The sequence below is a fragment of the Sprattus sprattus genome (genome assembly GCF_963457725.1).
Source record: "Sprattus sprattus genome assembly, chromosome: 12".
NCBI lineage: Eukaryota > Metazoa > Chordata > Actinopteri > Clupeiformes > Clupeidae > Sprattus > Sprattus sprattus.
In genome coordinates this window covers 28,311,385-28,455,563 of record NC_137910.1, presented here as the reverse complement: position 1 = coordinate 28,455,563, position 144,179 = coordinate 28,311,385, and the positions used below count along the sequence as shown (strand labels likewise).

General features: G+C 40.5%; 7 protein-coding genes across 9 annotated transcripts in view; 2 read left to right on the top strand and 5 right to left on the bottom strand.

Moving 5' to 3' along the window:
- The window catches only part of LOC308373779 (cone cGMP-specific 3',5'-cyclic phosphodiesterase subunit alpha'-like), a gene marked incomplete at its 5' end in the record, with an annotated part of 13,728 nt that extends 2,979 nt beyond the window's left edge, over positions 1 to 10,749 (bottom strand). Inside the window, 18 exons of the mRNA XM_080849414.1 lie at positions 1,226 to 1,289; positions 1,421 to 1,528; positions 1,645 to 1,745; positions 3,412 to 3,499; positions 3,607 to 3,716; positions 4,002 to 4,109; positions 4,227 to 4,373; positions 6,191 to 6,256; positions 6,387 to 6,530; positions 6,628 to 6,777; positions 6,901 to 6,948; positions 7,033 to 7,099; positions 7,196 to 7,260; positions 7,359 to 7,433; positions 7,547 to 7,687; positions 7,857 to 7,946; positions 8,691 to 8,843; positions 10,282 to 10,749. Coding sequence (XP_080705540.1) covers positions 1,226 to 1,289; positions 1,421 to 1,528; positions 1,645 to 1,745; positions 3,412 to 3,499; positions 3,607 to 3,716; positions 4,002 to 4,109; positions 4,227 to 4,373; positions 6,191 to 6,256; positions 6,387 to 6,530; positions 6,628 to 6,777; positions 6,901 to 6,948; positions 7,033 to 7,099; positions 7,196 to 7,260; positions 7,359 to 7,433; positions 7,547 to 7,687; positions 7,857 to 7,946; positions 8,691 to 8,843; positions 10,282 to 10,749 — 2,193 coding nt within the window. The remainder of the gene's footprint in view (positions 1 to 1,225; positions 1,290 to 1,420; positions 1,529 to 1,644; positions 1,746 to 3,411; positions 3,500 to 3,606; positions 3,717 to 4,001; positions 4,110 to 4,226; positions 4,374 to 6,190; positions 6,257 to 6,386; positions 6,531 to 6,627; positions 6,778 to 6,900; positions 6,949 to 7,032; positions 7,100 to 7,195; positions 7,261 to 7,358; positions 7,434 to 7,546; positions 7,688 to 7,856; positions 7,947 to 8,690; positions 8,844 to 10,281) is intronic.
- A 2,455-nt stretch (positions 10,750 to 13,204) lies between these two features.
- On the bottom strand, positions 13,205 to 14,723 carry LOC308373866 (uncharacterized protein; the record flags this gene model as incomplete). Its single annotated transcript, XM_080849521.1, has 4 exons — positions 13,205 to 13,420; positions 13,500 to 13,625; positions 13,950 to 14,021; positions 14,283 to 14,723. 4 exons carry the CDS (start codon positions 14,721 to 14,723, stop codon positions 13,205 to 13,207), a joined length of 855 nt encoding a protein of 284 aa, XP_080705647.1.
- Positions 14,724 to 44,407: 29,684 nt separating this feature from the next.
- On the top strand, positions 44,408 to 94,107 carry parga (poly (ADP-ribose) glycohydrolase a). Of its 2 annotated transcripts, XM_080849277.1 has the most exons (18): positions 44,414 to 44,542; positions 45,714 to 45,741; positions 46,328 to 46,981; positions 47,219 to 47,348; positions 49,736 to 49,858; positions 52,092 to 52,172; positions 52,510 to 52,584; positions 60,189 to 60,281; positions 62,627 to 62,787; positions 69,995 to 70,074; positions 70,183 to 70,243; positions 71,664 to 71,739; positions 74,054 to 74,201; positions 84,031 to 84,109; positions 89,712 to 89,820; positions 90,923 to 91,028; positions 92,343 to 92,471; positions 93,100 to 94,107. In XM_080849277.1, the coding sequence occupies exons 2-18, from the start codon at positions 45,728 to 45,730 to the stop codon at positions 93,270 to 93,272; spliced, it is 2,292 nt and encodes a 763-aa protein (XP_080705403.1). In that variant the 5' UTR covers positions 44,414 to 44,542; positions 45,714 to 45,727; the 3' UTR covers positions 93,273 to 94,107. The 2 variants fall into 2 exon arrangements, with proteins under 2 accessions (XP_080705404.1, XP_080705403.1); XM_080849278.1 differs by lacking the exon at positions 45,714 to 45,741 and having other exon boundaries at positions 44,408 to 44,542.
- A 2,707-nt stretch (positions 94,108 to 96,814) lies between these two features.
- On the top strand, positions 96,815 to 118,327 carry ogdhl (oxoglutarate dehydrogenase L; the record flags this gene model as incomplete). 2 transcript variants are annotated; one of them, XM_080849300.1, is made up of 22 exons in its annotated part: positions 96,815 to 97,015; positions 97,209 to 97,379; positions 97,910 to 98,012; positions 99,351 to 99,466; positions 102,795 to 102,949; positions 103,083 to 103,229; positions 103,321 to 103,411; positions 103,534 to 103,713; positions 104,195 to 104,323; positions 104,456 to 104,635; positions 104,785 to 104,937; positions 105,628 to 105,730; positions 105,900 to 106,028; positions 107,877 to 108,027; positions 109,917 to 110,044; positions 110,222 to 110,400; positions 110,683 to 110,754; positions 111,480 to 111,605; positions 112,094 to 112,166; positions 115,209 to 115,372; positions 115,595 to 115,749; positions 118,204 to 118,327. In XM_080849300.1, the coding sequence occupies 22 exons, from the start codon at positions 96,815 to 96,817 to the stop codon at positions 118,325 to 118,327; spliced, it is 3,030 nt and encodes a 1,009-aa protein (XP_080705426.1). The 2 variants fall into 2 exon arrangements, with proteins under 2 accessions (XP_080705426.1, XP_080705427.1); XM_080849301.1 differs by having other exon boundaries at positions 96,920 to 97,015; positions 99,351 to 99,470; positions 102,799 to 102,949.
- A 967-nt stretch (positions 118,328 to 119,294) lies between these two features.
- On the bottom strand, positions 119,295 to 119,885 carry cUnh10orf53 (chromosome Un C10orf53 homolog; the record flags this gene model as incomplete). Its single annotated transcript, XM_080849374.1, has 3 exons — positions 119,295 to 119,359; positions 119,522 to 119,641; positions 119,792 to 119,885. The coding sequence occupies 3 exons, from the start codon at positions 119,883 to 119,885 to the stop codon at positions 119,295 to 119,297; spliced, it is 279 nt and encodes a 92-aa protein (XP_080705500.1).
- A 3,551-nt stretch (positions 119,886 to 123,436) lies between these two features.
- chata (choline O-acetyltransferase a) lies at positions 123,437 to 140,330 on the bottom strand (the record flags this gene model as incomplete). The annotated part of the gene is made up of 14 exons (XM_080848668.1): positions 123,437 to 123,679; positions 123,776 to 123,913; positions 124,359 to 124,421; positions 124,538 to 124,679; positions 125,319 to 125,441; positions 125,672 to 125,800; positions 126,094 to 126,194; positions 126,279 to 126,448; positions 126,633 to 126,810; positions 128,368 to 128,548; positions 129,048 to 129,101; positions 129,667 to 129,785; positions 139,271 to 139,462; positions 140,283 to 140,330. The coding sequence occupies 14 exons, from the start codon at positions 140,328 to 140,330 to the stop codon at positions 123,437 to 123,439; spliced, it is 1,881 nt and encodes a 626-aa protein (XP_080704794.1).
- Positions 140,331 to 142,217: 1,887 nt separating this feature from the next.
- slc18a3a (solute carrier family 18 member 3a) lies at positions 142,218 to 143,765 on the bottom strand (the record flags this gene model as incomplete). Its single annotated transcript, XM_080849355.1, has 1 exon — positions 142,218 to 143,765. One exon carries the CDS (start codon positions 143,763 to 143,765, stop codon positions 142,218 to 142,220), a length of 1,548 nt encoding a protein of 515 aa, XP_080705481.1.
- Between the last annotated feature and the right edge of the window lie 414 nt (positions 143,766 to 144,179).

Genomic DNA, 144,179 nt, shown 5'->3' with positions numbered 1-144,179 from the left:
GCCTACCTAAACAGAAACTAACAGCCTGATGACTACAACCACATGCATGAGTGCTGATACAGGAGCACCTACCTGACCATAAACTAACAGCCTGATGACTACAGCCACAATGTTAAAGGTCTATGGGTCTCGAGAGGAGAAGTCAACATGCTTAATTGTATTTCAATAGTTTTATACAAGTAAGTAAACCATTATAACTATTTGATATGTTGGGAAATATAGGACCCAAGCGCACTGCCCCCTTTTTGTGATTGTTGTTTAAAGGAAAGGTTAGGTGCTTTTAATTGTTATATGTTTCTATCTCACTGAGTGTAAACCAAAAAGAATCATTTTGATTTATCTCAGTGCATTTTGCATTCTCAGTGCAAAAAAGTTTTGTTGAAAAGGCATATCATTAAACAGGGCCAAAAATGGATCACAGACAATTCCACCTTGTATAAAAAATGGCAATGTACTAGTATTAATGGTATAAGAATGTACTAGTATTAATAAGAATCTCAAAGTTGCATGTGTGAAGTCTTACTCCATTTACTACTAATCTGTAAATATCATTATGTATGTGTGTGTATCTGTAAATATCATTATGTATAAGTGTGTGTATCTGTAAATATCATTATGTATATGTGTGTGTATCTGTAAATATCATTATGTATGTGTGTGTATCTGTAAATATCATTGTGTTTGTGTGTGTGTATCTGTACATATCATTATGTATGTGTGTGTGTATCTGTAAATATCATTATGTATGTGTGTGTGTGTATCTGTAAATATCATTATGTATGTGTGTGTGTATCTGTACATATCAATATGTATGTGTGTATGTTGTCACAGGCTTTAAATGGCATAGCTAAGGTACAAGCACCTTGCAACCACAAATCCATGCCTCCAGAAGACAAATTACACAAACACATTATATAGTTATGTTTAAACAGAGCCAAATCATGAGACTGTTTTACAAAATACAAGTGTTGTATATTTAGTTTTAAAGATTTGGCTTCAAATTTGGCTTAAAATCAAAGGGTGGCTATGCTTAAGAGCCAAAAAAAACAAAACAGGTTTTCAATCTGTTCTCCAAGTAACACAGAGATGCAGCATTATATGCTGTTCTGAGGGTTAGTTTCCCATCAATGTAGAAGGTAGGAAGTTAGTCCTGCATAACTTAACAGAATTTCAGAAATACTTTATAAAACCCAAATGTATGTCATAATCAAAATGAGGGACATACCTTGCTCTGGACCTCCCATGGCTTAGTTATAGCAGATAGATCACAAGCCGTCATCATCATCGCCCTGACAACGGAGCAATATTCAGTTTAGTAAAACATCTGTCCATTTCACTTACCTTACCACTTCCAAATAGCACAACTGAAGATGGATACAATTCCACAAAATGATAAGAAATCTCAGATATCAAAAATTACATAATAATCTCCTTTCTTGTGGGATTAGTAGAGATGTGATTGATAGCTTCTTTTTCATCAGTCATGGGCTCCACGGTATCAACAATCTTCTGGAACATGGTTCTTTTCCTGGTGAGTAAAGTGAAAGGAAGTACTGCTATCAGTCCAAGACCATTGCTTTGCCTAAAATAAATTTGGCTATACATCTCCATTTGAATGTAGATCATAATGGTGACAATCCTCACTTGAAATAGAGAGCCAGATCTGTGGCGATAATGCACACATCAAAGAGATGGTGTACAGTCTCAAACTGTCGCTTCTGAAGGTTCTGGAAGATGTTTATTGTCTAAAAGGGCAGGAAGAACATTAACACTTCTATTAAATAAATAGTAATGTAGCTCTGGGCCTCGTTTCCCTAACGCGAAAAAGCACTTGAAATCGGTCGTAAGAGGGATCCTACGTTGCAGAGCAGTTTCCCGACGCCGCACTTAGCTTAAATTGTTCTTTCGCTGAGAAGAATTCTACGTGTGGTCAGGAGCAGTAGTAACTTCACACTTAGCGAACTTCACACTTAACTTCACACTTAACTTCACACTTAGCGATGCCATCCACCAGGGGCGTCATTCGGCCGTCGTTCGGAAGAAAGGGGAATTAAAAAAAAAAACATGGCTACTTGAAGTGAGGAATATTTTACATAAATAAAGCTTTCTACACAACTTTTTATATGTTTATAATGACTCGGTTTGATCTGAAATGTGCTACGCGACCGATGCAGAGTATGTAGGTCTTAACTGAAGCTTTCAAACAGTAGTTTTAAGGCACAATTAGCGCTTATGCCACCACTCCATTGGCTTATATGGTAGCTTTCTAGCTAGCTGCTTGTTTCGTGCTCTACACAGTTGTATACATATATATTTGCAACCATGTTCTTCGTTGAAACTTTTTTTAAAATCGCTAGTTTCATAGCTCATACAGTCACGCATGACGTACGCTTCAAATCCTCGACACCTTATCCAGGGGCGTCGTTCAGCCTATTATAGAAGAAATCCAAACGATGTTTCTGTGTATAGCACATCATGAGAATGTCATTGTTTCACCTGCCTATTCCCATCAAAATAGAAATAAAGAATATTGAGTATTTGAAAATAAAGATTAGGCTATACAAAACTAGTGCAGTGCCCGTAGGAATTATGCATTCTGTAGTGTTAGCAGACGTAGAGCTGTTGGGTAGTGTAATGGCAAGACATATTTGCACTCCACATAGGTACAGGTTACACTGAAGTATTATTGTGATGCATGTTTCCTTTTCATTAAGAAATGTGTTAATGGTAGCCTTTTTGGAGAGTTACCAACAAATAAAGTTTGAGATTATGTAGTGGATGCAGTTGAATATAGATGTCAACGTTGCTGTCTAAACTATAAACTAAATGTCATAAAGAAAGAAATTATTTAAAATTAAGTTATGGTTGAAATAGGATCACTTCTTTATTGTAAGGGTAAGTGTAGGGTAAGAATGGTCATGCAGTTGGACTCAAATGTAGGTTAATTTTATTGAATGTATGTAGCCTACTGTACTGTATGACTTTGATGATGCTAGCTTTGACAGCCCATTCTCAGTCAAATCGTAATAAATGTCCTTACAATGGGAACACAGTTTAAATACTCTGCTGGAGATGGCGTTACTATCCCCGCCCCGAATTCAGTGCACAGTGCACGTTCGATGCACGCATAGGCTAGCTAATTTCACAGCAATTAACGTAAACAGGTTAACGTGACGTAAACAGCTCCTAAGAGATACTTAAGAACTCGTGCACGTTGCGCTCGTGCACCTGACTTTAAGATGATGTTCGGGAAACGCTCGTAAGTAGAAAGTGTTATTGAGTCTACTATGTCTTAAAAATCCACGTAGGCCGTTAAAATACATCGTTATCGGGAAACGAGGCCCTGAAGAGTGAAATCAGGTATGATTGTGATTGTTGCAGTTTTGAGTGATATGGGTAGAGGGCACACACCTCATCTCCCATAAGGCTCTTGCTGAACTCCAAGTGATGACGCTCCATGATGGAGGAGCCATGCAGTCTGGCCAGAGGAGATGCACTCCTGAAGACAAGGGAAGAGATTACATATGGTTTTAATCTGTCACAGAGGACAATAGATTCATCAAGATATCATAATAATAATAATAATATTTGTACTATGTGCCTTACTTTGTTTGGTACAGATTGTTAGTTCCCCTGTGATCAATATCATGACAAAATCCTGCGGCAACCATTGCAAAGGCTTCTAGGTCAGAGTAATACTTCTTCAGCTTGCCAGTCTTAATGAGGAAAGAGAGCAGATATGATTCAAAGCTTAAGATACAGGATATGTGTGCTGACATCGACCTATATTTAGTACTGACGTATTGTGTTCACATTCTTAAAACAAAAATGCAGGCTGGGGCTCCAAGATTTATAAAATGATGTAGAACATTTTCAGGACATAAAGGAATGGAGTTTTGCATGAGTTAAACACAGGTGGTAATAGTAATGTAATAGTAGTGTGTTTATGTTTCATAAAGTATGTTGAACAGAAGGGCTGAGCAGGAGTAGAGCAGTCTCACCATCAGCAGGGTGAACATCGTTTGGCCCACATTAAAGCCATGTCTCCAGTTGTGGTAGGTGACGTCACGATAGCCTTTCCTAACCGTGTACATCCACCTTGTTAGCACCTGTGAATAAAAAGAGAAATATTACTTCCGTCTTTGGGATTCATAATGATGCCCGACTATTTCTCATTTCCATGAGACCACATAAAACTAATGAAACAAAAACATGTTACAGAATACCTCTGCAGGTACTTTGAACTTCTCCACAACGCCCAGCTCAAAGAAACAACGGATGCCGCATCTGATGAGGTCAGTTTCTTGCAAGGGTAGGTCACTGAAGCGGAACTCCAGTATATCCATATCTTTGCACTCAGGAATATTTGACCTCTGCAAAGGATGGTGCATAGGATGAATGCTCTATACATACTGTCTGTAACACAATGAGGGCGTCACAGCAGACAGGGCAAAACTCAAACCGAATTCCATGCAAGTGTGTACTGGTGAGAAGGTTGTAGTAGTGTAATTTGAGTAAAACAATTGAATTGTAATGGGCTATAATATGAGTGGCCACTAATAATAATCCCTCTAAACGGTTTCCATGTTGTATTCCCTTGCCTTACAACTGAGTTTAATTTACAGCAGATTCATGTGAAAAGGCAAGAGAACATAATTCATGTGAGTGAATCTAGAGCTAAAGAGAAAAAGAAAAACATTATGGCCTTTAAGGAGCTCTGTAGGTGGGAGAAGAATATGTAACTTATACTGACGTTATTATATCTTAATGACTAATAACTACATATTTCATCCAATAGGCCTACTGTGAGATCCGACTGAACTCAATAACATCAGCTAAGAAGATACGATCAACCTTATTTAATGTGGCTTCAATGTTATTTATTGGTACAACTCCATACACTATGGCCCAATCCCATTTCTCATCTCTACCGCTACCCTTACCCCTACCCCTTCGCCTTCGCTTTTTCAAACGGAGCGGTAGCGGAAGGGGTTGAAACGCTAGCCCTTCGAATTGGGATAGCACTGTAGCTGCCAAATGTGAGGACCCTGCCTGATGTGAGTCCGCCAATAGGATGTCTAGAGTCCGCCGCTGCCTGATGTGAGTCCGCATGCGCAAACACAAACGGTTTACGGCAGAAGGCTCAGGAGCAAACTATCCAAGACGTGCATTCTCATACATGGTTTAATATCAACGTATCTGGCTTCTCTTAACGCATAATGTAGGTTTATTTAACGTAGTGTTTTATAATTTTGTCAACGGTTTACAGCATAAGGCTCAGTGTCAACATATGGGGCTATGTTGTATTACTGTTACTAGTAGGCTAATGAATGCACTGCTTAACTAATAATTCAATAAACATGAAGCTTAACATCATAAACCTTGGTGGATTTCAAACGTAAACAAATGCGCTTGTCATTCCACTTCATGCTGTAGCCTACACCACCAGCATTACCTGGCTCGTTGTACTACAATAGTGTCGCAAAGTTTGCGCATGCGGCCTCACATCAGGCAGGTCCTCACATTTGGCAGCTACAAGCACTTCAACAATTACGTACGTCATCAGTACGAAGCGTTGGCTGTTACGTTACCGGAGAGCGACAGCTGTCACTCACCAGACATAAACAAACATGGCGCCTGCAGCTGTTATTTACACAATGCAACATTTCATCAAACAAGTTTTAAAATCATGAATTACAAAGAAAATACTTTCATTTGTGTGATGCTTTCCCTGCTGTTTCCGACATTTTTAAATGGACTCGCGCGATGTTTGTTCTTTAATGATCACGGGTTCGCAATGCATTGAGGGAAATCAGTCTACCCCTCCGTTTGAAGTGTGCCCTCGGAAAATCTCCGTTTGGAGCGGTAGAAAGCGCTTCCCCTTCCCCTACCCCTCTGTCTTAACGTGAATTGGGACAGCCCTACCGCTCCACATGAACGCGCAAAACGGAGGGGAAGGGGAAAGACGAAGGGGTAGCGGGAGAAATGGGATTCAGCCTATGTACGTCTAACTCATTCTCTATTCTCTAACTATAGTTTTCTTATCTAATCATTTGCTCAGTGTGTGCAGGGATCCACGAATATCTGGAGAAAATGTATTCTGTAATCAATATTCTGTAATGTTACAAACTCAAGTCTACCGGAAGAGAATCAAAGTAAGGGTTGTGACAGCCACAGATGTATGTCCTACCAGAAGCTTGTACATCTCCTTCTGATCACAGTCCTCAGGCAACTTGTCAAACTTCTCCTTTGTGTTCTAAAGACAAGGGGGGGGGGGGGTACCATTCCCAATAAGCAACTTTCCAATAGATTAAACATCAAATATTAAGTAGGACATCTTGACCCAGCGCTACTTATTTTCCTTCATCCTTTTCTGCAGAGCTCACCAGGATGGATTGCACCTGTGCAGGGGTGGCCTTGCTCTGGTACATGAGAGTCTCATGAGCAATTTCTCTTTTCCATTCCGTTTGGTTTAAGCGATCATAGGTGTCACAGTTCAGTGTTGACCATCCCAAAAACTGAGTGAGTGCCTAAAATGTCAGAAGAGAATGTTAATTAGCAGTCCTAGCCTTTGTATTGAGCTGGAAGGCATAGAAGGCTGCCATGATATACTAGGATATGAATTACCTCTGTAATCTGTTCATCATTCTCCTCAAAGGGCTTACCATCCTTTCTATTGAAGAAAGTGGCAACACCCACTATTTCTTCCTTTTTGTTGACAATTGGAAGTGAAAGCACGTTTTTGATCTTCCAGCCAGTTTCATCTACAGCATCTTTCTGGAAAATGACAAAGGAATATGTTAGATTTAATCTGTTTAATAATCAAATCAGGACTATGTTCAATACAGACTCAGATGCTCACCACGATTAAAGACTCCCATTAAATATGCGGCTTCTCACCTGAAAGGTGAAGTATTCATCGGCAGGGGCATTCATCATGTTACAAATCTGTTGTGCAAAGGAAAGATGTCTGTTAATCTACTTAGGCAGAACCAAATTCTCAGAAAGTTCTCAGAAAGGGTGAGGACTTACCATGCCGTTTTCAGCCACATACGTTGGAAGGCCACTGACCAATGCCCAATGATCTACTGGTGGAGCTCTGCATTAAACAGCAACAATTGCATGAAATTACATTAGAAAAAGAAGATCTGCTTCAAACCTCACAAAAAAGGATGAAAATCAAATGGTTACTGACGGAATAACTTTAATTTCCTCTTTGTCCTCCAGGAGATAATCAATGATCTTGTAGAAGTTCACCTCCTGAATAGAAAAAAGCCAAGGGGTATCAACAAACATGTAAGGAAATGCTTTGAATTCCCCTTGAATATACAAATAGGCAACTTCCAACAAAAACTCACTCTTCCGTCTGGTGTCTTTGGACCCTTGTATGCCTCCTGCTCTCCCAGCTTGATGGCCCACTCATCATAGAACTCCTGTATTAACAATCGTTCAAATCAAAACGTAGTACAGTTGAGTCTTCACTTTATTATATTGAGGCTATAGAATGAATAAAAAACAAGATCATTCTGGTTTTCCCCAAACTAACCTTTTCTTTAGTCATGTCCAGCAGACCTACAGAGTATCTCTCACAGTTGAGGTAGACCCTGACGGTGTACAGGGCCTTGTGGAATTGCCTCTCTATATCTGTAAGCTCTTCAAACACTTTGCTGGCTGACTCCAAGAGTACCTTTGAATTGAAAGTGGTGAGTTAACCCAGAATGAAAGGAGTAGACACTAGAAACCACACCTTTAAATATTATTAATATATGAATAATAAATCATATGAATTAAATAGTAATAGTATATCATATAATATTATTTCTGTGCAGTCCATGCTTAAATGCTACTCCAGGTACCTGACTCTTTCTGTATTCCACATTGTGCATGTAGGATGTGTGGCCATGCAGAACAATCACACTGGCAAAGGCCATATACTTATTGAAGAGCTGCAAACAAACAAACAACTCAATAAATTAAAAACAATTGAATACAATGAGTGTACTGAAAGCCACATGCACAGTATTGTATCAAATGTGATACTTAAAGATCTGATGGTGTTACATGGGCCCCCACGAACCATCCAGATTCCCTATTCATTTTTTCATGTGATAGTAACGTGTGGATACATTCTCCAAATAAAGTGTAGTTGAATAATGTCCTTTAGTAAAAGCCATTCAGCCAGGCTTTAATACATAAACCAGACTTATGTTGGAACATGACAGATAAAACTGCATGTTCAAATGACTGCCTTCCTCTAGGTCAGACACAGGAATGACTGGCTTCCTATAGGTCAGACACAGGAAGCTCTCTATGATCTCTGGAGATTCGTTGTAATCCATCATGTGATTTGAGGCACCCATGATGAAGCTCAAATAAAAATTGTATATTTTATTTGCACTGACTCTAGCAGGCTTTCAAAACAGAAAGAGAAAAAATACTTCATTTTATACTTGATAATTATATTGGACAAATAATGATTAACACGGGTCAATATAGGTCATGGTTTACCACATTCAGAGAGAACAGAGAGAAATCCACAGTGTGAAAACAATACATTTCCCAAACTCAAGATTATGCTGTTTGGGTTTGGGGGCATTCCCTAGCCTCAGCCGCTGGGCTTCAATAAACCAAAGATGAACAGAGAAAAACCATGTTGCTTTGAGTGTCATGCAAGGAGGTTGGTATCTTACATCTTCATCGGCTTTGGAGAACTCATTGGCTCCTTGCTTGTTCAGGAACATCACGACACCAATAACCTCCGTCCCACTTACAATAGGAGCAGTGAGGAGATTCTTTGTGGTGTATCCTGTCTGCTTGTCCACAAAGTCACTAAAGTTGGAATTCTGTGAAATACATCAGAGCCAGATTAAGCTCTACAGTGCAAGATTTCATATTCAACCTCTAATAAAAATACATGAATCTAAAGATAAATAGATTCTTGCTAGTTGTGCCAGCATGTGACTACTTTGCCTTTTTACCGGCCTGAACCAGACATCTATGAATCAGCTTCAGACTGTACAGCCTTTTTACCGGCCTGAACTAGACATCTATGAATCAGCTTCAGACTGTACAGCCTTTTTACTGGCCTGAACTAAACATCTATGAATCAGCTTCAGACTGTACAGCCTTTTTACTGGCCTGAACTAAACATCTATGAATCAGCTTCAGACTGTACAGCCTTTTTACTGGCCTGAACTAAACATCTATGAATCAGCTTCAGACTGTACAGGACTCAGCTGGCAGGCCTTGAATCAAAACCAAGAGACATGATCACATCACTCCTGATTTAGCTTCTCTTCACTGGTCCCCAGTATGTTTTAGAATAGATTTTAGGATTTGATTGACTTTTAAGGCTCTTCATGGCCTCTTTCCTAGCTCTATCTCTGAGCTCTTAGTACTGTACGTGTCAATGTGTACTTTGAGATCTTTAGATGTCTTTTGTCTGTTCCAGAGGCCTGGTTGCAGTGACTTCCTTTGAGTCCCTTCTTAAGACGCTCTTTTATAGGAGAGCCTTTCTTAATTTGGTAGAGGGTTTTTTTTTCCTTTGAAAAAATATTATATATTTGTGTACTACTGTAGTTTTAATGATTGTTTTATCGTTTTTCTTTTCAAACCTGATAATTCTTTGACTGTCTGTTTTATTTTGATGATTCGGTGAAGCAATACTATGAAGTATTGTTCGAACATGATATTAAACTTAAAGCATAGCCTATTGTTTCATCTTGTACGGGGATGGCATTTTGCTAAATAAAAGCTCCTTCTTAAATTCATGCATAGGCCTATTGAAGGGCAATTTGAGTGAGAAGAATATTGGCAAACCCATGCCAGAACAAGACTCAGAATTACAGTTCAGAATATGAACAAAAACTTCCAAGAGTTCCAAGGTTCAAACCAAGGCATGATATTTTATTTAAAGTAGGTTCAGTAACATTCTAGAATGGATGAAAGGACCATTTTAAGTATGGTTGTGAAAGAAATATGTGAAATCAAACGACTCATAAAATATCTCCATCCCATCTCATCCAACTCGCTCTCTGCAGTCATATTGACATTTTAATTGTTATATTTCACTACCTGAATAACTTAACTTCATCTGCTCTATGTGCTCACAAATCTCCACAGCCAATTACAGAGAGCGGTTTAACTTGATAGTATTACAAGCTTAGTCATGCTGCTCTTTAAAGAGAATCCTTTCTAAAACAAACACAGCCTGAGCAGCCAGAAAAATAAATCTGCCGAACAGTACACAACTGTGATTTTTCGCATCACTTTCTTGCTCACCTGTTTCACATCAGGAACATTGAAGGACTTCTTTGATGTTGCCGTCTTACCAACAATCCCCATATCCGTTGGAAACACTATCTCTGCGTTGGGGTTCACCAGGTTTTGGGGAAGTGAGGAGGTTGGTGTCACATCAAAGAGCAGAGTGGAAAGTTCCGGAATGCCGTTTCGGGACCTGCTGGTGAAGTAGCTGCACCTGTCTGCCTTAAGCAGCAAGGTGAGTCTCTGCAGGACCTTATGCAAAGCCCTCTCCATGGGGCCAGTGCCCTTCATCTCATTGATAAATTCAAAGATAAATCCAGCCTCCACGATCTTGGTAGCTTCACTGAAAGAGGCTGTGTCTTTAATATCCACCTTCTCTGTGAATGCAGCCACTATCACTTCAGCCTTCAACTTCTTCTCATAGTACGCCTTAGCCACCTGCGGATTGTTATCCAGGAACGTCTCCACTGCTTGCTGGTCTGCCATTTTCTTAAATTTTCTTCTCGCTACTCCCACAGAATTTAGTGATACCTCACTTGAGTAACATTTAAAAAGTAAGGAAAACAAGGAAGCGTGAAATAAGCAGCACTTCACGCCCAGTGGCTGCCTGGCGCTTCACGCAGCATCCTCCTAATCTGTCTCTGTTGGGAGCATAAGGAAGTAGGAATATCTCCTGGACTAGCAGACAGAAAGTACTGGCTCTCTGGGTAAGGGGATCATAAGAAAGGGTGGGACCAATGAACGTGACATCATAGCCATAAATCTTTGAGCTTTCTTAACCTTTAAACCTGCTTGTGATTTTAGTTTCAATAATCCCATCATCAGATAATGACCTGTGTATCTAGTGAGCTATGACTTGTGTGTGGAAAGGTGATGGAGTCTTGCACTTTCCAGTTTCAGTCAATCAATACGTATGCATACGTATATTCCCTTTTAAACCTTTAACTGCATACAGCATAAATATCTATAACAATTATTGGACAAAATGATATTACCAGAACATTACTCTATAAAGACTTGGGAGTATCCTCAACACAAGCTGCTTCAGTAGGCTCTTTGTGACTCTTTGTGACCAGTGCAAAGACATAATATAACGATCACTTAAAACACATCTTGTCTATAACATCCATCCATTTAAAGAATGTACAAAATTCTTCAAAGTCTTAACACAATTTACCAAAGAAATCTACAATCTCTAGACTGCCACAGACAGACAGGAGGGAGCACTGTGCTGGTGCCAGGATGGGTTTGGTTTATCTTTAGAAGGGATTACTGATGCATTAGCTCAATAAGTAATATTGGTGTTCTTAAAGTAGACCTGGCAATCACTGCAGCCTATTTTGGTGCCTAGAAATCCATAGCTGCCACTCTTAGCCTGTGTGTTGCTGATGTTAGGATTAGAGGCGAACAGTCTGCTAGTGTTTTCACAAGACCTTGGCCCTAATTTGCCAGAATCTTTAGATTCCTTCACTGATACTAATTACCACCTCTGTGTTTGAAGTGTACTTCCTTCCTGGCCTACCGTAATCCACATTTCACAGCTGTGCAACAATAAATTGAGTCTTTCCTACGTCACCTGTAGATTTGGAACTCCATTCTGACCTCCAGTTTCTACACCGTTGAAGATATCAGTTGAGACAGAAGAGTAAGTTACAATATGTTGTCCATGACCACTGACTAACCCCATATTTCAAACATCTAAAAACAAAAACTGGCTCAATGCCACAACAGATGTCACAATTTCAGTGGTGTCTCATTGTATTATGCTACGTCTGGGGCAAACCCTGTGGACAAAAAACACTGACATTTCTTGAACAGAATTTCAACTCTATTTTGTGAAAACAACTCAAATCATACTAACTAACAAACTTTATTAAATTATGCATAACTTTTCATACCGCTGGAGTAAACATTCTGTCAACTCAAATTAACGATTTGTTTGCTGTTCACAGTATAGTTCTACAGTAGTCTGCAGTTTGTATTGAGTGCAGTCTCAACCTTATGAAACAAATGTTGTCACCCATTCAAACCCATTACGCCCGTAAAGTTCTCACACTATTTCCAGTCATTAGCATTTTACTCTCCATACACCCAACCCAACCCATCCACTCATGGTTAGGGCTGTGCTAATGCTACACCCAACCCATCCACTCATGGTAAGGGCTGTGCTAATGCTATACCAAACCCATCCACTCATGGTAAGGGCTGTGCTAATGCTACACCCAACCCATCCACTCATGGTAAGGGCTGTGCTAATGCTACACCCAACCCATCCACTCATGGTAAGGGCTGTGCTAATGCTACACCCAACCCATCCACTCATGGTAAGGGCTGTGCTAATGCTACTTATCCCTCTGACACCATGGCTCACGTTCTTCTCCTGAGCCTCATTTCATCAGAAACCTCTCTTGCCCCCAGACCCCACCAGGTCATGCTAATCCTTGGCCTGAAATAGTATAGTACACAGCTTTACTCATGCAATCTTCTTTGAGCCATTGATCTGGTTTGCAAAATGTCAGTTGGCCTGGCGTTAGAAGAAATTGTCCCAAGATAAATACAAAACACAGGTGTCCAAACACTACCTTCATTGAAATGTATTTAGATGCATACAAACCTAATGGTATTTTCAAAAAACCTTTAGTTTCATAAAAACATTCCTTGAAAATGATGTATTTAATCATGTTTAATTATGTTGATTGGCAAGTGACATAAAAGGAATTTCTTGAACTTGAGTAAATTCTGAATTTGTACACTACAACAAACTACAAACCAGACAGGGGTGAACATGAATGTATTTTAAAACTTGTCTTGTTATAATTGAAATATTCTGCATCATGCTGTCATCCAGAACACTCATGACTAGACAGAGTTACTAGCTCCCTATGACACCTTTCATCCACAACACTCATCAATGTGAGTCACTAACTCCCGATGACGACTTTCATCCACAACACTCATCAATATGAATGACTAGCTCCCTATGACGACTGGCTGGGTACTGGATTGTGCAGTTAGGACACTCCAGAAAGCTCTCATCCAGGGGATTGACCACTCTTGGTGATGCATTGAGCCCCTGAAAACTCTGTCTGACTATCTTCTCTGGCCCAGGATCGGTCCTTTCCTCACAGGCACCAGTTATACTTTGAACTTCATCCAACTGAGGAAAAGTTCAGAAAAAAAGGGTAGAAACAGCCTAGACCCTTGTAGACAACAAAATAGGCCGTACGCATACTAACCTTGTCCTCTAACTTGGAGATGTAATCCTGAGCTTTGCTCAGATCCTTTAAAACTTTGTGAAGGTGCTTCTGCAAATGCTGTTTCTCGTGTGTCTGCTGTTCTACATCCTCAGCAAAGCATGAAACCTTGAGACAAAAGGTTCTTTAACACAAATACAGCCACTGAAATGTCCTTCAAGGAAAGGATGTAAATGTGACGAGATAGTCTGTGAGTTAAGACCCGTGGCTCTCAACCAGTGGTATCAACCTGCTTTCTGAGGGTTAATGGCTCAACAGTTCAAATCAATTGAAGCTCTTCCTGGGGTAGGTGCCCAAATGCATTACTTGGCCACGCACCCATGGGGATTAGACCCAACCTATGGTTTCTATTTAACAGTGGGGTTGTATTCAATTAAGTGATTACTGAGATACCCTGGCAGGATTGAGAGATGCAGTGTGCAGCTACTATACCTGCTTCTCTAGGAGAGCAATCCTGGTCTGCTCCTCTGCAAGTTTCTGCAAGACCTCTTGCAGCTGCACCCCCTTTAAACAAAAAGAAGTATTTCAAAGCAACAAAAACGTTAAATGAGCTGATTTGAACACAATTAAGTTCTGTAGAGGGGACTCCGGGCCTGAGGGCAGGTATGGGCTATTAATAATCTTCTTTTTTGGTGGTTCAGTGGTACTAGTTCTTACAAAGACAACAGTAGAGAGAAGCGTAGCAAGTTTTCTCTTAAAACAGGACAATTTAACAGGAAATACTGCTCCTGTCAAATCAGAACTTCACGGTATGTTCTTATTCACCTTCTTGAGTTCTCTCTTCTGGTCTTTCAGCTGCTGCTGCATCTGACTCATCAGGCTCTGCTGGTCTCTGAAGCAGTGTTGCACTTGATCAAGTTCACACTGCTTGACCTGGAGCTGGTTTTGCACCTGTTCTAGCTCGCTCCATTTGCTGTGAAGAAGGTTCTGTACTTCACTCAAATCTCCATTCTTCTCTTTCATCTGGTGTCGCACCTGATCCAGCTTTCCCTGCTTGTCTTTGATACACGTCTGTACCTGGTCCAGATCTTTCTGCTTGCTTTGGATCAGAATCTGCACCTGGCAAACCTCTTCCTTTTTGTCAAGGATCTCCCTCTTCACTCGGCCCAGTTCTGCCTGCGCCTGAGAAATGCTTTGAAGTTCCTGCTTTAGCTGTTCTTCACAGCTCTTCAGGGCCTCCTCATACTGCCTCTGTGCTTCCCTCATTTCTGTGATGTTCAAAAATGTAACGTTTGTGCTACAATTAGTCACAACATTAGATTGGCGGTCACATAATTACAATATGCAAACATTGAACATTTGTAGGTGCGTGCGTGTGTGTGTGTGTGTGTGGGGGGGGGGGGGGGGGGGGGGGTTGTGTTAAAGGAGTGTGTTGGTGAAATTCTGGTCTCGCTGCCACAGTCCCACGCCAACACATACTACAACATGTTGCACTCAAACGTAGTGGCGGTTGAAACAGGAAATTAAACATTACATATTGAACCCGAGAAGGCTACAGTGGTTAAGAGGCACATCTCCCAGAAGACATTTATAAAACATAAGCCCTTAAATGGTGACTTCTGATGAATTTGGGGGAAACAAATTTAAGACTTAAAAATTATGACACTAACTTTCAACAGATTAAAGGGTCACATATTACTGCATTAAAGCATTACATGATTATGCTCCTACTGATAATTGTCATATGGCTTTAGAATCAAATAAAATTAGGCTAAATGCGATGCCAATGTTGCCAATGGGATATGTCTGGGGTTTGGGGCACATCAACAGTATTCCATTCTGCTGTCTCAACAGTGCACATACAAACTAAAGACTTCTTCAAAATCATTACAAGTATTATCATTTGAGGTTATTCAGTTAATGAACTCAATCTAAAGCACAGGGAAGAGGTCCAAGTGACCATACGTAACAGAATTCTAATTTTGAATTAATCTGATTTAACACAAAGCAAAGGTCTAACACCAGAAACCAATCTCATCTTCAAGATCGCTGGAGTTGAGGAATCACGGGACGAGGGAAGAACACTTTTTTTGACTTCCACGCCCAGTAAAGCTGAGCTGGTGTTGGACTGAATGACAACGCAGCTATGAGTCTTTTTCTATTCAATGGAATATTAATGTGCTTTTGCTGAAGGTTCAGCAGTACTTTGCTGATAGTGAGAACATGGTGTGCAGTCCATTTGGTAAGCTAAAAGTGAGATATTATTTTATATATACTGTAAATATATAAGATATATACAGTACTGTGCAAAAGTTTTAGGCAGGTGTGAAAAAATGCTATGAACTAAGAATGCTTTGAAAAATGTAAACAATAAATGTTTATTTTTTATCCATTTACATGGTAAGACTGAGCACAGCAACAAGACACAACGTAGTTATACTGCATCAGCAGGGTCTCTCCCAGACAAAGATTTCAAAGCAGACAGGGGTTTCAAAATGTGCAGTTCCAGCTCTTTTGAAGAAGACGTTGAGGATCGTAGACGCTGTGTTCAGCCAAGGAAACTTAATGCAGCTGATGAAAAACACATCAAGCTTATTTACCTTCGAAATCGGAAGATTTCAAGCAGTGGCATCAGCTCAGAACTGGCAGAAACCAGTGGTACCCAGGTACAGACATTTACTGTCCGGGGAAGTCTGGCCAGAAGTGGTCTTCATGGAAGAGTTGCAGCCAAAAAGCTCTACCCCGACAAGGAAACAAGGCCAAGTGACTGAACTAAGCACGTACACATAGAAACTAGGGTGCAGAAACATGGCAGAAGGTGCTCTGGACTGATGAGTCAAAATTAGAAATATTTGGCTGTAGAAGAAGGCAGTTTGTTCGCTGGAGGCTGGAGAGAGGTACAATAATGAGAGTCTGCAGGCAACAGTGAAGCATGGTAGAGGTTCCTTTCCAGTTTGGGGCTGCATTTCTGCAAGTGGAGTTGGAGATTTGGTCAGGATGAATGGTGTCCTCAATGCTGAGAAATACAGGCAGATACTAATCCATCATGCAATACCATCAGGGAGGCGTATGATTGGCACCAAATGTATTCTGCAGCAGGAACATAACCCCAAACATACAGCCAATGTCATTAACAACTATCTTCAGCTTAAAGAAGAACAGAAAGTCCTGCAAGTGATGGTATGACCCCCACAGAGCACTAATCTCTACATCATCGAGTCTGTCTGGGTTTACATGAAGAGACAGAAGAATTTTAGGAAGCCTACATCCACAGAAGATCTGTGGTTAGTTCTCTAAGATGTTTGGAACAATTTACCAGCCGTGTTCCTTCAAAAACTGCGCAAGTGTATCTGGAAGAATTGATGCTATTTTGAAGGCAAAGGGTGGTCACACCAAATATTGATTTAATTTAGAATTTTCTTCTGTTCCTTCACTGCATTTTGTTAATTTATGAAGAATTGATGAAAATAAACTGGTAACACTTCCATTTTTGAAAGCATTCTTAGTTTACAGCATTTTTTCACACCTGCCTAAAACTTTTGCACAGTACTGTATATCTTATATACAGTACATAAAAAATAATAATATGTATTATATTATAATAATTATTATAAATATAATAATATGTATTATTATCTCATATTTAATTTTATTGAGATATTTTAACCATTACAGAAATATTCAAAAACTGAAATATAAACAAAACTAAATAATACCAGGAATAATAAAAACCCAGGCAGCTTCGCTAATTGAGTTATTTTTTTAAAGCATTAAATATTTCAAATGAATCACTAAAATGAACGAGTTAATTCTGACAGTATACAGTATATTCAATATGAAATCAGTTCTAAATTATTCAAGGCCATTAGCATATAGCTTAGTAGGCTAATGTTTGCACAGGTACATACTAAAAGTCTTAAAGATTCTTGAATTATTTAGTCCTGGCCCATTTCCCTTTGAATTACTTTTTTAATGACAGTCAAAGTCCTAGCCTCAGTGCCATGCTATGCTGATTGGATTTCAACTAAACCCCTCTTAAAGCTATAATGTGTTATGCAAAATAATACTTAGAAAGGAACACATTACATTTTTGACAACCTAAAAGTCATGTTTGGTTTTTTTGACAGGAAGTTAGTTTTATCACAATTTATCCTTTTTAATACTGTTTAATGACAGGCTGTGAAAACATGAATGTACGGTTCTTAAGGAGTAACCAACATTTGGAAGAGCTTTTTCGGATCTCTAAATTGGGCCAAAATCGGATATGACATCGGATATGACACACAATGTCCAAATAGGGGAAGAAAGAGTAAAGAAAATCGGTTGAATGGAGTTTGTTATTTCGCACAGTTATGTGAATTTATCATGTTCTGAAATTTCACATCATTTTCCAATTCATTAGCAGGCATGAAAACGGGTCAGGGGTGAAAAAGGTGAGGAGGATATTACCCCTCTAGGGGCGTGCTCCCCCGCAAGTAAAATTTTAATATTCCATATTTTAAAGCGTCAATCTTATGCAGTTTGAGATGCTTTTTTTCCAACCTGGGGAGAAACTTAGCTTCAGCCATGAGAGTCAAAAATTATTTTGGCCTCCTTACTTAGTATTATGCAAGTCATTTCATGCCAGCCTGTCACTGGGTCTATCATTTACAGTATATGAGGCACAATGTGGTAAGGGCACCACAAATGGCTTAATGCATAGCCCCCACGAGAGATGCTGTAACTTAACTTGTCTACTCTTCCATCATGATTGACAGCCAATACAATGTTATGTAATTCAGATTTCAATACATTTTATTGGCAAGGCCCTTCGCGTTAATATTTCCATGCACTCGCATCATCCAGTTATTCAACATAATGAATCAGCGGCGAAAAAAACAATACAATCATATATTCTTTAGAAGTACTAAATGATGCAAAATGTAAGGATCTCTTTTCATTTATGGAATTCTTGTCAAGAAAATATGATTCTATAGTTTTTTTCGCCGCTGATTTATTATGTTGAATAACTGGATATATATATATGTAAAATAAATATATGTTAAGCTCCTATTAAAGTATCCATCTATCTACTTCCAGTGGCACTTGCTCTTGACTGCTTTGCCTCATAGCTTGGCGACTTGGCCTTTTTGAGCAGAGCATCACTGAAGCCTTCCATGTGACAAGAGTCCCCTTTGCAGCCATGCTCACCTTTCTTGTCACCAAAGTGCTTATCATGTCAGTGCTCAGGGTTGCTCTGTATTGAGTCTTGTTTATGGTAACGAGACTGAAAATGGTCATCTGACATCATGATTTGTTTTATACCTGCAAGGCTTGTAGGTTGACTGGCTGCAATAGTAGGAATTATTTGCTACGTTAACAGTCTGTAGTCAAACACCTTTGCAATGGTCACTTTGCCCTAACAGAGCGATTCAAAGTTAGAACAGGGAATCTCCGTGGCGTTTGAGTTTACGTAGCTAAATGATCTTACTCCATCAGTTATTCACACCGTAGCCGTCTTGTAACCAGGCTAATCACATCATATTTGTTTGCTAACTTTTTTATACAAATGTATCTGAAGGTTATACCCCTTGACATGAATCATCCCGTTAAGTTACCGAACACATGTTTTAACGTTTTATATGCTAACATTACGGTCACCAAAAAAAAATGAGTCCAGCAGGGATTCCAAAATTGTCCGGGATTTTGCCTCGTCGGATATTAGTGTTTCTCTGGGTCTTTCACACATTAGTTATTTCGTCTTTACACGTTTTGGAAAGGGTATCACTTACGTTCCACCTTCTTGCGCGAGCTCTGTCATTGGTCAAACTTTCCCAGTGTTGACAAATATAATTCATTATCTTCCAAATACGATCATTTTGAGCCTTTAATATGATACGCCATTTACAATCTGGCAACACTGAGCACCTTGCCGCCGCCAGCAGTAGTTGCATGCTTACAAATGTACATGTCATCTGAATATGAAAAATATATACAAACCCCCCCCCTCAGGCTTGATGAACAAGTGGTGTTGTGACAAAGAAACTTGTGATCACCTTCTGAATCAGGTTCTTTGTGCTGCTGCTGTTGGATGCCTCGACCTTGCTGTGGCTCGAGTTGGTGGATTCTTGCCAACACTGCTGTGACATAGGCCTCTCTCTGCTGATCGTATTCCAGCCACTGCTGATTCTTCTCCAGGGCCTTTTCAACAAGCAAAATGAAAGCAAGAAAGGGGGAACGAAAGGACACCAGCAGAGAGACACTGAACTGGGAAGCTGTTCAAGAGCTACTCTTCAGAGACTGACCACATCACTTCAAACATGGAGATGAGTAAAAAGCACAGAAAGCATAGTGTTTGCTTTGTGAGATCGTCATGTAGCAAATGTTATCACACTCACATCTCGCAGGAGCTCCTGGACTGTTTCAACATCAGATGTAGGCTTATAGACCTACCAAAATAATAATAATAAACCAGAAAGACCACTGTTTTACCTTGTTTAAGAAACATCACGTATGTACCCTTAAAACTAATTTAGACATTTAAGAAAAAATGCTGCTATACGAATATTGCAGTAACCTCTGAAATGTATAATCATGCCCAGCGTTTTCCAAACAATACTCCTGACTGAAATGATCAGTTCCTCATTTAAACATAAGCACGACATTGCCTCCTCGTGGAGAGTACACAACAAAACAGCTTACTCAGTCTATTCTCCCCTTCCTACTCAAGATCACATCCACTGTGGGATGCTGCCGCAGCCAGCCTACTTATCCGTAATATAAACAAATGCCATACTTGACATAGTTTTCTGCTTCATTGCTCTACTATATTACTACATATCCACCCCCACATCCACCCCCCCATCTCTCTACCCGGCCGGGTATGTTATGTGACATTACCTGTAAGTCTGAACTTTGTATGTTTTCGAGTTCATGGCACCTAGCAGAGACTGTCACCAGCCTATTCTTGATATCTTCTGTCTCAGTTTTGAGTGCCTGAAGCAGTTTGGCTCGCTCTTCAACATCTCTGGTGGGCAGGCTCATCTGAAAGGTCCATTTGAGTGTAGGTGACAAAGACTGTGTTGGTGGATTGAATCAAGTGTGTTGATACATCACAAGCTGGTAACTAACTGGCTGACTGAATACAAAACTATGCCAATGATACCTAGCTAGCTAGCAATAGCTTTACAGCTAGTACAACGCGTAACGTTAACGTGTTGAACAAAACATCATGCAGCCAACTTGCTTTATCTAAATAACCCATTCAAAATTAGTATATCGCCCTAGTCTGAGCTAGCACAAATGCTCCTAGGTAGGATCAATTAGGCAGCTACCACTAACTTGCTAACTTAAGTTACATTAAGATTGACAAACATAAAAAAAAATCGTTTTAAACGTCAATAAGATAACATCATACAGCCAACATAAAAGGCTATTTATGATGTTTATAGGCTTGTGTGTTAGTCCTTTTTGTTGGTTCTACACCAATATTACACCTACTGGCTAGATTTCTGAGGAATGGATACCTCAAGCTAGCTGGTGTGGTAGCTACCAATATTCATAAATAAACAACAAATTAGCTTGCCACCCTGTAAAACAGTTGTGCTTTTCATTCCCTTCGTTGTTAACTGATTGATTATTACCAACATCTAAACTCTATATTTAACTACGTACTGTAAAATGAACGACATTAAGTAAATTGTCTGTAGACCGGTTCTCTCTCCACTCACCGCTGAAAGAAATACCAGCTGTAGCAAATATTTTAGAACACTGTTGTTACGGATCAATCCTCTGGTAGTAGTAACCTAAGGTAAATAGGTGAACGTCTATAGAACCTGATGAATAAAGCCATGGACCAGAGTCTCTACATGGCTCTGCTGATGACTAATGGTGTCAGGATTATTAAACCAGGGAGATTCTTCGCTTTGTCTGTTCCTAGACCAGGGGTTTTCAAAGTGGGTGCCGTGACGCATGCTCAGGGGTGCCGCGGAATGGTCCAATTAAGGCTTTATCATTTAATGACATAAAAAAAGTAATATCAATTTCAAAATTAATGTTATTGTTATTATGTCAATTAAAATTGTATTTGCAGCACAAACAACAATAGGCTACAGTTTACAGTTGATTCAGGGCGTTACGTCAACAGTTCTTTCGTTAACTTCGTTCGTTATTCCGTATTGACAGCGGATGTGAAGGTAGGCGCAATTTTAAAGAGAGTGCATCCACCTCCACAGAAACAGACATCGGATTCGAATTCAGCAAAGAGAAACGATTATAACGACTCGTACCTCCAATATGGATTCACTTGGTGTGGCTTGCACACAAGAACAGACATTGAATATTGCAAAAAACTTAAAACACAGAATACCACACAGAGCGAACATGCTTTCTACCGTGCATGAGAAGGCACAAAAGGCTAGTTTATGTTTAGTTACCGAGAAGCTTGCTAAATCTAAAAATCCACACATTAGCAGAATCGTTCATATTACAAGCCTGCAAAAATATGGTGAAGGTAATGCTAGGGCCAGATGCTTGCAAAAGAATTACAAAAGATAACACGATCAAGCGTCGAATTGATAATATGTCGGAGGACATGGACCCTGCGTTCCAAAGGGCTTAAAATGCCTCCTTCCTTCCTTCCTTCCTTCCTATCAAGGGCGTAGGTTTGGTCTCAGCATTGGTAGGGACACTGCCCGGCAGACCCCCTCACCCCCACCATAAATTAAAAAATGTAGTTGATGTTATATTTAACAGGCAAACTTTATTTGAATATATTAACATTTGTGTACTACTAACTTATTGGACTTGGAACTGATTTAAACATAATCTAGCTATAAATCCAGGAATCTCTGTGGCTATGTCTCATAGATCACACTTGTGCCCCTGGAGCCCCGACTTGAGGGCTTAGGGCGTTCACACTGAGAAAACCAAAATAATTCAGTGCACTGACATTACCCGGAATGCGCCCCTGAAACGTCAAAATATCCAGTGTGGAACCATCTACACTGCTCGCCCTATACGGGCGCCATCTTGGCTACGTAGCGGAAGAGGAGGAGCCCGTTCGGCAGCATTTGATTTTATTTTCTAAAACAATGGCGGACGAAATGGCTACGGTGGAAGTAGCAGTAGCAGTAGCAGACGAGGCTACAGAACGTAAATGTAAGTATCAGCGGTAATTAAACACTGTACTGATATTAAATGTACTACTAACATGCCATACTCAGATTAAAGCCAGCGACATGAGTTTTTGGTTGAGTTACGATGGATACCGACAGTTAGCATACCTAGCTAGGTAGCATTAGATGCCATTGAATTTGCATGGCAGTTATGCTATGCTATAAGCCAATGGAACTTGGCTTGGCAGATAGAAACGTGTTTCCCCAAGTCTGAAGCTTGAAGTTATTTTCATATCTTTACTTAGGAAGCACTGTAAAACTTAGCAGACATACAGAATACATCTTTATCTTATCTTGTAACATTCGTTTCTATAAACAATCACTTAGCATTGCATGTTTAATTGTGATAGAAGCTTTGTTAGAATAATGCTAACTTATACTGTATGTGAAATTCCATAGAGACCGCATTCGCGACTAGCATCATTACAAGTGGTTTGCACAAGAAGTAATGTTTCTAAGTAATCACTGATCAACTGTTTAAGAACATGCTTATTTCCGAACTCATAGATTGTTTGCCAATAACAGGGGAATTCTGATGTTTTTTGACCCATAGCCCTATTGTTTAAGGTCACTGTGGGCTGCCAGGAAAAATAACAAGAATGCTTTTTCTCCTACTGGCAGTTTGTGGAGAAATCGAAAAACAGGGCTATTGATTGAAAAACATCAGAACCCCATTTAAACAATTCAATTTAAGTGTAACATTGTATGGCTATTCTTTGTCTGTTCTCTGGTGAGGTGTCTGCAGGCAGCAGTGTGAGCGCTTCATGTGGTTCTGGATGTCCCTTCACCTGTATTCAAGCATATTGTATAGCCAGACAAGCAATGTTTAATATAGGCTAATAAGTGAAATGATCATGAATGTGGTTGAACTTCTTTAATAAAACAAGCTATTTTATTTAATACATGCTTACATGTTTCTATTGTACTGTAAAGTATGGATGTGGCGTGAATAAATACTATAAACATACATATAAACAATTAATATATCAATTTAAGTGTAGCATTGTATGGCTATTCTTTGTGTGTTCTCTGCCCCAGAGACGGTTTCTGGAGGTACTGGTGCTGGATGGTCCGCTGCTGCCCTCCCGACATCATCATCATCTGGCTCGAGCAGGTCACCGTTGGTCAAGCAGATGTTGTGGAGCACAGTGCAGCACACAATGACCTCTGGCACAAACTTCACATCCACCTCCAGAGCCTTTAGGAAAATGGACCGGCATTGCGTCTTGAGAACCCCGACAGGCAGCTGTTGTAGCAAGCTTTGCGGTGGTTGCGGACAGGCTGCCTGAAGGGGGTTATGAGATGGGTTTGGACAGGCAGGGGTAGCCACCATCCCCAAGGATACAGTAGCCTGTTGGAGGATAAACGTGCATGGAGTGGATGGGGCTGTTCCTCAGGACCCTGGCATCGTGCACTGACCCTGTGTACCCCACGAACACAGCCAGAAATATACATGTGTCGTCACAGCTGGCCTGCAGCTGGATGGAGTGGAACAGCTTCCTGTTAAAATAATAGGCTGCATCCTCTGCTGGGGGGCTTCACCCTGACGGTAGCCCCAACCAACACTCTGTTGAAGGCTGCTGATCCAGTGAGATGGACGAAGCGGGCACCCAGGCATGGGAGTTCCTCTGCAGTTGGATGCCGGACCACTGTGAAGAGGAGTGCATGGATCTTCGCACTACCTGGTGAACGGAGGGCCATAGGAGGTGCCGCTGGCAAACCATCTGTGGTCCCACTCAGTGCCCAGCACAGCACATGAGTGCATTGAAGGACTCCCTGGAGAGCCTGAAGTCGGCCGTCAAAGTACAATACAAGCAGTGGCATCGAGAGATTAATTTGGCAGTGCCGCTTGGGGCAGGGTGACTGCTGTAGAGTATGTGGGGAGGGGGAGGGAAGATTACATTAATATATTAATATGTAAGTATTTTAATCAATAAAATCTTGTGCCATTGAGGTTTTGTAGTTTTTATTATTGCCTTTTCTGATGTATATTACGATTCATGCATGTTTGTAACAACAATTCATATGCCTTTGTGTTCCATTGCTAATTGATTCCTGTATCAGGGTAAACTTAACTACAACAGAGATGTGTATAAAAGTACAGTCAGTCAAGGTAGGCCTATTACTTTGCAAATTCAAGCAGATTGTGCCTTAGATTTCAGTGGATAATTCTTAAAACGAATTGAAATCTAGTGACATGTACAGATTTGTCATGTTTTATTTCCATATGGTGTGTATGTGAATTGCAAAAAAGTAGGCTTCTGACAGATAATTGAGAACGTCATTGCAACTACCACATAAGGTAAGGCTGTGAAGGTAAGGCTAAATCAAATGTACATACCAGCTTGAGTTCAGCCAGAATACAGAGGATCCTGCCAGGATTTCAGGGGTCAAGTCAAATGTTTTTATAAAGCACATTAAAAAACAACTGACACTGACCAAAGAGCTGTACAATTAAAATCACAAAAACACATCAAAACAAATAAAAAAACAGAAGTGTGTCATAATTTCCACATAGGGTGGAGAAAGGAGTAAACTAAGGACAGGTTTAGATTTGTATTTTATTATTTTTTTTCTGTTAAGTTTCGCGGGTGGCGCGAGCAGATTTCCGTCCGTCACTTCCGCATTTAATTTGCGGGTGTCGCGAGCAGATTTACGTCCGTCACTTCCGCCAAGTGGTAAACGTAAGTGTTCCATTTGAGTCAGCCCTAATCACCGACAAAGTGCACTACGTATGAAAGTGCACTGTACGAAAGTGCACTTTATGAAAGTGTACTTCGTAAAGGGCGATCTATGAGACACACCTTGTGTGTCTGTCAGTCTAGGGCGTATCTCCCTGACGGTAGTTACGTTAGTTATGAGATTTCGCATGTAGCTTACGCATGTCATGAACCTGTGCATCCTTGATTTTGAAGATTTTTGAAATCATAGTTCGCGAGATATTTGTATTTTACCGTTTCCCGTAGGCACTAATGGGTTATCGTTTCCCGTAGCACCGAAATGACGTCACAAATTACGTCACAAACAATATTAGCGGTATTAAAACTATCCTGCCTTCACTCAAAGTTCAGAATAGCGTTGGATACCATAAGGAGGTCCGCATTCAAATTCTTCTTGGTGAACAGATCCAGACTTTTGCTCAGGTAATCTTAAGACAGTGATTGATTTTATCTATTCGTTTATATAAGCTTCTTTATATTAAGTTTCAAAGTAATGTCTTGAGTTGTACAGTCATCTAACAGACAGGGAATAGTAATCAATCAAAATATTCATATTGTTTATTAGTATAGCGTATTTTTACAGTACATTTCTGCACTTATTTGACTTACAATGGAGCGGACCCGCGCGACGTGAATGATGTTATAGTCATAGAACAGTCGTGTGGTTAGCCTAGAGCCTAGACCACTGACCATGCGTTCATTCATCTACTGACGCAATGAGAGAGGTTTTCCGATGTATTAGTGTCCGATGTACAGTACTGTGCAAAAGTTTTAGGCAGGTGTGAAAAAATGCTATGAACTAAGAATGCTTTGAAAAATGTAAACAATAAATGTTTATTTTGTATCCATTTACATGGTAAGACTCAGCAAAGCAACAAGACACAACGTAGTTATACTGCATCAGCAGGGTCTCTCAGACAAAGATTTCAAAGCAGTCGGGGGTTTCAAAATGTGCAGTTCAAGCTCTTTTGAAGAAGACGTTGAGGATCGTAGATGCAGTGGTCAGCCAAGGAAACTTAATGCAGCTGATGAAAAACACATCAAGCTTATTTACCTTCGAAATCGGAAGATTTCAAGCACTGGCATCAGCTCAGAACTGGCAGAAACCAGTGGTACCCAGGTACAGACATTTACTGTCCGGGGAAGTCTGGCCAGAAGTGGTCTTCATGGAAGAGTTGCAGCCAAAAAGCTCTACCCCGACAAGGAAACAAGGCCAAGTGACTGAACTAAGCACGAAAACATAGAAACTGGGGTGCAGAAACATGGCAGAAGGTGCTCTGTACTGATGAGTCAAAATTAAAAATATTTGGCTGTAGAAGAAGGCAGTTTGTTCGCCGAAGGGCTGGAGAGAGGTACAATAATGAGAGTCTGCAGGCAACAGTGAAGCATGGTAGAGGTTCCTTTCCAGTTTGGGGCTGCATTTCTGCATGTGGAGTTGGAGATTTGGTCAGGATGAATGGTGTCCTCAATGCTGAGAAATACAGGCAGATACTAATCCATCATGCAATACCATCAGGGAGGCGTATGATTGGCACAAAATGTATTCTGCAGCAGGAACATAACCCCAAACATACAGCCAATGTCATTAACAACTATCTTCAGCTTAAAGAAGAACAGAAAGTCCTGCAAGTGAAGGTATGACCCCCACAGAGCCCTGATCTCTACATCATCGAGTCTGTCTGGGTTTACATGAAGAGACAGAATAATTTTAGGAAGCCTACATCCACAGAAGATCTGTGGTTAGTTCTCCAAGATGTTTGGAACAATTTACCAGACAAGTTCCTTCAAAAACTGTGCGCAAGTGTATCTGGAAGAATTTATGCTATTTTGAAGGCAAAGGGTGGTCACACCAAATATTGATTTAATTTAGAATTTTCTTCTGTTACTTCACTGCATTTTGTTAATTTATGAAGAATTGATGAAAATAAACTGTTAACACTTCCATTTTTGAAAGAATTCTTAGTTTACAGCATTTTTTCCCACCTGCCTAAAACTTTTGCACAGTACTGTATATGTTGTAATTCGTGTGTATTTTGTTTTCTCATTATTGCAATATTATAAACCTCAGTCTGCATTTGCCCTGGCTGGGAGAGGCTGTCATTCCGAAGATACTGTGTGTGATCGCCTTTGCTCTGTGTTCATTAAACCTGTCAGAGTGTATGAATAAACGGCTGGGTGCCAATCAAATCGTCGTCATGTTATCCTCCAACTGTGTTACCATTGTAAGGACATTATTAGCTTACGATCTGTCTGAGAGTGGGCTGTCAAAGCTAGCATCATCAAAGTCATACAGTAGGCTACAGTAGCCTACATACATTCAATAAAATGAACCTACATTTGAGTCCAACTGCATGACCATTCTTACCCACACTTACCCTTACAATAAAGAAGTGATCCTATTTCAACCATAACTTCATTTTAAATAATTTCTTTCTTTATGACATTTAGTTTATAGTTTAGACAGCAACTTTGAAATCTATATATTCAACTGCATCCACTAGCCTACATAATCTCAAACTTTATTTGTTGGTATACAGGTGCATCTCAATAAATTAGAATATCATCAAAAAGTTGATTTATTTCAGTAATTCTATTCAAAAAGTGAAACTCATATATTATATAGATTGTGTACACACAGACTGATCTATTTCAAGTGTTTGTTTCTTTTAATTTTGATTATTATAACTGACAGCTAATGAAAACCCAAAATTCAGTATCTCAGAAAATTAGAATATTGTGAAAAAGCTCAATATTGAAGACTCATGGTGTCACACTCTAATCATCTAATTAACTCAAAACACCGGCAAAGACTTCCTGAGCCTTTAAATGGTCTCTCAGTCTAGTTCAGTAGGCTACACAATCATGGGGAAGACTGCTGACTTGACAGTTGTCCAGAAGACGATCATTGACAACCTGCACAAGGAGGGTAAGACACAAAAGGTAATTGCTAAAGAAGCTGGCTGTTCACAGAGTGCTGTATCCAAGAACATTAATGGGAAGTTGAATGGAAGGAAAAAATGTGGTAGAAAAAGGTGCACAAGCAACAGGGATAACCGCAGCCTTGAGAGGATTGTGAAACAAAGCCCATTCAAGGGAGATTCACAAGGAGTGGACTGCAGCTGGAGTCAGTGCTTCAAGAGCCTACACACACAGACGTATCCAGGACATGGGCTTCAACTGTCACATTCCTGTGTCAAGCCACTCTTGAACCGGAGACGTCAGAGGCGTCTCACCTGGGCTATGGACAAAAAGGACTGCACAGTTGGTCAGTGGTCCAAAGTTCTCTTTTCAGATGAAAGTACATTTTGCATTTCATTTGGAAATCAAGGTCCCAGAGTCTGGAGGAAGAGAGGAGAGGCACAGGATCCAAGTTGCTTGAGGTCCAGTGTAAAGTTTCCACAGTGAATGATGGTTTGGGGTGCCATGTCATTTGCTGGTGTTAGTCCATTGTGTTTTCTCAGGTCCAAGGTCAGCACAGCCGTCTGTTTTAGAGCACTTCATGCTTCCCTCTGCTGGCCATCCTATGGAGATGCGGATTTCATTTTCCATCAGGACTTGGCGCCTGCACCCACTTCCAAAGGTCCCAGTACCTGGTTTAAGGACCATGGTATCCCTGTGCTTGATTGGCCAGCAAACTCGCCTGACCTAAAACCCATAGATTCTATAGGGTATTGTGAAAAGGAAGATGCAAGACAATAGACCCAACAACGCAGAAGAGCTGAAGGCCACTATAAGAGCAACATGGTCTTCCATAACACCTCAGTAGTGCCACAGACTGATTGCCTTCATGCGACGCCGCATTGCTTCAGTAATTCATGCAAAGGGAGCCCAGACCAAGTATTGAGTGCTGTACATGTTCATACTTTTCACTAGTCCAACATTTCTGTGTTAAAAATCCTTTTTTCTATTGGTCTTCAGTAATATTCTAATTTTCTGAGATACTGAATTTGAAGTTTTCATTAGCTGTCGGTTATAATCATCAAATTTAAAAGAAATAATCACTAAAAATATATCAGTCTGTGTGTAATGAACCTATTTAAAAAAATGAGTTTCACTTTTTGAATAGAATTACTGAAATAAATCAACTTTTTGATGATATTCTAATATATTGAGATGCACCTGTATCTCCAAAAAGGCTATACAACATTAAAACATTTATTATTGAAAAGGAAACATGCATCACAATAATACTTCAGTGTAACCTGTACCTATGTGGAGTGCAAATATATATATATATAAAAAAAGCTATTACACTACCCAACAGCTACACCTACGTCTGCTAACACTACAGTATGCATAATTCCTACGGGCACTGCACTAGTAAGAATAATAAACCCTTAGTTTAAATAAAAAATTAAACGTTCTCCACATTTCTTGACATCACATGTTTTTGTTGTCCATTTTGGATATCCCAAACATGAGTAAGACCTCCTCTGAAGCCCTGATGGTCCAGCTGCTTCTTCCTCAACCTGCACTGGATTTCTTAGTTTCCTGAATGCATTTAAAAAATATTGCCTTAATGAACAAAATTACCGAATGAGAAGTACATGCAGTGCATTTGTTTGTTCTGAAATTAATTTGTAATATGTAGGTAAATGGTTCAGGTTTTATGGAGCTGTACTAAGCCTACATCATCTGGATTGCAGTGCAATGAAATAATGTATAGGAATTATATGCGTATACATTTGGGCATCCCAATTTATTGCACGTTTTTACTACCTTCAAGTATCCAATCCAATCCTATCCACTTTATTTATATAGCACAGTTTAAACAAACACATGGGTTTCCAAAGTGCTGCACACAGAAAAAGAGATAAAATAAGTATAAAATAAGTAAAGCACATGACCCACCCAACACTTCTACATCACATCAACACGCCATCTAGTGTCCAAAGGCCAAATAAAAAAGGTGCGTTTTTACCAAGGTTTTAAAGAGACACAGGGATGTAGTTTGTCTAATATGGAGTGGCAAAGTGTTCCACAATTTTGGGGCTGTTACCGCAAAGGCACGTTCTCCTCTGTGTTTTAGCCTGGTACGGGGTGTGGCCAAAAACAGCTGGTCAGCTGACCTAAGAGAACGGCTAGGAGTGTAGGGTTTTAGCAGCTCGGAGAGGTATGGTGGGGCAAGGCCATTTAAGGCTTTAAACGCAAATAAAAGTATTTTAAAATGAATCCTAAAACGTACAGGTACCAAGTGCAATGAAGCCAGAATAGGTGTAATGTGGTCGTACTTTCTAGTGTTAGTCAGGAGACGAGCTGCGGCATTTTGAACTAATTGGAGGCGGGCAATGGAGGCCTCACTAATCCCCATGTAAAGTGCATTACAGTAGTCCAGCCGGGTGGTCACAAACGCATGGATTACTGTTTCAAAATGCTGTCTCTGAAGCACTGGTTTAATTTTTGCCAGCTGCCTTAGCTGGAAGAAGCTGGACTTCACCAAATGTCAAATTTGAGGTCAGTGTCCACCTTAACCCCCAGGTTATTTATGATTGGCCTACGGAACTGTTCCAGGTAGCCTAGGTCAACCAGGGGGGACACACCAGAGCCACTGAAAACCATAACCTCTGTCTTTTTTTCATTAAAATTTAAAAAGTTTAGGGACATCCAAGCTTTAATGTCTTGCAGGCAGTCTAACAAGGGCTTAATACTGTACGCTTCTGACTTTCTAAGAGGAACATAAATCTTGCTGTCATCAGCATAGCAATGAAAAGAAATACCATGCTTCCTAAGAATTGAGCCAAGTGGGAGTAAATAAAGGGAAAATAAAAGGGGGCCAAGCACCGAACCCTGCGGAACCCCATGTAATAGCGGGACAGTGGAGGACACATGCTCAGCAAGGCTAACACAGAAGGACTGCTGGGTTAAATAAGACCTGAACCATTGTAGTGCTGTGCCTCTGACACCCACCCACTGCTCCTAACGAGCAATGAGGATGTCATGGTCTACTGTGTCGAAGGCTGCAGTCAAATCTAGGAGCACAAGGACAACACTATGGCCAGAGTCAGTAGCTAAAAATATATCATTAAAAACTCTAAGCAGCGCTGATTCGGTACTGTGTAATGTTTTAAAACCAGATTGGAAAATCTCTATAATGTTCTGTCCATTTATAAAGTCCATGAGCTGACAGTGAACAATCTTTTCCAAGACTTTTGACAGAAAAGACAGTTTGGAGATAGGTCTGAAATTAGACAAAACAGTAGGATCAAGTCCAGGTTTTTTTAACAAGGGTTGCAAAACAGAATGTTTAAATTGAGCCGGCACCACTCCCGATGATAGGCTACTGTTAATGACAGCAGTAAAAGAAGGTCCAATAGTTGGAAACATCTCCTTAAAAAGTCGAGGAGGAACACTATCTGCTGGAGAACCTGAGGGCTTCAGATGGCCAACAATCTCCTCCACAAAGGACAAGGTTACAGGCTCAAACATCTCTAAGAACACAGAGCATGGAGCTGAGACTGAGGGATCAATAGCAGGTGGAGAAATAAGTGCTCTAGCACTTTGTCAATGAAAAACCTGAGAAAGTCTTCACACACAGCTGGAGACCCCTCAATTTGCAACGCCTGTGGTACATTCAGAGCAGAGTTAATTACCTTAAACAATACACGAGGTTTGTGAGAATTTAACAAAATTATCTAATATTATTAATATTTTCTTTTGGCCTCTCTCACAGACGACTGGTAGTGGCGCCAGCAATCTCGCATAATTTGGAAAGACACTTGTAGTTTGTCCTTTTTCCACTTTCTCTCAGCTCTTCTACACTCCTGTCTAGAAGCCCTGGTGGTTTCATTCAACCAGGGTTCAGCCTCCGATTTAGTTTTTTGCCGTCTGATTTTATGTGGAGCCACAATGTCTAAGGCAGTTTGACAGGAGTTGAGAAACCAACAGTTCAGTGACTCAGTATCATATGACACATTTTCAGGAATAACACAGTTCTGGTTGAAAACAGTGGAAAAACGTGCGGCAGTGGAGGGGTTAATAACCCGACATTTGCGAGCGACTGTGCCAGGTTTAGCTGTCAAACGATTCACAGCGGCTTCAAACAGAACAGGCACATGATCAGAGAAAAAGGCATCACAGATCTCCAGATTGCAAACGAGCAAACCATAGGATAAGACGAGGTCAAGTGTATGACCGCGTTCATGTGTCGGCCCACGTACAGCTTGGACAATGTCAAACGAGTCAATGATATTTAAAAAGTCTCTCGCCAATGGGTTCTTCTCAGGACAACAGACGTGAATGTTACAATCCCCCACAATGAGGACCCGGTCATAATTCGGCATAATATCCGACAGGAATACAGAGAAGTCCATCAAAAAGTCTTTGTTATATTTGGGAGGACGATAAATCACAGCACACAACACAGTGTGGGGAGGACCCAGCTCAAATAAGCTCAGTTCGAAGCTCGCGGGGGATGGCCGGGATATTTGTTTGCATTTAAAGTCACTCTTATAAACAGTCGCAATTCCTCCTCCTCGACCAGACGACCGGGGAGAATTGAAATAGGAGCACTCGTCAGGTAGAAGATCAGAAAAGACTCCGGACTCACCCGCACTTAGCCAGGTCTCGGAGATAAAAAGAAAGTCCAGCTCCCGCGTAACGAAGAAGTCCTTGAGTATAAAAGCTTTATTTCCAAGTGATCTTGCGTTAACCAAGCCAAATCTAGCAGGGGCCGAAGATACTCCAGATTTGCTCCACGCCAGCGTAAACAAGGGGAGCAGGGACGGTGGGGCTGGAAGGCCTCATCGCAGCCCGTCACCTTCACCAGAGAGGAAGCAACAGGACCCAGGAAGCGCTGAGAGACACACAGGCGAGGGGCAGCACCATATCCACCATATCGATCAGGACGTGCCAACCCCAACCTCAGCTTCACGAGATAGCCGCTACGTTTCCCCCGTCGCCGGTACCTTCTTCTCCGAGGTAGTGGAGCAAGCGTGCGGCGGAGGTCAGCCGGGAGATCCGGTGAGAAAGGGGTCCCCCCTTCACAATAGTCCGATTTTTGAAAATTTATAGCAGCGTTTCTCAGATCTAGCAACGTTTGGCGATCATAGACCAGAAGAGCGTTGATGTTATGTACAAGCGTTAAAAGCAGCAAAAACAAACACAACAGGTAGAGCACCTGACGGCGAGCCTGACACACTGGCGCCATCTTGAGTCTCCTCATGTATTCTCAAAATAGCCAGTGTGATTGATTACATTCATGGGTAAAATTGTCTAAACAGGGTAGGGTAGCTTATCCTTCTGTCTTCAACAAGACGAGATGTAATGCAAGCTAAAGTTACATGCCCTACACACTAACAACTTTCCATTGTACAATGGGTGGCGATTTAGGGTTAGCAGCTTCGCAATGTGGGTAGTTTTCCGACTAGCTAACTAACAGCAGGCTTTTTGATAGCTCTATGGGTGGAAAAAAACTTCTGGTACATCTTTTCTTTTTAGGTGGCTTTTCAGAGCACAAAAGGATCAAAATATCAATGCTGAGACCAAACGAAATACTGATATGAGGCGTTATTATTTCCTGGCGAATTAAGTAGCTTACCGTATCAGACTACTAGCAGCACTCTTTCAGGATTTACATAGTGTTTCTGACTCTGCCACTTCAGCCAATTAAATGACAGCATCTTGTCTCACAGGCTCGAGGGCGTATTGGAAAACTTAGAAATGCATTTATAACTCTTCTGGGCAACGAACATTGTATTGATAATAATACGAATGAGTTTGCAAATATATTGTGCAAAATTATTTATTTCTCAAATTAACAAAATATTGGTAGGGACTTTTTTGTCTTTCCCAAACTTTGGTCGTGACTAGTCCCTACCAACCCTATGCAAACCTACGCCCTTGCTTCCTATTCAGAGAGCAAGGAGTGTCCCATTGTGCTTAAACCTTCAGTTCCGCTCTAGTCAGAGACCTTGAAATACGTCACATAACGGTCGTTTTTCAAGAGAGCGTCTGAGCTCCCTTGATGCCCTAATGGCGGCATTTATTACCCATAACTCTCTGCGCCACTCCCTAACCGGAGCTTTTCGTTTTATTTCGAAATCAATGGCAGACATAATGGTTACGGTGGCTAGGTAGCAGAGTCAGTAGACCACAAGGCTACAGACCGTAAATGTAAATATCAGCAGTAATTAAACAACTGTACTGATATTCAATGTACAACTAACATGCCATTCTCAAATTAAAGCCAGTGAATTTTTTTTAACAATGTATACCGACAGTTAGCATGCCTAGCTAGCCTAGCTTGGTAGCATTACCATTGGTTCTGAATGGCTATCCCCCCACCCGGGACTGTAGTTAGACCGACGAAGAGCCTAAATTGGGACACTTTTCGCTTGGCGAGCGGGGGCAGGTGGCAGGCTGCAGGCGCTCGTTACAACGGGCTATTCCACCACCCGGGAATAGCCCGTTGGTTTTAATCGGACACCTTTCGCTTGACGAACGGGGGCAATTATGCCGTGATTGATTAATAAAGAATTGTCTGAATTCATTAGGGATGTATACGTTAGCCATGTCGCTGTCAGTAGCTGATGATGAATGCTCGCTTGCTAACAACATGCTTGCTAACTCACAGCGTGATGACACCACATACTGCCGTCTGACAGAGCGCGCTAGTGCGAGCAGATATGTACACACAGCGTGATGACGCCACATCCTGTCTGAATAGAGTGTCCCGAATATCGAAAATTAACGTTTTTTTGGCATACCTTGATCTCTCGTCAGACACCTCTCTGAATGGACATCGAGGAGTCAAGAGAGCTCTCTAAGAAATGGAACACGGCCATTATGTCCGCCATTGTTTTTTTTTTTAAAAAAACGAAAAGCTCCGGTTAGGGAATGGCGCACAGAGTTGTGGGTAATCAATGCCGCCATTAGGGCATCAAGGAAGCTCAGACGCTCTCTTGAAAAACAACCGTTATGTGATGTATTTCAAGGTCTCTGACTAAAGCGGAACAGAAAGTTTAAAAACATTGGGACAGTCCTTGCTCTCTGAATAGGAAGGAAGGAAGGAAGGAAGGAGGCATTTTCAGCCCTTCGGAACTCACCCAGAGAGGGTGAACATCCCCCTTTATAGGGTAGGGGTGTCATCAATGACACATGACTCCATGCTATAAAGGGCAATAGCGCCTCCTCCTGGACAAATATTAATACATGCATCCATACACTTATTAGTGTGCTTGCCCGAAGGGAAGCACAGTATTGTTATCGTCAAGTTTTCTTTATTTATTTATTCTCCCCGTTTTTCTTGCAGCTAACTCCTCCTCGCCCGTTTGAGCTAGAGACGCCATTCAAACACCAAAACGTCCGGCCCGATCCGGTGCAGGTTGCTATGACTTTTCGTGGCGATACTCTTTGCCACTCCTTTTTTATCCCTCTTTTTCATCCCCTTTTTCTCTCATTGACTAACATGGGGAAGGTTGAGCCATTGTGACGTCACGCACTCTAGCCAACTGACATTAGATCAGTTGACATAGGAGAAGCTCTCTTAAATGCCAGAAGTGGTTAGATAGAGAGTGCAAAATATTAAAACGAATGTAGTGGCAACAGTTTCAGGTACAGTTTATACACCCGCTCTAACAGTGTTAACCAGTATGTGAGTAACGTGGGTTTTATTAAGGCATAGCGTGTGTAATGTGTAGCTATTTCATTCCGTTTGTTAACCTTTCCGGCTGTCTGTATACCAGCAGCAGAGCGGAGCATTTCACTCCCCTGCAATCTCGGAATGAAATAGCTACACAATACACACGCTATGCTTTAATAAAATTCACGTTTTACGAGACACCAACAGAGGCACAACCGACAAGTCTTACCATTGAAGATCTTTGACGTTCGGTCTGAAACTTCATCCAGCCATCCAGGTTAATCCAAGTTGTTATGGAGAACGACAGTTGCATCAATCATATTTCATTAAAACTTCACACTTCTTACATTGGACATATCCACCAGCCTAATTAGAATCTGCATTGTCTACTGAGCAGAAAATTCTCCATACAGTAGATTTCCCTTCGTTTAGTATCATTTTAAACTTTCCAGATGACTGTATTGCCCTCGCTCGTCAAGTGATACGTGTCCAGAAACAAGGCTCCTTTGACTGGATAGCCAGAGCTAGCATAACTGCCATTGAAATCCAATGGTAATGCTACCTAGCTAGGTATGCTAATTGTCGGTATCCATCGTTAACTCGTTAATCGTTAACCATCATGTCACTGGCTTTAATTTAAGAATGGCATGTTAGTAGTACATTTAGTAGTACATTTAATATCAGTACACTTGATTCATTACTGCTGATGTGTTACTTATATATGTTACTTATTAGCAGCTAGCTACCTAGCTAGCCACTGTGTTCCGATGTGTTTTCAGTTAGCGTTAGCGGCAAGCTAGCTGCTGTAATAGTTGAGTTGAGCTTCAGTTAAGACGCTGCGTACCGTACTTCATCATCACATTCGATTATTTATTACAAACAAATTCGAATTCAGCTGTAGGCATGAGATCTGTATCTTGGAGACTAATTGCATCCACAATGTAAGTACTGCAAGCTAGACTACTATGCAGTTGACACAACACAGGAGGTCCCTGGGCCTGAGAAGGGAAGGGAATGAGTTTAATGTGGCTATAATATGGAATTTTAAATGTGCCTAAAACTAGACTAAATTGTAATGAGTTTTCGAAAACTAGACTGAAACTAAGAAGGATAACTATGACTAAATGTGACTAAAACTAATATGCATTTTTGTCTTAAGACTGAATCTAAAAATAGCTGCCAAAATGAACACTGAGATAGGGGACCCCTTAATCTGCAATTCATGGTTGCTAGCTCTAATCAGATGTACTACCTAGGCTTATAAGAGAAGACTAACTTTGTATGGCAACGAACACCAACTAGAATGCGTTTCGTGAACGAACTGCGAGAGTGTGCTTGCTCTGTGACAGAGAGAACAAGTGCCTATGAATTAACATGTATTTACATCTACTCAATCAGTGTAGTGGGGCCTTCTTCCAATATATTTTAGCAAGCAACCAAGCTCAACCATTATATTTTGGCTCCACTGACGTTTAGACATATGAGGGTATCTCAGAGTTTCGTTATACTGACTTACTGAGCTAAGTGAATTGTTGAAATTGCTATCTTGGTAAAAGGAAACATCTCTGCAACAATATTAGAATGAATGCGGTTACATAGCCAGCTTTACTTAAAGTTTATTGTAAGATAGGCCTATATGTTAGACTTAATGCAGTTAGAGTTAGTCTGTAGGTGTAGTATCAAACGTAAGCAACACTTTTACTGTATAGATAGAGAGCACGTGTATCACATTGGTTTATAGTCTGTCAAATTAGTTCTAGTTATTGGTGTTCGTTGCCATACAAAGTTAGTCTTCTCTTATAAGCCTAGGTAGTACATCTGATTAGAGCTAGCAACCATGAATTGCAGATTAAGGGGTCCCCTATCTCAGTGTTCATTTTGGCAGCTATTTTTAGATTCAGTCTTAAGACAAAAATGCATATTAGTTTTAGTCACATTTAGTCATAGTTATCCTTCTTAGTTTCAGTCTAGTTTTCGAAAACTCATTACAATTTAGTCTAGTTTTAGGCACATTTAAAATTCCATATTATAGCCACATTAAACTCATTCCCTTCCCTTCTCAGGCCCAGGGACCTCCTGTGTTGTGTCAACTGCATAGTAGTCTAGCTTGCAGTACTTACATTGTGGATGCAATTAGTCTCCAAGATACAGATCTCATGCCTACAGCTGAATTCGAATTTGTTTGTAATAAATAATCGAATGTGATGATGAAGTACGGTACGCAGCGTCTTAACTGAAGCTCAACTCAACTATTACAGCAGCTAGCTTGCCGCTAACGCTAACTGAAAACACATCGGAACACAGTGGCTAGCTAGGTAGCTAGCTGCTAATAAGTAACATATATAAGTAACACATCAGCAGTAATGAATCAAGTGTACTGATATTAAATGTACTACTAAATGTACTACTAACATGCCATTCTTAAATTAAAGCCAGTGACATGATGGTTAACGATTAACGAGTTAACGATGGATACCGACAATTAGCATACCTAGCTAGGTAGCATTACCATTGGATTTCAATGGCAGTTATGCTAGCTCTGGCTATCCAGTCAAAGGAGCCTTGTTTCTGGACACGTATCACTTGACGAGCGAGGGCAATACAGTCATCTGGAAAGTTTAAAATGATACTAAACGAAGGGAAATCTACTGTATGGAGAATTTTCTGCTCAGTAGACAATGCAGATTCTAATTAGGCTGGTGGATATGTCCAATGTAAGAAGTGTGAAGTTTTAATGAAATATGATTGATGCAACTGTCGTTCTCCATAACAACTTGGATTAACCTGGATGGCTGGATGAAGTTTCAGACTGAACGTCAAAGATCTTCAATGGTAAGACATGTCGGTTGTGCCTCTGTTGGTGTCTCGTAAAACGTGAATTTTATTAAAGCATAGCGTGTGTATTGTGTAGCTATTTCATTCCGAGATTGCAGGGGAGTGAAATGCTCCGCTCTGCTGCTGGTATACAGACAGCCGGAAAGGTTAACAAACGGAATGAAATAGCTACACATTACACACGCTATGCCTTAATAAAACCCACGTTACTCACATACTGGTTAACACTGTTAGAGCGGGTGTATAAACTGTACCTGAAACTGTTGCCACTACATTCGTTTTAATATTTTGCACTCTCTATCTAACCACTTCTGGCATTTAAGAGAGCTTCTCCTATGTCAACTGATCTAATGTCAGTTGGCTAGAGTGCGTGACGTCACAATGGCTCAACCTTCCCCATGTTAGTCAATGAGAGAAAAAGGGGATGAAAAAGAGGGATAAAAAAGGAGTGGCAAAGAGTATCGCCACGAAAAGTCATAGCAACCTGCACCGGATCGGGCCGGACGTTTTGGTGTTTGAATGGCGTCTCTAGCTCAAACGGGCGAGGAGGAGTTAGCTGCAAGAAAAACGGGGAGAATAAATAAATAAAGAAAACTTGACGATAACAATACTGTGCTTCCCTTCGGGCAAGCACACTAATAACTAGAACTAATTTGACAGACTATAAACCAATGTGATACACGTGCTCTCTATCTATACAGTAAAAGTGTTGCTTACGTTTGATACTACACCTACAGACTAACTCTAACTGCATTAAGTCTAACATATAGGCCTATCTTACAATAAACTTTAAGTAAAGCTGGCTATGTAACCGCATTCATTCTAATATTGTTGCAGAGATGTTTCCTTTTACCAAGATAGCAATTTCAACAATTCACTTAGCTCAGTAAGTCAGTATAACGAAACTCTGAGATACCCTCATATGTCTAAACGTCAGTGGAGCCAAAATATAATGGTTGAGCTTGGTTGCTTGCTAAAATATATTGGAAGAAGGCCCCACTACACTGATTGAGTAGATGTAAATACATGTTAATTCATAGGCACTTGTTCTCTCTGTCACAGAGCAAGCACACTCTCGCAGTTCGTTCACGAAACGCATTCTAGTTCACTCTCAACACTCCCACTTATGAATGACATGTATACTGTGCAACTTTTACATCAAATACACAAAAACAATAAAAAGAAAAACATGCCATTGTCAAATGTCAACATTTTACACACCAAACATGACTCCTGCAAATTTGCTCAGCTTAAGTCTGGAGGCGGGCTTTGTCATAACATCCGCAACAATGTCGTCTGTGGGACAGTAAACAAGTGCCATCTTCCCTTATGGTAGACCTAATGAAGTGATATTTAATGTCCATATGCTTACATCTTTGTCTGCACACAGGGTTCTTAATAAGCGCAATTGTCCCCTGGTTATCCTTATAAATAGCTACTGGATAATGCTACTGTGGGTTGCTTCTTGGCTTTCCAAGAAACTAAGGAGCTGTCTTTACCCATACTCACACAATACCCGGTGGTAACTGCGTCTGTCACTTGCGTCTGCAGCCCAGTGTAAGGCAGAGATGGGTTTCTGTGGAGAAAACCCTGACTCAGGAATGGACCCATTGTTCTCTGGAATTCTCGGTCACAATCTGCTCTTGTAATTAACTCATCTGGCGGGGGTTAGGCGCCAGTGTATGGTGCCATCAGCAAATGGCCCAGAGCCTGTTGCAATACTTAACATGTTTGTATTGTGTTGTTATGTATACACCGCGTTCCACATTATTATGCAAATTACACTTTGCTCAGATTTTCCTAAATAGTAATGCACATTCAGTCAGTATAATTTTCGAGTCATCGACTGTTAGAGTATAATTCAAATTTTATTGAACAAACCTCCCAATGATAACAGTACTTTTTTCAAAAATAAAAAACTCAAAATGCAGTGTTCCAAATTATTATGCAGAATTTCAAAGTCTCAGAGTTTCCAGATATTTTATAGGTTGTAAAGAACTAAACATTGTCATTTGTTGAATTTGCAGCATTAGGAGGCCATAATTACTGAAATAAAAAAAAAGTTTAAATAAAAATCATCTTAACAGGTCAAGTTACATGTTAACATAGGATCCCTTCTTTGATATCAACTTCACAATTCTGGCATCCATTGAACTCATGAGTTCTTTGATTGTTTCTGCTTTAATGTCTTATCAGGATGCCAGAATAGCCTCCCAGGGCACCTGATTGGATGTGAACTGCCTTCCACCCACATAGATCTTTTGCTAGATGATGCTCCAAAGGTTCTCAATAGGGTAAAGGTCAGGGTAAGATGGGGCCACACCATGAGTTTCTCTTCTTTTATGCAATGAATACCTCTGGGGCATTGGCTGCTATAGCCTATGCCCCAGAGGTATTCTTTGCAGCATGAGATGGTGCATTGTCATGCATAAATATGACTTTGCTATGGAAGGCGCGGCTCTTCTTTTTGTACCACGGAAGAAAGTGGTCAGTCAGAAACTCTACATACTTTGCCAAGGTCATTTTTACGACGTCGGAGACCCTGAAGGGGCCTACCAGCTCTCACCCCATGATTCCGGCCAAAACATGACTCCGCCACCTCCTTGTTGACGTCTTAGCCTTGTTGGTACATGGTGGCCATTCACCAACCATCCATCAGGACCATCAAGGGTTGCACGGCACTCATCCGTAAACAAAACAGTTTGAAAGTTAGTCTTTATGTAGTCCTGAGCCCACTGCAACCTTTTTTGCTTGTGAGCTGGGTTTAGGGGTGGCCGAATAAGGTTTAAGGACACTTGCAAACCTCTTGAGCATCCTTCATCCTGAAGTTCGCGAGACTCCAGAGGCACCAGCGGCTTCAAACATCTGTTTGCTGCTATTCAATGGCATTTTAGTGGATGCTCTATTGACCCTACACATTTGTTTGGCAGAAATATTCCTTATCCTGCCTTTGTCTGAACGAACCCACGTGTGCTGTGAATCAGTGACAAATTTCTTCCCCGTCGGATGATCATGCGCAATTCTTTTGGAAATATCCAATGTTGTGATACCTTGACCAAGGTATTGCACTATTTGCCACTTTTCAGCAGCAGAGAGATCCTTTTTCTTCCCCATTTTGCCTGAAACATGTAGCTTGCTTAATAATGTGGAACATCCTTCTTAAGTAGTTTTCCTTTGATTGGGCTCACCTGGCAAACTAATTATCTCAGGTTTCTGAGATTGATTTCAATCATTCAATTAGCCCTGAGACACAATACCAACCATGACTTTAATTGAAAAACAAACAAAAATAATGTTTATGACCCTTAAATCTAATTTGCATAATAATGTGGAACGCGGTGTATTTTGGGTAAGCACATTGAGAGCCAGTTCATCAGGTCAAATTCCTTGTTTGTGCAAACTAACTTGGCCAATAAAATCTGATTCTGATTCTAACCCCCTATAGACTGAGACTCTTATCTCAGACCTATGTCCCTGCTTGCCTCGGTGCGTTTTTCCGTGGGACAGGAGAATGAGGATGAGGGTGTCAAACCAAAATGTGAGATTGCGAAGTGATTTCTTTATGATGTTTGGACTCATTTTAATGGTCTCAATCTGAGTGGGAAAATGGGCTCAGTTATAGAGCTGTATATATTAATTAAAACATAGATCACAGAGACCTGATTATTTTGGTCTCTGTGAGAGGTCAAAAGTACCTCTGGTTGGAGGGGGGTCACCCACACTGTGGGCGAAACCCTCTCCAGGTTTGGGTTGTAAATGGATAATTCTCATCCTGAGAAACTTGCTTATCTAGGTATAATTTTTAGGCCAGATGGCGCAATATAATGTGTATTTAAGGGGAAGGTAGACCTAATACCAGGAGCATTCTGTCTTCAGCCATTGCGAGGCAGCCAGGTATGTTCATGTCCTCTAAGTGTTTGTATGTTTCTTGTAGTATTTTAGACTTAGTATTCTACATTTTAGACTTTATCCTTAAGGTTAGACTTTATTACTTAATTTTTAGATGTGATTGAATGTCCTGTATATGTAACTTGTGCCTGACACAATAAATTGTTAATAATAAATTAAATTAATAATAAATTGTTAATTGCAACAAATTTTATAGCCAATTCACTGGCGTAAATACGTCCACTACAAACACGTATCATATTTTCATGGAGGTTACTACATGTAAACCAGCAGATACTAATTCCTGCATTCAAATAATATATTATGAAAGTTTGGATGAAATGGTCATTTATTATCACATAAGCATTTAATTATCACGGCAAACAATTACGCTGCACTGAACTGTAAGTAAAGTTTTAAAAAGTTAAAATAACTAAACCTGTAATTATTTCTTGTGAACGAATATCATTCACGTCTTACTAAACATAGACACTCGAAAGTTAACGAGGTTAATAAGTCCGTTCTGTTTACTCTTCTGAGCCTATGCAGGTTAGGCTACGTGAAAAAATATCCAGAGCCCCGTATCCGAAGACCCAGTCAAAATGAACGAAACATTTCGGTTTTCTCTAGCTTCCCATGCTGAGCCTATGCAGATCACGTGAAAAATGATCCAAATACTTGTATCCGGCAGATGACCTAATCGTTCACCTCCCGACCGTCTTTGGATCAACGTTTCGTTCATCTGCCGGATATCGGTCTTTCGTTCAATGATTCGTTCTTTTGCCGGATATCAGTCTTTCGTTCAATGTTTCGTTCTTTTGCCAAACGTGTCTTTGGGTCAATGATTCGTTCTTTCGCCAACCGTGTCTTTGGATCTATGATTCGTTCATCTGCCGGATATGGGTATTTCGTTCAATGATTCGTTCTTTTGCCGGATATCGGTCTTTCGTTCAATGTTTCGTTCTTTTGCCAAACGTGTCTTTCGTTCAATGATTCGTTCTTTTGACAACCGTGTCTTTGGATCTATGATTCGTTCATCTGCCGGATATGGGTCGTTGGATCCTTTTCCACGTGACCTGCATAGGCTCAGTACAGTCAGCTAGAGGAAACAGAAATGATTCGTTCTTTTTCCGACTGGGTCTCTTGGATACGGGTCTTTGGATAATTTTTACGTGACCTGCATTCAACAAATAATTTCTGTTTCCTTGGCTTAGCCAATGCAACAGTCCCAGTTGTCCCGATGCGCGGTCATGAACGAGAAAAAGAACAAATCTTTTTTTGAGAGGACTCGTTACTCTCGAGTCGTTGTAAGGATTCGTTCAAAATGAACGAATCGTTCACGAACGACACATCACTACTGTCAAGTCGCCCTGCATCCCTGCTATACCTGCTATACCATTGCTGGGCTGTTGCAATGGTAAAAGAGTCCTCTTTAAACTGTATTAATCTTGCTGTGCTATTAAAAAAAATAGGTTCTGGTTCATGCGCATATAGGTATCAGTCTGTCTTTGTAACTGTTTTATCTCGTAACAATAAACGATCAATGGTGTAACCGATATGCTAAAGCAGCGAAAAATTGCCTCAGGCAACATGAGGGACTCTAGATTGGTATCTATGTTTACAAACAACTTTTAACTCACACCTTGCAGTTTCTTATGAATGATACCTAAAGCAAAAATGCTAATCCGCCGCATACAAAATGACGACGGTCACTCTCACTATTGGACTACAAAGTGACGACACTTCCTCAAGGTTCAATTGGTCTCTTCAGTAAGACGTCACGCTCTAAAAGTAAACAATTTTGCGAGACAGGAAAACTATCGGTAGTGGCTCGAAAAACAACGCCCAAATCGTGGAGAAAGATTTCATTGTTTGTCATATCAATGAAACACAATGCACATTGTTAATGTAAGTTAAGGTCTTGTGACTAATACATGAAGCAGACTATCCATATGGCACTGTCAGTGTAGCTAGCTAGCCAAGTAACATTTAGTAGCGAGTTAGCTACTAGCTAATAGACTTGAAAGCCAATAGTTAGCCGAAGAGTTTGTTGGCTAGCATGCGATAGAAGTACCAAAGCTTTTCAATCTAAGTTATTGACAATTTTCTGTTTGAGCTTCTGTCATTCAATCAGCTTGGGAGATAAGCCCAGTTACTGTATTCTTCCTTAAAGCTAGTAAGATGTGTGGAGTTACTGTAATAGCTAACATTATCCAGCTAACTTAACAGCACATCACCAGCGTCTACGCACTGTGTAACAGTAACAGAAACCTACATTTTCGCATGCTTTTTCGAAATCGATACAAAGTCCCAGTTTACAGTTTATTTGGTAAACTAGCTAACAGGCTTATTAGAAAGGTATGATACTATTAGTTTAGACAGCCACCATCAGCTAACCCCACAACTCATGTAAATGCTATAACGTTAGCTAGTTAACTGTCCCCTGGACCCCGTTACACTTGCTGCTGTTGCTTAATTATTTGTAAGATACACATAAGCGAGACTTTGTAATTTCGTGATATGATCTCATATAGTTGGAATAAAGAGCTGGAGCTAGTTTTAGGGTTTTGTCGGACTCAACAGACCTAAAGTGACTTTCGATATACCTGTGTTGACATTACTTTCATTGTCATGAAACGGAGTATTTAATTAAGCACATTGCATCAGTAACTACCAAGGAATTTTAATTTGCGTCAGCTAGAATACAAAAGTAATAGCTGGAATGAAAATATAGCTCCTGACCACTCTTTGCTACGTAGCTAGCTAGGATAGGTAATTTGTTGTCACCTGGCTGAAAGATATCGTTCCCTTTGACAGATTAATGTAACAGCGTATAGAAGCAAACTCTGGGAACCGCAAATATAACAGCTGCATGTCTTTATTAGTTTAGACCTTACCGTTTAACTAATCTCACATCATAGAGTTAGAAAATGCTGCCTCTTTGCCTTTGAGTTTGATCCCATAAGTTAACGTTGTGTACTTTGTACTGAACTCTACATGCGGCACCAACGTATTGGCTAGTGCCTTCAGTTGCGAAAAATAATAATTTTCCTTTTTACATCGCTTACATGTCCTTTAGCGACGGAGGACAGGATGGAAGCTGAGAGGTAATGTCAATTTTGCCTTTGCTTACTGGACATTTTTAATAGTGTTTAAAAATATGCTTTCAAAAATAATGACGAGAATAGTTTTTACTTTATAACATACAAAGTGCAGTTAACGGAAAACAACAACAAAACAAAAACAGCATCAAGCCTGTCTTCAAAACAGCATCAATTTAACTATGGGTACACTTGTAAAGAAATGTTAAGGTATTTGCTGGTATGGTAGGTTGTTTTAAGAATTGTGGAGAACTTGCTACAGTTTTTCCTTCTATTTAGGCTGCCTTGAATCATTAAGTCTCTTCATGTCATCCCAAATTACACTGGTTTCTGACAGTTTTGATCTGATGTTTTTCAATCTTTAATGGGGATCTGTTACTTTGCTGCTTTCTGTCTTTAACATGCATATAAGTGTCTCACTGGAAAACATTTGGAAATATGATATTTCCGGTCCATACACTAATGCTTATGAGGATAGCAAATAATTGTCTAAGACAAATGTTTTGGGAAACAATTAAAGTGACTAAAACTTTAGCGCAGTACTTGAAAATTAAGAACTTATTCTCTATTATTGGTTGTGTTGTCTTTGTAGCCTTGTTAGCACAGATTTCAACTCAGAGGAAACAAGGAATCATCTTCTTAAACCGTTTCAAGCCGATGGAAAGGATTCTGCATCAACTAAAACTTGCAACCACAGTAAAAAGTCTACAGATAGAAGTGGCCAGAACCCGAGTGTCATTTGTGACTCTCACTTAGGGTCTTCCAACATGAACTGTGAACAAATCAGTGGGTCAGCTGAGTCGGAGTCTGGCCTGGTTGACTATCCTGTCAATCGAGTGAATTCTCCAAATGGACAGAAGCCTTCCAAGCCCTTACTAGATTGTAGAGCTGCCGATAATTCCACTGGGAAGACCCTCAGTCTGAGTTTAAATGAAGCATCTAGCATTACCCAGGATGTGGAAATGTTGAGCCCCCAGAGTCCAACATGCAAACTCTCCACGTGCAAGGAGTCTATGGAGGGGACTGGTGCTTTAGTAAAACCCTGTGGTACCTGTCTAACACCAGGGGCAAACACCTCAGACAAGCCAGACACGCCGGACAAAAGGGCCAAAGAGCAAGTAGGTGAGCACTGTGATGCTGCTGCTGCTGTGGAAAGCTCTGCTCACAAGACTGACTGCATTGCCTCGTCAGTTTTGAACCCTGTAACTTATCAACAGGAGAACAGCTGCACAAAGTTGCCAAAAAGGTATTTTTATCATGTGCCATACCAAAACAAAGTTTTACTCATCCTGAAGTATTTCAAGCGTTATGCAGTAGTTTACGCATTACGTAGTGTGTTTAAGTGCTTTACTCAGCCTTCCTGTGACAGATAATGTGAATATTTTTCAGTGTCAGTGCTGGAAATGAATGAATTCTTATAGCAACAGGAAAGTAGACTACTGTGTTATGTATGTCCTGTTGTGACTGTGTTGGCTTTTCTAAGTGAGCTGAAAGAAGATAGAAGAGGCAAACTGTGGATGGGAACACCTGTTGATGAGCTGAGGAGGATGCCATTGTGTGCTCCTCCCTTGCCCCACCTGAAGGTTGCACCCAATCATAATGTCATGATCAGGGTAAGTCAGTGTTGGTCATAATGTGGCATACTCATCCTACACCTCACAAGGCATATTCACAAAGGCAGCATGGAGTTACAACCAACCGAAATGTCTGCAATTGACATTTCAGTACAACATTCAAGACCAGATGATCAAATGGTATTTGTACTGTATATTTGTGGCATACTTTCATATGAAATTAAGCAGGTAACACTGTCTGCTAATCAGCTGCTTGCCAAAGAGTTACTACAGTTAAGAAGTTGCTAACTTTAAGGGTTGAAATAGTATACCTATGAACCGTTCAGTACAGGTCTTTTGGTCCTGTACACACAGGAACAGGTAATCAGGAGGTATAGCACAAACCATAGTACCACTAATCAGAGCGGCAGTGGTTGTCTTCCTCAAATGACGCCACGGACACAGCGTTACTTTAATCTAGCTCTGAAAAACAAATGGGCAAGTGCTTCAGGAGTGCACAGGGGTTATCAATGGAAATAAGAGCAAGTGCTTCAGAAGTGCACAGTAGGGCTGTAACGATATTGGATCGAACCGAGAAATCGCGACACTCTGGGCCACGAACCTGCATCGCGATGCGAGGAGGCAGAACCGCGACATGCCCTCAGCGGTCACTTGATACAAAAAGTAATTGTTGCGCAAAATTTACTCAGTGCAGTTCATGCTTCCAAAGGTTGTGCGTGTTGTCATGAGCCTGCCATTTGCTTGGCAGATAGAAAGCTGTTTCCCTAACAGAAAGTCTGAAGCTTGAAGTTCTTTTCAAACCTTTGCTTGGGTAGCACTGCTAAACTGAGCAGACATGCAGACTACATTTTAGTAATCTCATCACGTAACATTAGTTTTCTAAAAACAATCACATAGTATTGCATGTTTTACTGTGGTAGAAAATACGTTAGCTTAATGCTAACGGATATGGGAAATCCTATAGAGACCGCGCTAGGTATTAGCATCAATGAATTCACGTTAATGTTTTTGTATGAGCCTGACATTTGCTCTGCAGATAGATAACAGGTTCCGAAGTTTGTTGAATGTTTTTCAACAGCATTGCTTTGAGTAATAAAAACCTCAATATTTGGTTATAAATGGTTTCTTCATTTTTTTTATAGCTCATACTTATTCTAATGTGAATTAGAAAATATATTTTAAAAATCGCGAGGTAAAATAAATAAATAATAATAATAATATCGTGGGGTGTATCGAACCGTGGGTCAAGAATCGTGATACGAATCGAATCTTGAGGTAGGTGTATCGTTACAGCCCTAGTGCACAGGGGTTATCAATTGAAATCAGAGTTTCTGGGTCAGTTTCTATGGATGTGGTCTAAGGAAAAAACAGATTGGCTCCAGCTGGTTTGGCGTGAACCTGGCCAGGACTACCAAAGTGAAAGTGTAGTCACGATAGTGAAGCACAGAGGTGGGAGTGTGATATGAGGCTGAATGAGTGAAAAAGATGTTGTCTGAGAAGATTATTCCCAGTCTCCAGAAGCTTGGCAGAAGAGGAATATTCCAGCATGATAATGATCCAAAGCCAAGTATGTCGCCTGATTTGAATCCAATAGATTTTAAATTGAAGGGTAGAGCAATACAACCCCTCCATCCTCTCTCCGGTAAAATATGAGCAACATTAGTGTCCTCCACACCGAGGAGAATTCAATCTGTCATCAAAAATAAAGGTGGACATACAAAATAATGAAAAACTAAAATATTTTAATCTCAGCCATGAAATGTCTTCTGACTTTTGTTGCATTGAGTGTTTAATGTGGGGCCTGTATTTTTAATGTAGTAAATCTAAACTGTGAGTTAGTAAACAGAAAACTGTTAGTAATTGTGCAATTGCAAGTAATACAATTACTGTAAGGTGATACAATTTTGAAATACTTGACACGTGGTATTGCACAAAGGTGTACTCACTTCTGTTGTACACTATACTATATGTTCTGTTTTTATCTAATGTTATCCCAGGTAGTGAAGAAGGTCCAATCTGAATGGCCTTGACCTGGGTATAACCAGCATTGATAGACAATGTTTAAATTGACTAAACACGGGTTACACCTTGATATAATAACCCTGATCTGACTCAGGACATCATACAAGGGTATAATAAAGCATTGCTGAGAAGTTAACATGGTAATAATTCATATAACAGTATGTCTAGTTAGACGTTATGATAATAACCATGTAATGAATATAGAGGGGACAGCTCCAGATTGGGCACTGAGTGAAACAGATTGTTCACTGAGTGAAGTAGAAATCAGTTATTACATTAGGCTAAAATGTCAAAATTATTCAATGTAATTCCTCATAATCTTTCAATGTATGGCCAGGGGGTATTTAAGCAAATCAATATGTTTGAACACTTACCCTGTATTCTCTGTTCACGTGTTTCAACAGACAGACCTGCTTAGAGAAGGTGAAGTCCCTATGCCTTACCCAGGCAAGTTCAGAGAGACTTGGGACGACATGTCTGTGAAGATGCCCTGTTCTGAGAAGAACCTCTTCCCAGTTGAGACAGAAGTAGGTTCCAGGATGAACTGAAGTGAAATAGTTTTGGATGCCATAGACAAAATTAGATTTACGTGCATAAACAAATCTTTTTTAATTAATGTTTGTTCATCGTTGCAATTATTGTTGCGTTTATTTGAAAGAAATACAGTCTTGCAGTGCAAAATACAGGGGAATTTGAGCGATTTGGATGCACAAACGATGGTTCAGTCTGAAAGTTGCAATTTGATTTCAAAGGGTAGGCTACATTCTGCGAATTCCGTCCGTTTTCCGTAATCGCGGAAAATTGTTGGCTCTGTACCTGTAGCTATTTTTGGCAGTGTAATTATTTTGCTGAATATTGGTATACATGAGATTTTTTGGCAATGTGACTTGGCTATTCAGACTATTTAAGATTTCATGTCTATTTATAGCTCAGTCTGAAAATGTAATGGGCTTTTTCACTTTGAAAACGCAAATCAAATGTTCTCCCCGCGTACCCCCTGAACCCTAGTTTGGGAACCGAGGGTTTAGGTCATATGCACACGAAGTCTAGGGCCTCCGAATCGGATTTACTTTTCACACCAATCGAATCTTTTAATTTGGTAAATACGGAGGCTGGCAACGAGAGATTTGCGTAAAAACTGAGCAACCAGATTGTGTTGAACGGGCTGTAGTACATACCTCACGCCTGTGGGTGGCGCTTTACACAACTGAAAAAACGTGAAAAACCTAGAAGAAGAGTCTAAAAAGCTCGAGGATAAACACATTACACAAGACATTCAAGCTCCAATTAACAACATTACATTATGATGCTTAATAAAATCAGTGGTTAGACTAAAGGATATGCGAAAATTAATTATTTTTTCTATTGATAATAAAGAGTTTGGAACAGTACAACATGACATGTCTGTCATCCCAGTTCCCATGATGCTTTGCTCCGTCCATTTTACATACATTTATGAATAAAAAAGCAAATTAAATCGCTGGCCAATTTATATTTGTGGTCATGAAAGTAATGTTACGTCTGAATAAGAAGAATTAGATAAAGATAGGAGGCTAATCAAAAATCAGAAGACTGGGTTAATGTTAGTGAATTCGAGGCCCACCACGAGTGAGATTTTGAGGGAGAACAAGTTGTATATATAGTGGTTGGAGATCGCGCAAAGATCACGTGGGGCAATGACGTCATCAGGTTGCGTGAAACCGTGCAGACGAACACCAGCCCCCGTACCGATTCGAAGCTACTCACTTTCTACCCCAGACTTCGATCGTTGCGGAAACCGCGTGCGGATAGAGAGTGTTCGTCTTTATGATAGGGCTATCGGTATTATGAACAGATCGGATGCAAACAAACTAGACTTCGTGTGCACAACGCTTTAGGTGATTGCTAAAGTGAATGCTAGGGTGTCATTAGGATAGTTGTGGCAGTTACTAAGGTGTCGCTTGGGTGGTTAAGGTGTTTGCTAGGGTGGGTGTTGTTATGGTACTCAAGGGGTTGGTATGGGAGTTAGGGCACTTAATAGATTTTCATAATAGTGGTTGCTAGGATTTTGCTTGGGTAATTAAGGTGGTTGCTAGGGTAGTTATGGTTGTTGCTGTGGGAACTGACTGAAGTGGTTGCCTTGCTGACTGCTAGGGTGTTGCTCAGGTAGTCACAGTGGTTGGTTGCTATGATGATTTCTGGGTTGTCATTATGGAAGTGGTTGCTAGAAGGTGGTTGCAAGGGTGTCGTTATAGTAGTGTTGGAAGTTGCTTTGGGAGCTTTAGTGGTTGCCGTTGTTACTATGCTGGTTGCTAGGGGGTCGCTCGGGTAGATATGGCGGTTGCCTACGTGTTGCTAAGTTGGTTTAAGTGGTTGCTAGGGTAGTTATGACGGTTGTTAAGGTGTTGCTATGGTGTCATTAGAGTCGTTTTTGCAGTTGCGCTGGTGTTGCTAAGGTGGTTGCTTTGGTGTCATTATGGTACGCTTGGAGGTATGCTTGGGTAACTGAAGTGGTTGCTAGGGTGTTGCTCCGTTAGTCATGGCAGTTGCTATGGTAATTAAGGTGGATGCTATGCTGGGTTCCAGGGCATTGCTAGGGTACAAAAGAGAAAACGAGGGATTGCTTTGCATGCTTTCAATAATAAGAAGAAGCTTGCCTAGGAAGAACAGTACAGTGCATTGCTTTGTATCAGCAAGCTAACAACTTTGATGCTAGAAGGTAACTATTTGCTTTTATCCGTAGTCTTAAGTCTTATTTAATGGTTGATATGTTTGCTTTAGGATGGAAACACTGTCCAAAGTAGATGGGACTTGATCTGTGCAGCTTTGGAAAGTGAATGCAAAAGCTCACTGGACATTAGGGTAAGTTTACATCATGGAAATTACTATTTCTAAGTAGGTCATATAGAAATAGATTTTGAAAATTAAATCCCATTTCATCAGGAAAGTACAGCATTTTTCAGATTTTCAGTAATGCAATCAGGTTAATCAGAGGTTCAAAGCTCTAAATACTACTTTCAAGAAAGTTGATGCATTTATGTTGAAAGCTATTTCCACAACAACCTAGCACAGAAATTCCTACAGGAAAAAAAACAGATTTTCAGTGAAACTTTTGTTTTCCTCCATGTTAAGACCTAGGAGAAAATTCATAGATTAATAAAGGATATGTAAAGTTTCATTACCAATTCTTATCTTGTAGGATGCGATTCTGAGATACAGTACCGCCCATGCCAAGCGATGGGACTTCACAGCCCTCAATGTTCTTTGCACTGACGTAAGTATCAACCTTTCTGGAAAGGAAAAATGTATACAGAACAGACACAGGAAATGGTTCTCTTTGGCCTTGACTCAAAACAGTCCCTGCAGATGGTTAATTTGCATATGATAATGTTATCTGAGAAAATGTAATTAAAACATCATATTAAATCTTCACTTTACTCAGACATTATTTCTTTTCTAATCTGGTTCAGTAATGCTCAATTCAAAAATAGATCACTCAGAAAGTACTGTTGCACTGCTTTATAAAATAACTATGAAGCTTTTGTTAAGTACAGTAGATGAGGTATTCCATTTAAAGAAAAAGAACTAAAAAAAGGAGGCTAAAAAGTAGCTTATTCCTGTTATCTTTTACATGTTGACAGATACTCAGTTTACAACCTCAGAACTCTGACAAAAGACTTGTATGCTACAGAATCGCATTCCATAAAACTGTGTTCTCCTCTCTATGTGTAGTCTCCATTCTACTGTCAACCTGTGGGGGCTGCACTGGCCGGCTCCAGTTCTGACTAACTGTGTGTCTGAATGCCCTTTAATGAAGTGGTTCTTCAGCGGCACTAGGGAGAGCGTGACTGGTTTGTGTGCCCGTCGTCTAGCTACACGCTCATTGGTGTGCGTCTACCCCTTCTGGTCCCCCTCTCCCAGAGGGCTGTGTCTGTGAATGTCATCCAATTAAGACAGCGCTGGGCAAACAGCGTGACATCAGCAGCTGCTGCCATAAGCCCTGAGAGGCACTGCTGTTTATCCAGCCTCAACAGGCCCAGCAGATGGGACACATTCACAGCCAAAGGCAGCCTGTCTCTGCCCTACCCAGGGGATGCAATTTAAACACAGTAGTTTATAGGGATGGTGATGATTTCCCAAATTAAAGTTCATTAGAAACTTTTATTTTGGCCGTGTATGTGAAATTGAATGAACAATAATTCAGATATTGTCTGGGGTGGCGTGTGCAGAAATACATTTTGAGTACATAGTGTGCACATCTTAAAAATGATGATTCATTTTGAGTACATAGTGTGCACATCTTAAAAATGATGATTCATTTTGAGTACATAGTGTGCACATCTTAAAAATGATGATTCCATTGAGTACATAGTGTGCACATCTTAAAAAGGATGATTCATTTTGAGTACATAGTGTGCACATCTTAAAAAGGATGATTCATTTTGAGTACATAGTGTGCACATCTTAAAAATGATGATTCATTTTGAGTACATAGTGTGCACATCTTAAAAATGATGATTCATTTTGAGTACATAGTGTGCACATCTTAAAAAGGATGATTCATTTTGAGTACATAGTGTGCACATCTTAAAAAGGATGATTCATTTTGAGTACATAGTGTGCACATCTTAAAAAGGATGATTCATTTTGAGTACATAGTGTGCACATCTTAAAAAGGATGATTCATTTTGAGTACATTGTGTGGAAAGCTTAAACATGATGATTCATTTTGAGTACATAGTGTGCACATCTTCAAAAGGATGATTCATTTTGAGCACATAGTCATTTTGAGCACATAGCGTGCACATCTTCAAAAGGATGATTCATTTTGAGCACATATATCTTCAAAAGGATGATTCATTTTGAGCACATAGTGTGCACATCTTCAAAATGATGATTCATTTTGAGCACATACAGCGGGTGAAATAAGTATTGAACACGTCACCATTTTTCTCAGTAAATATATTTCCAAAGGTGGTATTGACATGAAATTTTCACCAGATGTTTGTAACAACCCAGGTAATCCAAACATACAAAGAAACCAAAACAAATTAGTTCAGAAATTAAGTTATGTCTAATAATATGAAATGACACAGGAAAAAAGTATTGAACACGCTTACTGATATTTATTGAATACTTTGTACAAAAGCCTTTGACAGCTTCAAGACGCTTCCTGTATGGAGAAACTACTTGTATGCATTGCTCAGATGTGAGTTTGACCCATTCTTCAACACAAAAAGGCTTCAATTCTTGAAAGTTCCCTGGGCCTCTTCTATGAACTCTGATCTTCAGTTCTTTCCATAGATTTTCAATTGGATTCAAGTCAGGTGATAGGTTTGGCCATTCTAGCAGCTTTATTTTCTTTCTCTGAAACCAATTGAGAGTTTCCTTGGCTGTTCATTGTCTTGCTGAAATGTCCACCCTTGTTACCTCTTCATCATCCTGGTAGATGGCAGCAGATTTTAATTAAGAATGTCTTGATACATTTTTTCCATTCATCCTTGCTTCAATTGTGTGACATATGCCAGTACCATATGCTGAAAAGCAGTCCCACACCATGATGTTCCCACCTTCAAACTTCACTGTTGGGATGATGTGCAGTGCCATGTCTCCTACAAACATGGTGTGCATTATGTCATCCAAAGAGTTCCATTTTGCTCTCATCTGACCAGACCATATTCTCCCAGTATTTCACAGGCTTGTCCAAATTTCGTGCTGCGAACTTTAAACGAGCTTCAACATGCTTTTTCTTCAGCAATGGAGTCTTATGTGGAGAGCGTGCATACAGGCCATGGGGGTTGAGTGCATTACTTATTGTTTTCTTTTAAACAACTGTACCTGCAAATTCCAGGTCTTACTGAAGCTCTCCACGAGTGGTCCTTGGCTCTTTGACAACTCTTCTGATAATTCTTTTCACTCCTCTGTCAGAAATCTTGCGAGGAACACCTGGTCGTGGCCAATTTATGGTGAAATGATGATCTTTCCACTTCCAGATTATGGCCCGAAACAGTGCTCACTGGAATATTCAGAAGTTTAGAAATGCATCTGTAACCAATGCCATGAGTATGCCTTGCAACAATAAGGTTGCAAAGGTCTTGAGAGAGCTCTTTGCTTTTACCAATCATGAGTTACTTCTTATGTGACACCTTGGTAATGAGACACCTTTTTATAGGCCATCAGTTGGGATATTAATTTGCACTGACTAGGGGCCAGATTGCCTTCTAATTACTGAAAGATTCCAGCAGTTTTTTTGGCTTTCCATGCCTTTTTGCACCTCCCTTTCTTCATGTGTTCAATACTTTTTTCCTGTGTTATTTCACATTAATACACATTACTTAATTTCTGAATGTATTTGTTTTTTTTCTTTGTATGTATGAATTACTTGGGTTGTTACCAACATGTGGTGACAATTTCATGACAATAGCACCTTTGGAAATATATTAACTGAGAAAAATGGCGACGTGTTCAATACTTATTTCACCCGCTGTATATCTTCAAAAGGATGATTCATTTTGAGCACATAGTGTGCACATCTTCAAAAGGATGATTCTGGTGGATTGATGAGTCATCTGTTGGGGAAAGCAGTTGACTCTGTGCTCTTTTTGTAGTCTTTCTCATCTCTTTTTGTAGTCTTTCTCATCTCTTTCTGTAGTCTTTCTCATCCCTTTTTGGATAGTTATGTTAGTCACACTCCATTAGTTTAATCCAGAAGAACTGAAGAACTTGGCACAAAATGTATCAGACACAGTTAAAGTGGGGCCAAACGTTAAGAACTCTAGAAATAACTCAACAGACTACAGCTGAACATTTCATTTTTGGGGGGGATGGAAATCTACAGACATATTTTAATATGCACTACAGGATACTATTAGTTGGTGAAAAATGTCATTCAGTAATTGTAATATAAGTGTTGAAAGTGCAAAGCTGGTGAAACTGACCGGCAACTATAGGTCTACTTTACTGTCCTGCCCCATCAGAGAAGCCAAGCCAACAGTGCAGGCTGGTGTAGCGACTGCAATTGGCTAATGGACGTATTATGAATGTTGAGATGGTCTGATATTAGAGGGCCAGTGCTCTATAATGTGACCGGTACGGATGCACTGGCCTGCCCACTGGAGCTCCCTTACCTTTACATTAAGGTTTTGAGCAGAAGCATATTGGATCAATAGCTGACTGTGCTGATCTACAGCTTGATCCAATTTCATTAAGACAAGCCATTAAATCTATATGGAACTTAATCAAACTGCCTGCAGTGAGACCCAAACGGAGTATAGGCAAGCTCCTGTCCAGTCTTGTGCTTCAGCATGTCTCTCTTTTCCTCTGGTGTTACAGTTACATGCATTAATACTAACAATGATTGCATGAATAAGTTGTATTAGGGCATTTCTAGTGTGAGAAGCAACTGTCTTGAGCAAACAACTACATAGCTGTACCAGCTGATATCAGAGAGGAAGGAGCAGTGGGATTATCACGTTATCTAATTGAGAATAATGCCTGAGAAGATCACAACAAATTATCTCAACAAAGGACTCCAAAAAAGTTCAGTTTTTTAGAGCAGCTTCTTCCCGTCTGCGGCTGGCCTCATTAACAAGGCCCTGGACCCCAGCCCCCCAACACGGACTCCAATCCTGAACTCTTAATTGCACACTAGTCCTGCATTTTCCATTTAACATATTCTGTAATTTTTTTTATATATTTTATATTTAGTTTTTCCTATGATTAATAACTTAATATGTGTATAATAACCTAATATGTGTATTGTTTATTGTGTATGTTTATTGTTTGCACCAACGTCCCACAAAAAAATCCTGGTAGGTGAAAACCTACTTGGCAGTAAAAACCTTTCTGATTCTGATTCTGAGACCTTGTACGCAGCTTTCGAATGACTTTGACCTTTCCACATGTTGGTCTTAAACGCTTTTCATCTCTAACCACTGTGATGTTCTGTGCCAGGTCTTCATTGAAGTTCACAATTGAAATTCACTATATTCCAGTTTTCAGTTTAATTATGTGGTTGCAAGATGGGGTCAAGATGGGTAAGCAAAGACTTGATAGAAAACCGACTGGTGGAGAGAATCTGGATTATTCCAAATGACTGCTTTGTCCGGACTGCCAGTATTCTATACAGAAGATCACAATACACACAAGGGTCTTCTCTCACATTTTCTATTGTGTGTAAGAGTGGAATACACAGCTTTACTTGACAGACATAAAGTAACCCTGAGGGCTCTGTCAGTGAGGCAGGTTGAGATCATGAAAGATGTGGCCACAGTCAGCTGCAGATTCTGTCTGGTGCTTTTGAAGAGTTTAGAAAGTCATTTGATGGAATCTGATGAATCACTGGCTCACAGACTTTCATCAAATCGAATACAGGGAAACAATATGGATCCTTTTAATGTAAAAGCATCATGTACAGAGGGTTGCAACTATGTCTATTTAATTGAAATAACAACTGACATACCCCAATGTGTATTATGCACTTGATATGTGAAAATACATGCACTGCAGCACATGGGGCTTAGTTAGGCTGAGGAGGCATCCTTCAGACTTTTGGACTTTTGGATCATTTTCTATGTCTATTAAGACTTTACTATGTTTATGCTCTCATTTGTGTGGTTTTCTGTCCAGCATTCAGATGAATCAAGTGTCATTCTGAACGTTTAGGGCTATTTGCATCAAGGGCTAGGATTTAGCAAAGGTTGTTTGTCAGAAGATCAACACGTTTTTTATTTCCATGTACGGCCAACAGAGGACACTGTACTCTTATGTTTTGAAACTCTGACTGAAAACTGTTTGCAAGGGGGGTGGGGTAGCACCATGTATCGGAATGCATTTGATTACACATTTGTATTTAATTGTATGAATCTTTATCAGCAGATTTCCCTTGGCAAGTCTTTAATGTTGGTGATTCACAAACAGTTAGTACATCACCAACCTTTTGACTGCTTTCATTTTGTGTTGTAGCCTCAGTAACCGTGTAAGTGTGTATGAATGTCTGGTTCCTTTTCTGGTGAAAAGACTTAATTTAATTACATTTAGTGTAGTGTTCCTGCGATGCTTGGATAATTGTTTAACGTTGAAAGGTTTGGGGAGCACATCTTGACAGCAGAGGTGTAATGACTGTCAGAAATGAAAGTCAAATTTGGATGTGTCTTGTAAGGCGTCATGCTGCTGAGCATTAAATGAAGAAGTCAGATGCGCTGAGACCTGATGGATGTCAGAATGGTGTACATTCACTGCTGTAGTACTAGAGCACCTTCAGCCCTTATCTCTCACTTTCCTCCCTCATGCTCCGTGCAGTCTCTCCTCTTGGTAAAAAAGGGTAGAATAAGTAGATAGACACTTGAAGATTATGAAAGAGATCAAATAGATTGATTAATTACTTACAGATAAAACCCTTATTCGATTTATGTAGGTAAGTTGCTCAACTGTTGTGATGAAATTGGCAGTTGTTCTTTTGTAGTGCCCAGAGAGTGAAGTCTTATTTAAGGATGGGGAATCCTAAGCCTTACCAGTAGTCTGTTCATTTTTGTCTGACAGTACTTCTCCCTCCTGATTGTTTTGTCAGATGGAAAGGCCACTGAGGCCAGTAGGCCTGTGTGCATGAGATGTGTGTGGAGAGTTAGTGTAATCTGTGTGAATAGCTGTCAGGGGCAGTGATTTAGCCAGCCCCAGCCCCTGCCCCTGCTCCTGCTACCTCAGCTCTCCTCCCCAGCCCAGCCTGTCAGGCCGCTCCATCTATTACACCCAGAAGAGCGCTTTATGATGTCAGCTGGGTCATTTCTTATGACAGCGTTTAGTCAGGCCTCCACTGCGCCCCTATAAATGCTCCTTTACTAAATGGCCAGCCAAGGCTTCCTGTTCAGAAGTGCACTGCCCTGCCCTGCGCCTCTCGCCTAGATTGGCCATTTGCATCCGTTCCAGGAATTCCATTTAATCTGGCAAGCGCACAGCCGCTAACTCTGATGAAGAGGCGGGGATAACTGATCACTGTGACATTTGGAGCCCATATGTTTCCAAATAAGAGGGTTGTAAATCTCCGCTGGGATTGGTGTTAATGCTCCTGTGTTTCAGGGAACCTCAGAGATGCTGAGAAGCCAAGCAAGTTTAGGATTCCCCTAGAAGTTAGTCGTGAAGTAGTAGTTGTTGTTGTTGTTGTTGTTGTTTGTGGTTGTATTTGGGATCCCCACTAGCTTCCACAAAGTGGTCGCTAGTCTCCCTGGGGTCTGTCAAGTGAAGTAGTGAGTGGCACAGTTTGCATTCCATAAGATGTAATTTATACTGTGGGAGGACAGAACTATTTTATTTTCTTTTTACGTATGTACATTTATAAGGTACACTTCTATTGTTTTGGTGATGTCACGCCTAGCAGGGTTTTTCTAGCAATTGTGAACAGTTATCCTCTCCTTATTTCTGGTCTGTAGGGGTTTGCCTTTATTTCTCATTAGAAGACTGATATGAAGCCAGGAAGCCAATATCACTCTCTCCTCTTCCTCCAGGGGTTTAACTCACACACTCAGTGGATACCTCCAGTTCCAGAGGTTACCTGTTTTTCACCTGCAGTAATCACAACCCTATGAACAATAAGAAAATCTGACCAAGATTGAGTCTGTCAGTGGGAAAAAACGAACATAACTTTCAGTTTATCCTGAACATTAAGTATCGGTGCTTGTACACTGCCCACATTCATTGCTCCATCCACTTTTGTTTTTTATGATGGTAATATGAAAATGTTTTTACCATTTATTCAGAGGCTCTCCGTATGTGGTCACGTAACACCATTGAATGCTCACACTGGCATGCTGCTCAGAATGGTTTTAAATAGGAGTCTGTTCAGTGTAGTCAGAACTGACCTGCCTGTTTGCTCCCTCCCTGCAGGCCCTGGAGCTGAATGAGGTCCAACAGCTGTTTGAGGTTCTCCTCCCCAGCATGGTGCAGCTGGCACTCAGTGCCCCTCACCTCTGCACACAGGTACGTACAAACACAAGGGAGCCATCAGGGGTCACTATTTACATGTCTCTGATCATGGGTAATGCTTCTGAAAGCCCTGTGGTTGGGAGACTTGGCTGGGCTTGTATCAGCATTGTAGTAAGAGATAAGATTTTATGTGGTGGGACGAAAATGTTTTGTTAGAAGCCATTGTAATTGTCCATTCAATTTTATTTATAGTGCCAAATCAATCAAATTGTCTCAAGGCGCTTCACAGAGCCATGAGCCTGAACCCCCACCTCCCTCGCCCTCAAACAGAACCAAACTAGTAGGCTTACCTTTTAAGATTAACATGTACACTTGCTAGTGACAAACCATCGTGATCAATTCCTTGTTTATTCAGTGGTCAATGTTACTCCTCCAAATGTCCAGACGAAAGGTCAGAAAAGGCCTAATGTTTAAGTAGCGTGTGTTTAAATCAGACCCCTCGTGTAGCCACATACCTTGGCATGTCATGCTATAACCATGGCAACATGTACACAAAACCATCACGCTCCTCCATTGTTGTTTGGGAACAAGTCATGTATGAAATGTCACCACACCACCGCTCCTATCAACGCTGCCAATCTTCATGAGCAGCCTCCTTTTTTAGAGGGATAACCACAGAGGTAATCGTCCCAAGTGTACTGTACGCTCTCTTATTCTACCAGTTAGCTCCAAGCTTGCATTGTTACTCCCCAAATCTCGTTGCTATGCAGTGCCACACTACTTAAAAAATGTGGCACCCTTCCTTCACAGATTTCCTTGTGTGTGTGTATTAGAGCTGTGTGTGTATTTCCCCCCCCCAACAAAACGTTATGAATGACTTAAATATGACCAACACAATATTAGATACATTTAGTGTAAAATATTCTTTCCCACATTTTACATTTTTATTTAACTGCTCATTACATAAACAAGAACAACAAATCGTATAAGTAATTTAAACAAATTCATTGTAAGTATAAACACAAGTAATCGCGCACGTTGCGTTTAGGAAATTGCGTTTTATCAAATCCCAATTTTATCGCAAATGCATTTAATCGTTCAGCTAGGGCTGGGCGATAAAACGATAAAAATAATTATCGCGATAATGAATTCCCTCGATAAAGCTATCGTAACATTAATTCATTTTCAATAATATCGATAATGTCGATAGAGAATAATTAGGAACAGCAGTCCATTTAATTTCTGTGATGCAGCAGGAAGTTGCGGAGAAATGTCAGGGTGGCTGCGGGGCATTCAAAAGTCTTAAATCGCTGCGTTGTCTATGGTTAGGTCAGAGTGTAGACTACTGTGCAGCTAAAGCGTCTACATACAAGTGCCTACTAGCTGGCTAGCCTGCTAACTAGCACTTTATTCGCAAATGTTAATTTCTTGCTGTCGTTCAAATGATCGGAACTTCTTGCTTTGTTAGGGCTGAATCTCGTAGCCTAGACTTGAGGGGATAACCCCAACCCCCGGATTGCTTCACAGCCAGGGCTCCTGTTTATTGGTTTATCATCGTATTTTCGCATTACACACATTTAGCTGATGTTTTTAAACTCAACCGGACGAACCGGTTATTATCGGACATCAGTTTGTTTACTTGGAAAGATTACTGTATATTTCCACTTTTGATTTGATTTGAAGTTGAGAAATGTTGGGTTTACAATAAAAAAGAAACATTGAAACCTTTGGTTTGTACAGGCGTTCTTGTCTGAAGCAAATGGAACAGACTTAATTTATATCGTCTTATATCGTTATCGAATGAAAATATAAATATCTATCGTGATCATTTTTTACCCATATCGCCCAGCACTACGTTCAGCCCTAGTGTGTATGGTAATATAAGTAATTCCAGTCCTGTATTGAACTGTTACTCCATGGATTTTATACACATGCAAACACACAGTCACAAACTGCGGGATCTTATGATTAACTTTAATTAATTCCACTGTTCTCATTCATGAGCATATAAAGTATAAAATGAGGCTTCATCAGGTCTATAATCAGGATCAGGGCTTGATATGTCTGTTTAGTTTTTCATTGCATCTTATTCTGCTTCTGCTTATCCTGAGTGCTTTGCCTTTACATAGCGGTCGCCAGGGTCTTAGCTTATATTTATGTCCTTGTCATTAATGTTTGCATTGATTAGTCATCCAGTATGCCATCGAGGGGCTCTTTAGGTCCAAGCAGCACAGATGGATGGCCCTCTGTGCTGATGCTGATGGCTGCTCCAAGAATCCTGCAGAGCACCTTAATTACTGCAGACCATTTGCGTAATGTGATTCTGCCCCCCCCATGTTAAATGGTTAAACTAATTCTCCTGGCCTTGTGCTGTTGGCCTCACCTCTCCCCCTGTGCAGCCGATCCTCCTGCTGAAGCAGAGGATGAATCACTCCATCACGCTGTCCCAGGAGCAGCTCGCCTGCCTGCTGGCCAATGCCTTCTTCTGCACCTTTCCTCGACGTAACTCCAGAAAGGCATATGTGGAGTATGCCAACTACCCAGATATCAATTTCTTCAGGTACACATTTTCACTCAACAACGCAATATTTTTTATGAGTATAGTAATCAAGATTAAAAACATATTGGCTTCTTTATTCTTGGATTGTAATTGTGTTGTAGAACTCGGTCAAGTATCTGTGTACATTAAGTGCACCAATGGTTGAAACTGTCTAAACTCTGACGTCTAGAACAAAGCTTCTGCAGCAGCTGCAGTACTGTTCTGGGTTATCCTCTGGTAGAACAGAAGCCGTGAGGAGATGAGAGAACAAGAAGCAAGCAGATACATGCATACTTGCATCAGGAGAAAACATATTAGCATACACAGGGCATAAACAAGATTGATAAAGGATGAAAATTGAATTTGAATTTAAGGTATTGGTTGGGAATTCAGTATGTTCATAAGGTTGGTGTTATACAGATAACCAGAACTATGAAGCAGGGAAAATCTCAGAGATGGCGTTCATTTATTATAGGGGAGAATAGTCTGACACCCAGTATGTATATAAAGTATCAGAAGCAGAGTAGAACTTGTTCATAGCAGTTTGTGGGAATGGGCAGCTGTGAGCAGAGGGTTTCTGCAGGTGGATCAGACGTACAGTGCCCTCCACAATTATTGGCACCCTTAGTGAATGTGACCAAAACAGGCTATGAAAAAATATATCTTTGCTGTTTATCATCTTGGTCTTTCCCTCAAAATATTCACAAAAATCTTACCTTTTCATCAAAGTAAAATTCTTGAAAGAAATATTTTTTTTGACATTACATAAAATATTTTTCTCCAAAACATGGGTGCCACAATTATTGGCACCCCTAGAAAATCCTATAGTTAAAATCTAACTGAAGTATATTACCAGTCATGTTCTACATTTTTCAGTTCACCTGTTTCATTAGGAACTCTTAAGTGGTCAACCATGGCTTCCTGCTTCACTGAGGTATAAATATGAGGTGACACATGCCAAATACCCTTAGTCATTCATCAAGATGGGAAAGACAAAAGAACTCAGTGTCAAAGTGCGACAAAAAGTTGTTAAGCTGCTGAAATCCGGATTTAGGGAAATAAGAAAATATCTAAACAGTTGGAAATACCCACTTCCACAATCAGGGCAATAGTTAAGAAGTTAAAAGCGACAGGAGATGTCAGGAATCAGCCTGGAAGAGGACCTATCGGTAAATTATCCCCACGCACCGTGAGGAGGATGGTTCGACTGGTAAAAGAATCTCCAAGGATCACAGCTGGATAATTGCAGAGGTTAGTCCTGGGGTCAGAAAGTCTCCAAACTACCATCAGACTGCACCTACATCACCACAAGTTGTCTTTGAGGGTTATCAGGAAAAAGGCTCTGCTGTCAATCAACAACAAACTAAAGTGCCTACAGTTTGCCAAATGTAAGTCAGACTTTTATATTAGAGTTATATGGTCAGATGAGACCAAAATAAGGCTTCTTGGCAACAAACATCAAAGGTGGGTTTGGCGTAGACAGAAAGATACAGAAGAGCCATACAGAAGAGCACCCCATACCCACATTGAAGTATGGTGGCGGATCTCTGATGTTGTTGGGCTGTTTTTCTTCCAAAGGCCCTGGACATCTTGTTAGGATACATGGTATCATGTACTCCATCAAATACCAGCAGATATTAAATAAAAACCTAACAGCCCCCCTCTAGCAAGCTTAAAATGGGCCGTGGTTGGACCTCCCAGCAGGACAATGATCTGAAGCACACCTCAAAATCAACACAAAAATGGTTCACCAACAGCAGAATAAAGGTTTTGCCATGGCCATCACAGTCCCCAGACCTAAACCCCATAGAAAATCTGTGGGAAGAGCTGAAGCCGAATCTGAAAATGTGTTGACCTCAGAATCTGAAGGATCTGCAGAGATACTGTATGTACAGTCCTGCCCACCATTATTGGCACCCCTAGTGAATATGAGCAAACAGGCTACGAAAAAATATGTCTTTGCTGTTCCTCTTGGTCTTCCACTCAAAATATTCATAAAAATCTTACCTTTTCATTGAGGTAAAATAATTGAAAGAATTTTGATGTTTTTACATTTAATAAATATTATTCTTCAAAACATGTGTGCCACAGTTATTGGCACCCCTTAATTAAATAAATTGTGCAGCCTCCCTTAGCCAAGATAACAGCTCTGAGTCTTTTTCTAAAATGCGTTATTAGGTTGGTGAACACATGGCGCGGGATCTGACACCATTCTTACATACAGTATCTCTCCAGATCCTTCAGATTCTGTGGTCAACGCTTGAAGACTCGGCTTCCGCTCATCCCACAGATTTTTTTATGGAGTTTAGGTCGGGGGACTGTGATGGCCATGGCAAAACCTTTATTCTGCGGTCGGTGAACCATTTTTGTGTTGATTTTGAGGTATGCTCCGGATCATTGTCCTGCTGGAAGGTCCAACCATGGCCCATTTTAAGCTTACTAGAGGGGGCTGTTAGGTTTTCATTTAATATCTGCTGGTATTTGATGGAGTCCATGATACCATGTATCCTAACAAGATGTCCAGGGCCTTTGGAAGAAAAACAGCCCCACAACATCAAAGATCCGCCACCATACTTCACAGTGGGTATGGGGTGCTTTTCTGTATGGCTATCTTTCTGTCTACGCCAAACCCACCTTTGTTATTTTTGCCAAAAAGCTTTATTTTGGTCTCATCTGACCATTTAACTCAGTCCAATTGAAAGTCTGACTTCCATTTAGCAAACTGTAGGTACTTTAGTTTGTTTTTCATTGACAGCAGAGGCTTTTTTCTGGCAACCCTCCAAAACAACATGTGGTGATGTAGGTGGCGTCTGATGGTAGTTTTAGAGACTTTCTGACCCCAAGACTCAACAAATGTCTGCAATTCTCCAGCTGTGATCCTTGGAGATCATTTTGCCAAAAGTTTTCAATACATTTATTTCAATGAAAAGGTAAGATTTTTGTAAATATTTTGAGTGAAAGACCAAGAGGATAAACAGCAAACAAATATTTTTTCATAGCCTGTTTTGGGCACATTCACTAAGGGTGCCAATAATTGCGGAGGGCACTGTAGAAACCATATAGACACACAAATGGGAGCATCAACATGTGTCAGCCTCAATCCTTGGTCTTTACCAACCCTTTTAAAATCTACAGTGCCTTGCATAAGTATTCACCCCCTTGGATGTTTTACCCTTTTATTGCTTTTATAAATCAAGTCATGGTCAATATAAGTTGGCTTTTTGGACAAAGAAAAACACAAAAAAGCCCTCTTTAATGCCAAAGTGAAAACAGATTTCTACACAGTTATGTCAAAAAAATGTAAATATACCTTAATATACCTTAATATCATTAAAATAAGTGATTGCATAAGTATTCACCCCCATAAGTATTCACCCCCTTTAAATAGACTCACCTTATTCAAATTTTTTACACATACCATTATTCTAAGTTTCCTGTAAATACATACCTTAATCTATAAGCTATCCGACAACAAAATAGCATAAAATAAAACTAAATAAAACTTCCAAAGAAGTATGACTCGGGGCCAATAAATGTAGGGGTGGGAATCTCTTGGCACCTCACGATTCGATTCGATTCCGATTCAGAGGTCAACGATTCGATTCTAAATCGATTATCGATTTTAAACCGATTATCGATTTCAACATAAAATGGATGTGTAAAAAAAAAAAAATGTTTTTTTTTTTTTATTACAAAATCTACTATAAACTTTTCTGAATCGAGACAGAATCGTTTTAGAGAGAATCGAGAAAAATCGATTAAAAATTCTTAAATTCTTCCATACAATTTTAATCAGATTGAGCTTCTTGATTGACTGATCGTTCATGTTCATGTTTCAGGAACTCAATGTGGTGTTTCAATGTGGTGCTCATATCTCACCAGCTTATCCAATGCGTCTCAGCCACCTGTTAAATGATTGTTCGTTGAGCACAGGGCATAGCCTAGCTGACCTCTTTGGACCAGAAGCGGTGAAGACAGGGCAACTATTTTCCCAAAACATGATTTTCTGTTAAACTGATGATGCCTCAAACATTTGTACTAATTCCTCTATATTGGCTGCACAGATTTTAACAAATGCTCCCTTATTTTAAAGATGATTAACTGTAGATTTAGAATATCCAATAAAAAAACATTAATAATAATGTAAAGTAATACTGCATACAAATATTTTGTTTGTCTATATGTAATATTTATAGTGGAGAAAATAATTCTGGTGGGCCAAAGTATCTGGTTAATTTCAATTGTTTTTAAAGATATCTGCAGTGTCTTTTTCTGTCCACAACTGTTTATTTCTGTGTTGTTGATATATTTGTCATCCTGCTCTTTGACCTTTAGTGGTGTGGCAGTAGTTTAGTATATTTTTGCTCTTTGACCTTAAGTGGTGTGACAGTAGTTTAGTGTATTTTTTTATCAACTCTGGTGAATCTCCCTGTGCCATGCTATGGTGTGGGATGCAGTGTTGTGTAGAGGACATGTAGGCGTCTATCTGATTACCCAGTACTGTTATCACTTCAGAAACTGGCCATGTGGCACACTGGCTGAAAGTAATGCTTATGAAAGGTAATTAAAACGGATGAGTGTTGTGCGGTGCTAGGCTGTGATAAAGTACACAGTTATCCATCTCGTCAGTGTGCGTGTCCCCATCCATCAGACGCTGACCGCTCTGGACCCACCTCGCTGCATGAGAATGTGGAGCTGATTTATTACTGGCCTGTTATTCTGTCTCTTATTAGATTTCAGGATGCACTGCTGGGATAGTTTTCTATTACGGCTATATGACATTTTGTAAATTATTTGGGCCTGTCAGTCATATTGGCAGATGGGTGTGACAATCCCATTTTCATGTCTGTTTTCCTCCCCTCGACCCCCACTAAACTAATAAAACGTGAGCTGTTCTGACTGAAGTGGGTTCACACTGGGTGGGAGTGCATGGTAAATTGTATCTCGAACAGAATTTCTGCCCAGATGATGATGAAACAAATTAAATTTATCAATTTGACAACAAAATTAGTGCCATGGTGTTGGCTAACAGAACACACACATAAACTCCTGACTACGGGAAAGCCAGAGGATATTGTCCAGGGATGCTTCTTGAGTCAATTTGTCTCCGTTTTAATGAGTCATGAAGTATAGGTAGACACCAGAATAGCCTCTGAATTTCAAATCCAACAACATAATGAACACAGTTTTTATACAGCAACTCAATACAATTATATTCAGCTCTCCATTGCAAAGCTTTAAAATGTATCTTTTTGTATTATCAACAAGAATATACAGAATCTTTTTGTCTTATCAACAAGAACATACAGTACATTAGAAACATTCTCTTGTGAACTTCAAGCCCTTTCATTTCCACTGCACCATCGTCACCTGCAGATTGGATGATCTCTATTCATTGTTCCCTAGTCTGTGGTGCCTTTAAGTTGCAGTTCACTTTTCAGGAAATTATGGTTTAACTGGTAGAAATACCAGAAAGGTCAAAGCACTATGCACTCTTCTCCCCGTTTGGTATGTGCTCTAACACCATGGACTTAAACCCAAAACCTGTCAACCATTTGTCAACCAGACTTATGACCCTTCCAGTAATGATTGGTGTTAGCGTTTTTGTTTTTCAGACTGTTCTGACATCATCACAGTTACTGCAGACTACACATATTCATTTGGGCTGGAATGGGATCAATGTCATTTCAGATGCATCTCCTTTTATAGGAGATGGGGTCAGTCTGAAGCTGCAGTTTTTTTGCACATCAGGACTAGGCAAAGCCCTTAGCCTGCAGCTGCTCTGCAGAGAGAGGGTTTCAGCACATGAGCAGGAAGACAGGACAGCTTATCCAAGCAGCCGATGGATCGTTATGGTGCAGTCCTCTCTAATTGAGAGACTGTCCATCAGTTTGTAAATTGTCCACTGTCTGATTGTTGCAAGAGGGAGGTTGATAAGTGGATTGCTGTTTTGGCAGAACCGTCAAGGTGTGCCCTTCAATAAAGAGCTCAGAGCTGTTTGCCCAAAACTGGACATTTGCATGAGTCAGGAAGTTGTGTAATGATTTCCTTGTAAACAGTACAGTCTGGAAGCCATACAATATATGGGCAAATGGAATGGCTGCTGTACAAGTCAACTCATTTACCTAGAATGCTTTTGTTTAAAGTGACCTATGCATACATGTTTTTCCACAATTTAAATATTGAATGGACAAACTATGATTTTTTAACTGAGTCTATCTTTCACCCGCATGTCCAGTACGTGTCTGAATAGCCATTGTAAGTGTAACAGCATAGGGCCACATGATTTCAATGGACATCATATCCAACCAAACATGGAGTCCTACCACTTCCTCCCATTTCCAGTTTTGTTATTTATTTATATGTATTATATAATAATTTATTTTCTACCAAAGGGCAACAATTTGTTTCCAACTTTAAAGGCTTGCTCTCATCTTAGCAACAACTCTCATGTCAGAAACAGGTTGCCTTCCGGGCCTGCATTTCACAAAATTGGCCCTATTGACTAAGAGGGAGGGGTGGAAAAAGAAGCTCCATGCAGGAATAGTCTGTAATAAATGAGCTCTTTCTTTCCCCTGAAGGGCTTTTAGTGCATCAGCTTTCTTTTTGTCATTCCATTTGTTCCTCTTCTGGCCATGGCTAGTGGATGAATACCGGGGTGTGAGGGAGAGAGACTGTGTTACTCGTATAGAAAAGAGCCATGAGAAGAGGGCAGTTGCTGTATTTGAATGCCTTATTCTCAAGCCTTTTAATCCTGGACCTTCAGACCATTAGTGCACTTTGAAGCCTAAGGAAAAAAGGCCGTCTTCCCTTTTTTTTTCCAGGGTCCCTCTCAGTGTAGTGCTGGCTTCAGCGATGTAGCACAGCAGCAGCCTGGGGCACTGCCATTGTGTCTCTGACTGAGGCCTCCACCGGTGGAGTGGAGTTGAGTGGATTGGAGTGGGGTGGGGTGGGGTGGAGGGAGGCAGCCAGGAGCAGAGAGGAGCCAAGAAGCACACAGGGCTCAACAATAACTGAAGTCACATGTAGAGCAGTGTGATGATGTGTCACAGCCATCAGTCAAGTTGGAATTGATTGCTCTTTGTGAATAAAGATACACAAACTTTGCACAACAGGCAGTAGAATTGGTATGCTTCTGTAGGGTTTCTACAAATGGCTTAGAATCTGTAAATATTAAATCATTTTCAAAATGACCATATTTCCTTTTTTTTGTTTCCTTTTTTATAAGGTTGTTTGAGGGCACCTCTCCACGAAAGATTGAGAAACTGAAAACCTTGCTGTGTTATTTCCGGAGAGTCACCGAATCCAGTAAGAGTTGAAGAGCATGCCCTCTCAAACATCTAATATTTCAGTGGTCAGTGGATTCATGTGTTGTGTGGTCAGAAGAGGCTCAGTTGTATTGTTTACTCTCCTCAGGACCCACAGGCCTTGTGACGTTCACCAGACAAAGCCTTACCAATTTTCCTAAATGGGAAAGGTGAGTAACTAAAGCCCAGTGCCACAACAGCCAGGTATCGGGACAGCTGCTGATGTATGGGACTGATTTAAATCTATTATTGTTTTTATATTAAGCTTTTTCTCCAGTCGCCAGTCTGTTTCATTTGAAAATTCTCTCAGAGATTGCGTTTGGCGGATTTGAGAGACGATTCCTTGAAAATGCTATTTCTTTGATAAATTGTGCTTGGCACCCTGTAGGCAACCTAGCCAATTGTTTTTGAAAGGCTCACAGTCTGACAGAAGAGGATTTTTATGATGAACTACAGTTAAGTTCTTGTTATGATATAATCCATTCAGAAGTTAAATTTAAGGTCATTAGTGAAATATATCTAAATTGCAATGGCAAGGGCGTAACAATGGTGTTGACATTGGTGGGGACATAATGAGCGCGTAGGTTGATGGCGTTTAGATGGGGGGTCTGGGGGTTCAATTTCCAGCATTTTAACCAATTCTGGGGTGGATAGTGACAAATCCCTTTTGATTCACAGGGGACAAGATTGGCAAGATTGAGAATTGTTTTTTTTTGGAAAGCCACATGAAATACAGTATACCTGTCTGTCTGGTCGAGATTGGTTTGCTGTATTATTTGATCAATGAATACGGTTAGTTTGTTATCAGAGTTCTAAGATGCTAACCGTAGTTTTAACCGACTAGCTTAAAACAAGACTGATCAGATCAGAGTAATAAGGTTTAAACGAGTGCAATCAGTTCGTTGTGCATTCCTACATCAATCCGTGGAAGCCACGACATTTACAGCCACTCAGACAGCATAAATTAAACAAAACTTAGATGTCATTTTAGCAGCTCGGACGGTCGCCTCCACAGTGTGTGAAGCGACATTTCACTGAAGGGGGACGTGACCGAACAGGTTTTTAAAAGACTGTTCTGTGATAAACTTACTGTTGATTTGGTGAAATAGCTTCTTATGTCCGTCAGTTTCCTTTTCCTGCCCGAAGCAGACATTATCCTGCCCGAAGCAGACATTATCCTGCTGTCTCCGCGCGCTTAACTACCAACCTAGCAACGATAACTAACTATAACTAGTGCAGGAAGATGAGCCAATCACAGATAGCAAGGCTGTCCCCACCAATGACACGCCGTCTTTGATAGAAGGTACACTACACGCATGAGGGTAAAATGAACCATTTATTTCCCGAATGCCGTGCAATTACCCATTCAAAATTGGTATGGACATTTTAAACGTATCCAAATATTGGTATGGACACGTCCATAGCGTCCATACGCATTGTTACGCCCATGTGCAATGGTAACTAAAGGTTGCTGCTGTAATTCAGAAAGAATAGCAATACTGTGTTTGTCATAGTAACTATGAATAAAGAAAACAGCCTGTTTGTCAGGGTCCTAGACTGTGAATTGACATGTCCTTTTGGCCGTTTAAGCTCCCGTACCGTACTCTTGCGATTGCACATTACCTGTGAGGGAACTATTGAAGATCAAGGATATGGTATGCTTCAGGTAAGATATTGTACGATATTGAACTGGATATAGAAGGTGGTCTGCCCAATCCTATCAAAGTGCATTTGAATGACGTGTTGCATGACTGTTAGATAAATTATATTAAGACTTTTATATGGATGAGACAGAGACCAGCAATCAGAATTTAGAATAGTACTTTTATATCTTTTGCAAAAGAGGGAGATGTGTCACAACCAAATATGAACAAACTCCAAAGAGGAGCTGGGCGCAGCCAGAATTATGTGAGTAGAAAAAACAGGTTTCATCACACAAAGGGCGGTATTCTCCCGTCCCATCGCTATAGAAGTTGCTGCAGTGATCTCAGAATATGTCCTTGAGAGTTGAGCAGTGTGCATGATTATCAGTACAAAAACAGGTGGTTTGCCTCAGCAAGACAGTCAAGGCCTCAGCCTGTCAGCACACAGGAAAAGCAAGCGGATTAAAATACAATAACAATGTCTTCATTAAAAACTTCTCTATCAATGACTTAAAATGGTTCCATAATGTATACATGACATCTTCCTGAAAATTATTTGATAAATACCTTTGATAGCTGATGTTTTAGCGGCAGTGCCATTGTCCATGGCAGTATAAAGGATAACTCATAAACACATGGTGTGTAGTAGACATTAAGTCACTGTCAAAATGTTGTCTTATACAGAACTTAATTACCTGAGACCTGAGTGATTGACTGAACAACTCATTTACCAAATACCAGACAATAAATACTAAGGCATTCCAGAAGTGGGGTTCTCCATCATCTTCCATGCTTTTAGACCGTCAGTATGGTCAATTATGTGTGAATGTGTGTGTGTGTGTGTGTGTGTGTGTGTTGTGTGTGTGTTGTGTGTGTGTGTGTGTGTGTGTGTGTGTGTGTGTGTGTGTGTGTGTGTGTGTGTGTGGCCCTTGCTCTTCCTGGCGACTGCGGGTGCATCTTAATGTTTGACTGGTATCTAGTGGTTCTGTTCTCCTGCCCTCATCCTACGCCTCCCCCTTAGCTCAGGGATGGGGCCCATGATGACAGCTGCTGCACACACAAGTAGCAGTGCATGGGCTCCCATGAGGACCCAGGGCCCTAGTGGCCAGACTGACAGATGTTTCTGGAAGTGCTGGGCTAGGCTGGGCTGTCAGGCTGTCAGTGGCTTTGAGGAGAGGCTCCAGGGCTCGACCTGGAATTGAGCGACCTGATCAGTGAGATCAGCTGGCAGCCTGCAGCCCTCTCCCCACCTCCTCTCCTTCTCTATGGGTCAGTGAATGGGGACCTGACAGCCTGCAAAACAGACACTCTCCTGTTTTTATTTACTCTCTCAACAACCCAGTGGCCTTCAGCCTTAGATGGCTCCATCTAAGCACTCTGAAAATGATTAAGTGAAAGAACACAGAGAGTGCCAATGAACTGCACGATTGTAGAGGAATGTTCAGCAAACAGTATTGTACACCGTTTTAGTCTGTTGAATTCCCTATTGTTTTTTGTTGGCTCATCTTTAAAGACACCCTTCACACTCACAAATGCACATTTAGTTTAAATTGATAATGAAATTAATGAAATTCATCCAGGCCCTTACCAGTCAACCTGGAAGTATTCATGTGGTACTTACAGCTATGCACTGAGTTAAGAGAAGAGGCCTGCACTCCCACGTGGCTGAGTCATGTTGGTCACGGGGCAACCGAGTACAGTGTAGGACCAGACACGAATGTGTGTGTAGGAGCTGGACGACTCCTGCAAAACATAAATATACGTATAAAAAAGTGCTTGGGACACAGTTGAAGAGCAACAAACAGTGTGCTGAAAACCATGACAGAGGAAGATTAGGGACAGAGCGGGGTGAAATATCACACATTTTTGCGGGAAGGGGACAGAATGTTGCGGGAGCAGGTGGGAGGATCTGTTCCACGCTGACCTCTATTCAAGATGACCCCAGTGGTCAACCACCACTAATGAAAAGCCTCATATGGGGCTGGTTATCAGAGTAGAGCTGTTACTGTAAAAGCCTCATATGGGTCTGTTTATAGTTGTAACTGTAAAAGCAGTGGTACAGCATTTCAGAACCTTTTCACTATTTTCATGTGTCTAACACTCCACTTGGTCCCTGTAGGAACACTAGCATGTAGCTGAGTTTTTAAACCCAGTCACAGTATGAGAAACCTCATGCTCCTAGCATTGCTAGCACTCTGCAGTCATCATCAAATGTATGGTACATTGCCAGCGCTAGGTCCCAGCTCTGAAACTTGATTTGAGTATTTAGGTGTGCGTAGAAGTGCTTTTGGTGTTCTGGAGAAGTCTGATGTGTCCCACTGGTGTCTCTTGCTCTAGGTGGACTTTGCCAACCGAATGGTTGGAGGAGGGGTGACTGGGGCGGGCTTAGTGCAGGAGGAGATCCGCTTCATCATCAACCCGGAGCTGATTGCATCTCGCCTCTTCACTGAAGCCCTGGAACACAACGAGTGCCTCATCATCACAGGTTAGCATTCACAAACACACCGACCGCACACTAGTGGAGGTGCCCCACACTGGTTTGCTATGTGGATGGCATCAAGTGCTGATCTTGGCACGGGCAGTCATTAATTTAGGGCAGAGTTTAGCAGAAAGTCATTGACGGAACATTTATTCAGGAAACCATGGACTTCATGAAGTGTGCTACAAATACTGATCAGATGTGAATGAACAGACACACACACACACACACACACACACACACACACACACACACACACACACACACACACACACTTTAGTGGAAGTTGTCCTTGATGGTTGTCTTATAAGGCTTATCCATGTGCCACACTGGTACCTGACAGGTTTTACAGCTCAGTGCTCCATTTGTTTAGGATGAAGTGAAGAGAATGCACCTCAGGTCTTCAGGTTGAAGCTTGCATTGCATGTGCTCATGAATGGATTCCAGTGTCCTCTTCCAGTGTGATTGTGCTCTGCCTCTTACAGTACAGTCGTCTACTTGGAACTGCACTCCAGCCATATTAGGGACCTTTCCTTGATTATATTGTATTTCATTTATCTATGCAGTTTTTATACACAGCTACACGGACTCACATATTCTCTCTCCCCCCCTCTCTCTCGCTCTCTGCCTATCTCTCTCTCTCTCTCTCTCCCTCTCTCCCACTACCAATTTAAAGGTTAATCCATTACATTGATTTACACTAGGCTGCCAAGATTTTCCTCATTCCTGCCCAACTGAATTGCCTTATTCTTCACCCTCCGACTCAGTGCCTGGTCCTACCTTGGTGAAAGTGACCCTCTATTTTCTCCCCTCCCTCTCCCCTCCTTCATCACTCCCCAGCTTCATACACACTTCCCTCCTGCCGTCTCTCACTCATCCGTCTTCTCACCCACTCCTTCCCTCCTAGGCACCTGCTGAAACAGAGAGGGTGGAGGATGGGGCCCACAACATCTTGTATTGGCTTGTGTCATTCATTACTCACAAGTTCATTCTTCCTTCCTGTGTTTCTTCATAACAACACAACTTTGACAGCAAGAGTTTCTCTTATATGTGTCTGCGTTTAACGAAAGCACTTCGGTAAAATATCCATTTCTCAAAATTACATAGACAATTACATGGGCCATAGACTGTCTTGTCTGGAAATGGTACAGGAAAATAGATCATACTGTTTCATCCACTCTCTGCTACTTTAATAGCTTTCCTTCGCTTCTCAGCCTTAATTTTCTGAACACATCACAAGAATGAATAGTACATGACTGACTGATTCTAAAACATTGAGGTAAATGCACCCCTGCACCTGAGGTCATTTGCTATTAGTTTAGATGAGTTTGTGGTGTGTGCCTTAGAGGTGCAGTTATTTTCACTATATACTGCAACAATAAATCAAATTAGAATATTTATATATTGTAGTTATGGATATTGGAGCTGCGATAGTTCGCTTAGGACTTTGACCTCGTAATGGACTATAGAACGGATGGGAATTAAACTGTTCACTAAAACTGGAGCCTGGGCAGTGATGTTGTATGCTTTTGTGTGTGTAAATGAACACACACCTCCCTTTCTCTTTCAACTTGGAACGAATGAAATACATCACACAATAGATTGACATCAGCAGCTTGTGTTTTGGTGTCACAGCTTCCTTTAAAAAGGCTTTTTTGCTGGTGCATACATGTACTAACATGTTTGTGATCACCTCTCCTTAATTCATTCCAATGCTACAGGATTGCATAAAGTTGTTCATATATATCTTCAGTGTATAAGTCAGTGACATTTTTTTTATCGCGCGATTAACGCTTTGCCCTCCCAAACTGTGTAGTAGGCTAACGTTACGGCGAAATGGATGATAAAAAGCTTCTGAGTAGAAAGTTTACCTTTAAAAGTTGTGTTGTGCAAAAGAAGCGAGCTTCACTGTTGTCTGAAAATGTCAACAGGCAGCTGGCTGAAAGCACAGAAGTAGTAGGCTTACCTTTTATTGGTTACCTAACTGTTACAGTTCATTGTTTTTGAAATAAGAGGCCTGACTTCTATATTCACAGCAAACTTGAAAAAAATTAAATATTAAGCCATGGTTTAACTGCACTATAGGCTGAGTCCTTGTTTATCTGAAATGTGCACTTTATAATTTTACTTTGTACCGCCCTGTTTGGCAATTTTGTTTTTCAATCAAATAAAACATTGCATAAAGCAAGCCAATCCACCTTCCATGTTGATAAGAGCATTAAAATAAAATAAAAATGATGGAAAAAAAATAATTGTAGAGACATTTAGAATGTGCGATTAATTAATTTGCGATTAATCACGATTCATTTTGAGTTAACTATGACAAAAATGCGATTAATCGCGATTCAATATTTTAATCGTTTGACAGCACTACTTCTAAGCCATCCTTCTTAGCCATCCTTCTGTCGTTGATTTCACCCCTTAGTACTGCCTTCATAAAGTGTCTGACTGGCCATTGTCATTGTGGCTGATTAGCATTAGAGAGAATTAATGGGGTTTTGGAAAATAATGCCTGTGGTAGTTAAATAACTGCTTGGGAGACCCCACATTTGATTCTGTTCAGTAAAATGCATGTCGTTTTCATATAGAATTTGGACCCATTATATGTCTAAATAGCCCGTTGCTATCCTTCTATCTGCTAAGTAAGGGATAATGTATAGACATTAACGAAAATAAATCTCAACGGGACAAACAGGACCCAGACCGCTTCTTATACAGTTACTTGCGAAAGCAATAGAAAACATTCCTCCAAAATACCTCTTTTTATTACAGTGCATGAAATGCCCTGTATTGTTATTACAGTGCATGAAATGCCCTGTATTGTTATTCCTAGGCTTCTTCTTCTTCTTCTTCTTCTTCTTCTTCTTATTCTTGTTACCTTTTTCTGCGATTAATTCAGCCCGAACCACTTAACGTAGAAACTTCATTCAAACTTTGTCGCGTAGGTCTTGTAAACGACACTTATGCTATGTATTTTTCACTTTTCTAAACTTTATACTTTTTAAGATATTAAAGAAAAACGAATATAAATTTCTCCCATTGACTTACATTGGGCCATTATGACATCATAATAGGGTCTTTAAACTGGCTTGCACCTGTGCTTTACTCTGCCGTGCTAAGGCAAAAGACCGTAACTTCAAGTTTGGTCAAAAATGAGTTTTTGACGTATTTGTAAAATATCAGCAGTAATTAAACAAATGTACTGATATTTAATGTACTACTAACATGCCATTATCAAATTAAAGCCAGTGACATCAGTATTTTGGTTGATTTCACGATGTATAGGCTACCGACAGTTAGCATACCAAGCTAGGTAGCATTACCATTAGAATTGCATGGCAGATATGCTAAGCTATCGGGCTATTCCCCCACCCAGTGCCTGTGGCTAGTCCGAAAAAGGTGCATCTAAATCGGGTAACTTCGCTTGGCGAGCGGGGGCATGTGGAGGGGGAAAATGGGCCTCATTCTCTATCGTTCTCTCTCTCTCTCTCTCTCTCTCTCTCTCACACACACACACACACCCCAATGGACTGACATAGATGTTTTATGTGTTTCATGTGACAATTCAAGTTCATTGTTTTATGTGCTTAATGTGATAATTCAATGGTGTGTGTGTGTGTGTGTGTGTGTGTGTGATAATTGTATTGGTAATTGTGATAAATGAAATAGTATTACTACTGATTAATTAATAGGGTCATTATTCCATTGTTATCATACCACTGAGCTTCAACATAGAAGTTACTGCCTTCTGCCTTAGTATGCTTCACTGACACCTGTGCCAAATCCAAAGAACCTCTTCTCTCTCTGTCCCTCTCAATTTAACTGTAACTAGGAACATTAAGACACCATCCATTCTCTATTTTTTTTCTCTCCATCTCTCCATCTTTCTCTCTGTCAACTTTCTCTCACACTCAATCTCTCTTCTTCACTCCATTTTTATCTCCTTTTTTCAATATTTTCACTCTCTCTTTATCTCTTCATCCAGAGCCACTCTTGTTCACTCTTCTTTCCTTCTTCCACTCTTCTTTCCTTTCTTATTTTCTTCTTCCATTTTTCTTTCCTTCTTCCACTCTTCTTGCCTTTCCTTTTTCCTTCATCCACTCTTCTTTCCTTCTTCCACTTTTCTTTCCTTTCTTCACTCTTCTTTCCTTCTTACACTCTTCTTTCCTTTCTTCTTTCCTTCTTTCACTCTTCTTTCTTTCCTTATTTCCTTCTTCCACTCTTCTTTCCTTCCTTCACTCTTCTTTCCTTTCTTCTTTCATTATTTCACTCTTCTTTCTTTTCTTCTTTCCTTCTTCCACTCTTCTTTCCTTTCTTCACTCTTCTTTCTTTTCTTCTTTCCTTCTTTCACTCTTCTTTCCTTTCTTCTTTCCCTCTTCCACTCTTCTCTCCTTTCTTCACTCTTCTTTCCTTTTGTCTTTCCTTCTTCCACTCTTCTTGCCTTTCTTTTTTCCTTCATCCACTCTTCTTTCCTTCTTCCACTTTTCTTTCCTTTCTTCACTCTTCTTTCCTTCTTACACTCTTCTTTCCTTTCTTCTTTCCTTCTTTCACTCTTCTTTCTTTTCTTCTTCCTTTCTTAACCTTTGCATTTCATGCACTGGTATTTCCTTCAGGAAATGCATTTTCTAGTTTTTTTGTTACCGTTTCGTGATTTCCACTAAGACAAAAATAGTTCTTCACGCAAATAGAACTTTAAAGTTTCAGGTGTTACGTAGAAACCCATTACTTGCTGACTTCAAGTTACAAGAACCTCCTGAAGAGGTCTGAAACATGCAAGGTCTCATTAACTATCCTAGCTTAGGGAACCATCATCTTAGTTAGCAGCTGCTAGTGTGCGTTCATATGAATATGATATGATATTTCATGCCATTTAAGGTTATTTTAAAGTTTTCTTTGCTAGCAACTAGACAATGTAACAACCAGGAACACCATTTACTGCATAGCTGGAAGCAGCATTTCATTTCTCAAAATCATCTCACCAATAAAAGGCAGTCTAGGGTTCAAAGCAGAGATGGGGACTTGAGTCTGGGACTTGGAGACAAGTCGCACATAAGTGACTTGAGAACAGTGACTTGAGACACATACTCTTGATCAATGCGTTATCAACATAAAGCATGCTGGATCGCAAATCAAACTTGATCAAGCAAATGAAAACACATCCAGATAGGTCAGTCACTTGGAAATGTAAAGGTTTATGTTGGCACCTATAGATGGTTAGCAAACACGTTTAGCTCAGCATCAGCTATGTAACTTTAGCTTGCTACTGTCTCTATAACTTTGCTTGCCACATTTGTTCAGAAACAGGCAAGTGAGTCCTTTTTTCTTTACAGTTTTTCTCAGTAGCCTTGGTACATCTCTCAAATCATCCTAAACATTAAGTTAGTAAGTGCACAAACGGTACAACACACAATAGATTATCTGCAAGACCGTAACTCTCTAAAATGCCTAGTTTATGTCTCAAAAGCAAATGATCACCTCAATGAATATGTCAATGCCACCAAAATGCAAGACCTTGTGCCATGTTTATTAAATTCTGATAAATCATTTGAGAACCAACTAATCTTATCCAGTGGTGGTCGTGATGATCATAGACATTTCACATTTCTTCACTCTTGCTTGGTGGCTCATAAGGTTTTTACAGGTTTTTTTTTTTGTATTGCATTGCAATAGCCTGTTTAAGGAGTCATGTACCAACCAACTTATCAATCTGTGAATTCCTGTGCTGTTCTTCTTATCATACTGGATGGCATACAGCAGATGATTGAACACTCATTACAACTAAGGGCCTGATTTACTAAAATGCGAGCGCTGCTTAATCTGCGTTCGCAAATTAACGCACAATGTTTTTGCGCATTTTCCCTGGTATTTATCAAACCACATCTGCGCTGGGCACTGTTTGCTTACTCCACCCTTTAAAGGACCTGATTTACTAACATTGATTTGCGAATGCAGCTTGATCTGCGCCTTTGCCAGGCGCACATTAATGCCCGCATTTTCTGTGATATTTATCAAGCCAGATCCTGGGCAATCATTATTTAGTGGATTGAAGGTGGGACTGTTTGCATGTGGGTGCAAGCAATGGTTCCAATTACGTTCGGAAAGTTTGCGATTTCAAAAAAAGTCCTGTTTGATGTCTCTAATTTATGCTATGGCAGTGGGGAAATGTATTGACCAGCGCACCGTAGTAATGCGTCGAGTACCTGGGTGAATATTTGGCTGAGTGAAGGCTGAGATATGACAACTGCTGATGCTATAACTGTTTGAAATGATCCGATGCCAAAATTTGTAATGTTGTCCTGAGTTTAACAACTGATGGAATGGAATGTGATCTCCGGTTGGAGGCTTCGATGTCTCTGATCTGGTTCAGAAGTATTGCGTGGCTGGTTAGCCTGTGCCGTCTAATGATTTGTGGATCGCTTAACTGAAAAAGTGTTATACCAGTTGAAAAAAATATTTCTGTGCGCTGTCTCTGTATATATCTTCGCCTTGCTCTTATAACTGGTGCAATATCAACGTTTTCAGACTCAATGGAAAATGCGCTTCCTGGTTAAGACGTGCTTTTAGGAGGCGGAGAATTATCCCGCAAATTGAGACGTGCGCTCGACAGGCAGTTTTAGTAAATACCACGCAATACATCATTAGGCGCACTTACCTTCTCTCCTCCCATTAAATTGCGCTCCATGCCCACGTTCCACCCAGGTTTCCACCCACGTTTCCGTGCCCAACCCTGTTCACACCCACAGGCGTTAATATGCGCTGCGGCCCCTTAGTAAATACCGTTTTATGTTTACGACCGCTATTTTACGCCAGAAATGGGCGCAATCCTGTTAGTAAATCAGGCCCTAAGAGTCTTGACTTGGACTTGGGACAAAAAACTTGAGACTTGAGCTCAAAGACTTCAGACTAGACTTGTGAGTATCTCTGGTTCAAAGTGATCACAACCACTTGCAAGTGATGTTAAATGGATTCATATAGACATTAACGATCCTGTGATAAATAATGGGTACAAATTGAAGCAAGGGCTTACTCTGATATCAAAGTAGCGAATCAAGTCCCCCCTACCCCTTGCTCTTCTCTAACGGGTAAATCCAATGGTTGCGATTCCCACTGCAAGCGTGTCAGAAGATTATCGTCAGGGGATCGATTAACAATTCAATTTAGACCTTTAGCATCCATTCCAACACTTAATAAACCCTCAATAAATGGTTTTCCACCTGCGGGGAGGGGGTGAAGTATTTAAGCTTGAAATGCCCATCCCTACTTAATTTTGCAGCACTTCGTTGCCAGTGATTAGATTTCCCCCTGCCATAACCCCCTGAGACATGTGTTCTAGTGGCAACCTTGAGAAGAAGGCTGTATAAGGGCCCACTACAGGTTCTCATCCCCTCTGCACCGAGACCCTGCCTACAGCACTTCTCTCTCTCATTCCCCAGAACTAGATTGCAACATTAAATGACTACTTGAGAGGTCGCTCCAATAATGGACAGTTAGTCTGTCAGATTTAACGAAATATTCATTTTGTCATCCCCAATTTGAGTCGATTGGCACCCTCTATCCCCCGTTGAACATCACGCCGCTGGTAGGAGTGGAGTTGGCAGGGCGAGCACTCCAGGTCAGGCACAGAGTGCTGGATTTAATCTTGTGATTGCTCCATGCTGGACTGCCTTTGTGGAGACAGTCTCAAACCCAGATTTGATTACGCTGAATAAAGGAGCGTTTTGCTGATATTTCAGATCCAGAATGCTTAGTAAGTGGGCTGTGTGGTCATAACACTTCAGCATATTGGTTTGTGGATCAAAGCCATGCTTCGGGCTCTTGAGGGAGTTATGTCCCATTTCCTTTTTACGATGCTCTTCTATGGCTATAAATGAAAATGATAAATTGACTGGTGTCACCAGTGTGACAGGACACTAACAGTTTGTTTGGCCGCTATAGGGCGAACTAGCCTAAGCCACGGAGATCTTGAATATATAAAACCAGTTGATGTGTCTTTCAGTGTTGGGATGCTATCATTACCTCAGTCTTCAAACCCCTATCAATCTCTTGTGTTAGAAGAGATTAATGGAGACATGCCCCTCTCAGAGATTCATTAGGCTAAGTGGTTAGCTTGTTTATCTCAAAATGTGTTTGATGTCATACTTTATTTACTGTCTTAGAACAGCTGATCTTTTCTTTCCCTTTGCAAAGGTTGATTGCCATAGTAACTTGTATTTGGCTTTAACTGCCTTCAAATGCCTTTAACTGATTGGTTCAGTTCAGTTTCCAAAGCTGACCATAATGGCATGTTGGATTGTTGAGTGGTCTATAAGAGTGCTCATGTTGCTGCTAGTAATGGCATTTCAAACCATGCACGATGGCTGTGCTGTTGGTACTTCAGGCTTCATACTAGGCGACTAACTATCTATTACCTGCACCTTCAGTTAAGCTGAGGTTAGACAGATTTTTAAAAGACTGATGTATCAATCTTTGCATACAACTTTCTGTTGGACCATTTGTACACACAAATTGTGAATGGAGTTATCAAACATAATGTACGCCCAGTCTCTTCATAAATCTGAACGTGAATCAAATCAGCGTAAAATGATGTTTAATGTCCACTCCCACAGTTATCTTTGGTATATCAGTGGGGATGGGTCGTGACACACCTTATATTGTACATCGACATTAGCATGTACATCGTACAGGTAAACCTCCCCATGGAAGGTGTGTCTACGGACAGACTTTAAATTCTCTTGCTGCTCGTCCTGCGGGTTTATTAGTCGTGGAATCAGCTGCTATGTGGGTGACCTCTTTCTTCAGAGTAAGGGCTAATATGCTAAATAAAGCTAAATTAGAGGACCGCTGGGGGAAGGGGACACAAATGCACCACACAGGAGGTGGGAGTAAAGCAGAAGACACCATTCTGCACATATTATAATAGGGTTTGTGCTCAGATAGTGCAGGTGCTTGACTGGCCTGCTTGCAATTGTAGACCATAAATATACCCATAGTGGTGTGCAGAGTAACCATTTTTGATGTTAGAATATTCAACAGTGGCCATGAAGAGTTATTCAGTTATTCGTAAAGCTACAGTAAGCCAAAGAGTGCATGAGCCAGAGCCCACTTCCGCTTGGGGGAACAAATGCTAACCATGTTTTTCTAAAAGCTATGTTCTTCTACAGTATATTTCTGCATGACATCAATTTCAATCGGGTTTATGGTTTTAAAGCCTGATTTCCATGTGAAATTACTTATTAAATTACAACCATTCAAAAAGTATATAAGTATATATAACCCCCCCCCCCCCCCCCCCCACACGCATTGTGTTACCCCCTGGTTTGAAATGCGCCGTATAAATAAAGTTTGATTTGATTTGATGAAGCCACTTAGAAAAGTTGTACACCAATCATTGTACTTATTGGGATGCACTTGGTCTAGGTTCTGGATTTGTGTCAGACACGACCCCTCAACAATGGAACAGATATGAGACATTATCTCCTTAGATGGAATTCCATATGGTCTACTGCCTACTTACAAATGGCAGGGCGTGCCTCCAAAAACAAGGAATTCTACCTTTATGTATTACCTGGGTGGAGTTATGTGTGCAGTGGACTTTCTGCCGCCTGGTCAATGTCCTCCCTCAATGCCAGAGTAATGATGAGGTCTTTAGCATGTGACTGTAACAGCTAATAAAGGGAGGAGTGTTTATGCTGTCCCACTGCTGGTCTGACTGAGAGATGTCCATACCTTCTTTTTTTGTTTGTTTGAAATAAACAACCTTGATATTTGTGTTAATTTGTAGCTGTGTGTCAGAAATGAAAATCTTAATACTCCATAGTTTTATTATGTTTTACAGGTACAGAACAGTACAGTAAGTACTCTGGCTATGCTGAGAGCTACAAATGGAAAGAGAGTCACAAAGATGAGACACCAAGGTAGGCTTACAATCTAATACATAGTGGTGAACATTTGGGTCTTGTAGGAATACATGGCACATTTTACTTTGTCATTATGGAAGACTAAATGTGACTGTGTTTAAATTCAATTAAAATGCTTTATCAACACAATGTTGTTTTTCGTATGTGAAAGTGGAGGAGAGAGAGTGAGATACCCATTCACTCTTTATCTGGCAGAGTAACTGTGCGTCAGGGACGTGCACAGGAGTGGGCTAAGGTGGCTCAGGCAACTGCCCATTTGCCCTCCTCAACTGAAGGTGCCCCTCCGAAGGAAATATATACAGTATACAGTATTTGCGATCAGGTGACAGGGGTGTGGCGGCAATGGTTATTGAGAGTTTAAAATGATATTTGCAAAATTTGCGATCAGATGATGGGGGCGTGGCAGCGGCGGTAAGTAAGAGTTTAAAATGTTATTGGCAAAATTTGCCATCAGAAGACGGGGGCGTGGCAGCGGCGGTTAATGAGAGTTTAAAATGATATTGGCAAAATTTGCGATCAGATGACGGGGCGTGGCAGCGGCTGTGACAAAAAATGATGTGTTGTCCCTTTTTTCCAGGGCAGTTCTGCCCATCAAAATTCCTGTGCACGTCCCTGCTGTGCGTGTTACTAACTACCAGGTGGCAAAATACCAGTATAGAATGCATCTAAGTAATTTTGCAAAGTCAGTGTATAAGCCATGGTTAATAGTTGGGAAAGTAAAGTATATTGTCTGTGTTGCTTTGAGAGTCACCAATGGCCGGAACTATATTCCTTGTATGTGTAAACATACGGCACCACTGTTGATTCATTAATGCTGATCTGCATTCAATGATGGTAACCTGAACAAGCTAACTCAGTAAACCATAATTACAGTGCATGAAATGCCCTGTATTGTTATTCCTAGGCTTCTTATTACAGTGCATGAAATGCCCTGTAATGTTATTCCTAGGCATTTTCTTCTTCTCCTTCTTCTTCTTCTTCTTACCTTTTTCTGCGATTAATTCAGCTCGAACCGCTTAACTTAGAAACTTCGTTCAAACTTTGTCGCCTAGGTCTTGTAAAGGACACTTATGCTATGTATTTTTCACTTTTCTAAACTTTATACTTTTTAAGATATTGAAGAAAAACGAATATCAATTTTCCCATTGACTTACATTGGGCCATTATGACATCATAATAGGGTCTTTAAACTGGCTTGCACCTGTGCTTCACTGACACCTGCGCCAAATCAAAGGAACCTCTTCTCTGTCCCTCTCAATTTAACTGTAACTAGGAACATTAAGACACCTTCCATTCTCTACTTTTTTTTCTCTCCATCTCTCCATCTTTCTCTCTATCCCTCTCAGTCTACTTTCTCTCACACTCAATCTCTCTTCTTCACTCCATTTTTATCTCCTTTTTTCAATATTTTCACTCTCTTTTTCTCTTTATCCAAAGCCACTCTTGTTCACTCTTCTTTCCTTCTTCCACTCTTCTTTCCTTCTTTCACTTTTCTTTCCTTTCTTCACTCTCCTTTCTTCTTTCACTCTTCTTTCCTTTCTTCTTTCCTTCTTTCACGCTTCTTTCTTTTCTTCTTTCATTCTTCAACTATTCTTTCCTTCTTTCCTTTCTTCACTCTTCTTCCCTTTCTTCACTCTTCTTTCTTTTCTTCTTTCCTTCTTCCACTCTTCTTTCCATCTTCCACTCTTCTTTCCTTCTTTCACTCTTCTTTCTTTTCTTCTTCCTTTCTTAACTTTTGCATTTCATGCACTGGTATTTCCTTCAGGAAATGCATTTTCTAGTTACAGTGCATGAAATGCCCTGTATTGTTATTCCTAGGCTTCTTCTTCTTCTTATTCTTTTTACCTTTTTCTGCGATTAATTCAGCCCGAACCGCTTAACGTAGAAACTTCATTCAAACTTTGTCGCGTAGGTCTTGTAAAGGACACTTATGCTATGTATTTTTCACTTTTCTAAACTTTATACTTTTTAAGATTTTAAATAAAAACGAATCAAAATTCTCCCATTTCTTTTCTTCTTTCCTTCTTCAACTATTCTTTCCTTCTTTCACTCTTCTTTCCTTTCTTCACTCTTCTTCCCTTTCTCCACTCTTCTTTCTTTTCTTCTTTACTTCTTCCACTCTTCTTTCCATCTTCCACTCTTTACGTAGAAACTTCATTCAAACTTTGTCGCGTAGGTCTTGTAAAGGACACTTATGCTATGTATTTTTCACTTTTCTAAACTTTATACTTTTTAAGATATTAAATAAAAACGAATCAAAATTTTCCCATTGACTTACATTGGGCCATTATGACATCATAATAGGGTCTTTAAACTGGCTTGCACCTGTGCTTCACTGACACCTGCGCCAAATCCAAGGCACCTCTTCTCTGTCCCTCTCAATTTAACTGTAACTAGGAACATTAAGACACCTTCCATTCTCTACTTTCTTTTCTCTCCATCTCTCCATCTCTCCATCTTTCTCTCTATCCCTCTCAGTCTACTTTCTCTCACACTCAATCTCTCTTCTTCACTCCATTTTTATCTCCTTTTTTCAATATTTTCACTCTCTTTTTCTCTTTATCCAGAGCCACTCTTGTTCACTCTTCTTTCCTTCTTCCACTCTTCTTTCCCTTCTTCTTCCACTCTTCTTTCATTCTTTCACTTTTCTTTCCTTTCTTCACTCTCCTTTCTTCTTTCCTTTCTTCTTTCCTTCTTTCACGCTTCTTTCTTTTCTTCTTTCCTTCTTCAACTATTCTTTCCTTCTTTCACTCTTCTTCCCTTTCTTCACTCTTCTTTCTTTTCTTCTTTCCTTCTTCCACTCTTCTTTCCATCTTCCACTCTTCTTTCCTTCTTTCACTCTTCTTTCCTTTCTTCTTTCCTTCTTTCACTCTTCTTTCTTTTCTTCTTCCTTTCTTAACTTTTGCATTTCATGCACTGGTATTTCCTTCAGGAAATGCATTTTCTAGTTCTTTTTACCTTTTTCTGCGATTAATTCAGCTCGAACCGCTTAACTTAGAAACTTCATTCAAACTTTGTCGGGTAGGTCTTGTAAAGGACACTTATGCTATGTATTTTTCACTTTTCTAAACTTTATACTTTTTAAGATATTAAAGAAAAACGAATCTAAATTTTCCCATTGACTTACATTGGGCCATTATGACATCATAATAGGGTCATTAAACTGGCTTGCACCTGTGCTTCACTGACACCTGCGCCAAATCTCTCCATCTTTCTCTCTATCCCTCTCAGTCTACTTTCTCTCACACTCAATCTCTCTTCTTCACTCCATTTTGATCTCCTTTTTTCAATATTTTCACTCTCTCTTTATCTCTTTATCCAGAGCCACTCTTGTTCACTCTTCTTTCCTTCTTCCACTCTTCTTGCCTTTCTTTTTTCCTTCTTCCACTCTTCTTGCCTTTCTTCACTCTTCTTTCCTTTGTTCTTTCCTTCTTCCACTCTTTCCTTCTTCCATTCTTCTTTCCTTCTTTTACTCTTCTTTCCTTTCTTCTTTCCTTCTTTCCTTTCTTCTTTCCTTCTTCCACTCTTCTTTCCTTTCTTCTTTCCTTCTTTCACGCTTCTTTCTTTTCTTATTCCTTTCTTAACTTTTGCATTACATGCACTGGTATTTCCTTCAGGAAATGCATTTTCTAGTTCAGCTCGAACCACTTAACGTAGAAGCTTCATTCAAACTTTGTCGCTTAGGTCTTGTAAACGACACTTATGCTATGTATTTTTCATTTTTCTGAACTTTATACTTTTTAAGATATTAAAGAAAAATTAATACAAATGTTCCAATTGACTTACATTGGGCCATTATGACATCATAATAGGGTCATTAAACTGGCTTGCACCTGTGCTTCACTGACACCTGCGCCAATGTTCCAAGGCTCCTCTTCTCTCTGTCCCTCTCCATTCAACTCTATAACTAGGAATTTTAAGAGACACGTTCCATTCTCTACTTTTTTTCATTCTTTTTCTCTATCCCTCTACTCTCTCTCGCACTCCATCTCTCTGCTTAACTCTTTTTTCTCTCCTTCTTTCAATATGTTCCCTCTTCACTCTCTCTTTACTGTCTTTATCCAGAGCCACTCTCCTTTCCACTTTCTTTCTTCCACTCTTCTCTCCTTCTTTCCTTTCTACTTTCTTTCTTCCACTCTTCTCTCCTTCTTCTTTCCTTTCTTCTTTCCTTCTTCCACTCTTTTTTATTTCTTCCTCTCTTCTTTCCTTTCTTCTTTCCTTCTTCCACTTTTCTTTCCTTCTTCCACTCTTCTTTCCTTTCTTCTTTCCTTCTTCCACTCTTCTTTCACTCTTCTTTCCTTCTTCCACTTTTCTTTCCTTCTTCCACTCTTCTTTCCTTTCTTCTTTCCTTCTTCCACTCTTCTTTCACTCTTCTTTCCTTTCTTCTTTCCTTTCACTTTTTTTCTTTTCTTCTTTCCTTCTTCCACTCTTCTCTCTTTTCTTCTTTCCTTCGTCCACTCTTTTGTCCTTTCTTCTTTCCTCCTTCCACTCTTCTTTCATTTCTTCACCCTTCTTTCCTTTCTTCCACTCTTCTTTCTTCCACTCTTCTCTCCTTATTTCCTTTCTTCTTTCCTTCTTCCACTCTTCTTTATTTCTTCCTCTCTTCTTTCCTTTCTTCTTTCCTCCTTCCACTCTTCTTTCATTTCTTCACCCTTCTTTCCTTTCTTCCACTCTTCTTTCTTCCACTCTTCTCTCCTTATTTCCTTTCTTCTTTCCTTCTTCCACTCTTCTTTATTTCTTCCTCTCTTCTTTCCTTTCTTCTTTCCTTCTTTCACTCTTCTTTCTTTTCTTCTTTCCTTCTTCCACTCTTCTCTCCTTTCTTACACTCTTCTTTCACTCTTCTTTCCTTTCTTCTTTCCTTCTTTCACTCTTCTTTCTTTTCTTCTTTCCTTCTTCCACTCTTCTTTCCTTCCTTCACTCTTCTTTCCTTTCTTCTTTCATTATTTCACTCTTCTGTCTTTTCTTCTTTCCTTCTTCCACTCTTCTTTCCTTTTTCACTCTTCTTTCTTTTCTTCTTTCACTCTTCTTTCCTTTCTTCTTTCCTTCTTCCACTCTTCTTTCCTTTCTTCACTCTTCTTTCCTTTCGTCTTTCCTTCTTCCACTCTTCTTTCCTTTCTTATTTCCTTCTTTCACTCTTCTTTCTTTTCTTCTTCCTTTCTTAACTTTTGCATTTCATGCACTGGTATTTCCTTCAGGAAATGCATTTTCTAGTTCCCTTTGCTGTATTCACAGTTTAAAAAATATTCTTGCTGATTTTAAAAATGGCGTTTGTTGTTTTCCACTCATGTCGTGTTTAACCTGAACTGCTGGCTTCACATAGCGATTTCAGGGCCGCACTAAAGTATCTACCCCAGAGTAAGCACTTATTTCTCTCCCAAATTATCACTGAAAGGGGTCCTACTATTGGGTCAAAACATGCACAAAGGTTCAGGGCCCCTAAAATGGCTTGGTAGTTCCTCTTCCTGTAATCTGTCCCAGCTGTCTGTCTGCATGTTTCTGAGATTGTAAAGAGCTAATACATTTTTTCATTTTCCTCTCCCTCATTTTCCTCTCATTCATTTTTGCCGTCTTCTCATGTCACCTCCTTCATCTCACTTAGAGATGACTGGCAGAGGAGATGCACTGAGATAGTGGCTCTGGACGCATTGAAGTACAGGCACTTTCTAGAGCAGTTCCACCCTGACAAGATGATCAGAGAGCTCAACAAGGTAAGCAAAGCAATGTGTGTTAGAAGAAGCATGCAGCAGCTCTGAGAGTGTGGACCGCCATATCCCTCATTCAGCCCGCTAGTGTCCAGTCTATTAGTGTCCAGTCTATTGGTGTCTATGAAACGTATGGTAAAAGCTTTTCAAATAAATGTGTCTTTTAACTGTTCTTGTCAAGATGTGTTTGCACTCATAACTTTTGAACTGCACGGAGGAAATGAACGCAACAGTATGCAGGGATGTACCACTTTTTTGAGGTATGTTTTCATAGCCAACTAGTGTGCAGTTTCCACCATCTTCAGATTCATGTGAAGGACCAGTAGCTGTTTGGGCTATGAACATGGCATGCCATGGCTAATGGTGTGGAGGTCTCTGTGGGTGAATGATGGTGGTTACCCGGCCACTGGCGTGAACAATATGGGTGCCGTTCATCTTCCAAAACTGCTTTTGACGTCTGTCTTAAATCGTCATCTTAAATCGGACCCTGTAAACACACAGAGCATAACACAATCCCTTCAGTTTTTTGCGTTTCTGTGATCAGAGAATTTGATGACATTTTTCCGCAATGCAGCATATTCTATTTACCGCATGAATTGAGCATTAAATAGCAGAAAACAATCCCTGATGTTAAATTCAACTTCTCCTGATGGTGGTATAAGGTTATGCACAGTCTGTCCTGCTCATGACCGCTGCATTCATCAGTTACAGCCCCAGACAGGATGTCAGTGTATATTGTTGATGATATTTATTTAATTTACAAATACGATTTAGAATGTTCCTTCCACACTGTGGAAAAGGACCGGTAATAGTCCAGGTGCTTATTTGCTTGAACAGCTGAATGCACCCAGCACCTGTTAGAGACACTGATGATGAATTGTACATTGATGTGTTTCTGACCTGTGACTGCAGTGAGCATGGCCCTCACATAGTGTCAGTATTACTTGAATAGACCTCTGCCACATAACAGAACCTGCACTTTTTGCACAATCTGAGTTTTTATACTTTTGGAGATATTAGCTTTGAGTCTTCAGTCAAAATTGAGGGAATTACTTGGTGAATTATCTGCCAAGCTAAGGGAATCCCACCTGTCTGTTGTATCCCATAGGCATATTGTGGATTTGTCCGCCCAGGAGTGAACAGCCAATACCTCTCTGCTGTTGCCACAGGAAACTGGGGATGTGGAGCATTCAGAGGAGATACACGACTCAAAGGTTTGAAAATGAATGCATTTTTTGGGGGAATTAGATTCTGTAACTGTGACATACATCTTAGCTGTGAGACCTTTTGGCTTAAATGGCCAAGGTGCTTGGAGAGGAAGGGAGTCATCTCCTAGTGAAGGTGCTTGGAGAGGAAGCCAAATCAGAATGATGGACTCCTCGGAGCTTTGCTGTGCCTTTCATTTACTTCAAGCCAATTTCTCCACTTTCTTCTTATTGTTATTAGCCGACATAAACTAATCTTTTCCATTTACGAAACTGGTTACTGATTTCTTGAGCCACCCTATGAGTGATCTTTATGAGTTTGGGGGTCTATTTATTTATTTATTGGAAAAGAGGGCTACAAAATACACAATAAATATTACAGCACTTTAATCAGCACTTCCCCTTTGGTGAAATGATGTAAGTTATTTTTAGCACCTGCTAGTTTTGTGCTGCAGGCAACACTCATTTGTCTCATCAACTTATTCATTAGTCTGTCATCACCATCAGTCCCTTTAAATATTTAAACTCTGGAGAGTTTTCATTTGATTCTGTGACAAAGACTAAATTCCTTAATAGGCCTGGTTACCCAGGGACTATTTACTTTTCAGATTGAGTTTAGATAGAAAGGTGCCCTGTTTTTCCTTTCAACGCTAGACACTATTCATCAGAATCGACTCCTGTTAATGTAGTCTTCAGCGTGACCATCTAGCACACAGCATGTCATAGATGCCAGTTACAAGTTCCCAACTGAACAAATGTATTTGTATCGTACATATATGCTAAGATCAAATGTGTACAGTGGGTGAATATGTCAGCAGTGCAGTGATATTTACAGAAAGAGCCACACTGCTAAACTCATATTCTTCTGTCATTGTGCTGTGGATCAGCCTGCTTCATTTCATTCCAATCTGCCTCATCTAATGAGTGTTGATGGACATTATTTGGAACAGTAAAGAGAGGAGACCCAACACCAATCCATGTGCCTCTCTGTTCAGTTCCTCATGACCAAGTATGGGATCTCCACTGAAATAGGCACTAGCTGTGGGCAACGAGACATAGGAAGACATACTCATACCTCTGTTTCAAGATTAGAATATTGTGACAATTTCCACTCAGAACTTGACACTTATTCACAGTTCTTTTTTTTAAGTTCGCCTTGAGCATGAAGGTGGCCATAACTTGCATGCCTTGCCTTGAGGGGAGATGACTGTTGACGACTTTGGTTTCCTCAGCCTCTAATGAAGGCATCCTTGGAAAGAGTCATTGTGTCTACCCAACAGCTTTCTTGTTTGTTTTGATGACCAAGTTCTCTGTGTTCTGTAGCTTTGCTGCAGCTCATGGCAGCTGCTGAAAGTGGACGGGACATGGCCTACTTCACATTTGGGGACGCTGACCTAATGAGGGATGTGAGCGACCTGCATACATTCCTCACGGACAGAGCCGTGACTGTTGGTAAGAACTCTTTACACTAATTCTTCTTCCTTCTTTCCTGAGTGTCATTTGGTTGGTATTACATACAGAAACTTTGGTTTGTTGTTGAAATGCTGTTAAAGTTTTGACATACTCTACCTTAATTCTGTGATTGTTGGTGTGAAAAGCCATTTTTTGTGATAATGATTTTTGTTATATTCACCTAAAGGAGCTTTCTCAGCAGCCGACACCTTGCCTTTTCCCCACCAAAGTGCCAAAGTGAATAAGTGCTAGCTATGTCTTTTTAGATGTCCTATATTGTTGTTGGACAAGAAACAAGCAGAATAGAATGCTCCAATGACAACAAAGTCCTGGGTTTGTTTCTCAAGGATCACTCGCACAGCTAAAGGTTATACCTTACCTGGACTGTTCAATGAGATGGATACATCTGGCAAATGAATAAATGTCACTGACCAGTCTATGGATACCCTTAACAATCTCTTGAACATCTGGCTGTTGATGAGATCTTTGATTCGTGAATACATGTCACCATTTTCCTGTCATGATACCTTTACAACTCCTGACCCTGATAGATTTGTCCCCTGTCATCTCTCTCTCTATTTGTCTGTCTGTCTGTCTGTCTATCTACCTACCTTTGTCTTCTTCTCAGGTAAACTGTTTGGAGAACTGAAGCAGTATTTTAACGTGGTCTGTAAGAACTGCACTGGGCCCATGCCAGATGTGAGTTTGTATGGATTTCTGTATGAGAGGCTCAGCTCGGATCCTGAACCCACTGAACCCAGTGAGATCACAGCTACGACACCTGGCCCACCTACAGACTGAGTTCAATACAGGGATCTACAAACACTTTTTGGCAAAATGCCTGAACACTTTCTAAGTTCTTTCAATGTTATTCTGAGATGTAGTCTGCAGAAGCACAGTATGCCTTGTCTTCTATTATACTAGCAGATATAGCACTCTGAATGAAGCTCCAAGTGTCCTACAGCTTTGACAGACATAGCAATAGTACAATAAATCTTGGTTGCTGTAATGTCATTCTTTTTGTCCTGGCACATTCTGAGATTTTCTTGTTTGTTTCAGATAGCACTGTGTAATCTATGGTGGCCAAATGTATTGCATGATCTTGTGAAAATGGTCAGTTGAATGAGACAGTAGGGCACTGCTGTGTGTTGATGTTTAGGTTCCTTACACTCAAGGAAATAATTCAATCTTGCAATAGGTACGTGGAGACAGTATGTTGTCTACTGAGATGTTCTGTGTTATTCAGTAATATGCATGAAAGCTACACCCCAGCTACAGACTACAGTGGATCATGGTTCCATGGGGTTCAGATCCCAAGCATAAATCAAGCCTACACCTTTTTCCACATATAGTAAGATGTGGTATTACAGCATTAAACACTGTTATCAATATAACTTTCCCACAACTACAGGTCTGCCATATAAATTATTCTGTCCTTTTCATATATGATGACCTTTTCATATATTTCTTGCATGAAGTTTTAACAAGCTATCATAATGTTTTTTTTGTTTTCTGTACTTAATTTGTGTTTTTATGAAATGGACATAGAATATTCATAATTTGGGATTGATAATAGGGTAGTACATATGTTCTGTATTATTCATTGTACAATTATTTGTTAATTGAAATATTACTATTAAACAACTGAAGCTGCTCAACCTCCGAGTATGAAGCTGCCAGTATCAATGTTATTTTTATTCTTTGGCATGTATTTATTTTGGTCAAACTGTATAGAACAAAGAACTCTGTTTTATAGGAATAGTTCAATGATACTGCATGCTCTTTGTTTAAGCCTGTATCATGAGGCAGTCATTAATATGCATTCAGTTTATCTGTTCAACAAAGTTCAAATTTAAGGGTATTTTTTTATTTGGTTGAATTTACCCAAAGTAAACATCTGGGAGGATATGTTTAATATGGATCCTCTGCTGAATGATGTAAACTTGAGAGGCGTAGTGTAGGTTTATAACACATTCATGTTAGTCCATGTATTGTAAAAAAAAAAAATAATAATAATACACTCGGTACACAGACCTGAGGAAAATACGCAATCTTGGGACTTCAGAACACGGTCTAAACAAATCACTTTAGGCTCCATTGTACTGTTAAGGCATACGTGTGTGTCTGTAGTACATGCCTGTCTGTTAGTGATCTATTCATTATAGTTTAACGTGTAGATAGCGCGACAGATATGAAAAACGTTAGCTAATCGATTCCACAAATGAAAGACTGGAGGAAGTGAATGTAAAACTGAATATTTGGCTGAACTTGGACCGTCTTAAGGTAAAAGGCCCAGTCGAGTAATTTGCCCACGCTGAATTTGTGCTATTGGGGTAGGCCTACTCAAAACAAATGTTTTTAATAACGTCTCAGAAAAACTAGGGTATCAGCGCCATCTTTTTTTTTTTTTTTTTTTTAATTGCTGTTAGAATGTCAGAAATGGCCCTAATGACATTTTAAACTAATTGCCTGACAGAATGTGTTTTTCACTTTTGAAAGGCTCCCCCAAACCTGTAGCTCAACGCAATACTGTAGTGAAGAAAATTAAGCACATATTTGATCTAGTACAGTAAAAGACGTTTAGCCTAGCCTACACAATAATGGATCCCATTGCATGTGCCTCGGCCAGAAGCCGCCGACGTTCACCAATTAAGTCAAATTCTCCAGGACCGAACTACATTGTAAATCTTTAGACCCAACTTGTTTATGCTAGTTGTTTGTCCTCTGCTGTCCTATTTACTGATTTCAAATCCGCTGAACACCAGAACCTGCCCGCTTTTCTAGAATCACGGTTCTGTTTTCATTGTGATTGATGTGACTGCTCCTTTCCGAGAGAAAGACTGATGAAAAGGGAGACTGAAGAGGAGGGGGAGAAAGCAATTAGCCCACGCTATGGTAAAAGTCCATAAATCTCAGTGATGGAAAGCACTTGAACAAATGAGTAATGCCAGATCCCTCCGGATAATTGAAATTGTAACTGACTTAGATATCTTAATTATGAAAGGTAGCCTGTGGTGTAAATTTGACAAATGCTGGAATGTGCCATTCCTATTTAGATGCCTGTATCACAAATGGGTTTATAGGATTCAGATTCAACCCCTGGGCCCTGACAGAAATTGAAACTTTGTGTCTGACCTATAGGCTAGGTTCTAACATAGGCCTAGTCTACCTGTGTGACACTGTATAGGCTAAGCTCTTTTACACCCAATTGTCACCTGTATCTTTGCAGACTTGCGCTGCAGCACCTGCTGTTCACTGTAAACTTGTTCCGTAGGTTAGGCTATCGCCTATAAATTGCCGAGGCTGCATCGACCTTCAGGTGCCTCCACTATTCATAACGTGGACGACTTGTAGATGAAGAGGCCCATTCAATACAAACTTGAACAATTATTCGGTTATCTGAAGTGAGTTGTCTTGTCAGTGGACATTTCCTTCAATAGGGCCTACTCATCGAATGCGTTTTGCGGCTTCGAATTGAGGATTATGAGGATTTGGCGTTGAGGGATTAGCGGGACTGGTCGACCCAGAATTAGAAAATAATGTGTTCCTGAGTCGAAGCTTAAACGGACAGTCTTCTTCAAATTTAACACTGAGGTGAATGTTTTTTTTTTAGTTACAACAGACAACGTACAAGAGGAACCGAAGCATTTATATCACCACTGACTGTCATCAATTCTGCTTGTGCGTGATCGCGTGAATGTGGGTGCTGTTGCGTGGCTTAGAGTCTATACAAGATGCAATGTAGTTTACAATGCAATGTTTGTAGCCTAATGTACGCTGTTTCTTGCCAGCGAACACAGTTATTTCAGCCACGCACGGTGTTTTTTTTATAATGACAGGGAGATTGTATCGGTTAGATATCTGCCAGTTGATGTCAGTAATGTGCAGACCTGCTTTTTGGGACGTAGCCTACTTACGAACCTCTTTGGGCTCGTCGCGTATTAAAACGCTTGCGGAAACCAAAGCAGGTTGACTTAAATATGAGCTAAATCATGAGACAGCACCAATGATTTGTCGTTGTTAGATACAAGATGACGAGTATTCAACTCCGTAACTAACTATAGTTTACCAAACCGGATGCGCAAAATGTTGTAGCCCATCCAGCCTACGGAGTTATAATAGAGTGTCTCAGGCGCATTGCTTTTTAACAGATACAGGCTAGGTCATGAAGTTTATTATTATTAATGCAAAACAGAACGACGGTGTTATGCGAGGTCCATAGTGACCTTTTTTGTAGCCTCCCTTACTTTTACTAGGCCCTATTTTGCATGTAATGTAGCCTATACAATATAACCACGTTGAAATCTTGCCACTTTCTCTTTCAGATTTTAAGGTGGTCAGACATGAGCCACTTCAGGGCACTGGCTGGTGCTCTAAGGGGAGGGAGATTTTTGTTAAGAGGGCGATCAGGGGTAGGAGCGAGATACAACCCCTGCCGTGGCTGCTCATCAGGGGCTGTGGAGCCCTCTCTGGCAGCATGCAGCTCCAGCTATGTGGAGGAAATGTACTATGCTTGGCTGGAGGATCATAAGAATGTCCATGAGGTACATCCTCCTCTTACACTTACCCGTACCCATTTAGTGTATGTTAGTACTTATACTACTAGTAAAACTGGTCCAATACAGAATCTAATGGCTGTTGAAAAATATATATTTTAGTGATTAGGACTCCCAAAGAAGCCTGGTTATAGTCTGAGTTATAGTCAATTTTGATGTCTTGATTCTTCTTTTCTGTCAGTCCTGGGATGCGTATTTCCGTAATGCTCAGGCCACGGCTCCTCCTGGGGAAACAGAGGAGAGACCCCCGTCCTCTCTGCTTCAGGGCAGAGGCATGTCTCAGACCCCGGCCATGTCCCAAAAGGTGGTGGAGGACCACTTGGCTGTCCACACACTCATCAGAGCATACCAGGTACCCAGTGCCTTCTCACTGTTCTAGTGGCATCTTACTATTCTCTAATATAGTCCCGCATAGGGAGACATACTGTACATCAATAACATGCTCTAATTTCAAATGAAGAAAAGGGTCAATGTATAGGCCTTACATGATAATTAGGATGAACATACAGTTTTCTGCTTGTGGTTATGCAAATGATACTATTAACATTAACCTACTTTGACAATCCTTCCCCTTTTTTCAGAAATGAAAATATCAAAGAGATTCCTTAAACAAAACAGGTGGCAATGTTTTCTGTCTTCCTCTAATTAATGAGGAGAGCTATCTAAGGGATTTATTAAATTCTGGCTTTGCAAAGGTGTGATTCAGTTTCCAGCTTACATGGCTAGCCTGTTGGGAAGTCTTGCGGAATATTGCGTACAAGCCACAGTTGGCACTGGTGTGGAAAGTTGCCTTACAGTGTGTGGGTCATCTGTAGCACTTAACCTCTTTTTGATCATCCCCAGTATATCTTTCTTTCCTCTTCTATGTTCTTGTTCTCATAGGTGCGTGGCCATCATGTGGCACAGCTGGACCCACTTGGAATTCTTGAGGCTGACTTAGATTGTTTTGTCCCTTCAGATTTAATTACCACCATTGACAAACTAGGTAAGACTGTTACTAATATTATGTTATTTCTATCCTTAAATGTGAATCCAAAGACAAATAAAATACTTTTAAAAGATATAGTTGATATAAATCAGTGCCCAAGCTAGTGGTGGTTGAGGTGCATAGTTCTATAACACACTTGTTTATTCAACACATTACTCATCCACATCTTGTGACATTGTTGTGATGAGTAACAACATTTTAAACCTGAAAGTAAAACTAGACTTACCACATAGCAGTGTGTTATATGACAGGCGCACAAAGGGAGAGAATGAGCTTGGATTATATGGCTATTTGTGTGTTGTGTTAAAAATTTTACAAATTAACAATGAACAATAACAGTTTTGCATAATAATAGCATCAACAACATATCCAATCTGTACTATATATATTTTGTATCCAGATATCAAAAATTATAATAAAATTAAGAGAAAGGCCCTACCTTTGGACGTGTTGTACAAACTGGGTCAAAGTAGCTAATATTATAGCATTAGCAATACAGCTAGCAATATACGTAGTTAGTCCGCAATGTGTAGCTATCTGTGCGAAATACCTTAATGTTATGCAGAAGACAGAGCTATCTTCAATAACACCTGATAATAAAGATTTAAAGAAATGTAAGCAAAAGACTCTAAATCATTTCATATTAATATAAAAATAAGACAAGTCAACTGTCTTGTTCTGTAGTCACACAACCCAGTAGTCATTTCATGAGCTGAATGGAAAGCAGATGCCACCTGCTGTTTTGGTGCCTTTAAATGGGCAGCTCACCTGCTCCACAAATGTGGTGGCTGCTGTGTACTTGTAGAACAAAGGTGTTGCGCTTTTACAGACATTCAACGCGTGGTTTATTTGTTTCTATCCTTTATTTGTTTGTGGATAACATTTTTATTTTCAAACATAGATTTATAGATTGATGCACATTGTGTTTGCTTGATAGGTGTGTTTTGTATTTGCAAAACATGGTGTGCATATTTGCAAATTGTTTATTTATTTATCACATTCCGTTTGTTTGCCAATCGCGGAGTACTTGTAAACTTTTTTGTCACTAAATTGATCCCAAAGAATAGTTTGTTGTTTGTGTTTTCATTAATTTGCTCCAGATGAACAACACAATGCACAATGTATTATTTATCTTCCATAGTACAGTTTTGTTGAGGTACTTTTTTTCAATTCAAAAAATGAATTCAACAACATGAGTGGAACTCATCTTCCTTGACTTGACATCTTGACAACTGTTCACTGTTTAGAAGATGACACTTCTGAAGTACAAATGAATGACCTTGAACTTGACTTTGTTGTGTTCTGTCTGTGTGTCCTTGATCTGTATATCCTCAGGGATTTATGGTCTTGAGGAGTCTGATCTTGACAAGACTTTCCAGTTGCCTTCGACAACATTTATTGGGGGCAATGAGACAACACTTCCACTGCGGGAGATTATTCGTAGATTAAAGGTGAGTGCAAACCTAACCGTTTAGAGAGAGTAAGAGGGAGTAAGGAACCAGGGAGCTGCATAAGCAACAGAAAAGAATGGAGTGACACACATGAGAGTGTGTGTCATTGTGTGAGGCCAGTGCTCTATACAGTGGGGTGACACACATGTCAGTGTGGCTGGTGTGTGTGTGTGTCAGTAGCCCCTTATACATGTGTCAATGTGATCCGATCACATCGCGTCTGTTCCGATAGAAACTCGCGATACGGTTACAATTGCCTCATGTAGGACTGGCCTAGATGTGATCTGATCATTTTTCTGCCGATGTCTGAGCCTTTTGAGAGAGGTGGTTTACACCGATCGTTAGCTCAGAAAAGGGCGTGCCAAATAAGGCCGATGTGCCATGGGGGAGGCGGTTACAGGAGGCTAGAAAGTTAGAGGCTAGAAAGTTCTTGCCTGTTCTTGAAAGGAGACTGATCCAATAGGCTAGTAGGCCTACAATTTTTTATCATTGTAATAAAACGCAATTTGGTACACCATTTTAATATGGTAATATAGCCTACTGTTTTTTGCAAAATGAAAGAAAGCATATTAGGAAACGCCGACTCAAGCCTATTAATTCCGAAATTTCACCACATTGTAGGCTATATACTGTAACAACCCCAACACTTGCCTGCTTCCCTTGCAAATCAAAGTTTTCTGACTATTTTTCTTACCTTCTTTCTTAGCTGTTGATGTTACTGAGCTAGAAGTTTAACTTGTTCTGAACATCTCGCGCTGCCAATGCCCAATGTCACTTCTGAGTCAAATCACTCCATCATCTCTTTGAAATTCCTGTGTTGGGCTAGGCTGTTTTAAAATATAACTAATAGCCTAACGAAACAAAATAACCCAGGCAGTTTCATCTACGAGACGTTAAGGCTTCTTCCAATACTGACAGCTGGCTCATAGCTTGCAGGTTTGCGGCGCTGCAAGGAGACGCGACATTTGAGGGATCGTCACTTAATTTAAACCTTTTTTGCTTCCGTTAGTGTGTGTGTGTGTGTGTGTGTGTGTGTGTGTGATAGAGACAGAGAGGACTCAGTGAAACATCGGAAAACACCGTGTCTCGTAAGCCTTAAGCTATCAATCACCCCCACAGTGAAATATGGCATTACAGTCGCGACAAACTTCTTGGCATTGTGGTGCGCCCAAAACGCAAACTATAAACGTAGCCATCCTAATGTAACCAAAATATAGCACTATGCAGGAATAAAATAGCATCTACAGTGTCAGGATTCAGGCGAGAGCGCATGGCTTCTATAATGCGCCCTGCTGCACTGAAGGAGCGCTCACTCGCAGCACTTGTTGCTGGAACGCATAGAATTCGTTTTGCAAGGTGCTGTAGTCGTGGGTACGACTGGCCTTGTTTCTCCCAAAAGGAATGTAGATTTTCCTCTGCTGATCCCGCGTCTATATGGAAGTTTGTAGAGAGATTGCGGGGGAGTAAAATGCTGCGCTGCCGAAGTAAATTACATGTTTTTAACTTCTTGGTTAATTCCCTTTCCTTTACGTCTGCTGCTGGCTAGTAAATACAGACAGCCGGAAAGGTTAACAAACGGAATGAAATAGCTACACATTACACACGCTATGCTTTAATAAAACCCACGTTACTCACATACTGGTTAACACTGTTTGTTGCAGCATCTATACGTCACCGTTGTCCCTTCCTGTATGTGCTCCAGCCGCACCATTTTACTTGCAATGTGAATCATTTAATTTAAATATGCTTATTGGCATTTGTTGCACCTTAATCATTTTCTACAAACATGATATGCTATGTATGGTGTAGTAGACTGAGACTCTATTCACTACTGCACAAAAACTAGACACGTTTGCAAAACTAGACGTTTGCAATGAAGTAGGTAAAACAACTTTCGCCAATATCTCCGTAAGGGAGATGGGTTATGTGCTCAAATTTCCTGGGATCAAAGAAGACGTTAGTATTCATGTGCAAACTAAAAATCAGGTCTCAGGATTACTGTGCATGCAAGCGGGTGTATCAACTGTACCCATGTCTCAACTGTACTAATACCACTGTCATATAATTATGAGTTCAGTAAAAGACGGAGCAAACACAGTTTTCTACCGTTGTTGAAACACAATCACGCGTATACTCGTTTTCTTTCCGTCTTAGAGTGGTTATTCAAAGAAATATTAAGAACTAGCCTATATGCTGATAGAAAGAAGGGAACTTTAAGCCACTACACTGCCTGTGCACGATGCAGATCCACATTGATGTAGTTAGTAAACAAACCAGGTGGGAGCACATCTCCGTCGTCTTTGCGCATGCCCGAGGCAAGGTAACCGGATCACATTTTGCACATGTAGCCACGTAACGACAAGAGCCGATTCCCTTGAAAATGTTCACACCTACACGCGAATATGATACGATAAACTGATCTGATCACAGTGACACATGTATATGGGCCTAGTGTGTGTCAGTGTGTGTGTCAGTGAGTGAGGCCAGTGGTCTAAACAGTGCTCTATACAGTGGGGTGACACACATGAGAGTGTGTCAGTGTGTGAGGCCAGTGCTCTATACAGTGGGGTGACACACGAGAGTGTGTGTCAGTGTGTGTCAGTGTGTGAGGTCAGTGCTCTATACAGTGCTGAAAATATTTTCTCTGGGTTTCTGGCCTGAAGCACACACCTACATAATGAATAGAAAGAGCAGGCAGGTTTTAATTTGAGGATGTTCAAAACAAAAACATCTCTTAAAAATGGTAAAACAAAATCCGGCATAATGTGCCTCTGCATAACAAACAACTTACATATTCAATCGCTTTTTCATCTGTCGGCAGTGAGGCGCTTTTCAGAAGGAATCATTTGTATTTAGCACCTCTTTTATTTATTGACATTCTCTGAAAGAGTGCACAGATTGCCCATAATGCCTGAAAAGACCTATGGACCTGCGTATGTTTTGACCTAAACTTTTTCCCTGTATGACTGTTGCACAAAAATATGTTCTGGCAACTCTCCCCTGTTGGTTGCTGTTGAACATCCAATCGCGGAATACTTGTAAATCTTTTTGTCACTAAATCGTTCCCAAAGAATAGTTTGTTGTTTGTGTTTTCATTAATTATCTGGAGATGAACAACACAATGCACAATGTATTATTTCTCTTCATTCCATAGTACAAATGTATTTATTTAGTAGAAATGAATTCAACAACATGAGTCAAGCTCATCCTCCTTGACTTGACATCTTGACACCTGTTCACTGTTTAGATAAATGTCACTTCTGAAGTACTCATGAATGGACTAATTTTAGCTCAAACCTTCTTTCTTTTTTGACTTTTCAACATTCAGACAGCTTACTGTGGTCATGTTGGATTAGAGTATATGTTCATCAATAATGTGGAGCAGTGTCAGTGGATCCGACAGAGGTTTGAAATTCCAGGAGTCATGCACTTCACTAACTCTGAGAAGAGAACTCTTCTGGCCAGGCTGGTCAGATCCACACGGTCAGGCTTCTTTTTTTGTTTTTTTTAGACAGCCAGAGCATTTCAAGATGTTTCAAAACTGTGTGTATTTCTTGACTGTGGTTGGCTATTGCGGTATATTAATGCTATTGGTTGCACCATCCCTGCCTCACAGCTTTGAAGACTTCCTGGCTCGAAAATGGTCTTCAGAAAAGCGCTTTGGTTTGGAAGGCTGTGAGGTTCTGATTCCTGCCCTTAAGATGATCATTGACAAGTCAAGTGAGGCTGGCATAGATTCCGTCATCATGGGGATGCCGCACCGGTACAGTACTCTACACTTCTGCCTTGAGTTTTAACATCTTCAACAGTTATATTCATTGTTGCATAATCAACTGTAAACTTTTCACCACCAGGGGTCGACTTAATGTCTTGGCTAATGTTGTTCGTAAAGACTTGGATCAGATCTTTTGCCAGTTTGATCCTAAACTTGAGGCTGCTGATGAGGTACTGCACCATATTTACATCTTCACTGCAACAACCTAAAAAAAGAAAAGAAAAAAAAAAAAAAACATTTTCCTAAATATAATAAAAGTGTCCCACACCAAGCACCTTCTAATCTGTTCCAGGGCTCAGGGGACGTGAAGTACCACCTTGGCATGTACCATGAGCGGATCAACCGTGAGACGGACAGGAATATCACGCTGTCCCTCATGGCCAACCCCTCCCACCTGGAGGCAGTGGACCCAGTGGTCCAAGGCAAGACCAAAGCAGAACAGTTCTACTGTGGAGACACAGAGGGCAAGAAGGTATATCACTGCAATCTGGGGTCGGGTGTGGTTGCCTGGTTAGTAAAAACATGTCACTGAAAATGTTGTGTGTTATATATTGATATTTGATCCTCTATTGTTTATCATAGTCTAGATTTATAGGGAGATTAGCTTTAGTTTCTTGTTTTCTCTGGAATATTTGAAGCTTCTCTTCAGTTCTTTTTATCCAGTGCTAAGAAGACCGCTCCTGATGGTGAGGTAGCCGTCTTGCATGGTAGCCTCGACCATCAGTGTGTGAATGGGTAGATGTCTGAGGCATGCTCTAATGAGTAGAAAAGTGCTTTATAAATGCAGTCCATTTACCATTTACTAAGACCTCAGAAATGTACAATGAAGTATTTATATTCTACTGCTTTAGAACACAGAATCTTAAAGACACTGCCTGAAAGATGCTCAGTATGGGTTTGAATAACATGTTACTGAAGTACTTGATTAACCATCAAATCAAAACCTTTTATAGGTTATGTCCATCCTTATCCATGGGGATGCAGCTTTTGCTGGCCAGGGAGTTGTGTACGAGACAATCCACCTCAGTGAACTTCCTTCATACTCCACTCACGGAACCATACATGTGGTGGTCAATAACCAGGTACAGTTCACCATTCAATCAAATGGACAATTGTTGGTTCTAGTTGTTAGTGGCAGTGATGTTTCTTAACAGGAGCTTGATCTCCTGACCGCAATGTTTCACATCAAATTCTTTTGGTTTTGGTTACCACAGATTGGCTTCACCACAGACCCCAGGATCGGACGCTCATCTCCCTATCCTACGGACGTGGCTCGTGTCGTCAATGCACCCATTTTCCATGTCAACGCAGATGACCCTGAGGCTGTAATGTATGTGTGTCGGGTGGCAGCTGAATGGAGAAACACATTCAATAAGGATGTCGTCATAGATCTGGTAGGTGGCAGTGTTTGCTTATGACAAAGACCGTTAGTGTGATCTCCAGGAAATGTATCAGTTTTTTCTATTTCTACAATGCATAACATCTATATTTAATGGTTCATTGGTTGTAAATCGTAACATGGCTGTTTGTGTGCTTTGTATAGGTGTGTTACAGACGCTTTGGCCACAATGAAATGGACGAGCCGATGTTTACACAACCTCTGATGTACAAGCAGATCCGTCGGCAGGAACACGTCCTGAAGAAATACTCTGACAAGCTCATCTCTGAAGGGGTGGTGACCCTGCAGGAGTATGAGGTGTGGGCGTGGTTCTCCTCATGTTCAATCAGTCCAGATTGGGTTGTATACTAAACATGGATATCACTGTTCCATCAAGCAGGTGTCATGTTATGCAAACAATTTGTAGCGCATCTGTTCGAACTGCCTTAGTTATGTCGTTCTTCTGTAGTACTGACGTATTTTTCCTAAGCTGTGCTTCCTCAGGGAATAAAGGAGTGATGCTTTTGCTTCTGCATCATATATTGCTGCCTGACACTTGATGGAGATTGTTTTCTGACGTGAGGCTTTATTTTTTTTTGCACTGGAGAGGAAAGAAACACATTTGTATCATGCTCCAGCCATTGACCCAGGCTATTATTGAATGCTCCATCCCTTCCCAGAGCTCTTGCTGAATAGCTGTGAACACAAGGCATGCCTATTCCTCTTGAACACACCACTCACACTCTGTCTCAGGGGCCTGACAGTGTCCTTTATTCACAGTTCCCTCCTGTCACTTCTCCAGCGACTCAGGGAGATTTCATTTGAAAAATTCATCTTAACCTGAGACGATGGTTGTTTCCCCTCCTCCCTCCTCTCCTTCTCTCTCCAGCTTACAGGCATAGCATTCACATTGTTGTTAGTTCTCAGGAAAAAACATTTCATTCTTTTTCTAATTATGATATTCTTCATTGTGTCATTTTCGCAAATGGCTTCCTTAATTGTTTGTAGGAGGAAGTTGCCAAATATGACAAGATCTGTGAAGAGGCTTACACCAGCTCCAAAGATGAGAAGATTTTACATATTCGCCACTGGCTAGATTCTCCCTGGCCTGGTACTAGAAAGAACAAGCACACACACTATCACAATATAGAAATATATGCATTTAAAAGAAAGCCCTATATTGAGAAGCACTTGTTGTTTGGTCCTGTGATTCAATGGAAAGCCAACTGAATGTATTGAAAGCGAAGCGTGTTGACTGTGTTTTGATTTTTCCTTTCCAGATTTCTTCACCGCAGAAGGAGAGCCCCGCAACATGAGCTGCCCCGCCACAGGTTTAGAGGAGGAGGTTCTGCAGCACATCGGGCAGACAGCCAGCTCTGTTCCACTGGAGGACTTCTCCATTCACTCTGGTAGGTCTTAGAGGAGGAGGCCCTTTACCACTGGAGGACTTCTCCATTCACTCTGGTAGGTCTTAGAGGAGGAGGCTCTCCATTCACTCTGGTAGGTCTTAAGGGAGGAGGCTCTCTATTCACTCTGGTAGGTCTTAGAGGAGGACTTCTCCATTCACTCTGGTAGGTTTTAGAGGAGGAGGCTCTGTACCACTGGAGGACTTCTCCATTCACTCTGGTAGGTTTTAGAGGAGGAGGCTCTGTACCACTAGAGGACTTCTCCATTCACTCTGGTACAGTGCCTTGCATAAGTATTCACCCCCTTGGATATTTTACCCTTTTATTGCTTTTATAAATCAATCATGGTCAATATAAGTTGGCCTTTTTGACAACAAAAAACACAAAAAAAGCCCTCTTTAATGTCAAAGTGAAAACAGATTTCTACACAGTTATGTAAAAAAAAAAAAAGTATTCACTCCCATTTAAGTGACTGACCTAATTCAACAGAGGTCCAGCCAATTGGTGCTAGAAGTCTCACAATTAGTGAAATGGGGATCAGTGTGCAGTAACTGTTTCTCAAGTGATTGTAGTATAACGACACCTGTGTCTGGAAGGTCCATTCACTGGTCAGTATTGAGTAATCAGTACTCCTGGCTACCGTTACACCATGAAGACCAAAGATTTTTTGTCAAAAAAGTCAACTTATATTGACCATGATTGATTTATAACACCAATAAAAGGGTAAAACATCCAACGTGGTGAATACTTATACAAGGCACTGTAGGTCTTCAGTTCAGGGGGAGGCATATCACCTCAAATTGTGTGCGTGAACACAAGGCCTCTAGGTTTAAATTTAAAGCTGTGGTCAGATCTTAGACTCCATCATGTAAGGGATAATGTATAGAACGCAGGTCCTTATCGGAAAATAAGTCCCGACAGGGTGAACCGGACACCGACGCGAAGCAGAGGTGTCTTGCTTCGCCCTGAAGGGACTTATTTTCCGATAAGGACCTGCGTTCTATACATTATCCCGCTTATTATACAGTTACTTGCCACAACAAAACAAAAAAACAAATACACTTAACACAGTGTGTCTTTTTACAATGTATTTGTTACTATACGTAGTGTTAAAAAGCAGAGAAATAGTTCGCCAAAGACGTTGAACTTCAAAGACGTTGAACATTCTTTAGAACACAGCTGCTCAACCGTCCGCTGAAACTCCATTGATAAGTTAGTGTGGAATACTTGCGGAATGATACGAAAGACCTATATCAGAAGCACAAAACCCGTTGCCATTGACAGCACAGCGGTCATTATGCAGGTCATTATATGAAAATAAGTACCTGCGAATGTTGGGGATGGCCCATTCAAATCAACGGGGCTTTTTGGAACGTTCTGAAGAGCCGTATAATAACTGAATACATAAAATAGCTAACCCAGAGCTATGATAAATGATGGGTAAGAACAGGGGAACCCAGCTGCATGGGTGAGGTGAAAACATGACAGGTATTTTCTTTCAAACTTGTGATGTTGTACCTCTGTGTGTATTCTTCTGGATGCTTCTGCATGGCATCTGTTTCTATTTAATGTAAAACTCTTGGTGGCTAATTCCCTGTTCTTCCCATCAATCAGATGCAACATGAAATAATCAACCTGACTGTCCGCCAGTGAGTGCAGTCTTTACTAGCTCCCAATGGCACCAGAAACACTCTGGTACTTTGTTCAGAAACATCATGTGAAGATGAGTGCGTTCATTTTTGTGCAGGGATCTTTTCAGCTATGCACAGTGACCACGTCAATTGGAATTTGGTGTTGTGATGGCGGGTGTGTTTATTTTTGTATTTGTTTGTTTGTTTGTTTCTGTCTCAGGGGTGTCCCGTATCCTCCGTGGCCGGGTTGACATGGTGCAGAAGCGTCAAGTGGACTGGGCTCTGGGGGAGTACATGGCCTTTGGTTCACTGCTTAAGGATGGCATCCATGTCCGACTTAGTGGCCAGGATGTCGAGAGGGGGACTTTCAGGTGATTGTCTGTGTGTGTGTGTGTGTGTATGTGTGTGTGTGTGTGTGTGTGTGTGTGTGTGTGTGTGTGTGTCTGTGTGTGTGAGTTTGTGTCTGTGTGTTTGTGTGTGTTTGTGTCTGTGTGTGTGCGTGCCTGTGTGGGTGCATGCGTGTGTGTGTGCGTGTGTGGCACATAGGTTAGTTACTGTATCACTGTGTTCCAGTTCTGTTACTATTTAACTTAAATGCCCTGGGCCACTCAGCATTTATAAGAAATAAGACAAATATCAGTGGTTAGGGAGTGCCAGATGATGTCAGCTGCTCCTCAGACTGTCTCCTGAGAGAGGGATGGCACCCACATGGGCTTGTCACAGTCACAGTGCTGTCTGCTGACACTGACAGAAGGCCATTCTGTGACACATATCCACAGCCTCTCACATGAGCTTACGGCTGTATTGAGAATAGCGAGAATATTTATTCTGTAAGGAGAATATTTTTCATTAATACATTTCATGAATTCATTAATTTGCCTTCACTCTATCATAGTTCTCCTTCTCTTTTGTCACTATTAACGCTTGTCTATAGGTGCTGAAATAAGTAATAGTTGTGGAGGTGTCTCAAGCACCCTTGGTTGACATTCCAGAGAGGAAAGGAGAGAAGGCAGCCATCTGCTGTCCCATCAGCTTGTGAATTTATGTTTGCTGTCAGGCCAGCATCGATGGATCTGTCACTCTTCTGCTTGTGCTCATGTCTCTTCCACTGAAGGACCCTGGGAGTGAACATATTGGGCCGCTTCAGTCTGCTAGCCCTGCTTGTTACTTAGGGGTTTAATGGCTGAGAGTAACTGATTCAGTCATCTGGGTTTTGGAATGTGCTGGGTCCTATGTTTATGTCCCTTGATTGATGAAGGCTAGGTTTGGGGAAGTGTTTTGTTTACCAACAGCCACTGCTAGGTTTCCCCACTGGCTCCATAGGGACATATCATAACATATCACAAACGGAACACCAGAGGGACCGGGGCTAATTGAACACGCCCAAACGAAATTCTAGTCATTCAGTCACTTAAAATGATTGCCTTTTTTCATAACCGTCATAAGGCAGATATTACAGTCGACTGTAGATTAAAAGATGGCAACAACCTCATGTTTGTCCCTCATATCTTCACTGAATCAAGTCACACCTGTGTGCGACTATAGCTTCACTTTTTACAGTTAGATTCACCCAAGTATAAAACTGTTTACATAATCTGTCCGTTTATACTTTGCGCTATTAACTGGCATCCAGGGCTACCCAGTCTGTGATGCAACTTTTGATTGTTATCCAGTAGCAGCTCAATGCACTGCATGTGAGCACGGGTGCACGGGACATCATTACTGCGATGTTAAGGAGACTTTAAATGATTGTCTCATCGTGCCACTTCAGATGTGTGCGGCGCACATCCCATCTGAGAGGCATGGCAAGGCTTGTTAAAATCTCTTGCTCCTAATACACTTCAGTTTCTGACCCCTCTCCCATGTGCTGATTGAAACTGAAAAGCAAGAAGAATATCTGTCTGATTTTTTCCCCCCAGCCTGTCTTGGGATGGTGAAGAACTGTAGGAAAAGCATTCCCCACCCCCACACATCTCCAGCTCTGTCATATAGTCAGCCCGAGCCAAACCCTGAACAGCTGTATAACCAATAAAGATAGATGGGAATGTGTCGTCCATGTACAAAGACCTATTCTGAAAATGATTTCTTCTACCTGTACTCGACTTTCCTAATATATTTTCCGTTTTGTTCTATCTTACACATCTTAAACAAATAGGTCTTTTGAGGATGTCTGGTTTAGAAGAATAAGAAAAATAATGTCAGGAAGTTGAACCCAAGAGAGGAGACTTGACTGGAGATGCTGATGCTCTTGTCTTTGCAGTCACCGCCACCATGTTCTCCATGACCAGGAGGTGGATAAGCGCACCTGTGTCCCCATGAACCATCTGTGGCAGAATCAGGCACCATACACTGTGTGCAACAGCTCTCTCTCTGAGTATGGTGTACTTGGTAAGAACACTGGAGAACAGGATCTCTTCAACGTCCAACACCCATTAAAGGATAGAGCATATTATACTCTTGTACTATCTTGTGATTCCTCCAGATGTCATTCATTACCTGTTGGTTAATTGTTTTAAAGCTACTGCATGATTATTGTTTAATTTGACTTTGTTATCTTTATGTCAGGCTTTGAACTGGGATTCGCTATGGCCAGTCCCAATGCATTGGTCTGCTGGGAGGCTCAGTTTGGGGACTTTTACAACACAGCCCAGTGCATCATAGACCAGTTCATCAGCCCTGGTGAAGCCAAATGGGTCCGTCACAACGGCATAGTCCTGTTGTTGCCCCATGGTATGGAGGGAATGGTGAGTTGCATTGACTGTCAGCATGGGTCTGCATAAGACAGACAGTGCTGTAATTATGTTTGTATCGGTTTGTATCAAGTGTATACCACATTCATTTGAATGTTAAATACTTCATTTGATTAGCATCTTCTATATTTCTGATTTCCCTGCTGAGTATATTTTTGAGCTTTAGTCAGGCAGGTAGAAGTGAGTGTGTTGGGAGAGTGTTTGCTGTTTGTTTGTGTGTGGCTGTGCATAGCCCTGCCCTTCTCAGCGTCTCCTAATGCCCGTGCTAATCACCAGGGCCCAGAACACTCATCAGCACGGCCTGAGCGCTTTCTGCAGATGAGCAGGGAGGACCCCGACCACTACCCCGTAAGTGTCATTCTCCTCCTCCTCTGCCTAAGACTGATTGCCTGAAGGATTCTGGTCCGTAAGCACTTAAGGAGTCTTGATTATCTATTTGGCCCCAGTGTTCAACATGTTCCTGATTAGCACCTCCTGTCCACTGCTCAGCAGTATGTCAGTCCCAAGGGCAAAGCACCGGCCTATCACCTGCTCTTGGGGGGGGTGAGCCACAGCCTGAGACTAAACACCAGCCCACACCATCACAGCATCCTTGGGGGTCCATCTCCAAATGGGTTATTGATCACGTGCAGCTCCTCCCAAAAAACCCATTTTGCTGCAGTGGTGCAGCCTTGGTTAAATGCTGAGGAAGGATGGTTGCCATGTTTGAACACAGTCTTTCTGCCTCAGTTAGGACATTTAGGATACCAAACCACTAGGGGAGCACTAACATGCTTTTTCATGACCTTAATCAGAGTTCATAGTGCTGCATTTATTATATTGGTCCAATGTTTATAGAGGTCCAACATTTATATAGATCTCTCAAGTAGTGTTTGGGTACTTGACAAAACAAAAGATGCAATTCTAGAAAGGACCTATACACACTGATTAGGATTTCTTTTGAATATGTATGCAAAAAAAAGGAATTCAAATGAATACCCAAACTAAACTTTTGCTAATACAAGATGAGTGCATCTCAACAGTATGCAGTGTCTGCTTAGAATGTGTTAAATCTAATTAGCTGTATTTTTCAGGACATCACTGGAGACTTTGAGGTACAGCAGCTTTATGATTGTAATTGGATAGTTGTCAATTGTTCAACACCTGCTAATTACTTTCACGTGCTGAGGAGACAGATTTTATTACCATTCAGAAAACCGGTAAGCTGTTACTTTTATTTCTAAATGTTGGGTTTTTAGAAACTGACACATTGCTCCCCAGTGTATGATATGTGCTCATATTGGCATTATCTGACAGTCCAGGCATTGTTGTATTAAGTAGATATAAACATTAGACTTATTGATTCTACCCCACACTTCAAGTCTTTTGCCTCACTTTTCTTTCTGCAACAGTAACTGTCTAAAGTAATCCCTAGTCGCAGATAAATGCAGTGCTTTGTGGAGCATGAGAAAGTCTCTTCCTGTGCTGATTAAAATGTGTACTATCAGGGGATCTTATTGTTTGTGTTGCATGAAGAACTCACCAGTGACAGATGTGCTCTGTTTGTTTTAAGGACTGTATTTTCTTGGTCTCACGTGTAAATTAAAAAATAAGTTTGAAAGGTGCCTAACACAAAGTTTTATCAAAGAATACACTTGTGTTGATGTTGCTGTCTTAAACTGTAGACGTATCGAATCTTCTCTTTCAGCTCATTATTTTCACTCCCAAATCCTTGCTGAGGCTCCCTGATGCCAGATCCAGCTTTGATGACATGAGCTCAGGTAGAACACATGCATGTCCTCATGTTCTCAAACTGTGAGACACTGTGAGACACACTGATTCTGTTCTTCAGAATAAACGGCTGGATAGCCAAAAAGACACAACGCGTGAGGGAGTACTTTATATATCCGCTATAAAGTACTATATAAAGTACTTTATATAGCGGATATATAAAGTACTCCCTCACGCGTTGTGTCTTTTTGGCTATCCAGCCGTTTATTCTGAAGAACAGAATCAGTGTGTCTCACAGTGTCTCACAGTTTCACATTCAGCTCCACACTAATTACAGGCTACTCAAGACTGGGCATACACATAAAATACACAATAAGGCGAAAGTTGTAAACTGTACCTGAAGAACAGAATCAGTGTGTCTCACAGTGTCTCACAGTTTCACATTCAGCTCCACACTATAAAACCAAAAATGAAGGATAGAATCTTTAGCCACTACAACCACACCAGCAAGCTAACGCAACGTGGTTAGCTAACACTTTGCAGCTAAAACTGAAGAAACAAAACAAAATGGTCTCTAATATAAAATGAGAGACCTCCCGTTTGGGTTTAAATGCATCCATACTAAATTATCACAAATACAATTACAGTTACTATCACAAATATTTAAACAAATTAATCTAACTAAAGTGGAGCTTAGCATATGCGACTTACCTAATTACAGGCTACTCAAGACTGGGGATAGTCGGTAAGAACGTGCCCCCCAAGTCTACAGAATTGCACCAATAGATGGCGCTCATGTTACATAAAACAAAACCTGTCTTGCTAGCCAAATGAAAAGTTATCTCTAAATGGCAAGTGGAATTATTAACTCCGCTACATTCCCCCCTACTGATCTCCTACTGCCCATTCAAACAAACAGAATAAAGGTAAGTCAAGACCCTTAAAGATAAGCTGAGAGAACACCATGAAGCATAAAAATATCAGGTACCAACAACTACATACAGTACAATTACACAGCAGATAAGAAAAAAAAAGAAAAAATGTCCAGTACTGTTCAGATCACAGATACCAAGTATTCCAGTCAATGACTATTCCTGAAGAATTAGAATGTGAAAGGTTTGCAAATCCTTCCAACACTCGTAGGAAAACATGCCCATGTACATGTAAAGCTACTTGATACCTCATAATGTACACAGTACAGTCATAACCCACCTGGACACACACTCTCTAATGCATCACACAGGTTTCTATACCTCACAAAGATAGTTTCCATGAAAAAAAATAAAAATGCCACTTCAAGTTAACAAAATGACAAAATGCAAAAACATTAAAGCCCAGCAAGAACTTTCTGGTGCATGTTCCGAATAAGTCTCACTACAGGTCTAACAACCCTCCCATACCTAGTTCTTACACCTAGTATTAAATCACTAGCAGTGTTGGGCTGAGGATATTGCACTCTACCTACAGTCAGGGGACCTACAACGGAAGACTGCAAGTCAGGTGCTGACACAGGGGTAAGTCGTAAGTCAGTTTGGTCTGCAGGACAGTCAACGTCAGAGGTCAAGTCAGATGAAACTGTGTGGTCTGGTGAGTCAACAGGCAAGTCACAGGCTGCTGCATGAGCTGAACTGTCAACAATCTCTCTTAGATCTTAGCGCAGCTTTCGATACTGTTGACCACCATATTCTCTTACATAGACTGGAACACTGGGTGGGCCTCTCTGGAACTGTTCTTAGCTGGTTGAGGTGTTATCTAGAAAATAGAAGTTTTTACGTCGCTATTGGGAATTTTAAGTCAGAACCTATGCCCTTATCCTGTGGTGTCCCTCAGGGATCGATTCTCGGCCCTCTTTTGTTCAACTTAAACCTGCTCCCCCTTGGCGCGCTCATCAAACAGCATTCCATCTCTTATCACTATGCTGATGATACCCAAATCTATCTGTCTTTATCCCCTGATGATCTCTCCCCCATGGACTCTCTCTATCAGTGTTTCACTGATATCAACACCTGGATGTCCCAAAATTTCTTACAGCTAAACACTGAAAAAACAGAGGTGATAACTTTTGGTAAGGAAACCAAAAAAATAAGCTTGCTGCTCAACTTAATTCAAAAGGTTTTAAGGCAGTTGATTCTGTTAGAAACCTAGGAGTGATTCTTGACAGTGACCTAACTTTTAGCAGCCACATCAAGTCAGTCACTAAATCTGCCTTTTATCACTTAAGAAATATTTCTAAACTGAAAAAATGTTTTTCATATGCCGACCTAGAAAAACGTATTCATGCCTTTATTACAAGTAGGGTCGACTACTGCAATGGTCTTTTCACCGGCCTACCTCAAAAAACAATTAAACACCTTCAAATTATTCAAAACGCTGCAGCAAGGTTACTTACACAAACAAAGAAAAGAGATCATATAACAACTGTACTAAGGTTCCTACACTGGTTACCAGTATCTTTTAGAATTGATTTTAAAGTTTTATTACTTGTTTTTAAATGTCTTCAAAACCAGGGACCCCTTTATCTTAAAAATATGCTCAGAATCTACTGCCCTACCAGATCTCTTAGATCTGGAGAGCTTCTTATGCTGGTTCAACCTTCTGCCCGTACTAAGCAGGGTGAGGCTGCTTTTAGTAATTATGCGGTCCGTGTGTGGAACCAGCTACCCCTGGACATTAAAACAGCCCCCATTGTTGCCACTTTTAAAACCAAACTAAAAACTAAATTGTTCAGAGATGCTTTTAATTAACATGTGTTCTTATTTTCTTTTATGTATTTGCATCTATTTTTATTTATTTAAATTTTTTTCTCATGATTGTATGTTTTTACTTACATTACTAAATTTTAATTTTAACTCTTATTATTCTTATCTACTTGCTACTATTATTGCTTTTGTAACTTCTATTTATATGTAAGGACCATCCTTTTTTTACTTGTGAAGCACATTGGGTTGCCTTTGTTGTATGAAATGGACTATACAAATAAACCTGCCTTGCCTTGCCTTGCCTTCTCAAGCACTTCACCTCATCATCACTGTCACCCTGCCTTCTGATCTCACACTGCTACCCTAACAGATGGCACCTTTTATCACTTACAGGCACCAAGTTCAGCAGGGTCATTCCAGATACTGGACCAGCCTCTCAAAACCCAGCGGAGGTGAAGAGAGTAATCTTTTGCACAGGGAAGGTCTATTATGAACTGGCCAAAGAAAGGACACAGCGAAATACAGAGAGCCACGTAGCCATCGTTAGACTTGAACAGGTAACAACCATATTCCACATGAAGTTGTTTTTAAAGCTTTGATGGATTGATGAATGAAACCCTAAACTTGATGGTTGGTCATTGTATGTTATAAGAAAAGGTAGAACTCTATGATTTGTAATACAGAGAATATAGTCGTATTCATATGCGTTAATGTGGTGCAGAATTGATTATGCATACAGACTGAAGTCAGAATGCAGATCTCAGGTGTCTCTTTTTTAGATATCTCCATTCCCTTTCGACCTCATCAAAGCTGAGGTTGAAAAATATGGAAACACTGAGCTGATCTGGTGCCAGGAGGAACACAAGAACATGGGCTACTATGATTATGTAAGGCCCCGCTTCCTCACGGTTCTATCAAACAAGAAGCCAATATGGTGAGTCCTCTGTCTGATGTGGTCCATTAGTCCAGCCAGTGCAACTAAACCAACAGGCCCTAATACATGTGCCAATGTGATCAGAACAGTTTATCGTATCGTATTCGCGTGTAGGTGTGAACATTTTCAAGGGAAACGGCTCTTGTCGTTACGTGTTTACATGTGCAAAATGTAAAGCGTTTACATTGCCTCGGGCATGCGCAAAGACCACGGAGATGTGCTCCCACCTGGTTTGTTTACTAACAACATCAACGTGGATCCGCATCGTGCTCAGGCAGTGTAGTGGCTTAAAGTTCCCTTCTTTCTATCAGCATACAGTTCTTAATATTTTCTTTGAATAACCACTCTCAGATGGAAATAAAACGAGTCTACGCGTGGATGTGTTTCAACAACGGTAGAAAACTGTGTTTGCTCCGTCTTTTACTGAACTCATAATTATATGACAGTGGTAGGCTATTAGTTACAGTTGAGACACCCGAAATAAATTGCATGCGCAGCAATCCTGAGACATGATTTTTAGTTTGCACATGAATACTAACGTCTTCTTTGATCCCAGGAAATTTGAGCACACAACCCATCTCCCTTACGGAGATATTGGCGAAAGTTGTTTTACCTACTTCATTGCAAACGTCTAGTTTTGCAAACGTGTCTAGTTTTTGTGCAGTAGTGAATAGAGTCTCAGTCTACTACACCATACATAGCATATCATGTTTGTAGAAAATGATTAAGGTGTGTGACGGCCCAGCTAACTCCGCCCACGGGCCGATGTGTTATCTCCCTTGTTCTGCTTAGGAGCGCCTGATTGGCTGGGCTATAAAAGGCCCGCGCTCCAACTTGACGGGAGCTCTCTCCTCCATCGCGGCTTTTGTCTCCTGTTTGCTTATTGTTTGGTTGTTCCTTAACTGATCTACAAGACACCTTTGGTTGATTCCATTATACTGACGTACACCACATGTATATTATTCTCCATTCGTTAATTATCCTTATTTTCTAGTCTTTGTTACATTCTATTATTTAATAAAGTCAATTATTATTATTACAACTATGCGTGGTCTCCCCGTTTATGTTACATACTTGAGCCGGTGTGTAACAGGTGCAACAAATGGCAATAAGCATATTTAAATTAAATGATTCACATTGCAAGTAAAATGGTGCGGCTGGAGCAGATACAGGGAGAGATAACGGTGACGCAGTTTGGATAGCGACAAACGTTTATGTGCTGTAACAAACACTAGTGTTAACCAGTAGGCCTATGTGAGTAACGTGGGTTTTATTAAAACATAGCGTGTGTAATGTGTAGCTATTTCATTCCGTTTATTAACCTTTCCGGCTGTCTGTATGTATTTACTAAACAGCAGTAGACGTAAAGGAAAGGGAATTAACCCCGGCAGCGGAGCATTTTGCGGAGCATTTTACTCCCCCGCATTCTCTCTACAAACTTCCATATAGACGCGGGATCAGCAGAGGAAAATCTTTGTTTCGTTAGGCTATTAGTTATATTTGAAAACAGCCAGTCATTGTAGCCTACCACTCGTGGAATAAAGAATTTCAAAGAGATGATGGAGTGATTTGACTCAGAAGTGACATTGGGCATTGGCAGTGCGATATGTTCAGAACAACTTAAACTTCTAGCTCAGTAACATCAACAGCTAAGAAAGAAGGTAAGAAAAATAGTCGGAAAACTTTGATTTGCAAGGGAAGCAGGCAAGTGTTGGGGTTGTTACAGTATATAGCCTACAATGTGGTGAAATTTCGGAATTAATAGGCTCGTGGCGTTTCCTAAATATGCTTTCTTTCATTTTGCAAAAAAACAGTAGGCTATATTACCATATTAAAATGGTGTACCAAATTGCGTTTTATTACTGATAAAAAATTGTAGGCCTACTAGCCTATTGGATCAGTCTCCTTTCAAGAACAGGCAAGAACTTTCTAGCCTCGAACTTTCTAGCCTCCTGTCACCGTCTCCCCCCAGTCACGCACCAACTCCCCCATGACACATCGGCCTGATTTGACACGCCCTTTTCTGAGCCGAACGATCGTGGTAAACCACCTCTCTCGAAAGGCTCAGACGATCGGCGGAAAAACGAACAGTTCACATCTAGACCCCTTATACATGAGGCAATTGTAACACGTTCGCGAGTTTCTATCGGTGCAGACGCGATGTAACAGCTTTACATTGACGCATGTATAAGGGATTGACGCATGTATAAGGGGCTTCTGAGTATATCCTCTCTCTTCCAAGGTCTACCTACTAGGATCACAGTAGTGTTATTTGGTCTGTGTTGATAGGATTAATGTGTTGATTTAAGAATTAATTTGGCTGGACTATTCTATGGCCTAGCCGTTATTTACCGAGTATTCTCTTGACGGCTAAGGATAGTTCCGACTGTTTTACACAAGATTGTACATTGACAGACAGCACAACTCGTATAACTTGTCCTTTTGTTATTGCAGGTATGTTGGCCGTGATCCTGCTGCTGCTCCTGCCACAGGTAATAAGGCCACCCACCTGGCTGAGCTGAAGAGATTCATGGACTCTGCCTTTAACCTGAAGGCCTTTGAGGGCAGGAGGTTTTAATATGCTAAGCACATATCAGCATTGACGCACCATATAGACCTGAGAATCACCTCATCTAATATTTGTATCTTCTCTTGGACTTCAGGGTACCTCTTTCACTGAGCCAATATCTTGTCTTTAAAGTATTCAAAAACAACTATTAGTGAATATATAGAATGGATATGCAAAATAATACAAAGTGCTAAAGTAAGGCTCTACAAAAACAGAGCACACACCATTTAGAACCACCAAAGAAATCAGTTTTAGATACCACTTTCATTCGTTGAGCCTGTCTGAGAAATCTTCTCACATCACTGTCACACTTGACTTCATCCAAAGACATGAAACAGCTGGTATAAAGGCACACAATGATATTCTCCACAGCAGCCATAAGGTGTATTTTTCATTGAGGAGAGAAAATACAGATGATATGAAATAGCTGGGAAAATGTTTTGCACATGCAGTATTGGTTAATACGCTACATCCTCTAGATGCATCATGTTATTCTACTTAAATGAATGTGTAACATTAGTCTGTATCTGACGTTTGCTCAATGGTCTGTCTCTCCAAGACTAAAAGGGATTCAACTGAGTCGGCAATGCTTTAAAATGTCTGGAGTTTGGCTGAGTATGTACTGTAGTGTCATCATGAAGCAATATAGTTTTGCTTGAAGTCACGAAGTAGCATAGTTTATAAATGTATAAAGTGTCCCGTTGAATTTCACATATGTATTAGAATTAATTATGTCTTTTGTAGGACCTTATTTTGTAGATCTTTGAATCTTCTAATGAAGGAAAAGCACAGGGAGTCTGACTCTTCAGTCTACTGTCGTTATAATATATTGCAGCATTGCGTATGACAAAATGAACATTGTGTAAGATTTGTAGCAAATAAAGTCATGTTTAGAAGGTACAAGCTGAACACGTGCAGCATTTCTTGTTTTCATTGCAGTACAACGAGATCCAAACATCCCTTCACTGTCGTGGGTTTAATTTGCGTTCTTGACGTTTGTTACAGCCTCCTCGCACAGGTGATCAAGTCCTCCATCGCCACCTAGACAGACAGACGGACACACACGTCAGTGGCACGCTCTGAATAAAATATTAAGCTGATGTAAAGTGCATAAAATGCAATGTTATTTACTCTTCGGGCCAACGTTGAAATGGTCAGCTGCTTTGGAGAGCTGCTTTTGTGCATGGAAAAAGAACACCTTACCGAATTCGAGGTCTTTTACGTTGCACACATAAACGCACTCTCCATTGACAACAAGCTCCACTTTGTTCCAGTCCAGCGTTTTCTGAAGGACACATCGATGCCCGTTTTCCTGTAGTGCAGCTATTGTTGACCATTTCAACGTTGGCCCGAAGAGTAAATAACATTGCATTTTATGCACTTTACATGTGTAAGGATCCAGGTAAAAACAAGGTATAATGATATGGGGTGAGGGGTAGGGCGGAAGTTAAGTTTGTTATTATTGCGTGTTACCTTGGAGGCCTTCCAATCGGAATGTCCTGTGATCCACAATGCCACACGACTCATATGGTCCGTATCGCACTGTCACTAATGAATTGACAGGCATGCTGATCTTCCCACAACAGAGTTATGTTAAGAAATCACGAAGTAATCCCCTGGACTGCTGATCGCAACAACACTAGGTAATGAGTACTTCAAGTCCCTTGGGGGGCAGTGGCTTCTCGCGCTAGTGACGCGAACTGAAAGGGATTGTTACGTAGGGCCAAATAGTTAGTTTCCTCGCATATGTGAGTTTTGGCAGTCAAATAACGCCATACTTTAGACTTTGACATTAGCAGTTTATGTAGATAATGCAGTCACTTTCAGTCACAGATTTACCATGCAAATGCAGCTCTTTAGGTATTTTATATATCTCCCTTATCATATAATATATCTCACTTATCTTAACATATATATCACTTATTACATTTTATATAATATACTATTACACATTTTACCAATTATATATTACGTACGGTTTTAGAAACATGGAAGTTTCGTCACGTTTTGTTGAATTTAGTGCAAGTAATGTGTGCCTATAAATTACCACATTGCAGGTGTGACTGTAGAACAAAGCTGTGAAGAAACTAAAGAATTCGCATTCAAATAATACTATCTTCTGTTTCTCATTTCTTACTGGTTGCTCAGATAAAACAGTCCAAGCAAATCTCAACATCACATTACATCACATGTGTTCTTTTGGCAGTCACGAAAGCCAATTCGGCAATATACATAGCATCACTTTCCCATGATGCTTTTGGATTATAAATTGTTTACTCCAAAGTGCTTTTGGATTATAAATGATTTACTCCAAGTCAAACTGAACATCAAAGAAAGAAAGCAAAAGTTCCATATATCATCCTCTTTATTGACTGATACAAACAGTTAACACATTAACATGATTGTTAGTCACAAAGCTGAATAACACAAAAAAGGACTTAATTTACAAAAATAAATAATGTACCTTTTCACTGTTATAATTTGCACATTTTACTAGACAACCAATACACAATATTGTCAACTTAAGAACATGAAAATAAGCGTTATTTTACATTTGGCAGATTCCTTACTAAAAATCACAGATAACATTGAACAGATTTCAGCACTATCTACCATGTCCTAAATGAGGCTAGTTTTATGCTGCCGGTCTTGATGCACACTTAAGCCTTAAGACTTAAGTAAGTGACATATCTGATAAACTCCATTTACACCTTAAGTCATTGGATTTAACAAAGACTTCTCCAACCTCAATACAAATGGGTGTGTGGAATACTGCCCAAACTCAAGGCTGGTGTTGGAACCTTTGATAATAAGTAGTGTGTGACAAACCCTCAAACTGGAAAGGGATACATTTGAGATTCAATATGGGTGGTTGTCCATACACATGAATAACATATTGTCAAATAAATGATGTTGGGATTGCATTTTCCTTAATATTCCAATCTGAGAATTCCATGAAAACATATGAACAGATATCCAATTCATATCTGATTTATTCCCACACATAGATGTGGCATAATTTGGATGAAATTCTATTGACCATGCAGTGCAAACATAGTCTCTAAGAAATGTGTTGTTTATACAAATGTGTGTGCTTAACCCACTATCAGAGCTGCAAATACTTTGAAGATGTAACATTAATATGCAAACATTATGCCACATTTAATACTATGCTACCACTTTCTTTTTTGTGGAATTGCATACAATGACACTTTAAATCTTACCGGTTACGCCATATGCTCTTAGCTCATGTGATCAATCAGCAAAGCACTACAAGTTAAATGCACAATGTCTGGTGTTTATACCTTTTGTTTCAGTAAATAATAACTTCATCATTACTTAAATGAAATGTACTACATTTGCCCCTACTCATTTCACATACTCACACACAACATTGATGTTTTTCTCACACCTAACTACACAATAAATATGAAAGTCTTTCTTGAATTCTTTATAGAACTCAATTCTATTTTCAGAATTTTCTTGCTTCATTAATTTCCACAAATATCTCATTGACAGACACAGAAACATTCAACACAATTCAGTATGGACTGATAGACATCTGAAAATAACCCCTGCAATATGAACTAGCTGTAGCGCTATAAGCATTATAATGACCTCACTGCTGGCATTACTATTTCAAACGAAAGTGTAGCCACAGTGTCATTTTAAACATGAAACTTAATGTTACAAGGGAAAAGGTATGTGGGCCCACACCATAAAAGAGCATTTTAGAGACCATGTCGAGTGTGTTTTACGTATGTTATGTATTTCCTTAGACACATACACAATATTCATGCAGTGTTTGGGATCATATTAAACTTTCACTCTAATATGGTTTGGTTTCACAATGGTTTCATTACGTTACATATACTGTTTGTATATGAAACACAGTTTCGTTGTTCATCATGTATGATATCTTTTTCAAATGTTAGCAATTCACAGCATTAGTGCATGAAGCTAGTCATTCTACAAACAAGCTTGACACTGTCCTCTTGAGAGGGAATGCCCTAGCCAAACCGTGATCAAACAAAGGCTATCACCTTCAACATTCATTATTATGCCACTGAGTCACTTCTACCACTGACAAATGGACATCTAATGATAAATTGATAAATATGAAATATAGTGAGAGTATGTAGCAGCAGAATTTACCCCACTTAACTTTCATTATCAACTGTTGGTTAAGCCGTCTTTACATCCACACACTATCAGTGATCAATTATGAGATTTTAAATTGTGTGTGTCCTTTAAGGGCCACTGAAGAGGCTTATACGCGTTCCTTAATTAATACAACTCCCACTAAGTCATTTCATTTGATATTTTTATATTTTTGCCATATATGGTTTGCTTTAAACAAAAGAGTAATAAGAGGTCATTTAGCGGTTTGTACTTCTCTTTTTGTTTCACATTGTTTTACATTGACATTGTCCCAATAATTTGGCAGACTGCAATACAGTTTGCTAGCTAGTCAATCCATTGTACTTAGTATACTAGACAGAAATGCCAGTTTAGCCTAGATGTTTTCTGTGTAAAAAATGCCTAATTACATGACATTAGCTGTGGAAAGAAATGCGTTACCTTAGAGGGACAGCTATGATAGCATTGGTTACAATTTGGTAGCTTGATATATCTAGCCATCTACAGCGTATCCTATAGCAGTAGCGGTGGAAGTGTACGAGTACAAGATCCTCTTCTTCCTCCTTCAGGAATCATGGCTATCAAGATTTCAAGTGACACAGTGTAGGTGCTAGGTGCCTGGGGACAGAATTAACTGAGATTGGGAAGAGTGCAAGGTACAAACCTTTTACACTAAAGATTCCACCTCTATGTGAATAGAGGGTGTATGATCTGTGCATAACCACTCTTGAGTACGGTTTTTGAATTGAATCCATGGCTTAGGATATTTAGGAATTGGATGTGATTTGCTTGATATGAAAATTTGATGTAAAATTAGGTATTCAGAACAATGGATGTTTCAAGTTTAGCTTTATTATTATTATTATTATTATTAATAATAATAATAATACTAAATCATATTATTTTTATATTATTATTAAGTTTAGCTCACCATACCAATACTATTTTGATTCAAGGACACATTTCAGACATTAGGACCTATTTACCAGAGCCTTCATTTGATCCATTTGAAGCACCATCACTGTTTTTACTGCATAGACTTTCCATCTCCAACAGGCACTCCTCTAGATGTTTCACAAACGTGTTGGAGCAAGTCTGGTCACTGTCATTAAAACTGGACACACAGAAGAGAATGGCGTCTGATTGAGGGTTATAACATACGCCATAGCCGTTAGGGGCCACAGGACCATAGCAGCAGAACATATCCACTGTGGTAGGGACCTGAGGAGCAATCAGAACACAGTCAGAGGTGTGCCATGTACCCCTCATTTATGAAAGTGCTTTTCTTACTGTTACTTTTGATATTCTGTTTAATACCTGGCTTGTAGAAAGGATGAACTGATTGCTGATTGTGTAAGTCTCATCAGTGAAGATGTCAGGCGGGTCCATGTTCATCTCCTTGGCCATTCCCTTCAGGCCCAGCAGGTGATTGTCAATGGCCATGCCAGTAATTGCCTAAAATGATGAAGTCAGTACGTCCTCAATTAGTCATTGAACAATATGTAGGGCAGTTGAGTGTTGGATATCCTGTTTTGTTATCTGTTAGTAACATTTTCTTTTATATATATAAATATACTGTATATGAATATAAATGAATATGAATATATATCAATCCAGAGAGTAACCACTGTGTACAGAAGTAGGCTGGAGTTGGCAGAAACTACTCAACAACATTTTTAAAGAAACCTTGTCTGCAGGATTGGAATTATTCCTACCTGTGTCCACTCCAGTGACTTGCTTGAACAGGTCTACCAAGCATATTCAGCCTCAGAAGAAGCTCACTTCTGATGGTAGAAGTCATGTTGTTTGCCTTAGAATGACTTTGACACCTTCTTAAACTACGCCTGTACACTGCAGTTACTCATGAGATGTATCTACATACTTAGTTATTGCAGCTTACCAAGAGAGTGTAATTCATCTGGGCATTAATTGCATCCTTAAGCATTTCCATCTTTTCATCATCCTTGAAGAGGCAAAAGGCAACACAGTGCAGTGAATTAAAAGAAAACATAAATCATCATATCAGTTCTGCTGATTACAGATGAATTCACATGTTTTTCTGTTCATTCTGTAACTTACTGAAAATGTGGGTTCCCCGTCTGACATGGCCTTCCCAAAAACTAAGGCCTCAAATGTGGCTGAACGAATGTTGTCCACACGTCCCTCTTGAAAGCGACGAATGGAAGCACTTTCATAAGTTGACACAGCCCTTCTGTGACACCTGGATTATTGAAAAATATTTTCAGTTTTAAATGCTTCCATATCTTTACCACTCTGTGTCTTTGTATAAACATATCACTTCAAGTAATGACCAGTACTAGTTGATTAGTAACCACACTGACCTGTAGTATTTACATTGACCAGTACTGGGTGATTAGTAACCACACTGACCTGTTCACTGACCGGTACTAGTTGATTAGTAACCACACTGACCTGTAGTATGTGCACTGACCAGTACTAGTTGATTAGTAACCACACTGACCTGTAGTATTTACATTGACCAGTACTGGGTGATTAGTAACCACACTGACCTGTTCACTGACCAGTACTAGTTGATTAGTAACCACACTGACCTGTAGTATGTGCACTGACCAGTACTAGTTGATCACACTGACCTGTAGTATGTGCACTGACCAGTACTAGTTGATTAGTAACCACACTGTCCTGTAGTATGTACACTGACCAGTACTAGTTGATTAGTAACCACACTGACCTGTAGTATGTGCACTGACCAGTACTAGTTGATAAGTAATCACACTGACCTGTAGTATGTGCACTGACCAGTACTAGTTGATTAGTAACCACACTGTCCTGTAGTATGTACACTGACCAGTACTAGTTGATTAGTAACCACACTGACCTGTAGTACGTGCACTGCAGGGCTACTTGAATATAGGCATCTGGACTCATTTTCAGCTTCTTGATGAAATCTTTGCCATACTTGGTAAACTTAAAAACATTCATGTCCAGATTGTCCACAAGCCTGCAAATAAAGCATTTGATAACATTTTAACAATATGTCTAAATAAGATTATATGTACATGTACTGTATATAATAAGAAGCACATAAAAGCACTCACTGTGTGTGTGTGTGTGCCTTTCACACGTGTCCATTCGTGTGTGTGTGTGTGTGTGTGTGTGTGTGTGTGTGTCTGTGTGTGTCTGTGTGTGTCTGTGCATGTGGGATGTGTGCGTAGTGTTCATTAGACTTGCCGATGTAATTTGTCTGCTGAGGCGGCAAGGAGAGCCTGAATTTCTGGAGAGCATTTCCATCGCAGTCGCCTTGGGGCTGGTAGTTCACTCACACTGGCTGCCCTCACCAGCTTAGACGGGCTTCCGCTCCTGCAGGAAGCACACACAAACACTGCTACACCAGTGGGTGTCTACAACACTATTTCTGTGCTGCCCCCATTAACCACTTCATGAATTATGGACATGTGAGAAAATCAACTACAGAATACCCATTCATATTTGTAGAAGTGAAACATGAGTGGGACAACGATGTATTACATGTCAAAATAGCAATATAGCACAAATAGGTATGACTGATGCCCTTTTCTCTACCATCCATAAAGTTGAGGTTATTTAAGAAGTCTGATTGTGACGCCAATATTGATTCTGACTTTCAGACTTACATGTATTTCAAGAGATACTCTGTGCACTGGACGAGGACAATCCCCTCAAATGGTGAGTGTTCACATATAACTCCACAGCAGCCATCTGACCCTATGTCAAACTGAGACAATGACAATATTTCAATCAGTATCAGAGTTTGGACAGTATGGTTTTCCATCTGTAGACCTTCTAGGAGAACGCATACCTGCATGGGTTTGTCATACCAGCGGTTCCCCCCATGCCTCTCTATGCCTCCTCCGTGTAGCATCAGTAAGGCACGATTGGTGTCAGTAAGTTGCAAGCCACTTGGCTCATTCAAGCACACCAAACACAGACACCTCTCAATCATGTCCAGGGAGTCTCTGTTGGTAGAATCTGTATTGTATAGAGGGAGAAAATCAGAAGTAGAAGTACAAGAATCAGAATTTTGAGTGTTTTGCCATCATATCATTTTTATGATGCTATACATATCTTGTAACACATATTATTCCGATCCAAACCCTGTAACTACCAAAGTCATCAGTGGTGGGTACTGATATAGTAAGCCGTGACCTTTAACCTTTAATGAGGATGTTGCGAGCCTCTGCCCACTCTGTGCGCCCATCTGAAGTGAGAAGGCCAATAGGTGGAAAATGCTCCTCTTCACTGTCGGCCATCTTCCTGATCTTCTCCAACTGAGTGTACAGATCTTTCTCATTCAGACGCCGGAAGTTGATCACCACATCCAGAACAAAGAACTAGTATGAAAGATAACACAGAAAGAGCAGGTAGCACCCCCGTCTGTCCCTTCAACACAATGAAGACTTTCTTATTCAGGGCAATTCATATTATTAATATAATATATGTATATATTACAACTCTCAAACCTGTCTCTCCCTTTGAACCAACTTAAGAAGTGAGGTATAATGCAAGCAAGACATTCAAAAGAAAAGTGTCCTGAAAAATACTTTTGGATATGAAAGAATGGGGATGTATTAGACTCAGGTGCTGAAGAGGTTGCTGGATACGGCTTTCTGTGTATTGGGTGTCATTCTGCAGAGCGTTTGGAGTGGACCATGTGGCAAAGAGCTTTGCTTGGGACTTTAATTTGTCCACATTGGTGTAAGGACAACCAGATGATACTAGCTGGCAGACCAGAGTGGGTGCGATGGAGTACAAAGCAGTAAGAGGGAGTTTAGTTAGGGGACGCTGTTGAGTGAGTATCAGCACATCCACAGGAAACCAGGGAAGAGAGATGAACAGTGGTGTGACAGGCGTCCTTTTCAGCAGATGAAAAATTAGTCATACTGCTGCATTTGAGATCTTCTGTAACGGTTTGATTGCACACGCTGGATCTTCTGTAACTGTTTGAATGCACATGTTGGATCATCTGTAATGGTTTGACTGCACATGTTGGATCATCTGTAATGGTTTGAATGCACATGTTGGATCTTCTGTAATGGTTTGACTGCACATGCTGGATCTTCTGTAACTGTTTGAATGCACATGTTGGATCATCTGTAATGGTTTGACTGCACATGTTGGATCATCTGTAATGGTTTGAATGCACATGTTGGATCTTCTGTAATGGTTTGACTGCACATGTTGGATCATCTGTAATGGTTTGACTGCACATGTTGGATCATCTGTAATGGTTTGAATGCACATGTTGGATCATCTGTAATGGTTTGACTGCACATGTTGGATCATCTGTAATGGTTTGAATGCACATGTTGGATCATCTGTAATGGTTTGACTGCACATGTTGGATCATCTGTAATGGTTTGAATGCACATGTTGGATCATCTGTAATGGTTTGACTGCACATGTTGGATCATCTGTAATGGTTTGACTGCACATGTTGGATCATCTGTAATGGTTTGAATGCACATGTTGGATCATCTGTAATGGTTTGACTGCACATGTTGGATCATCTGTAATGGTTTGACTGCACATGTTGGATCATCTGTAATGGTTTGACTGCACATGTTGGATCTTCTGTAACGGTTTGATCCTCTCTAATGGATTGACTGCACACGCTGGCAGCCCAGTCAGTAGGCCGCTGCAGAGGTCTAGGCCAGGGATGATGAGATATTACAGATGGGGTTGTGTGGCATATTCACAATGGTTAGGTTGGATCTTACTGAACAAAGCTTGTGGCAGAGACCCACATTCCCCCTAAATGTATCATCAACTGAAACATTTTCAATAAATAACCATAAACTATTTCTTCACTCTCTAACCAAAAATACGACAGTAAGTCCTTGTCAGTCAGCATACCATACAGTTAAGCAGGTTCTTCTGTTTCTCCTGACCTGATTTTTGCAGGCGACTATGATATGCTCTGGCTCAGGCATCACACTGCTCTTCTGGGCCACTAGTGTGTCTTTCCTTGGCCCAGGCAGACGATAGGAGGTGAAGAGTTTAGAGTACTGTTCCATACATAGAGGAGTCCCAGCCAGCTGACCCCGGGCACAATCCACTGGCAGTGCACGTCTGAAAACACATAGTCTAACATTTAGCATAACGCTGTGCACGTCTGAAAACACATGGTCTAACATTTAGCATGAAGCTGTGCACGTCTTAAAACACATAGTCTAACATTTAGCATAACACTGTGCACGTCTGAAAACACATGGTCTAACATTTAGCATGAAGCTGTGCACGTCTGAAAACACATAGTCTAATGTAGCATAAAGCTGTGCATGTCTGAAAACACATAGTCTAACATGTAGCATAAAGCTGTGCACGTCTGAAAACACATAGTCTAACATTTAGCATAAAGCTCGGTTAGAGGGACAGTTGTGTTTTACACTAAGGCAAGACGTATCCTCAGCTTCACATGAAAAGGCTCAAAGGACACTAAAAGTTATAACAAAGAGCTTGCCCTTTGGCACTATATAGTGTAGTGACCTCTGTTACTTTCACTAAACAAACCTGGATCAGACTACAATGTCAGATGTAAGGTATCTCTAGGTCTAGGCCCTATACTTACGTTTCCAATAGTGTTTTATATTCCAGTACTCCTGAAATGAGATGGGCAGCAAATCTGAAAGGAAGTCAGAGTAGGAAATAGTGATGATACCATTGCTGATGTCGCAAGACAGAGATGAAAACTGCATTGTGGTGTCTGTAGTCGTGCAGCAGCATGCATTTGTTCAGCGTACACTCTGAACGGTACATTTTTTTTATGCAAAGGCAAATTTGCTTTGTCAACGCTGAATACACACACAATGTAACAACGGTTTAACGATATTCAATTCAAAGTGGTTAGACAGCTCGGTGGCATTTAATTTAAGGACACACTGTGTATTTACCAGATCTCAACTTTGAATATAAATTAAATAATGAAAACAAATGATTAATTGACCATTGGTATGTTTGTTTACACTCAGAAATTATCATATTGCATAAGTACTGTATTAGTGTTAGCTCTTCTGGTGTGGTTGTTCTGGCATTGGGAGTTACAAACAGATGGAATTTACTGCAGGAGCCAGATTATTTGTTCTTTTTAAGTACCATATAGTACATTGGCATATTATGGAATTAATGATGGGTTAAAAGGAAATGCTTGGTTTGGGAGACACATACTGAGCATGCTGAGCATGCAGTACCTTATTGCATCTCCATCAGTGTTGAAGTTCTGGTTTGGGAGGACCATAACAGGACTTGAATTCACTGGAAGTGCTAACCTGTTATTCAAATACATATCTTCAATCCAGTAGTCATAAACCTGTCAAAAAGGGAAACGAGGCTATGAATCAGAAAGGTTAACCCTGTTCATCCTGGGCGTTTTTTTCAACTCAGTTGGTGTAGTAGGGTCAGAAACCTCAGTTCCGTGACGATCCTCTGGCTTATTAAAATGAAATAACATTGTAAATTACAGGATGCTTTCATGTTGTGATATGCTACACATTATTTTAACAATGTAACTGGTGAATAATAAGGACTGTGTCCGAATTTGGACTCGGTCTCATCTGTTTCTGTTCTGACATGTCCTGTGTTTTTGTTGTGGTAGCCATGTGCCACTATGTGCTCCGCCCCTTGTCCTGTCTTTGTTCTGTTTCCACCTGTTCTGCTCCTCACCTGTACCCAATGATTACCCTGCCTATTTAAGCCTGTCTTGCCTCATGTTCCCTGTTGGATTGTTGCAACTGTTGTGCTACCTCGTACCATGAGATGTCTGTGTCTTGAAAGTTTAAACTTTGCCTGCCTGCTTTTGTTCTTGGAGAAATATTCTGCCTTTTTGAACTGTTTGCTTACAGAGCACTCAGACGTGTCCGTTGCAATGCGTTGATCCAACTCATTAGGGAGGAGGAGTCTGGCGCATGGGGTTGTGTTGATAACGGAGATGTAATAGTGAGATTGACAGGTCAACAAACAAATCACGCCACTAGCAAGCTGTTTACCTTGTTAGTAGTAGAATGCTAACATTAGATAGGTGTCTCAGACAATGCAATGCAGGAAACGCAACGCATCGGAACCCAACGGAGCGACAATTCAGTTCGAATGGGGATGTCAACCTTGCCGGATCAACGGAGACTTTTGAGTGCAGCCTTAAGGCTTTTTTATGCTACTCCGTACGACACGTTTTTGGGCACATAGGAACGCCTTCAGGTAGCTGGAACGCCTTCTCAGGTAGCTGAAACGCCCTCTCCGTGCTCTCCAGAGCCGTCGGACAGCTCTCCGTGTCCCCGCAAAAATTTCTGTCTGTCCGCTCATGGCGACGGATACTCCTTGGCCGTGATTGACCCACTACGACATCATTTCCATACGACATCAACTCCGGAAACTAGCGTTTCCTGTTTCATTACCTTTATATCCATATGAACAACAGCCACTGTCAAAGGTGCAGATCAAATTTCCTTGAAAACTATTCCCTGTATATCACAATACATGAGCCGGCCAAGTAGCCTATTGCCAGAGAACCAGCACGAGCGACAGCAATTAAAATATTTGTCCAAACGACCTGAGCCCCACGGAGTCAATGTCTCAACTGTTCATACTACTGACACATTGACGTATTTTATGAATAGCCTGCCTTTATTTAACTCCGGTGTTGTACCCGATTCAGCACCCCCGTCAGAATATGCACCCCCTTGACGCACCACTCGCAGTTCGCCTAAACAAACGCAGGGAAAAATACTATACTACGATTTCATTATTTGTGAAAGAGATGGAAGAGAAGAACACAAGTGATTACAGTCTTTAGAACTGTTCTAAAGAGTACAAACAACCGATGTTTTTCTATGCACCACTCGCTTGATCGGAAAGGAAAGCAGTTCGCCTAAATAAACGCATGGAAAAATACTATACTACGATTTCATTATAATGTGAAAGAGATGGAAGAGAAGAACACAAGTGATTACAGTCTTTAGAACTGTTCTAAAGAGTACAAACAACCGATGTTTTTCTATGCACCACTCGCTTGATCGGAAAGGAAAGCAGTTCGCCTAAATAAACGCATGGAAAAATACTATACTACGATTTCATTATAATGTGAAAGGGATGGAAGAGAAGAACACAAGTGATTACAGTCTTTAGAACTGTTCTAAAGAGTACAAACAACCGATGTTTTTCTTCCAAAAGCCTCGGATAATAGCGAACGCAAAAGAACACCTTTTTGTTCTGTGGAAATATATAGCCTACCCCAGCCATGACTACAAAATGAATTAATGTAATTTTGAATTAGCAAGTTGAATGAATTTGACACGGTGTTTCACAAGACTAAATAACGAAATGCAGTTTAGTATCTAACAGGAAGTGCAAATAAGCAGAAAGTGCAGAATATGTGCATATGAATGGCAGTGGTATACATAATGAGATAGTATAAGATACAGTATGATACAGTACTCTGCTTACTCATACTAGTCCCATGTCTGTACTCTGAAAAGCATTTGATGATCGGATCAACAGAATTCTTTTAAAGGGGGGTTGCATATCACGACAGGCCTATTTTCACACCAGTCAGAATAAGCACCCCCCTGTTCAATTCTACTAGGAAGGTGTCACATGCATGAAACTCACTGTGCTTACTCATACTAGTCCCATGTCTGTACTCTGAAAAGCATTTGATGATCGGATCAACATAATTATTTTAATGGAGGGGGTGCATATCACGACAGGCCTATTTTCACACCAGTCAGAATAAGCACCCCCTGTTCAATTCTACTAGGAAGGTGTCACATGCATGAAACTCACTCTGCTTACTCATACTAGTCCCATGTCTGTACTCTGAAAAGCATTTGATGATCGGATTAACAGAATTATTTTAAAGGAGGGGGTGCATATCACGACAGGCCTATTTTCACACCAGTCAGAATAAGCACCCCCTGTTCAATTCTACTAGGAAGGTGTCACATGCATGAAACTCACTCTGCTTACTCATGCTAGTCCCATGTCTGTACTCTGAAAAGCATTTGATGATCGGATCAACAGAATTATTTTAAAGGAGGGGGTGCATATCACGACAGGCCTATTTTCACACCAGTCAGAATAAGCACCCCCTGTTCAATTCTACTAGGAAGGTGTCACATGCATGAAACTCACTCTGCTTACTCATACTAGTCCCATGTCTGTACTCTGAAAAGCATTTGATGATCGGATCAACAGAATTCTTTTAAAGGGGGGGTGCATATCACGACAGGCCTATTTTCACACCAGTCAGAATAAGCACCCCCTGTTCAATTCTACTAGGAAGGTGGCACATGCATGAAACTCACTCTGCTTACTCATACTAGTCCCTTGGCTGTACTCAGAAAAGCATTTGATGTTGGAGTCAACAGAATTCTTTTAAAGGGGGGGGGGTGCATATCACGACAGGCCTATTTTCACACCGGTCAGAATAAGCACCCCCCCCCCCCCCCCCCCCCCCTTTAAAAGAATTCTGTTGACTCCAACATCAAATGCTTTTCAGAGTACAGACATGGGACTAGTATGAGTAAGCAGAGTACTGTATCATACTGTATCTTATACTATCGCATTATGTATATACCACTGCCATTCATATGCACATATTCTGCACTTTCTGCTTATTTGCACTTCCTGTTAGATACTAAACTGCATTTCGTTATTTAGTCTTGTGAAACACCGTGTCAAATTCATTCATCTTGCTAATTCAAAATGACATTAATTCATTTTGTAGTCATGGCTGGGGTAGGCTATATATTTCCACAGAACAAAAAGGTGTTCTTTTGCGTTCGCTATTATCCGAGGCTTTTGGAAGAAAAACATCGGTTGTTTGTACTCTTTAGAACAGTTCTAAAGACTGTAATCACTTGTGTTCTTCTCTTCCATCTCTTTCACAAATAATGAAATCGTAGTATAGTATTTTTCCATGCGTTTATTTAGGCGAACTGCTTTCCTTTCCGATCAAGCGAGTGGTGCATAGAAAAACATCGGTTGTTTGTACTCTTTAGAACAGTTCTAAAGACTGTAATCACATGTGTTCTTCTCTTCCATCTCTTTCACAAATAATGAAATCGTAGCATAGTATTTTTCCCTGCGTTTGTTTAGGCGAACTGCGAGTGGTGCGTCAAGGGGGTGCATATTCTGACGGGGGTGCTGAATCGGGTACAACACCGGCATCAACATATAGCCTACTACATTCACTCGCTCACACTCGCTGTGATGCACTGCACTCGCTGAGATGTGTTTTCCTTTCATTTCACAACGTATTTACTGTATAATTCACGATAGCAGTTGCCCCTTCGTAAACAGTGGTACACATTTAATTTGCTTAAAACACACAAGTATATCCTATAGGCTACTGTCAAATCAGAAAGAAAACAGCTGTCACTCGGCTATTACCTAACCAATACCTTTCAAACACGGTGATAGAATGAAGGACAATTGAGTTGGGAATACTATCAACAGGTTGACTTCACTAGCCTACTTATAAAGATATTTCAAATATGGAATGTTCAATGCTTATTCGCGCCAGCCACAGTATCTCAATTTGCCAAGATGATGAATATGGATTATCCGTGTGCTCTGCCCTGCTATTGTTCTAACAATATGCCTACAATATTCCTTTTGTTTGAGTGTGGTTGTTTAGTGCGATATTCTAGTTAGGCTACTGTATATAAAGGAAGGCATTGCAACTGGAAAATCTCCTGAATCTCTTCTCATTGTGCTCCACCTGTCACGTCTCTGCGACCCACAAGTTGGGCTTCCACCACACTTCGAGACACGCTGCCGTTGGGGGAAATAATTACTATAGTTCATGTTTACTTGTATGAACTTTTAACTATTTCATGAAAGGTGTGGACTTGTACAACACTGTCAGTCGTTCAGATGTTGTGCCTATATCGTATCGTCTCGTCACATGATCAAATAGAGATTACAAAATTTACACAGAAATCATTGCAAATCTGAATATGACGAAAATACCAAGGAAAATAAGAACGTATTCATTTAATTTAATCGTTTTTTAACCGTTTCTATAGTGTAAGATAAGCATATCATTTTTGTTGTAGATTGCAACTATTTATCCCACAAAAAATACCTACCATGAAAGAGATAAGTTTGCCCTTTCAGATGTATATATAACATTAGACAAAGCAAGAAAGGTTTATGTCTGCTGACACCTGTTGCATTTCAGTAGCGACAGCTGGTGAGAGGGAAGTAAGTAAAAGTTGAGGAGGAGAGGGAAAGCCATCTAACGATTCCCATCGCACGAAAATGTCATGGGATAGCTTGTCTTTCGGCACTTAAACCGTTACTCCCCCTACTGTTCTGGAATATAATTGTTTTCAGCACCCACAGCCGTTGGAGTACTATAAAGGGACACAAATGCTAACTAGTACGTACTATCCGGCCGCCCGCCCACTGTCCAACTATCCGACACGACCGTTTTGAGTACTGTATAAGGGCCTTTAGAAGAAGTCCCCAGTGGGACTTTTTCCAAATCGACAGTTCTGTAAACATCTCCAAATTTGGCTAGACCCTTCCATAATAGGGCCTTTTTTCCCCTCTCCGTTGAGGTAGGCTATTTGAATCGGTGTCTTTATCGCAAAGCCTGCCACACTGAAGGACACATGGAATGCCTGGCATGTTTGCAATTGTCAATTGTCAATTCGTTTTGCTGTCTCGCATACACGGGAACGACTGGAAATAAGTGTTTGTTAATAATGTGTGAGTTATGATATGATTGTAGGGTGTTGGATGTAAAAGAACCTTTGAAGTCTCAACCAAACCCTGTCTGTGTGACCACCCGCAATGAAATTACATCAAAAAAGGACCTCATGTAGCTAGCCTAGTCTGTGTAGAAATCTTGGATTTCGGGGTCAAAATGATGTCAGAATTACAATCCTTATGGGCCCAGTTTCCCGAACGCGCACTTAGCCTAAAAAGCACTTGAAATCGCTCGTAAGAGGATTCCTACGTTGCAGACGGGTTTCCCAACGCCACACTTAGCTTAAGTGTATCTTTCGTTGAGAGGAATTCTACGTGTGGTCAGGACCAGTAGTAACTTCACACTTAGCGATTTAATCCACCAGGGGCGTCGTTCGACCGTCGTTCGGAAGAAACGGGAATTAAAAAAAAAAAACATGGCTACTTGAAGAGAGGAATATTTTACATGAATAAAGCTATCTACACAACTTTTTATATGTTTATAATGACTCGGTTTGATCAGAAATGTGCTACGCGACCAATGCAGAGTATGTAGGTCTTTATTACAGCTTTAAAACAGTAGTTTGATGGCACATTTAGCGCTTATGCCACCACTCCATTGGCTTATATGGTAGCTTTATAGCTAGGTGGTTGTTTCGTGCCCTACACAGTTGTAGGCTATACATATATATTTGCACGATGTATATTTTGCAACGATGTTTCTGTGTATAGCACATCGTGAGAATGTCATTGTTTCACCTGCCTATTCCCATCAAAATAGAAAAAAAGAATATTGAGTATTTGAAAATAAAGATTAGGCTATACAAAACTAGTGCAGTGCCCGTAGGAATTATGCATTCTGTAGTGTAAGCAGACGTAGAGCTGTTGGGTAGTGTAATGGCAAGACATATTTGCACTCCACATAGGTACAGGTTACACTGAAGTATTATTGTGATGCATGTTTCCTTTTCATTAAGAAATGTGTTAATGGTAGGCTTTTTGAATTTGTTACCAACAAATAAAGTTTGAGATTATGTAGTGGATGCAGTTGAATATAGATGTCAACGTTGCTGTCTAAACTATAAACTAAATGTCATGAAGAAAGAAAGAAATAATTTAAAATGAAGTTATGGTTGAAATAGGATCACTTCTTTATTGTAAGGGTAAGTGTAGGGTAAGAATGGGCATGCAGTTGGACTCAAATGTAGGTTAATTTTATTGAATGTATGTAGCCTACTGTACTGTATGACTTCGATGATGGTAGCTTTGACAGCCCACTCTCAGACAGATGTAATAAATGTCCTTACAATGGGAACACAGTTTAACTCTGCTGGAGATGGCGTTACTATCCCCGCCCCGAATTCAGTGCGCAGTGTACGTTCGATGCACGCATAGGCTAGCTCATTTCACAGCAATTAACGTAAACAGGTTAACGTGACGTAAACAGCTCCTAAGAGCTACTTAAGAACTCGTGCACGTCGCGCTCGTGCACCTGACTTTAAGTTGATGGTTGGGAAACCCTCGTAAGTAGAAAGAGTTCGGCCGTCAACGATGTCGCGAAAATCCACGTAGAACGTTAAGATACATCGTTATCGGGAAACGAGGCCATGGTCAATTTACCACAAAGAGTGCCTTCATGCATTATTTTTGGTGCTCTTTACTACATTTGTGTAGGCTATTAGAAATTACGAGGCTACATAGGGAAACTCTTAAAATGCTGTCTTTTAAAATGTTCGCCGTTTTCTCGCTTCGATTTTTAGAAAATTACCGAGAAATAGACACTGTAGCCTACTATCCAATAACACCGTATTGTAACCAGCAATAATGGTTGATGTGATTTGCGAGGTTTCAGTCAGCCAACTTTCTCACATTAGCACGTTAGTCTACGTCAGAAGAGCCTACCAACATCACACGTTATCTTAAAAATTACCCTCACACGAACGATTTTAATGAATCTTATAAACCAGGAAGAGACTGTTTTCGAAACAGTCCTTCCTTCTCTTATAAGAAACCTTAAAATCGTTGGTATAAAGGTAGCACGTAGGTAGGCTACACGTTATCGTACACGATTCTTAAAAAGTAGGTATGATGACAAAATTTTCAAACACCCCTAAACTCAAAATGGATCACATGACTAGACAGAGCCAGACATTCCCTTTACAATGACACCTGGATTGTGAAAATCAGTTGAGGATTGAGAGAGATATGGTATTTGTAATATCACCGATTATGTAAGGGATAATGTATAGAACGCAGGTCATTGTCGGGAAAATAAGCCCCGACAGGGCGAACAGCACCCCGACGCGAAGCGAAGGGGTGTTGATTCACCGTGAAGGGGCTTATTTTCCCGACAATGACCGGCGTTCTATACATTATCCCGCTTATTATATGGCTAAAACAAAAAAAATTACTTAACACAGTGTGTCTTTTACAATGTATTTGCTTTTGTTACTATACGTAGTGAGGTTAAAAAGCAGAGAAATAGTTCGCCAAAGACGTTGAACTTCAAAGACAGTTGAACATTCTTTAGAACACAGCTGCTCAACCGTCCGCTGAAACTCCCTTGATAAGTTACCGTACTACTTGCGGAGTCCTACGAAAGATGTGAATCAGAGGCAAAAAGGCCACTTTCCTTGACAGCGGTCATTAACTGCATAGCAACGGTCAGTTATCGGAAAATAGTTGACCGCAGAACGTTGGGAAGCCCCATTCAAGTGAATGGAGCATTCTACAGCATTAAGAAGAGCCGTGTAATAAATCAAAATATTATACATTAGGCTACTTACAATGGAAGTCATGTGACCGAAAACGCTTATTATTCACATGTTTCTTCCTCATTTTATCAGATATTTGCATGAAATTTGAACAGAAGGTAGACTTTTGTTAGTTCTTTCAAGTGAAACCATGAACATTTAGTTGGAATGGGCATCAGACCCATGTACCTCACTGAAAACAACTATAATTAATAAGCGGCCATTCATATTCACGAACGACGCCTGCTGCAGTGCATCTGACAGGACGTTCGCTAATCTACTCATCACAATTGACTAACAATTTTCCGCGATGTAGTTTAATATTTTCTCGACCATGGATTTCGATGAAATTTCGTATGTACCAAGACAAGAACTATATATTCAAGTCCACCTATATTTCATCAGTGTCCAAGGCTTTAGATGAAGTCCGCTGACCGGTTGAAAGCCACTCAAATTTTCAGAGAGTTGCGGTGAACTGAAAACACCTCAGGGCTGAAAGCTCGAAATGTCTAACGATTACAGTGGTTGTACTCGATGTAAATACTGACGTATTCAGGACAAACATACTCTCACCAGGCGGCGAGGAGTGAATTTTGTATGACACATATTGACAGTATTAACGCAGAGTGGATCATGTTATTGAGACAACAACCGCTCGCGGAGAACATTCTATGTCAACATACCTATAAAAAGGCTGTTCAAAAAACATTTGTTTTGATATTGTATTGGGATTTAATTGTGCAGCACTTTGGTCAGTGCAGTTGTTTTTAAATGTGCTTTATAAATACATTTGACTTGACTTGACAGCCCTATCTTTCAACATTGAGTTTGCTTTTAATAGGGGCCGGCAATACGCAATCAGTTTGGTATCATCCGTTGCTTGAGTGGTCCAAAAAGACCAGAAAGTTGACCAGTTATAAACTAAAAGCAGTCACGTGATTTTAGTTTACCCCTCTTTCAGAGAGAGAGAGAGACAGAAACAGAGAGAGAGAGAGTGTGTAATGGAAAACTATTGTGATTACTTATGGAAACTGCTGTGAAAGGTATGGTTTAATGTCAATATGACTAAAAACTTATTTCTTCTGTCTATTACTGCTGGGAACCGCCTACCTCACGCATGAAAAAAGGCTCCACTCAACAGATAATGCAGGGTGTGAGACTTACTCTTTCAGAGAGTGAGACTGAAGGAATTATTGAACTTGACCTCTATTTAAATGTTCACAGCTGTTTCTCTGGGTAATTACTATTTAAAATCAGATCATGCCATATCCCTTGAGAGCATTGACATAGTATGAAACATTGAATGGTAGACCAACATTTTACAATATAATTACTTTGACATATTTCTCACCCAGTTTGCTTGACTCTCCCTCCTTTGCTGTAGTTTGTGTTGAAGCATCTCCCCCACTCCTGCAGGTGCTCCAAACTCCTCCACAATGGCCTGGGTCCTTCTATACCTCTCCTCGGGGACGAGATGTTTCATACTCTTGAGATACATGTTCAGTGTTTGCTGTAAGTCGGGGACTGGCAGCTTAGGCAAGCCCTAACACAAAATGAAATGGGAAGTGTAAACCTGATAGAAGTATTTATTTCTGTTACAAACAAGTACTGATGCTACCTCAGTGATGTTTAAATGCCTAGTACTAGTATTAATGAGGGATGCACCGGTACAGGGTATTATGTTGAACCGTTCGGTATCCCCCTACACAGTATTATGATGTGTCATTTTCCTTAATTTGCTCCATTTGCTTATTAGGGCTGCAGACTGCACATTGTACATTCAGATCCACAGAACATCCCTGGATCCTGTCAGAGTTTCCCAGGAGCCTATCAGCGCTCTGTATGCAAATAGGAGTTGGAGAAGAGAGGGGAAACTGCAAGCAGACAAACAACTTGACAATGGAAAACTCTATCTAGACAGAAAGAAGCCAATTTCTTAAATATAAAGATACCGTTAAAGTGGCCCAAAAACCGTGATGTATTCAGAACCGTGGGCCCACTGTACCGCTGCAGCCCTACTATTAATCAATGATTTCTTCCTATTAACTATTTAGTGCACGCTTGCTGAGCACGTGGAGAGAAGCAATATATTTCAAAGCATTTTGAATGGCAGGCAGAGACATTTTGCTCAAAGTGAATACCAAAAACTTTAATCAAATCCTGGATAAACAGCATGACATCATCCAATGTAGAATTAAGGTGATTGGGACAAATATGAAATATGAATCTAGGTTATTTATGTGTATAATCTATACATATAATTAGCATAATTATGAGTGTGTTAAATTAATCTAATCTATGATGTAGTCATTTTGAAAACAGCTTTGAGTGTTGACTACTTTTACAGAGAAATGTATTCTTACATTATTGTCCCCAGGATTGGTTGATTGCTCCCTCTCCAAAACTGGCATCTTCTCTGCCTGTCTGATCAAGTGGAGGAATGGCCAGTGGAGAACAGTAAAAGCGTTTGCTTGACATTCTGAAGGTTCACAGATGCACACTGGATTTCAAAATATATAAAACCTTAAAACAATTTACAGTGCTATATTTCCATATGAAATGCACGTATGAAGAACATGGCTGAACTAATAATGACAGATAAACTTATTAGAGCTAAATTGAAACAACCTCCGATAGTCGACAAACGTTACCCTGCACTTTGACAGCATCAGCAGCAGAATATCTATATTTGAGCTTTCCACACCTGTTTAATTCTAACGGTACCAAATTGTCTTTCTCCGATTTGTCCACAGGGACCAATCTACAGCAAGCAGACTTAACTGAACGTTAACCAACCTTTAAACTCATTTCCAAATGCAAAATATTATATATATATATTATATTATATGACTTACCAGATTAACAGATCCTTCAAAGATCCAGAAAGTTTGTCCTTAACTTTCATATTTACTCGTTGTTGTAAAAGTCCAGGTTCCCAGAGGCACACCTATGATCCACCCAACACCTTTTGCAAAATAGCTTCCCCACCATTGCGAAGCTGAAGATGCTTGGTAAAAGCAATGAGGGGGTGGATCCTTAATTCCGTCTGAGACATAGCTCCTCCCATCGAGGACCATTCACAGAGCCCTTTGCAGGTCGCGTTTCTCATCCACCTCACAACTGGGTCCCCAAAGCATTGAGCCAAATTTGCGCTCAGGTTGCACATACCAATCGTGATTTTCGACATTTCGATCACTTAACGAATACAGCAACGGATTTCTTGAAAGAGAGAAGACTGGATTGCATTTATTATCTATCCTGTAATTATAGCATACCTTTTTTATTACCTTATCTACATTTATATGGTCACACTTTATATATTATAACACAATAATAAGACATACTTAACGTATTTCATAATTAGCAACCATATGCAAATTCTTGTTTAAATCATCACTGTATTGAAGACAATGGTCAAAGAAAATTGGGGTCTGTGAAGAACAGGCACTCCTGTTTCAAGACGTTATCACGGAAGGACGTGGACTTCAAAATAGAAATAACTTCTATTTTTAAAAACATATTTGTAAATCAGCATTGTTTTTATCACTTTAGAATGAATACATTAATTGGAGTATTTGACGGTAACAAAACGTATTTGAAATTAATAACTCAACTGGAGCAAACCTATATGCTGTCTTAATGGCAAGTCTGGGATAGAAATGTTTTCTAATTATTTGATCGAATAATTGTTTGTACTTGTACTTACTGTGGAAGAGCAATGCAAACACTACAATGAATCAGCCAACATACTATTATTTTAATTATTTACACATGTTACATCTATGTACAGCAGATATTTCACATTATACATGTATGCATTCCAGAGGTACATTGATTCTAACCAAGTCCAAACAACACACATTGTGTGACAGTGCATATACGTTACAGCAGCACAAACAGAGCAAGGGGGGGGGGGGGGGGGGGGGGGCTATACGGAATGATACACTGAAAGACGAGCAACATATCTTTATTTCGACATGTGTAACACTGCATATACATCCCTGAATATGATTTCGAACACGCAGTTAACACAGAGCTAGAACATTAACTTAACATAAATGTCCAGCATTGCTTTTACCCAAGATTTACAGTTTTAATCTGTCTGAGACGTGTGGGTTAATGCACTTCAACCTAATGCTCACGTCCCTATGAGATCGTGCCAGAAACAGAAAAGGGTAACCTTAAACAAGTGACATAATCAGTAATTTGGGGGAGGGATATGTATACCTCACACTGAGGGTATTCTCAGTCTGATGAACAGAAATGAAAGAGGCTGCACGAGCGAGTGCCATGGACTGTTAAATATATTCTAGGTCAGATGTCTCCTCTTCAGAGTATCCTCTGGGTTGCGCACCAAAGGTGTCAACTGGCACACAGTTCCCCGCTGAACTCAGCCCTTTTCTCTTGTTTTGGCGCTCTTCCATTTTAATAGTATCGTAAAGACCTGTAGCTCCCTCTTCTAATAGCATATTTCTCTCTGAATGGGACGGTTTCATAAAACTTACGTTACGCAGCAGCAGTAGGGCCGGTGCGTAAAGAACATTGACAAGACCCATTCCCAGATTAAGCTGGACAAAGCCAAGGTTGTGCACTATTTGACCTGCAACTATTGGGCCGAGAGCATAAGCCACACAGTAGGATATATCTGCAATAGCATACACACTTCCATACACCGAAACGTGACGCACATCTACAAGGAACGCAAGTGTTGGTAACAAAGCTGTGTCTACCAGTGCAATACCAAAACATATACCACATAATGGCCCGATGAGTTGTCCAAAGGTTTTGCAGGCTGGTACAGTGCAAGAACTTGCACCAATAATGACCATACCTAGTGCCCCATAGAACCATTGTAAGTGAGGGTACTTAGATGCTAATTTCACAGTCAGGTATACACCAAGAACGTGCGGAAAAAACGCTGGTAACCAAGTTAGTCCAATTTCCCACTGAGTAGAATCCATTGTTTCCTCCATCCAGTTCGCGATGGTGGGTTCCAAAAAGGCCAAGGGGATGTTACAGGTGGTCAGCGCCCCTGCCACAACCATTATGTAGGGGTCCATCATGAGTTTGTAAATGGGAGTGCCTACTGGTATGTTCGCTCGGGTATTGTTTGAAAAGGGCTTCAGAACAGTTAGACACAGCACACCATCGGCAAAACAGACGCAGGCAAGAACAAGGAATGGAACCCGCTTCCCTGCAAATTCGTAGAGTACACCTCCAAAAGGGGGCGCCACTAGACTTCCAAACGATATGAACGCAAGGGCAATGCCCAGCGCTCGACTCCTCTCTGCCTCCTCTGTGTATTTATCAGCAATCATGGCAAGTCCAGAAGTGTCTGCGAATGCAGAGCCCAAACCCTGCAGACTACGTGCTGCAAACAAAGTTCCATAGTTCTCAGCGAAAGCAAATATACATGTGGATAGGAACATGATAGTTAGTCCAATTAGAAGTGGAATGTCATACCCAACACGGTCAATAAAGGTTCCTGTAAGTGGATTGACAAGGAGTTGCAAAATGGCCTTGGAAGCAAAGAGTACACCGATTTCCAAATCAAAGTTTTCTTTTCCGACTTTTTGCGTCGTGCTGTTTGAATTATTAGTATGTAAAAGTGCAAGGGCGTGTTCTGCCTCATGCTCGAGACCTGCAAGATAATCGGGAATAATTGGTACTATCACCATGTAAAGCATGTTGTCCAATAACAGTGCAACACAAACAATAACTAAAATTATTCTCCTTTGCCGCTCGGGGTCCTGTATGGCAGTACTCAAATGCTTAGTTCTTTCTCCCATCTCTGATAATTTCAAGGCAGCAGATTGCGCTAAACCGATAGATCCCTCTGACTCCATGACTCGCCGCCCCGTCGGATCTTCCTGCTTGAATCAAAGCTTTTAAACCTGTCTTTGTATGATATTAAGTGAGCACCACGCTGCCAGATCACATTTGATGCTCACTTCCAGTCTCTTCTTTCAACATTCAAGCTAAAAAAAACTAACTTTTCTTTTTTTCTTTTTTACCTTCGTGTTCCGCTGTAGGCTACCTCATTGCGTTTGCCGTTCGCTCTTTATTCAGGTATCTTCTCTCCAACGCAGTTTATCCAACCTTGTTTCATTGTATTTTGTCCTGTTCTGTGACGATGAGGACCCAAATAAACTCAAGTGTGAGTTCACTTGTGCTCCCTCCTTGAAATGAGAGGGTTATTTTGCACGTGCACCGAGGCTCTTCAGTCGTCAGAAAGGTCGGGTATTCGCTGATGCTCAGTC

Bases quoted from the DNA above. Each gene is read 5' to 3' on its own strand.
- parga (XM_080849277.1), top strand. The intron at 52,173-52,509 runs GTAAGTTTACAT...CTTATCTTGTAG, and splicing joins AAAGCTCACTGGACATTAGG to GATGCGATTCTGAGATACAG. The intron at 52,585-60,188 runs GTAAGTATCAAC...CCCTCCCTGCAG, and splicing joins TCAATGTTCTTTGCACTGAC to GCCCTGGAGCTGAATGAGGT.